The 144,179-nt window shown below is 42.0% G+C and overlaps 2 protein-coding genes across 2 annotated transcripts in view; both read right to left on the reverse strand.

Annotated features, from left to right (window-relative positions):
• Positions 1-33,401: 33,401 nt before the first annotated feature.
• Positions 33,402-98,802, reverse strand: LOC145413686 (uncharacterized). Its single transcript, XM_080283341.1, has 7 exons — positions 98,777-98,802; positions 89,473-89,569; positions 74,146-74,911; positions 56,716-56,884; positions 38,279-38,387; positions 36,105-36,263; positions 33,402-33,566 (listed from the first exon to the last, which is right to left on the reverse strand). Exons 1-7 carry the CDS (start codon positions 98,800-98,802, stop codon positions 33,402-33,404), a joined length of 1,491 nt encoding a protein of 496 aa, XP_080139467.1.
• Positions 98,803-126,258: 27,456 nt separating this feature from the next.
• Positions 126,259-144,179, reverse strand: part of LOC145413687 (uncharacterized) — a 247,632-nt gene continuing 229,711 nt past the window's right edge. Inside the window, exons 15-16 of the mRNA XM_080283342.1 lie at positions 131,617-131,730; positions 126,259-126,509 (exon numbers count right to left, since the gene is read on the reverse strand). Of these exons, the coding sequence (XP_080139468.1) occupies positions 126,321-126,509; positions 131,617-131,730 (303 nt within the window). The 3' untranslated portion in view covers positions 126,259-126,320. The remainder of the gene's footprint in view (positions 126,510-131,616; positions 131,731-144,179) is intronic.

Genomic DNA, 144,179 nt, shown 5'->3' on the forward strand with positions numbered 1-144,179 from the left:
GCAGGGGTTCATTCCATCCCACAGACTTCTGGAGTTTTTTCCCAAAGACCTGTGCCATGGTGGAATGACGACTGCTCTATAGTAAAGGGAGCTTACAAAGTGGCTGCCCGTCGGTATTTTGCCAATCGTGATGTTGTTTTTCTAAAATCCAGTTTTGCAAAGCACGTGCTCACTACAGATGGGTCATGAAGAATGCTTGCCGAAACTCGTGGAGGTCGTATGTTTTTACAGTTAAGTCCTCTACTTCAATGCCTAGTGCGTGGAAAAGGTACGCAAGATTTCTGGTAGGTTCACGCCCCCCTCCCCACTGGTGTTGCGACTTCACAGAGATCTAGTACCTGCACCTGATGCAGTAGCCTCTGCTTTTGCAGATCAGTTTTGCGCTGTCTCAAAAAAAGATCCTTCTAGGCTGTATACTAGGTTTCACAGGAATCAAGAGAGGCTGGGTCTTGACTTTAGCTCTCGTGGCAGACAGCCGTATAATTTAGACTTTAGCCTCCATGAGCTGCGTGCTGCCCTCTCGGAGTGTGGTGACACTGCTCCTGGGCCTGACGACATTCCATACGCTATGCTACGTCATCTGCCGACTGATTCAATTCAGTTCTTATTGGACGTTTTTAACAGAGTTTGGAGTGAGGGCTCTGTTCCAAAGAGTTGGAAGTTGGATGTTGTCCTTCCCATTCCAAAGCCTGGTAAAGACCATTCCCTTTTCTCCAACTATCGCCCTATTAGTTTGACATCATGTGTGTGCAAATTATTTTAAAAGATGGTCAATGTCAGGCTTAAGTGGTTTCTGGAGAAGGGTTGTTTTCTCTCTCCTTTGCAGAGTGGTTTCCAAAAATTATGGTGCACTACCGACAACCTTATCAGGATCGAGGCATCAATTGCCTCAAAGCAACATCTGGTGCCTGTGTTCTTTGACCTTGAGAATGCTTATGACACTGCCTGGCGCCAACAACATGCCTTTGGTTTATGTGGTCGCCTGTCTGTGTTGCTTAGAGACTTCTTGACAGATCGTGTGTTTCAGGTCCATGTGGGTTCTACTTTCTTTGCGCCACTGTGCCAAAAGGAAGGTGTCCCACAGGGGAGTGTCTTAAGTATTTCCCTATTTGCAGTAGCCATCAATGGTATTCTCGACACCGTGCCTACTGGGGTATCCTCATCCCTTTATGTGGATGACTTAGCTATATGGTTTTCTGGCTCCCGCATGTCTGTTACTGAGCAGCATATGCAACTTGCCTTGGACAAGATTTCTGCCTGGGCCACTTCCAAGGGTTTTCGGTTTTCCTCTTCTAAGACTGTGGCTATGCACTTCTGTAGGATGAAAGGGGTACACCCAGACCCTGATCTCCAGCTTTGTGGCAGGAACTCCATTGTATAAAAGAGATGAAATTCTTGGGCCTGACGTTTGACTGCTGTTTGACTTGGGTTTCACACTTGGCAAGTCTTAAAGCATCATGTATGAAGGCTCTCAATCTCTTGAGGGTTCTGTCCCATACCTCTTGGGATGCTGACTGGAGGATGCTCTTGCATAATTTTGTTTCAGGTTTTTTTTAGCCTCCAAGCTGTCATATGGCTGCGAGGTCTACTCCTCTGCCACAGAGTCCAGACTAAAAACTCTGGATGCTGTCTATCATGCTGGTCTTTGCCTTGCAGCTGGGGCTTTTCGGTCATCTCCAATTTCCAGCTTGTTGGTGGAAGCTGGTGTGGCTCCCTTAGATCTACTGTGTCACTCTGTTGCAGCACAGTGCTGGTTCTGGATTCGTTGCCTTCCAGACTCACTTATCTGTGAGTGTGTGATGCAACAGTCTTGTTTTTCGTATTATAGTAGACACCCTCGCATGCCTCGTCCATTTGGCTATAGGATTCGGGATATCATGGAGGAGTTTGGTTTGTCGCCAGTACCTGTCAGTCCTGTTTGGATCCCGAGGGTTGATCCATGGATCTTGCCCAAGGTGACCTTCTGTAGGTTTTTTGCAGATGCAAAGGATTCTGTCGCTCCACAGTGTCTTATACAGTTATTTTTAGAACATTCTTCTAGTCATGGTGGATCTGTGCCTGTGTATACTGATGGCTCTAAATCCGCCTCTGGTGTTGGTTTTGGAGTGGTATTTCCCATTTAGCTGTGGAGCTAGTCTTCCTTTGGCTACCTCAGATTTTACTGCAGAGTTATCAGCTATCGTTTTAGCCCTGAAGTTGGTGTTTGTTCACCATGGCAATCATTTTACTATTTTTAGCGACTCTCAAGGGGCACTTTTGGCCCTGGACTCTTTTAACTCTTCCCATCCTAGAGTTTTAGCTATTTTGGAGTGGCTGTTCCTCATTCATCGTCAGGGGAAGAGAGTGGATTTCTGCTGGGTTCCCGCACATGTTGGTGTCATAGGTAATGAAAGGGTAGATGCACTAGCTAAGGCTGCGGCTTTGCAAACTGTGCGTGCTCCTTGTCCTTTACCTGCAGCTGATTTATGCACTTCAGTATTGTACGCTGTTTATGCTTGTTGGCAGTTGTGGTGGGATAGCATTCCTGTCAGCAAGCTAAAGGAAGTCACCAAGTTCGTCTCAGAGAGACTGTTCTGGCTTGCCTTCGCATTGGACATGCCAGTCTCGCACATGAGTTTCTCATGTGTGGAGGCGTGCAACCATTCTGTGATGACTGTTTGGTTCCCCTTACTGTCAGGTATTTGCTGGTTGAGTGTCCCAGTTTGGGCAACATACATCAGAGGCTGTTATTGAGGCACCGAGGGCAGGGTGGTGTTTACTGTCGCTCTTTGATGCTTGGGGGAGAGCCTGGTACCCTGGGGACGATGTGTTTTTATTTCTGAAGGAGGCTGGTCTCCTTCACCTTTTATGATTGCACTGTATTTATTTTGATGTCTAGTTTTTAATATGGAGTTTTGCTTTTTAATGTTTTTATATCTCTACTGCTTATATTTTTGCTTATACAGCACCATATGACCTTGTTGTTGCGGTGCCATGCGTTCTATCAATCAATCAATCCTCCACTATGGATACTATCATTCAGTGGCATTGTTGGGCCTTGCATGCTAGTTGGGAGGAATTGCATTGGTTTATTGCCCAGTACAATGGGGTGCGCTACTGATTGTGCTCCTTCTTGTGGTGGCACTGCCTTCTCTGTTTTGGTAGGGCAGCTTGCGGTCCCCCTGCCAAGCCATCTCTTGCTCCACCACAGAAGAAAACCATAGTCCAGACCACTTCTTCTTCCTCTAGATTTCCTTCAGGCTTTTGGTAAAATGTGCAGCATATTGGTTCTAGGCAGCCCTGTTCTAAGGGCCTTTCTAAGCATCAAACTAAATCTGATCACATGCCTCAGACAGAGTTGTCGTGCCCCTTATCCTGATTCTTCCTCCTCTATGGATACTATCATTCAGTGGAATTGTTGGGCCTTGCGTGCTAGTTGGGAGGAATTGCATTGGTTTATTGCCCAGTATTCATCAGTATGTATGTGTATCCAGGAGACCATGGTTGGTGAATCTGCTCCTTCTGGTCCTCCTGGTTACCATGTGTGTTATTCTGATCCTGTTCCCAGCCAAGGACATCATGGGAGTACTCCTATACTCCTCCAACGTGATGTCCCTTTCATTGAGCTGAGTCTTACCACCCTTCTGCAGGGTGTCGCTCTCCAGATTTTCCCTCACCATTAATATATGGTGTGTAGTCTTTATCTCCCTCCTAGTGCTTCTGTTGAGAGGGTAGATCTTATTCTCCATGTTTGTGACCTTCAATCCCCCTTTCTTTTACTAGGTGATCTGAATGGTCACCACCCACTGTGGGGTAACAGTCTGGTCAACCCTAGAGGTGTTAAGCTGGCTTGTTTAGTTGAGGATGAGGAGTTGGGCTTGTTGAATTCAGGTGAGATAATGTACTTCCAAGTCAGGCTGGCATTTTCACGGCCATTGATTTGCCTCTATGCTCAGCTACTGCTGTTTTAGATTTTAGTTGGGGTGTGTTGCCAGATTTGCATGGCAGTGACCACTTCCTGATTCTTTTAACTTTCGCTAAGTGTGAGCCTCACTGGCGGCTGGGTAAGGAGAAATGGCCACTCTATAGGGAGTTATGTGCAACTGACCACACAGTGGGCAATTTTGGTAGTACTGAGGAGGCGGTGGCATATATAACTGATGTAATGCACTTAACAGCTCTTTTATCTGTTCCCAAGAATTCTGGTTGATTTCCTAAACGACCAGTTCCCTGGTGGACCCCTGAATGCAACTCTGCAGTTAGAGCTAAGTGTGTTGCATTCTCTCACCTTGGCTGCTATCATAGGGACTCTCATTGTTTTGTGGCCTTTCAAAGGGCCCCAGCTCATGCGTGGAGGGTATTGAAAGAGGCCAGGCATATGTTATGGACGACCTAAGTTTCCCTGCTCAACTCATGGACTACCCTCACCCAGATGTGGAACCGGGTGAGGAAAATTTCTGGGAAATTTACTGTTCTCTCCCCTCCCGTTTTATCGGGTTCAGTTGGGACTGTGACTGATCCCTTTGCTGTTGCCGAACTCTATGTTGGTCATTTTCCTGCTGTGTCTAAAAAAGACACTGCATCGACTTCAGTGTGCCACCTTCAGCACTTGGAATCTTGTGGTCTCAGTTTCACCTTTTCTGGGAGTGAATCTTATAATGTCCCCTTCTCTGTTTCTGAGCTTCAGGCAGCTTTGCACTGTATCATGATTCATCTGCAGGCCATGATGATATTCCATACACCTTTTTTGCATCACATGTCGACGAATCCCTTTCCTTTTTACTGGCATTATATAATAGAATTTGGTATACAGGTGAGTCTCCATGTTCGTGGGGGGGTTGCTGTGGTTATCCCCATTCTAAAGCTTGGAGAGGATCATCTGCAGACAACAAATTATTGTACTGCAGGGTTGAGAGTGACAGGTAGTCTGGGTGCAACAGCAGCTAGCAATCAGAGCCATGCCTGCACCTCCTGGGACCTTCGTCTGGGGCCAGCACTGCCATGCAGCAGCATCCCCTTCTCCAACTCTTGATGCAAGGCTTTTCCGCCACTTCCCAGTGCTCCTGCTCACCAAGCCACACCTGTGGAGACTTGCCACCCTGCTCTGGCCCCGGCCCCACAGTCAGCTGACGAAGATACCTTTACTTTGCCCTCCACCTGCGGCGCCCCTCTGCATATGTTCATTTTGGGCGCACTACAAGAGCTTGGCAAGGAGTTGGCTCTGGGCCTGGCACCGTTATTAGAGACTGCTCTCAGCATGAAAGTCAGCATGGCGCCCTTTGAGAAAACTGTAGATAGAATCATTATGATAATCGTGGAGGCACAACAGCAGCTGCATACCTCACCCCCCAATCCTCAGACCTCGCCTCAAACCACGTTAACCAAAACTAGATTTCTTTTGCCCCGCTACCCCGGCCTTGATGACATGTGCCTCTTCCTAGATGTGCCCACATACTCTGATGGGATTTGTCTGCCCATGTCCTCCCTCGGAAGGGAAATCTATACCAACCAACCAACCAACCTGTTCAGTGCATTCTCACCTCAGTCATGAAGGAAGAAGCCTCTATCTACCAAGGCTACTGAAGAAGGGTTAAGGGACCCGGAATCATCATCTAACAAGAAATAAAATGGATGGAACAAACTACAGTGAAATCATATACAACCTACCAGACGAGATAAAGCACCCCTGAGGTGTAAAGAAAACATATTGAAGAAAATAAACAATGCAGATCTTGCAATCACTTTGAACAAAGTATGTATTAGAGAAAATCTCCCACCCATATATATATATATATATATATATATATATATATATATATATATATATATATGTATATATATATATATATATACAAGTGCTCGTGGGCCCTTTGGGCCCTGTCGCACTTGCCCCTGTGGAGGGCTCTTGCTCTGCGTACTAGCTTGCTCGTGCTTTGCACTCGTTTCCTCGGGATTCTCACTCGTATCCTCGCACTTCGTATGCGAGTTGCAATCATTTCAGGTAATCTAAGTCATATTTATTGTTGTTCTAGTCTAACGTTGTCACTTGGATTTTTTGCAGCTAACCAATTGATCGTGTTATTTGCAGCTTCAGGAATGGAATCCAAGTTGTCCGAACGCAAGTCCAAAATACACACACAGACACACAGCTACTGCTATATAGTATATAAGATGTAGCTATGGGCAAAAAATTCTACAGAGATCCTATGCCAGGCACCGGGAGTGGCGTTCTTTGGTCAAAATGCGATCACTCATTAAATATAGTAAAAGTTTTTCAATCGTGATGGGACCAGGTTTCTTCACATCAGCGAATATTTTGCAATTTTTTTGCCATTTTTGGTGCGATTTGAATATGTAGTTTTGGCTGGCCAAAACACACACACACACACACACACACACACACACACAGCTACTGCTATAGTATATTAGATATATAAAATTATACTGTATATATATATATATATATATATATATATATATATATATATATATATATAGATAATAAGCAGCCATTACAAGTCCACTGCTGAACAAAGGCCTTCCCCATGAATTCCTTGACTGAGCTAATCTCTACCACGTATTCCCTGCAGATTTCTCTATCTCGTCTATCCATCTCCTGTCTGGCAGAGACATTGCAAGAAATGTTAAATGACCTGAACAGAAAAAAGTCTCAAAGTAGGGCTAGAGAGGAATTGGAGTAAAACTAATGTTCAATCCACATACACTGAAGAGCGTCATCATAATAAGCAAAGAAATTCTTGAAGAAGTCGAAGAGTACAATTACCTGGGGCAAATATTAAAATTAATGAAAGGCCATGATAGCGAAATAAAAATATGCATTACAATTGGATGGAAAGCTTTCAGTAAACATAGAGACATTCTGAAAAGTAGCTTGCCAATATGTATCAAACGAAAAGTATACAGTAGTGCACCAACTTTCGCTACAGCAGGATTCGCAGAATCCACTTTCGCGGCATGCACCAAATATTCCCTAACTTCCACTTTCGCTTGAAAATAATCGATTTTCGCACACAAATTTTGGTTTTGGGACAATATTTTGAACTTTGAATTTCCTGCACCGTCCGCCCGCAACCCACCGCCATCTTGAATGACGTCATGTCAACACTCTGTCCACCCATTCCCGCCATTGTGTACGAGCGTGCTAGCTCCATTGTGTTGGATTCTCACGGTTCAATGGCCTCTACTATACCTGGTAGTGTGGGGAAAGGGCCTGGTGGTGTGGGGGGAGAGCCTGGTGGTGTGGGGGGAGGGCCGGGAGGCAGTGGTGGTGATAAAAAGTGGCCAGGACATTCAAAGTCGGGAGGAAAGGCCAAGGCTAAAAGAGAGTAACCTGGTCTCTGTGGTATGTTTCTCCTCATATAATGTGTACTGTACAGTTTTTATTGTTTGTATCTCACAATGCAATGTACAATAGTGATTTGATGTACTGTATTGCAAGTGAAAATGAAAATCTGATGTTACTTTAGGATAACCGGGAACCAATTAGCCTTTTTGCCATAAAGACAATGCCCCAACTTTCGCTAATTCCACTTTCGCGCATTATTTTTGGACCCAATTAGGCGCGAAAATTGGTGCCCCACTGTATAAGGAATATATAATTCCAGTTATATATATATATATATATATATATATATATATATATATATATATATATATATATATGTGAAACTATTAATATAATATATGAATATCTAGTAACTGCAGTGTGCCAAAAACCATGGGGACAAAGTGAAGGCAGTAAAATCTAAAGAAATCTAATCCATACATATATTTTACTCTAGTACGGGCCATTATGATGTTACACAAGTGCGGCAAAAAAGTGTCATGAAACTATCTATCTATTGTCAGACGCCTTAACCCACCGACTCCCACTGACGTATATATACAGCCACACGTTTTGTCACTGTGACTCCCATTGATATATATAAATATGCAGCAATTGCAAGGTCACTAATTTGCACAATTTTCATACTTTGCAGGTGATTTTGGGTACGTATACACGGGACACCTTCCTCTACAAAATGCCATGCAGGGTCAATACCTTACCCCGCATGGCCCCCCTCCTCCCGCATGCCATTGTCTTGGCAATTCACCTGTTACCATTGACCTGGCCAGTAAAGACGTGTTGTGCCACAGTACGAAATTCAAGGCCAGAGTGATTCCTCAATCGATGACAATGCAGAGGACAAAGTTTACGTAGCATTAGGGGACGAAACAGTCAGAAATGATGATCAGGTAATGTCGCCAAAAAAGGTCAGGTATGTTGATCTGTTTGGTGAGTGAAACATTGCTTATATTGCCTATACTACTGTGTGAAAACGAAAATACTCTCATACTACACATAAATTTGTACCAAATACAGTAAATAAATAAATACCATTTATGAGTGGAGTGGAACAGTTACCCTCCCATAGAACTCGTTTTCTTTGGAGCCAGCCTGATAGAAAACACAGTAATGCAAGGGGTACAGCTATCTGTATTCAGTAGTTTAAAACTCAGGTGAGCGATTTCTCTATGAATTTTTGATGTTTCTCACCAGAAGCGGAGGTTTGAGCCAAATTTTTTTTTTCCCAAAATTGATCAGGATGGGGGGTGGGGTCAGTGGTGGAAAATCGATCGGAATGGGGCGAGTTAATTCCGTAATGGGTGGCCACAAACAAAGAGCCTCCATGTCGCCCTGTCCCCCGTCATTTCACTGCCCTGCTCCCAACTCACACCCCCCTCTCTCATATACCTCTCCACCCCATCCCTCCATCTCATCCTCGGCCTCCCCCTCCCTCTTCCCCCCTCTCCACCTCACTCACATACACTCTCTTCGTCAGTCTCTCACCCTCCATCCTATCCACATGGCCAAACCACCTCAGTGTGTTCCTCCTAACGCTTCCTATCACATCTGCATACACAACACAATGCTCCTTTATATCCTCATTTGTCAGTCTCTCTCTCTCTCCATGTGACTCCACAGGCTTTTCTTAAATAACTCATTTCCATTGCTCTCACTCTTGACTTGTGTCCTTCCAACAACGTCCAAGGTTCACTTCCATACATTAGAGATGGTATCACAATACTGTCATGTAGTAACTTTTTCACTTCCATGCTCACCTCCCTGTTTCTTATCACTGCTTTCAAGGAACCAGCAACCTTTCTTCCTTGTTGTACCGTTTCAAGCACTTCACCCTCCAAACTTACATCCGTACTCATCACACTTCCCAAGGACTTAAACGTAGTCACATTTACCAATTCCTCATCATTCAACCTCACTGTACATTCACTGACTTCATCTCTCTCAAAGACCATCACATTACTCTTCCCTACATTCACCTTTAGATTCCTTTTCTTAAACACTCTCCCAAACTCATCCACCAAGCCTTGCAGCTCCCCTTCGTTTTCACTCAACAACCCAGTATCATCTGCAAACAACAGTACAGGGAGTTTCCAAACACTACCCTCTCTCATCAGGGCCACTCCAACATCCACTGCCCTACCTTGTATCTCTTTTATTACCCCATCCATGTACAGATTGAACAACTATGGAGACATGGCACATCCCTGTTTCAACCCAACCTTCAAAGAGAAAAATTCGCTCAGTTCGCCATCCACACGCACTGCAGCCTTAGCACCATCATTCATACTCTTCACAGCAATCAACAACTTCCCATCTACTTCATATATTCTTAATACTTTCCACAATCCATGTCTATTCACCCTGATATAAACTGTCTCCAAATCCATGAAGGCTGCATACAACTTCTTTCCCTTCTCTAGAAACTTTTCCACTAAAGATGTAAGAATGAATAACTGATCTACACAACCTCTTCCCTTCGTAAAGTCTACCTGTTCTTCTTCAACTAATTCCTCTGTTATTTTCCTAACTCTGTCAATAAGTATCCTACCATACACTTTTCCTATTACACTAAGAAGGCAAATGCCCCTGTGATTACCACAGACTTCTTTATCCCCTTTTCCTTTGTACAAGGGAATAATTATACCTGACCTCCAATCCTCCGGGACTCTACCTTCCTCCCAGGCTAATCTGCACATCTTCCACATCCATTCTACTACTATCTCTCCCCCATGCTTCAGCATTTCACCACACACTCCATCAATTCCTGGGGCTTTCCCCAATTTGACTTTCTTTATTGGTTCCACAACTTCTATCCTACAGATTTCTTCCTGTCTTCTCACCTCTCTCCTTCTCCCAGCCATTCCCCAGCCAATTATACTCGCATTACTTCCATTCCCTATGTTCAACAATTCCGTAATTTGTTCTCTCCATCTGCTCACTTTTTCTTCCTTCTCCACTAATAATCTACCATTTTTATCTTTCACTCCCCTACTAACTTCACTGCCATCCTGTGTTCCTCTCTTCACCTCTTTCCAGAACATTTTCTTAGAGTCCCTCCACTTTACACTCAAATTCCTTCCAAATTCCTCATCCACTCTCTTCTTTCTCTTACTAATCTTTTCACCTCTCTCTTCCTACATATAACTCTCTCTTCCGCCTCTCAACTTCTTCCACGTCCCTATTTTTCATCCATTCATTGCATGCTTTCTTCTTTTGTGCCACAGCCTGTCTCACCTCTTCATTCCACCATGCTGTTCCTTGTACCCCTTTCCATCTTCTCTTCACCTCACACACCACATCACATGCTGCACATATTTCTTCTGTGAATATCTTGCACACACCTTCCACGTCCCCCGTCTGCTCCAATTCATATTTACTTAATCATTCCTCCATTTAAGTAATAACCAACCATGCAGTACACAAAATATGCATATTAAAAATATATAATGGTAGTACTACGTATGGTTTCCTGGCTCCGCCTTGTTCCGATGACTTTTGGTGCATGCCATTCCTACATCTTCATACATTTTATAAACTTTTTTTTTGGGGGGGCTTATTTTCAGTTTTTACAGTCTTTAAGAGTCGCCCGAAGAAGTCTGTAAATTATTGAACTTTGAGGATCATAGTAATACAGGGATTAATGTCGGTTCTAACTAACCCGCTCCCTTTCGTAGTCTTTTCAAGTGGTTAAAATTTATGGGAAAAATAACAGAGCAAGTACTGAGACAGTGCAAGACCCACACTTTCCAATCGATCAGTGATGAAAATTTTGACCTAGCTTTATGATCTTGATCTTTGACCAATTGTTGTCAGTTAAAATATTTAATTCTTGCATGACCAAGAACCATCCACTAAGTATGATTCTAATTGGATAAAAAAAACTTTTTTAAGTTGACTTTGTCCTGTGGCCTTGGCTCTTGTCCCATTGTTATCAAAACTAAAGAATATAATCTATGTTTGATCTTGAATAATTCCATTAAGTTTAATCCACAATGAATAAAAACGAGTTAAAAGGCCCTATGTTTGACAGCGTCATGTGACCGTGAACTTTGACCACTTGTTCTCAGATTTGAAGTGCTTCACCGTTTACTCACACTTTACCCTTCTGCCAAGTTTGGTCTGTATTAGGTAAAAATTGCAAACGTTGACTTATTCCTAATTCCCGACTTATTACCATTGTCTCTTTATTTTTTTTTTTCCGGGCAATACCTATTGTGTTTCCTACCCAGTGGAGAATGAAACCCCCCCGTGGAAAAAAAAAAAAAAACACGATCGGTTTGCCATTTTAGAGCTGGAGGGTTCTGAGAAAAAAGGAGAAGATGGAGAAATCAGGGTTTATGTCGAATATATTTCAAGACCTCAGTGTTCCATTTTAGCTACTTTAGGTCATATTTTGCATATGAAAACATAAAAATTAAGACTACATGCTTACAAACAATTTAATACCTTGTATTTGATATTTACAAAGGATTGTACATTTTAAAATATGTGAGCGTCCATGCCAACACTAGATAATATCTACTGACATTCTGATTCGTATTCTACCGCTGAGATAGCAAATACCAAATGACAAAGTAAGAAAAAATCGACATTTCATAGTGTACGAACTATAATCATAATGGGTCTAGAAAGAAATAAAATACCATAATATTTCTCCCTACCCCCTGGGGGTAGGGGGGTTTTCAAGAATACTCCCCCAGTATCCCTGCTTGTCGTACAAGGCGACTAAAAGGGTTGGCGGAGAGTTAGTGCCCCTCCCCGGAAAACAACTAACTAAAAAGACAAACAAGAAGCCTCGGACAAGGACTGACCAAAAGATGACGACCCAGGACCAGACAAAAGACATGGTAATTGGAACATGGAATGTAAGAGGTGCGAATGATGAGGTGAAAGAGAGAGAGATTGTCCAGGTGCTTGAGGGTGCTAAAGTTGATGTATGTGGAGTAACTGAAACTAAATAGACAGGTGAGACTGTGAGAGAATGGGAGTATGGATGGGGTATATGTGCAGGAGTAGGTGAGAATGAGAGGGCAAAAGAAGGAGTTGTGTATAGTTGTGAGTAAAAGATGGAAGAAGAACATAAGAGAGTATGGATCAGTTGGGTCAAGGATTGTGTGGGTAAGACTGAAAGATGAAATACAAATGTGGGCGATTGTGTGCGTGTATGCGGCAACGCAAGATCATGCAAGCAGAGTGAGAGAAGAGTTCTGGACAAATGTGGAAGTGTGCATGGAAAAGTTTGGAAGGAATGAGAGAGTGTTTTTGATCGGTGATATGAATGGTAAAGTAGGGAATGTGAAGGTGGATGGAATAGTTGGTGAGTCGGGTGTGCCTGCTGAGATAGATGAGAATGGCAATGCGTTAGTGGACATTTGTGCTGGGAGGGGGTTGGTGATAGCCAATACCCTCTTCAGGCATAAAATGATCCACAGGTATACATGGCGAGTGATGAGAATGGTGGATGGTGAACTGAATAAAAGGAAGGCAATGACTGATTATGTGTGTGTGGATGAAAGGATGCGAAGATGTGTAATGGATGCAAGAGCCTATAGAGGTTGGGGGAGTGGCTTTTCTGACCACTACTTGGTGATGGCCAGAATCAAGACCCAAATATGATGGAGTAATAGAAGAAGGGAAGGACAGGAAGAAGGAGTAGTTGCAAGGAGAGTGGAAAGGTTACAAGAGGATGAGAAAAAGGCAGAATATAAGAGAGAAGTGGAGGAACGATTGGGCAAAAATGAATTGGAGCAGATGGGGGATGTGTGTACAGGATATTCACAAGAGAAATATGTGCAGCATGTGATGTGGTGTGTGGGATGAAGAGAAGACGGAGGGGGGTGCAAGGAACAGCATGGTGGAATGAAGAGGTGAGACAGGCTGTGGCACAAAAGAAGAAAACATACAATGAATGGATGAGAAACAGGGTTGCGGAAGAAGTTGAGAGGCGGAAGAGAGAGTTATATGTAGAAAGAAAGAGAGAGGTAAAACGATTAGTAAGAGAGAGTAAGAAGAGAATGGATGAGGAACTTGGAAGGAATTTGAGTGTAAAGTGGAGGGACTGTAAGAAAATGTTCTGGAAAGAGGTGAAGAGTGTACGACAGGGTGGAAGTGAAGTTAGCAGGGGAGTGAAAGATAATGGTAGATTACTAGTGGAGAAGGAAGAAAAAGTGAGCAGATGGAGAGAACACTTTAAGGAATTGTTGAACATAGAGTATGGAAGTGATGCATGTATAAGTGGCTGGGGAATGGCTGGGAGAAGAAGGGAGGTGAGAAGACAGGAAGAAATCGTTAGGATAGAAGTTGTGGAAGCAATGAAGAAAGTTAAATTGGGGAAAGCCCCAGGAATTGATGGAGTGTGTGGTGAAATGCTGAAGCATGGGGGAGAGATAGTAGTAGAATGGATGTGGAAGATGTGCAGATTGGCCTGGGAGGAAGGTAGAGTCCCGGAGGATTGGAAGTCAGGTATAATTATTCCCTTGTACAAAGGAAAAGGGGATAAAGAAGTGTGTGGTAATCATAGGGCATTTATCCTCTTAATATAATAGGAAAAGTGTATGGTAGGATACTTATTGACAGAGTTAGGGAAAGAACAGAGGAATTAGTTGGAGAAGAACAGGGAGGCTTTAGGAAGGGAAGAGGGTGTGTAGATCAGATATTCATTCTTAGATCTTTAGTGGAAAAGTTTCTAGAGAAGGGAAAGAAGTTGTATGCGGCTTTCATGGATTTGGAGAAAGCATATGACAGGGTGGATAGACAAGGATTGTGGAAAGTATTAAGAATATATGGAGTAGATGGGAAGTTGTTGAATGCTGTGAAGAGTATGTATGATGATGTTAAGGTTGCAGTGCGTGTGGATGGTGAACTGAGTGAATTTTTCTCTTTGAAAGTTGGGTTGAAACAGGGATGTGTCGTGTCTCCGTGGTTGTTCAATCTGTACATGGATGGGGTAATAAAAGAGGTACAAGGTAGGGTAGTGGATGTTGGAGTGGCCCTGATGAGAGAGGGTAGTGTTTGGAAACTCCCTGCACTGTTGTTTGCAGATGATACTGTGTTGTTGGGTGAAGACGAAGGGGAGCTGCAAGGCTTGGTGGATGAGTTTGGGAGAGTGTATAAGAAACGGAATCTAACAGTGAATGTAGGGAAGAGTAAAGTGATGGTCTTTGAGAGGGGTGAAGTCAGTGAATGTACAGCGAGGCTGGATGGTGAGGAATTGGAAAATGTGAGTACGTTTAAGTACGTGGGTAGTGTGATGAGTAAGGATGGAGGTTTGGAGGGTGAAGTGCTTGAAAGGGTACAGCAGGGAAGAAAGGTTGCTGGTTCCTTGAAAGCAGTGATAAGAAACAGGGAAGTGAGCATGGAAGTGAAAAAGTTACTACATGACAGTATTGTGATACCAACTCTATCGTATGGAAGTGAACCTTGGACGTTATTGGAAGGGCACAAGTCAAGAGTGACAGCAGTGGAAATGAGTTATTTAAGAGGAGCCTGTGGAGTCACATGGAGAGACAGGCTGACAAATGAGGATATAAAGGAGCGTTGTGGTGTGGATGTGGATGTGATAGGAAGCGTTAGGAGGAATATACTGAGGTGGTTTGGCCATGTGGAGAGGATGGAGGATGAATGACTGACGAAGAGAGTGTATGTGAATGAGGTGGAGTGAGGGAGAGGGAGGGGGAGGCCGAGGATGAGATGGAGGGATGGCGTGGAGAGGTATATGAGAGAGTGGGGTGTGAGTTGGGAGCAGGGCAGTGAAATGGCGGGGGACAGGGCGACGTGGAGGCGATTTGTTTGTGGCCACCCCAAACTGGATTGAGGCGTCTGGCAATAGATAGATAGATAGACAGGACTGTAAATGTAACCAAAAACAGTTTTAGTTTAACATAGAAGTAGTTCATGATTTTCGAATAATCGTAAAAATATCGGTGGAATAATTGGCCGACTCCTTCCGATCCATTTCTAAAAGAAGTTAGAAACATTTTCTGACATTTGTCGTAAGAACAGATTGCAATATTAATTTTAGACCTGTCTGAACCATAGCCACTGTCAAAGATTTTGTGTTCTTTTTAATGACTGAACACTTAAGTGTTCCTCCAAGTGTAGTTGAGTAAGGTAAGCAGGTCTTCAGAGCTGGCTCATTACATCTACTATACTGTAGATCTGTAAGTACTCTTACAATGTAGGGGATTCCTAGTTACCATTCGCTTGAAATAACTGATTAAACGCCAGCACGCTAGATGAGTTACGTGAGACAAGTATGTGACAACGTTACTTGGAGAGACAGACAAAGAAACAAATGTGGAAGTGAAGGAGGATTCTGGTGGTGAAGTGGTGTCACTGAAAGCGTTAAGATAAATATTTTGAGGTGTGATAGTCACGTAGTGAGTTTGCAGATTTAAAAACTATCTATATGAGTGTATGTCACTGAGGGGGAGACTAAGGATGAGATAGAGATACCGAGTGGAGAAAGATGAGAGAGGGAGGTGTGAGTTGGAGGGAGGGCAGCCGAATGGCAGAGAAAAAACGACATTGGGGCGATTTGTTTTGGTCACCATTTATGGGACTGAGACGACTGACTATAGAAATATGGACAAGTAGATGGATAGACGGCAGACTATTGCTGCATTCATCTCATACATCAATTGTCAGGGATGTGGTGTGTTTGTGTGTGACAGAGAGAGAGAGAGAGAGAGATCCAAGATAAATTAAGTAGGTTCGAATCGGGATATCGAATCGAGATATCTGAGAGATTCATAGTGAAGCAGATTTAAAAGGGAAGTGATGAAACTCCTCTTAAAGCAGAATATTAGATGTGTAGTCATGGTGACTAAGATTTGAATATAACTCACCAAATATTGTCGAATTACTCTACCCCAGTTTATTTTTTTCTGTTTCAAGATTTCTTCACGTTATTCACTGCGCTGCAGTCGACAAACACACACATTCCCGAAGCAATGATCCTGAGTGCCGGCGATCTACCCACTAACCCCCCCCTCATCCTCTCATTCTTGCGTCTCCTACTTCCCAACTCCACTTCCCTCCTCAAAAAGCGATTAAAGCATAATCATTGCCTGAACATCGTGCCAAAATGAATCTGAGAACTTAAGTCTTAGACTGTACAACAACTTAACGGTGATACCTTCCTCTTCAACAATGCAGACTAAATCACTAATGTTCTTTCATTATTGAACATCATATCAATAAAAATAATTCCTTTTCATTCCTCCACCCTTTTTCCTTTATACTGAAACCCTTCTCAGTCCCTATACAACACCACCCGCCAACTCCACTCATAACCCTGCACCCCAATCCTTTCAGCGTGAATGAATCGACGACCCCATGCTTCGAAACTCCTCGAGTGAATGAAAGGAGTGCGTTGCCAAAGCTAAGTGTTAAGGCTGGAAACTTGGCCAACTGTACGTCTTGTGTCATATGTCACTATATGACATTTTAGTGGAGGAGGTACGTGGCGCTGCTATATCGTTAATTATGACGTAAGGGGTATATCAATGCTTGTAATTATCACTTGTGATGAGAGTGGTTGTTGATTTGGTTGGAACAGTCGTCAGCCTCCTGCCCTTGATCCATGTTGAAGTGTTTTATGGTAATATTTTTACAGTAAGCAGTCCTTGTCTGCACTGTGGTGTGTAGCATTTATGTTAATTTTGCATATGAGACAATCTTTGTGGGCGTTTTCACTGTGGGAAAACGAGTATCATGCGTGTATAGGTTGAAGAGTAGGTGAGAGGACGGACCCCTTGTGAACCCCTTTAGGGTAGTTTTGTGTTCATAATGACTTGCCCTGGAATGTAACTTATGCTTGTCTACCTCTTTAGAGTTTTTCCTCTTAATGTATGGTGTTGAATTTGGTGATCAGTTTGAGTCTGGCGATAGCATTGTGCACGCCTTGTGTAGTTCATGCAATCAGATGCTTGTTGTGTGAGGTTGGTCATTAAGATGTAAATGGGTTGAAGTTCCTTAAATTTAGTTGTGAGGGAAAAAAAATGGAATATGTATTATGACTTTAAGAACAAGGAGTCTTAATTTCCTGGATGGTGTGCTAAGTAGTATACTAGTTCTGTCTGAAGACCAGTGTGCTGAAGTTTTATTTATTTTTGTTGTAGCGATAATTGTTCTATACTTTAAAATATCGAGAATTCTAAATGTGTGTGCATGGGTTTGTTAATGTTTGTAAGGGCCTGGATGCTGTGTGGTCTTAAATGCTTCAGCTGTACACTGCTGAAGCCATTCGGCGCTGTGCTTATAGAGATTTTTTTTTTCTTTATAATAATAATGTGTGCCTAGTCTTCAGTGGAGAGACTTGCATCGTGATCGAGTGGAAAGGACCGGGAATGCAGAGGAGATTTTTTTCTCTCTCTCTGATTCTGTGTGTCTTTGTGTGGGACGAATTATGCTAGCATAATCTTCACTAGTATGTTTGTTTGTTCTTTGAGAGAGCCCATTGAGTGTTGGACATGATTGTGGTGTGGGCCTAGAAGGTACAGTACTTACTGATAGTTTGGTGATACTGTTAAGTGTTTTATAAGCCAAAAGGTATCTGTGGAATGACTGAATGTTCCAAGAAAGGCCCTCCAGTTTCCTGTTTTCTTTCTTCTGATTTTGTTGACATCTTCTTTGCTTAAATGTCGAAGTCTGGTGATGATGAAAGCTTTTATGATACGTTTGTCAGTGGTAGTTATGGGTATGTTGTTCAGTGTAGTGCTTCTCAAACAAATTAATATGAAGGACCGGCATTTTTTTCCTGCAGTGTGCCAGGAACCGGCACCACATTTGCGTCATTTTATACGTTACATCATTAGTTTTTGTTGGAAATAATGTAAGGAATATAATTTTTAGAATGACACTTTTTTATAAGGTAAACATAACAATACTGCAATATAATCAGTAATGTAAAATCAAAACGGTTTTCCACACAGAAGTATTAAATAAACTACTATTGATAAAAAAGACAATGAGTAAAGCAGGGTTAAATGTATTAAATCTCGATGAATGAAGGCCATGTTGAGAATAAGGTTTAAAATATGAAAGTGATAGGGACATTAAGCTTAAAATATTTTCAAAACTTATGGAAATACCAAGATGCCATAGATTTATTTTATTACCACAGTACATGTTAACACCTTTCCTGATGTGAAGAGTGAACATACTTTTAATTTGTAAGCTTATCCAGTTGTGGTTCAGGGGTGGACAGTGCCATGCGCAATGGAGAATGAATATCTATACTACTCCAGTACTTCGTTAATGACAGTTATGGCTGAGAAGCCCTTTTATCACAGTATGTTGAAGGAAATGGGTGAAGATTTTTCATAGCAGATTCGGTAGGTTCAGATTATTCTGCTCTCACTTTTATCCATAAGGAAGCAAATGATAATGCAGTTCCGAAATTCATCTTCAATCCTTCATCAGCAGCCAGCTCCAACAATTTATTCTCCATTGTTACAGCCAAGTCATCTTTCAAAGGAAGAAAAGAGTTTTGGATCCATCCATTCCCTTTTCATGGTTCTCATATTGGAAAGTAAAGCTCAAAACCTTCCACCAGATACGTCAAGTGTTCCCTGCTGATATCCACTTCTTAGAGATGTAATATTTAAGCTCTTCGCTCATAGTGATGATAACTATTGCTAAATGATAAAAAAGATCATAGCAATCTCTTGACTCATCCATACTTCTAGCCTTTGTTTCTGCCTGTCGATCTTGTCTGCCATCATAAACATGAAACCATGCTTCTGGCATAGAGATGCTGAGATCATTAAAGATGGCAAGACAGCAACCAGATAAAGCAACCTGGCTTTCCAATCCACATCTCGGAATGGTTGTGGCAAGTCTCGTTATCTGTCCTTAGGAAATTCGGCAAGCTTGTTTAGCAACTCAAACAATTTTTACACAACTTTTCCTTTTGATAACCAAAGTATATCGGCGTGCAATCGGAGCTGTTTATGAACAGTTCCCATAACATCACAATGCTGCAAAATAATACTCTTGAGTTTGAAGCATTCACATTTTCGTGGCTTACAGTTTTTACGACCTCGCAGAGTACAATATACTGTGTATATATATATATATATATATATATATATATATATATATATATATATATATATATATATATATATCCCAGCACCCCTGGGATCCAATGGCTTAGTGACTGGTAAACCTACCAGTCTCTTTAATGACTGGCAAACCTATCAGCCTCTTTAACCCATTGGAGCCCAGTGTCCGGAATATTGGACAGAACTGGGATTTTTCAAGCCTTTATAAAGTAGGGAACCCCAGGGTAGGGACCTATGAGCTTCGCGACTATGAGCCGATAGGCGGAGGGCGGTGTGCTTAGTACCCAACCAGTGCCATGCCTTGCCCAGCACCCTTAGGATCCAATGGGTTAATGACTGGCAAACCTATCAGTCTCTTTAACCCATTGGAGCCCAGAGTCCGGAATATTGGACAGAACTGGGATTTTCCAAGTCTTTATAAAGTAGGGAACCCCCGGGTAGGGACCTATGAGCTTTGTGACTATGAGCCGATAGATGGAGGGCGGTATGCTTAGTACCCACCCAGTGCCATGTCTCGCCCAGCACCCCTGGGATCCAATGGTATATATATATATATATATATATATATATATATATATATATATATATATATATATATATATATTGTCACGAGCTGGCGCGATTTTCTGTCTAAATAAACTTGTGACATTGAATTTTGCTGGGAAACAGCGAATTCTAGTGAATTCCTATGAGTACCACTCAGTCAACCGCCACGTATTCACCCGATTGGGAGTGTTTTCAGAACATTTTTCACCGTTTCATAAGTGATCGTCCTTGTGCGCGACATTAGAGCTTTCGCTGATTGATTTATTATGAGCGTGTTTCACTCACTCTCTTTCCATTAGCCGTTATCAGATAGCGGCTGGCCTCAGCCTCTCCTCGTTTGTTTGAATTCAGTTAGGATTGAAGCACCGTGAGACCAGGTCGTTCTTCAGTGGGTTCCTGAAGTCTCCACTCAGTGTGATCTGGCGTAGAGGCTCAGCGTGTGTGGCAGCGTCCTTCCTCAGCAACGACGCCCAGTTCATCCCGCCTAGCCCCTTTTCTGACCAGTATTTTTCTTTCGTTTTTCCTAGGCTTAAGAGTTTAGCTTTTGAGTGAGCGAGTGAGTGTGTTCTTATTTTGAATTCATTTTGAAACATGTAACGTAAATTTAACTCATTGTAATCAATAAATTAACAGTTCTTGTTCTTGAGTTTAATGGAATGTAAACTCATGCTTTATTTCTCCACATTAAGCTTATTTCACTTATAGCTCCTAGTTTGCATAAACGCTTTGCATTATTCATAACTGGTTCTTAGGCCAGTCCTTTTGTATTAAGCTTAAAATCCATTGTGCAACCAGGAGTTAATGCACTGGCAAGAACCTGTTTATCATTAATAGCATTAGATATTGATTGTCAGGGGTGGAATCACTTTCTCCAGAGGCTAACAGTACCAATAAACAGCACGTGTGAGTAATTAGTCTCTGCTGTGTACTGTTGAGAAAGTTTATAAATTCTCGTCCTTAGAGAATCGGCGAAGAAAGCCAGAATAAAGTTATCATTGCTTGTTTTTCACAAGTCAATTCCTTGTTAATATTGACAAGTTAACATATAAAGTATTCTTTAATAATACAAAATCTAAAAAACCCCATGACATCTGGTGACCTCATTCCAGGATATTAACTCCTAACTCTAAAGTTATTCACTAGATAATACTCTCTCACTCATACTTAGGTATTTATCATTAACCCTTTAACCGCGGGCATTGTTTTGACCCGACTGGCCTCTCCCGCGGTGGTTCCACCAAAATGTAAACAAACCTTCAAACCTTTATAACTCTGCACAGAATAAAGCTAGAGCAAAAAATAAGGTACCATTAAAAAGTACTAACCTTCAGCTTTGCAGTGATGTAGGTTTCATGACTTTGTGGACTTTCACTGGACGGGCAGTGCCGTTAGAAGTGAGCGATGTAAAATCACTATTTTTCGCCCCACTCACCAGTACCAATTGCCAACCACTCTCTGATAATAGTACTATAAACATATATGAACACTGCACATACGGTAGACACCCACTCTGTGTTCACTGAGGTAGGTAAAAGGCACTGTAATTTCCCGCACATTACTGCCGCATCACACGCTCACTGACTTTTGGTTAGCGGCGATGTTTTCATTATTTCTAACTTCTATTACTATTTTACATATAATCTGGGCAATATACATTATATTTACACTGCACTTATTGCTATATTGCGTCACTGTCGCATCACAGAATCACAGCAGTGCCGCAGATTTTCTTATTACCATATCACTTATATACAGGCCATATTTACATAATTTTCTAGGTAAAATATCTCTTATTACTATATTATACAATTATTGGTAAAGCACGTCACTGTCGCATCACAGAATCACAGCAGTGCCGCAGATTTTCTTATTACCATATCACTTATTATACTGGTCAATATTTACATTGTTTTCTAGGCAAAATATCCCTTATTACTACATTATCCCTTATACAATTATTGGTAAAGCACGTCACTGTTGCATCACTGTATATCACTGTCACTGTCGTATTTACTCAGAGAGTGGTACTCGGTAAAGCAGGGAGTCACACAGAGAGTGACTTGGGATTCCTGGCACTGGTGTGTGCTCATTTTTCTCGCCCGAGGCCTCTGTGTGGTGTTATGACACACTCTGCAGCTGCCCTGTGACAACCTGCCGCCTGCAGTGAGAGGCAGTTTCACAAGCTGGTGCCGGGTCATGTAATTGCGGCACTCAAGACGGTCAGGTTGAGTATCAGAGTGTCACCTCGGGACCAATGCCGTCACCTGACCAAATCTTGCAAGCAGCTGTTGCACGACAGTCTTGGAGAACTCTCTCAGGGATGGTTGCCTTATGCCCCCGACTTGTGTCTTGTAGAGGAGGAAGGCGTTGAGCATGCACATATCGAGCATGTGGAGGCAAGCCTTCATGTACCATCGGATGTTTCTCCTGAGACAGTCTATCTCGCCAATCATCATGTCAGCCTTATCAACAAGTCTCATGTTTATATTATAGTCAATGATGGCATCGGGCTTCATGATTGGCTCTCCTGTCCTGTAGCTGACCTTCCCAGTTCTCTGCAGTTCCCCCTTGTGGATGGTGCTGAGCACATTCACGACCTTCTTGTCGTGCCACCTGATCGCCAGAAGCTTGTTAGACTTCTTCAGATGCACATCTCCCTTGGATGAGGATGATGCTTCAGGGAAACTTGGCCACTCTTTCCTGTGGCTCTGTACAGTGCCAACAGTGCCGATGCCATGTTCAGCCAGGTATTTGGTAAGTTTCGGTGCTGTGTAGTAATTGTCCGTGTACAGCACATGATTCACACCAAAATACCTCTCCATCAGCAATTTTACTATGGAGCCAGCGAAGCCAAGGGGGTCGTTCCTGTCCACGTCCATTGTGCTAGCAGAGTAGATAACGAAATCAAGGATATACCCCGTCTCACAGCCACACAGCACAAAGAACTTTATTCCAAAGCGGTGGTGTTTGCTGGGGATATACTGCATGAATTTGAGACGTCCTCTGAATAATACCAGGGATTCATCTATGACGACTTTTTGCATAGGACTGAAAAATCGCATAAATCGATCCCTAATCTTGTTGAGGAAATCCCTCACTTTCCACAAAAGGTCAGTTTGGGACAGGTTTTCATTGTCAGCGAAGTGCAGGTATCCTAGTAGCTGTCGGAACCGATCTCGTGACATGTACTTGCCAAATGTTGGGGTTGAAGTGATGTCATCAACCAGCCAGTACTCCTCCAACTCATGTCTCTTGATATGGGGCATCAAGAACATGAGAGCAAAGAACACATACAGCTCTCTGATCCCTACAGGCAACCACGACACCTGTTTTGGTGAGCCAATAGGTCCCAGCCCTTCTGTTGCACACTGAGCTGCATACCTATTGGTCTCATCACTGACAAATTGCATGATTTCGTCATCCATGAAGGCCAGGAAGTAGTCCACAAAGTCATCTCCTTCGTTGCATGGGAAGGCAGGATGTATTCCAGCGTTTGTCATGTCAAACAGCGGATTGTGTGGCTGAAAATCAGCACCGTCAGAGCACACAAATGCATCCACTTTCCCGGTGCATGGTTCAGTGGCAGTGTCAGGTCGAGTTGCACTCTTTTCCCGGTGAGAAGTAGTTGAGGTGGAGGCAATGGGTGAGGCAGGAGGTGAGGCAGGAGGTGAGCGGGAGGGGGGTGAGTGGGGGGGTGGCGAGGGGGAGGGAGCTGGGCAGTGGGCAGGCGGGTGGGTTACTGACCTAGTGTGTGGTGAAGCCTGACCTCTCTTTGTTCCCCGTTTATCACCCCGCTTTGCCCTCCGGCTGCCACACATCCCCTTTGTTCTAGCCTGGCCTGCCCTGCTTACCCTGCCTGCCCGGCCTGCCCTGCTTACCCTGCCTGCCTGGCCTGCCCGGGCTGCCTTCCCTCGCTGTGCAGGCTCTGGGAATTCATATTCCTCTGATGATGTTGACTGAGGAGAGAGCACTGCAGAATATGAAGATGATGTGAGGGCAATAGGGCTAGGGGAACAGGAAAGTGGTGGGAAATGCTTGCTAGGGCCGGATGTAGGAGACGTAGCTCTCCGCTTCACTCCCTTCCCACGTGCTACACCCATTTTCCCCATGGGCGCCTTCCCTTTTCCAGAATAAGTTGTGGGCGGTGGGGGGGAGACAACCTGTACAATTTCATCACTGTCACTGCCCAATTGTTCAACCATAACCGGTTCCCCACCAATAAGTGCATAATCATCACTGCTTGCGGTAAGTGTATCACTCTCACTGCCGCAATCCATTGTTGTACTCAAAGTTTTATCAAGCTCTGTCCTAATTTCTGGGGTGCTCAACCCCTTCTGCCTCGCTGTCAGGAGTTCCTTCTTCGGTGTAGAGGTCGAAGGCACACTAGCACCAGGAATTTCCGAGGAGGAAGCGAGCGATGATGACTCGGGACAGAGCGCCATTGTCACGCACAGAGCTGGACAGATGCATGTCTGTGCAGGGGGGTGGGAGGAGGGAGGTGGGGGAGGGCTGGCATGAAAGAACTTGATAGCTACTCTTGCGTGAAACAACTGGCGGACAGAAAAAACGCGCAGTGTTCAAAACATTCACGAGCATTCCAGAATGACACCCGCGGTTTGGTCCAGTTTTTTCAATGTCATTCTGGAATGACACCTGTGGTTAAATGGTTAAAGTCTATAGGCACTATCTTACTGGTGATTACTGATTCAGTTCTGTTGATTTTACATAATAGTTTTCATAGTCACTTGTTTGTTTAATTTTCTTTCTTTACCAGTTTAACTATATAAAACTGGTCACCACTAACCTGTGCCTATATTCTTTATTCTCGATTATTGGCATCTTTCTCTGCAAAATAGTAGTCAGTGCTTAGTCTCTACTAGTTCACTTAGATTGACTTAGCATCATGTCTACCAAAGTCTATATACAGGAAGCTAAAGATATGGGGCTTACAGACCCCAAAGAAGTAAAGGATTACGTCCTCTCTCGGTTTAATTACGAGCAGCAACATGAGGATGATGCTTGCAAAAAGCGTCAAATTCAGCATGAGGAACGCGAGAGAGAACGTGAATACGAGCAAAAACAACGCGAACTCGAGTTAGTACAAGAGCGAGAACAGCGCGAGGAACGCGAGAGAGAACGTCAACACGAGTTACAACAACGTGAGAGAGAACGAGAACACGAACGTACCGAGCGAGAAGCACGTGAAAAACATGAACTTGAAGTGTTGAAGCTCAAGTGAGATTCCTTGGCTTCAGACACATCTGATGCAGCTGGCCCAAGCTCCACGAGCGCTATCCCTGCACATATTATGGCGACCCCACACATCAAGCTTCCCCCATACAAAGAAGGCGAGCGAATCGAGCCATACATAGCTCGTTTTGAAGATATGGCTCAACTGTACCAGTTGGATGATGCAGCTAAGCGGCTTCAGTTTCTTAGCCTGTTTGAGGGCCCTGCCCTCGATATTCTCCACAGAATTAGTGGAGACAAACTCATGTATGAGATGATGAAGGCCACACTCGTCAAAGCGTACAGTCTCACAGTTGACGACGCCAAGAGTCAGTTCATGAGGGTGCGCTTACAGGAAAAAGAGACTGCCGTTCAGTTTCTTGACCGGCTTACTGCTTACTTAGATGAGTGGATGGAGAAAGATGAAACTCCTTCCACGCATGAGGGGATAATCGACCTTATGCTGCGCACGCGGCTATAAAAGTCATGGCCTACTGAACTTATGGCTCAGCTTAAAATCTGCCAGGTAAGAGATGCCAGCCAAATGGTGGAGAAGGCTGATGCATTCTTCACTGCATGCGGGTATCAAACTCGTAAGCAGCATACCTGGAACAGGAAAGCTGATAAATCTGGGAAACCGTCTCAGACTGAACCCCAGCAACAAGGCCATTCTCAGAATAATGGCCAAGGTCCCAAACTGCAGAAGAAGGACCAGGGGCAAAACACTCAGAAACCTTAGTGGAAGCGGTACGACAAGCAGTACCGGTATTTCAAGCAGCAGCAGGGCAAGGACAAACCACATAACCCTCAGTCAGGACAATCGACATTAGTGTATTGGAGGCAGGATGCAAATGCAGCCCTCATGCCACAACAAGCGTACAGTGGTGCCAACCCCACCAGTACAGGTACTTCACAGTTCACTAGTTCCCCAGCGACAGTGAACCCTCCTCCACAGATGGTCAATGCTCCAGCTCCTCAGATGGCGAGCACGACCCCTCAGGCATCTAGTTCTCAGGGCGCCACATTGGCTGCATCGTTCGTTCCGCAGTCTCACCAATGACTGGCTGCTACTTCCTCAGACCCTTCCACCAGTAACACTGCCTTTCTTGTTCAACCAGGGTTTGTGGGAGGTGTTTCTGTAAATGTCCTGAGAGATAATGGTTCCTCAGGTTGCTCTGTCAAGCAAAGTTTAGTTCGGCTCGACGAGTACACGGGTAAGCAGATCCAAGTTAGACTTATTGATGGATCAGTGAGATTGTTCCCTGAGGCACATATCCAGGTGGCATCTTTCTACACTGGCTTGACAGCTGCTGTTGTCATGCCAGAACCCTTGTTTGACCTCATTATCGGCAACATACCAGGCGTCAAAAACAGTTGCGCCGTAGATGTTGCTACTCAGACTTCAGCTGTTGCAGTAACACGAGCCATGGCCAAGGCTCCGAATCGTGTCACCCCGTTGACCGTCGCAACGCCGCAAGATTTGATTCGTAGTCAAGATGTTGTCCAAGAACAACAGTCTGACCCGGCACTTGCCTCAGTGCGTAAGAAGCTGGAGGGTAAAGTGATTAAGTACTCACGGAGAGGTCAAGCCAGGTTCCTTCGCTAGCTAGGATGGCTATACTGTGAGTCACAAACACCCCAGGGTGAGGTTTGACTGCAGTTCGTCGTTCCCGCGAAGTATCGCCGGGCAGTGTTCGAATTAGGTCATTGTTCAATCATGGGAGGTCACATGGACCAAAAGAAAACCTCTGACCGCATCCATGCTGACTTTTTCTGGCCAGGAATGGGACAGCAAATAAAAAGCCTTGTGCGTTCCTGTGATGTGTGTCAGCGTACCACTGACCGGGGACGTGTCCGTCCTGCGCCATTGAAACCAGTGCCAATAATCTCTGAACTGTTAGAGAGAGTAGCATTTGACATTGTTGGGCCAATCTCCCCTAGGGCAAGTGACAGATCAAGGTATATCCTCACTATTGTTGATTTCAGCTCACGGTGGCCTGAAGCCACGGCCCTTAAGAATATAGAGGCCATCACTGTTGCTGAGGCATTGATTGAAGTGTTCTGTCACATAGGTATCCCCAAAGAGGTCTTAAGCGATCGGGGTTCACAGTTCATTTCTGCAATGATGAACGAAGCATTCAGGTTGTTGTCCATCCGAGGCCTGTGAACTACGCCTTATCATCCCGTGTGTAACGGGCTGTGTGAGAGGTTCAATGGGACTCTTAACCCGTCACGTCCCGAGGTATTCCGCACCTCCGACATCCCCCAGTCCCGAGGTATTTTCGATTTTTTTTTTTTTTGGCTAAAACCTTCGCTTTTGGTGAGAAACATCGAAAATTCATAGAGAAATCGCTCACCTGAAGTTTAAAGTGCCCAATCCAGGTAGGAGTTCCTCCTTACCTGAGTGGGTTTTCTAACATGCTGGCACCAAGGAAAACGAGTTCTATGGGAGGGTAACTATTTTATCCACTCATAAACGGTATTTATTTATTTACTTGGTACGAATGTATATGTAGTATGACAGTATATTGGTTTTCAAGCAGTAATAAAGGCATTATAAGCATTGTTTCACTGACTAACTAATCACCATACCTGACCTATTTTTGCCACACTACCTGATTATTATTTCTGGCTGTTTCTTCTTCTAATGCTATGTAAACATTGTCCTCCACATTGTCATCGATTGGGGAATCACTCTGGCCCTGAATAACTTTACTAGCCAGGTCACTGGTAACAGGTCCTTTGCCAAGACAATGGCGTGAGGGGGGGAGGGGGGAGGTTATGCAGTGTAAGGCATTGTCCCTGCTTGGTATCTTGTACAGGAATAGAGGAAGGTGTCCCGTGTATACATACGAAAAATCACGAGCGAAAATTGAAAATTGTGCAAATTAGGTACCTTGCAATTGCACGACGTACTGGTACGTCGCCGGGACTGGCAAATGCAAATCGTGGTGACGTACCCATACGTCGTCGGGACGGGGCGGGTTAAGAAGATGTCAAACCGCATGGCCGCCGAACAGTCAAAGGAATGGCCGCTGTTCATTGCTCCTCTTCTCTTTGCTTATCGAGAAGCCCCACAGCATTCCTTGAAGTTCTCACCCTTTGAACTGGTGTATGGAAGGTTGGTCCGTGGACCACTTCAAGTCCTTCGCGAGTTATGGGACGATGAAGAACCCGACCCTGAAGTCAAGACCACCTACACCTACACAGTGAGCTGACTGCCTCCAGTCGACATGCGAGTTAGCTAAGGAAGAATTTATCAAGGAGTGCGAAGTTCAGAAAGCCTATTATGATAAGAAGGCAAAACTTCGGAAGTTTAGTCCAGGTGATAAGTGCTTGGTGTTGCTCCCCACTGCCCAGAACAAGTTGTTGGCACAGTGGAAGGGTCCATTTGATGTAGTAGAGCACATTTCAGACCTCAACTACATAATTCAGATGGGAAATCTTCGCAAATGGTTCCACGTTAACATGTTGAAGGCTTATCATAAGTCAAACCCCAAGGAGACTGGCCTACGAGAAGCTGATGATAGTGACCAGCCACTGGAAGAAACCGGGGCAGCCGCGATGATCCCAGCTGATGACCATGATGACGAACCCTTAACCGCTCAGTCCTGTCAGGAAGAGACTGTCGGAGACGTTTTATTTAACAATGACTTAGCACTGGGTGATCAGAATGCCATAAGGTCACTGATCTGTCGGTATGCTGATGTCTTCTCTGACCAACGTAGACTTGCAAAGGTTGACTGTCACAAAATTGAGTTGACCAGCGATACTCCCGTGAAGGTTAAGCCATATCCGATTCCCATGCAACTACTGGGCGCTGTAGACAACAAAATTGCTGACATGGAGATTGCAGGTATTATTGAAAAGTCCTGATCTCCTTACTGCAGTCCAATGGTAGTAGTTCTCAAGAAGGATGGTGGAGTCAGGATTTGTGGCGACTATAGGAGGCTCAATGCAATCACCAAAGTGGATGCTGAACCGATGGGTGACCACATTGCCATCTCCTCCAAGCTGGCAGGGTCACGATATTTCACGAAGCTCAATTTGGCGAAGGGATTCTTCCAGATTCCTCTTCACCCCGTGAGCTGTCAGTTCACTGCCTTTGCTACTCCTAGGGGTTTGTATCAGTACGAAGTCCTCCCATTTGGACTTGCCAATTCCCCAGCAGTATTTAATCGTGCCATGAGACAAGTGCTCCACGGTATTGAAAGAGTAGAGATGTTCGTTGATGATGTCCTCGTTCATTCTGCCACGTTGGAGGAGCACCTCAGACTCTTGGAAATTGTCTTCAGTAGACTCCAGAGTTTCAACATGACTGTGAAGCCTAGCAAATGTAAAATCGCTCATAATGAGGTGGAGTTCCTCGGACATATTGTTGGCAACAATCGCTGCAGGTGTCAGGGTGACAAGATTAGGAAAGTTAGAGAAGCCCTGAGACCCATGACCAAGAAACAGGTTAGGGCATTCCTTGGCCTAGTGGGGTATTTTAGGAGTTTTATCCCCAACTTTCCTCTTATATCCCAACCGTTGTACAAGGTGCTTCAAAAACATCCTCCAAACACCAATGAATGGGGAGAAGTACAAGAGAGATCTTTCGCCACCCTTAAGAATATGCTGTGTAAGGAACCTATCTTGCAGCTGCCTGATTCCAACAAACCTTTCATACCGCGCACTGATGCTTCACAAGATGGAGTAGGTGCCGTATTAATGCAGGAATCAGAAGACGGAATTTTCCCAGTGGCATACCACAGCCGTAAGCTAAAACCCGCCGAGAGGAATTATAGTACTGTTGAGAAGGAACTCTTGGCCGTGGTTGATGGTGTTAAGAAATATTACTATTATTTATATGGGGCATCATTCACTCTGGAAACTGATCATATGCCACTCACTAGTCGCAGCACGACTAAGACGGCTAATGCAAGATTGACACGCTGGACACTGTATTCTCAGCAGTTTAACCTTGTTGTGAGATACATCAAGGGAAGTGACAATGTAGGCGCAGACCTGATGTCTCGCCTGCTAGCTGATAATTAACACATGTCCCATTAGCGAATTGCAGCGTTTCATGTCCTGCACAAATGCCCACTCTTTCCGCTAATTAGGTTTAGAGTTTAACCAGTAAACTGGGTTCCATTAACGAATCACAGCGTTTGATGTCCTGCACAGATGCCCAGTCTTTATGCTCATGACCACATTCTCTGGTTAATTTAGTGAATTGCAGCATTTGATGTCCTGCACAAACACCCAGTCTGTCCGCTAATTAGGTATAGGGTTTAACCAGTAAACTGGGTCAGCGTTTGATGTCCTGCAGAGACGCCTTGACTAAGTTTCCTGGTTAACCCGAGATGTCCCGTCGACGTATGGGTACGTTGCAACATTTTGCATTTGCCAGTCCGGTTGACGTACTGGTACGTTTTGCTATTGCAAGGTCCCTAATGTGCACAATTTTCAATTTTCATGTGTGATTTTTCGTACATATACACAGGACACCTTCCTCTATTCCTCTACAAGATGCCAAGCAGGGACAATACCTTATACCGCATAACCTCCCCCCCCCGCACGCCATTGTCTCGGCAATTCACCTGTTACCAGTGACCTGGCCAATAAAGACATTCAGGGCCAGAGTGATTCCCCAATCGATGACAATGTGGAGGACAAAGTTTACATAGCAGTAGAGGAAGAAACAGTCAGAAATGATGATCAGGTAATGTGGCAAAAGAAGGTCAGGAATGGTGATGAATTAGTGAGTGAAACAATGCTTATAATGCCTATATTACTGTTTGAAATCCAATATACTCTCATACTACATATAAATTTGTACCAAATAAATAAATAAATACCGTTTAGGAGTGGTGTGGAATAGTTATCCTCCCATAGAACTCGTTTTCTTTGCATCCAGCCTGATAGAAAACCCTGTAAGGTAAGGAGGTACTCCTACCTGTACCAAGTATTTTAAACCTCAGGTGAGCGATCTCTCTATGAATTTTCGATGTTTCTCACCAAAAGTGGAGGTTTTAGCCAACAAAATTTTTTCCAAAAATGGTCAGGACTGGGGGGTGTTGGAGGTGCGAAAGTGGTCAGGACGTGATGGGTTAAAAATGTAAATAGTGTACTTTTTGTAATATAAATACTGATTGCTAGGCAAAGAGAGAGAAATTACACTTTTCATGCTCCACCTTGATTGCTTTCGCAGGTGCAGCTGGTGGGTGCATAATTGCCGTGCAGAACAGCTGATCGTCCCTGACGCATGCTGCCGCCTCTTCTCTTCTGTCTTATCGTCAACATTTACTATTGACTTGCATTATGTAATTTTACACGTACTGTAGGTACAGTTACACCACAACTGTCACACCTACACTGTGTATTACATACATCACGCTACATAACAATTAGTTGTTAATGTAAATGTAGTGAAATTTTCCCTCAGTTTGACCTGAGTACAGGATTTTTCACCGTCATCACAGAGATTTTCCTCAAGCTTGCTTCTATTAACGTAAATACGATTTTTTTCGCTCGCTGGCGACTGTGACTTTCTCCTGTAGCAGGATAGCACACACACACACACCACAATGTGAATCTTGTGTGACTGAGTTAGGATTTATATGTATGTAAATTGATTTTTTTTTTTTCCTGAGGAAAAAAAAATTGATTTTGATGGGGCGTAATGTCACGAGCTAGTGCAATTCTCTGTCTAAATAAACTCGTGACATTGAACTTTGCTGGGAAACCGCGAATTCTAGTGAATTCCCATGAGTATCACTCAGTCAACTGCCACCCGATCGGGAGTGTTTTCAGAACATTTTTCACTGTTTCATAAGTGATCGTTCTTGTGTGTGACATTAGTGCTTTCACTGAGTGATTTATCATGGGCGTGTTTCGCTCACTCTCTTTCCGTTAGCCATTACCAGATAGCAGCTGGCCTCAGCCTCTCCTCGCTTGTTTGAATTAAGTTAGGATTGAAGTGCTGTGAGACCAGGTCGTTCTTCAGCGGGTTCCTGAAGTCTCCACTCAGTGTGATCCGGCGTAGAGGCTCAGCGTGTGTGGCAGCGTCCTTCCTCAGCAACGATGCCCAGTTCATCCCGCCTAGCCCCTTTTCTGACCAGTATTTTTTTTCGTTTTTCCTAGGCTTAAGAGTTTAGCTTTTGAGTGAGTGAGAGAGTGTGTTCTTATTTTGAATTCATTATGAAATGTGTAACATGAATTTAACTCAATGTAATCGATAAATCAACAGTTCTTTTTCTTGAGTTTAATGTAATGTAAACTCGTGTTTTATTTCCCCACATTAAGCTTATTTCACTTATAGCTCCTAGTTTGCATAAACGCTTTGCATTATTCATAACTGGTACTTAGGCCAGTCCCTTTGTATTAAGCTTAAAATCCGTTGTGCAACCAGGAGTTAATGCACCGGCAAGAACCTGTTTATCATTAATAGCATTAGATATTGATTGTTGGGGGTGGAATCACTTTCTCCAGAGGCTAACAGGAGGCGGTGGCTCAATCGGTAGAGAGTTGGCCTGCAGTCCTGACGGACCCGGGTTCAAATCCCGCTGAGGCAGGGAACAGTTTAAGGATTTGAATTTCATAAAATCAGACTTTACTGATCTAGCAGAAGACCCGCCGACATGTCGTAAAAATACCTCCGCTAATACCAATACACCAGTCCTGTATGAGACGGCCCTAGCACGTATTCAGTATGGACGGTGGGTGTTAGCGCCGAAGTGGTGACATGTAGAGGTGTGCGTACGTAGGAGGGCTACTGGGCCTTGAAAGCAGGCTGTGAAGCCTATGCCCAGAGTCGGTCACATAAAAAAATAAAAATAAATAAAAAATAAAAAGCACGTATGAGTAATTAGTCTCTGCTGTGTACTGTTGAGAAAGTTTATAAATTCTCGTCCTTAGAGAATCGGCGAAGTAAGCCGGCATAAAGTAATCATTGCTTGATTTTCACAAGTCAATTCTTTGTTAATATTGACAAGTGAACATATAAAGTATTCTTTAATAATACAAAATCTCAAAAACCCCATGACATATATATATATATATATATATATATATATATAATCAGTGTTTCAACAAACCACCACTTAATATCCTTGAAAGTCTGTCATATTTAATTTCCTTGGATCACCCCATCACATGTACTGTAGCGCTGCAGTATAGCCTACAGTATGTCAATAATGCATGTGCGATTGAAAAAAAAAATGTCAACTTTATCGACTGATAATTTTATTCTCGATGAAATCCCAGTGATTATAATAACTGTTTCTGGAATCATCCAGCAGCCTGGCAGCTGATGGCTCAGGGACCAGCAATGATCCACAGACCATCACTTTGAGAAGCACTGGTTTAGTGTGCTGAAATGTTGTTTCTTGTCTCTGTTGAAGAACGAATTTTGAGTAACCAGTCAAAGCCCAAGGTCATAAGGCAAACCCGATGCACAGTATTTTGCCCTCAGACAATCTTCTACTCTGATTTTACTTAGAAGATAATAACACAGACATCATCACCCACTATGGTTCTTTTATATTAACCCCTAACCCCTAAAGCCTTAAATTGTGTTTTTTCAAACCATTATAATTCAGTCTTTATACCATCTAGACCATTCACTGAAAAAAACAAAATACTCAGCAATCCTTTGTCTCTCCCGTGCAGGTGTCCCCATGTCTCTAGGTGGAGGCCATATGGACCGAGGAGGTAAAGAAGAGAGGTAACTATTGGGGTTGCATCGAGGCTGCAGCCGGATGAACGCACGAATTCTTGGCTAAGGCAGGCTGGCTGCGCAGGCCTGGGCACAATTTTTTCTTTGGGAACACTTAGTCATTTAGTCATACAGGCAAAGTCAGAGCGAGTTCAGCAAGAAATGATTCGACAACATTCCACCTTTGCTCGGGAATAAATGAAATAGCTCTGCAAATGAAATCAAAAAATAAGAAAAACATTTAACCAACCTATACCTAACCAATTTAGACCTAACCTGACGTTAACCTTTCGTAATACCTTATTTTGTTTGGGGGGATGATGATGGTGCGACGTTTGAGTCTTTTCTGGAAGCACTTGATCCGACGCTGCCAATATGACAAGATAACCAATTATACTGCGGGGGGGGGGGGGAATCACGGTCAGGGCAGCCGAGACAGGACGGGGCTGCCTCGCTCTCAATCCCCCCTTGTCCCACTAGACCTTCCCACTCCACTTCATCTTCCTCTGGTGCTTGAATGAATCATCACCCTGTGCATTAGGCTCCCTTTTTTTTGGGGGGGGGAGGGGGGGAGGGAGGTGTATTCGCCGCATTTTTGTGGATGTTCTAGAGTGGCACTATCCCAAACGGGGAGAGGTGAATACCGAGAGTGACCACATTTAGCCCCATTCGTATTGAGGCGAGGGAGGGTAAATTTTTTGCACGCCATTTTAGTGTCAAGTGTGCAGAAGGCAAAGAAGGAAGAAAATGGAGAACACAGTAATTGTCCAAAGTTGAATTTATGACAACACTGTTAGCATATGATGTAGGTTTATCAGAGGAAGAAACGGCTACAATGCCATCTGGGTGAATGAGAGGACAAACAGAGGAACGGTCATTAGATCCCACATCATAATATGAAAACCTACTGTATTTCTTAATTTTCATTGTTTTTTTACAAACGATTTTTTCAGCCTGTGACATTCTTTCATTTGTTCATCATTTCGCTTCGAACTGGTGCGTACACAATTACTTGGGGCAAATGCTACAAGACACCCAGACACCTCCCTCTTTTTTGTACTTGGGTGAGGGGGAGGTATACATTTTTAAAGGGTTTTATGAGGTCAAAGGACAAACCATTCAATAAACAAATTAATACCAAGTTCTTCTATGTTCATGTATTGTCATGGCGGCCTACATAGAAGTATGTCTGAGTCATGCAGCTGTGTGGAGACCATCCTGTATTCCCTTGGAAAAGTTGGCAGTCTTTAATTGGAGATGTTTTTGACAAGGTGCCAGAAAAAGTGGGAATAGTTTGTAAAATTCATTTCATTTACAGTGGATGAATTTGTTTTTGGAAAGATGATGAGATTTAGCATGATGTCGGGCAGAAAATGAAGGGACTTGATTATCATGTAATTTGGCATGGTTACTTTTTGAACGAATCTTCTTGTTATGGACAACATTAAAACACTGTATATATGATTAAACATTTTTTTTCCATCAGTCACAACAAAAGTATAAAATTCCTAGTTGCGGGAGCTTGGAGCCCTGAAACGGGCCCTAACACGAGGATTGTCTTAAATAACTAAAGTCTACGGGCGTGAAGCAGGGAATTCAGTGTCTGAATAAAGGGCTTCACGTTGTTAAAGTCTATAGGAGTTAATAATTATCTCTCCCAAAAAACGCTGATGAAGGACAAAAGCACAGGGTCACTACTCGAAATACTCCTGCGTCTTGAAAGGAATAATTGCTTCCTTGCCAAGGAGGATACCTCTTACATGAGAACAGTGCACACGGATGGCTCTTGGTCATGCTTGAAACATTCATCCCAAGTGACTCAAAGAAGTACTGCCCAAGGACCGCTTTGTCTATTGCGTCATTGTGACTAAGGTGCCGCTATTTAGAAAGGTTCATAGGCCTTACTGGAGCGACGGAACTGGTTACTAAGCAGAGAAGCCCAGTGGAGACAGAGAACTGACAAAATTAGCAAAAGGATTAGTTGTAGGGAAAAATGGTCAGGGTTATTGGGAGTATCTTCTTAGATTTAGTATGTAAAAACACATCCACATAGATAAAGACTGACAGGCATACACATATGATGACAGACAGATAGACAGACCGACAGACAGACAGACACAAATAGATAGATTGAGAGATAGAGAGATAGACAGGCAGACAGAAATGGATACTGTAGACTGAGCAATGAAGAGATTATTCATAATATGTAACGTACCAGGTAACGAAGTGGTGATTGGTTAGTAGTTTGGGTGGAGGTGGAGGCACAGCCAGCCTCGTCCTCTCCGCCTCTACAGTCCGCCAGTCCATCACACCTGTAGGACGAGGGGATGCACCTGGCCTCACTCGTACACTGGTACTCCTCGTCCTCACACTCCTGTACGGGTGGGAGGGTGGGTCAGATACACACAGGTAGACTGAATGAACCTACGGACATAGGTAGGCTGACTGGACTTACAGGCAGGCATACACCCGACCTACCGACACAGGTATAGATTGAACCTACCGACACAGGTATGATTGGACCTACTGACAGGTATAAGCTGGACCTACCGACACAGGAGTAGACTGGACCTACCAATATAGGTATAGACTGTGCCTACCGACACAGGTATTGACTAAAGCTAATGATACAGGTAGAGTGATTGAACCTCCTAACAGGTAGACTTACCGGACTTCCTGACATGTATAAAGACTGAATCTGCCGACAGAAACTGACTTGCTAGGCCTACTGATACAAGTAGACTGACTAAACCAACTGGCATATACAACACACTGATACAGATGGACTGACTGGATCATCATGGACTGACTGATACAGGTAAGGTGACTGGGATATCATGGAATTACTAACGAAGGTGGATTGACATGGGAGTTATGAACTCTCTAATACAAGTACTCTATTTGTGGTGTCATGAACCTACTGGTAGGCAATGCACTTGCTGGGATCTCGCAAGGAGAAACGAGAACGGAAATATACTTCAAGGACCATGTACTGGAGACTGGTGTATGGAATCAGGTGGATTATCCTCAGATTTTCAAACAGTGCTGAATTACACGACCCCAGGCTGCCGTCCCCCCCCCCCACCATTTTTTTTTTTTTTTAGAATATACATCTGACTCTGCTCATAGGCTTAACAGCCTGTTCTCTAAGACCCAGCAGTCCTCTTACGTACCACATCCCTCCCACATGTCACCACTTCAGTACCAACACCCATCGTCCACACTAAATACATGTTAGGGCTGTCTCATACATGACTGGTGTTTTGGTATTAGCAGGGGTGTGTTACAAAGTGTCAGTGGCTCTCAAGAAAGATCAGTAGGCTAACGCCTGTTTTTCTTAACAAGGTTTAGATTCTTAAACTGTTCCTTGTCCCATCCAGAAATCTAACTAGAGTTCATTAGAACAGCAGATCACCTCGCTGCTGACTCGGCGACCACCTCCCCCAGCCACAAACGTGAAAAGGTTCAAAAATCACAAAACGAAGCCTTGAAAGTATGAACAGGCATGCGAGTACAAAAATTACAGATCTGTCACTTGTACCAAGAAACAAAATTACTCTACCCAAGAAACGCATAATCATGAGATCTACACAGTTTATTTCATCAGCACAGAATCCATCACACCCATGTAATTTCGTTATGCCAGCCTCCACTGCAGTGACTATCACACACACACACACACACACACACACACACACACACACACACACACACACACACACATATTCCCTGCACTACATTAAATGCCAAACAACATCCCTATTCTACACCTAACTTTCCACTTCACAACATTACATATACACAAACAGCACAGCCATCCAAATCTCCAGCCAAAGAATATCCTTCGTTAATCCTCGCCTAACACTTATTCCTCAGAAACTACCTTTCTACAGAATGGAGTGCACCTACCCAGACTACGACAGTAACCTACCGTGTTTTTACTATCAACACAAAATACGAATCACAAGCAATCCACGATACCTTCACTGTAATACAACCTATGAACCACAACACACTCATTTCATGTACACCTCACTTTTGCAATGCAGATGAAACTTCAATAAACCTCACCAAAAGATATCAGGGAACATCCCGCTGAAATGGCCCGTTTCCTGCGGTCCACTGGGTTTATTCCAAAATGAGTCTGGGGTCACAACAAAAAAAACAACAAAATAACTATAACAACAACATATACAGAATAAATATACTAAATGAAAATATTCAAGCAGCGCCCAACAGCAAAACAAAAATAGGAAATGAGAAACCACTGGTCTGTCATAAGTGTCCTCCATACGTACTTTAAAGACAACTCAGTCGTTTACTCTCTCTGTCCTTATTTCTCGCACTGCATTAAAATAGCACAAAGGGAAAAAAATTAGTAATTCTTACCTTTATGCAGGGTTCGGAGCACTCATCGCTAAGGTCCTCGCAGTCATATACACCGTCGCAGAATTTCTCCCGTCTTATACACTCGCCAGATGTGCACCTCTTTTCAGATCTGGAAAGGAGAGTAACTGGAGGAGTGCACAGAGCAGGGGTAGGAGTATGAGAGTCGAAGAGTGTCTAGGAGCAAGGAAGGAGGAGGGAAGCAGGGAAAGAGGAGCAGGAGGGGGTGCGGAAGCAGGGGGGTGGGAGCAAGGGAGGAGGTGGGTGTGTATAGGGATATGTGTAGTCAGCGGAAGGTATTTGGGTCTAGAGAAGGGAATGTCGGAAGAGGAAAAATGGGGTGTGAGAGTAGAAGGAAGCTTGTAACGGGGTGAAGGGGTGGTGTAGGAGCAGAAGTGAGTGGGTATAACGGTTTGGTAACAGGAGAAGAGGTGTGGGAGCTGGGGAGTAGGTGTGCGAACATGGGAGGAGGTATGGGAGCAGGGAAAGAGGTGTGCAAGCAGAGTAGGGGTTGCATGATCAAGGTGGAACTGAAAAAAGGACAAGGGCAGGAGTTTGCGAGGCACGACTGGAGTCAGGGAGTAAGAATGATTTGTGTTAGAGCTCAGAAGAGGCGGGAGGGTAAAGAAGGGAAGCAGAGGAAGAGATCTAATGGAAAGCGAGAAGTGTAGGAGCCTTGGCAGGGGTGGGGGGATGTTAGTAGAGACGAGCAGGAAAAGGGTATGAATGAAAGAGAAGAGGGTGTTTTATCAGGCCATAAGCTGTGTTTGCAGAGTGTGTTTCAGTAGTGAAAAGAGTGTGTCAGCAGTGGAGATAGTATGCTAGCAATGATGAGGTATGCTAGAAATGGAGAGGGTGTGTTAGCAGTGGAGATGTAACAATAGAGGGGTGCGTTTTAGAGGTGAAGAGGGTGTGCGAGCAATAGACAAGGTGTCCTAGCAGCGGATACGGTGTGCTAGCAATAGAGAGGGTATGCTGGCAATGAAAGAGTGTGTCAGCAGCGGGGAAGTCGTGTTAATAGGGAAGAGGATGTGTTAGCAGTGGCTAGGATGTGTTGCAATTGAAAAGGGCGTACTACCATTGGATAGGACGTGTTGGAATTGAAAAGAGTGTGTTAGCAGCGAAGAGTGTGTGTTAACAGGGAAAAGCTTGTGTTAGCAGTGGTGAGGGTGTCTTTGCAGGAAGGGGGACGTGATAGAAGGGACGAGAGTGTGCTACTTCGAAACAGGGTGTGTTTGCAAGGAGAAGTGGGTGAAAGGAAAGAGGGTGTATTTAGTGGGGAAGAGGGTGTATTAGTGGGGTATGCCTGCGTCAGGGGGAAAGGGGTACGTTAGCAGGAAAGGAGAGCGTTAGTAGTGAGTGAGTGTGTTAGCAGCTCTTCAGGTACAGGTAGAAGGTGTGGGTGCAAAGGACGGTGTGTGGGTGAAAGGGAGGGTCTTTGAATGCACAGATGTGGAGAAGAGATGTAATTGGGGTGATAGAGCAAGGATGCGGAAACGAGGGGGGAGGGGAGGAATGTGGGTATCAGAGAGAGTGTCCGGATGTAGGAGAAAGGAGCAAGTAAGAATGTGCTGGAGCAGGGGCAGTGGTGTGGGAGCAACTTAGTTGGTGTTAGAAGGAGAGTTTTGGAGTAGGAGAGGACTATATGACGAAAGAAGCGGAGGGACAGAAAAGAGAATGTGGGATTAATGGAGGTGTGGAAACTGGGATGGTGATGTCGGGGGAAAGCAGGCGAGAGGAGGAAATGAAGAGAAAACATATCAGAATCTCACACATCCATGGACAGAATGGTACCAGTGAAGACTATTATGATTAACCGGCTAAAGCTCAAGGTGCTAAATTCTTAAAGGAAACACTTACATTAAAGACTCTTCGCAGTTTTTACAATTTATGCAGAACAGAAACTTCAGTCTCAATGAATCAATGAATACAGTAATTGTTTCGTGCTTTTCATTCCTGTAGTGTCTTCAAGATTGTCTTCCTGACCCTATTCCAATGATTGCACCTGGACTGAAAGGGATAGAGCAGCAGAAAATAAGAGAGATATTTTCCTACCTATCCCATCATCCTGTTCCTTTCTTGTTAGCACATATTCTACTCTAGCAACATCACACGCATCTTTGGCATTACTAACTAAATGTTCTTTCTATACAGCCACAGCCCACTTGTTTTTCCTTTCTGTGTTTCCAATGTATTGACGCAAATTTCTCTTATTCATCTGTATTTCCTGTTTCTCAGTTCTCAGTTATGTCTTTCGCTGTGATTCGTCTCATTACTGCTTTTCCTCCATGCCCTCTTACTGTCACTTTACATGATAAAATCACATTACTTCAAAGTTCTTTATTAACTCTCATACCACAATAAGGTATATCCAAAATCTTACTATCGAGAAACACAATTTCAGCCATACTTCTTTAAAGTCGATTATCCATCCCAGTCTCTTTGTTTGTCTCATTAATGCACGCACACACACACACACACACACACACACACACACACACACACACACACACACACACACACACACACACACACACACACACACACAGACGCGCGCGCGCATATTATACAAACCATATATATATATATATATATATATATATATATATATATATATATATATATTCGCCGCCCAACGGAAGGTGTTCTCACGCCAAATCATAAAACGCCATAAAACGGGCTCAGAGTTCAGTGATATTCTCGCCACCTTATCTTTTTTAATTTTGTTGGTAGAACGTTATTCTTTTTTTCTGATAAAGGTTTTGAGTGTAGATTATGATTCTTATAATATTTTAGTCATATTCATGAAATTCATCTTAATCATTTTTCTTAATTTTTTTTTAGTTTTTTTGTTTTGCTGATCTTTCAACTCATTTTCTGGCAAAAGTTGATTGCATAAGCAAGAAGCATCATTGATTAGAACGAAGAAAAGTACCATTAAACAATATAAATGTGCTATGGCCCTCCAAAAAAGGTCAGAAGGGTAGGCGTAAAAAAGAAAAAAATAGCTACAGTCAGTCCAACTTCCAACTTTCCACACCCTCTCCTCTCATATCTGTCTGTTTTTCTCCCTGTCGGTCGGACCCCATATGTCTGTTTCTTCCTATGTCTTTATGTATGTACTGCACTTGTTATCAGTGAAGGTGAACAATGCGATTGCCGGAAAGTAGTAAAAATTGTATTATTATTAATCAGAGTGCTGATGGAAGAAAAAAAAAACTCTTAGTACACTCACCAAACACCAGAAATTAGTATCTAAAGGTCTCAGCAGAGGTAATCCAAACTCCGTTGTCCACTGTCAGCCCATAGTCGTCAACGAAAGAGGCATAAGTGGCATGAAGGGAGGCTTGACACTAGTGCCTGATGACACCGGTGCGACAAACAGTTGGCTCATAGTCCAGAGTGTCATTGTCAGGGTCATGCTCTGGCTCTGAGTCCTCACCAGCATGTTGATGCCTCCTTGTGCCTGCCTCAGCTCCTCCTGACGATCAGGGAGAATGTTGAGCCACGTTTGAGTCTCTGACTCAAGAAAGCTGAGGAGTCTTCTGAGGTCGTTGCATTTTTGTGGTGCAGAAGAAGATCAGTGGGGTAATTAGGCATCCGTGCCACGTTGGATAATTCAAACCTCTCCCGTGCATACTTCTCCCTTCCCTTCATCACTGGCACCTTGGAGATACTGGCTGGAGTGCCATCATGGATGTAGTAATTCTTGATGTAATAGCCCTCCTGAAAGATGACGTCAGCCACCAGCTGGCAGGCCTGTGAGAAGTCGACTGCCTAACATTTTGTGATGTGGTTCATTAGGGCTTTGATGTCCAAAAAGTCCTACCGTTTCATGGCCACAACAGGGAACTGCCTTTTCGTTGAAGGAAGCTATAACATCGATGCACACTTTGGTGCTAGAGATGTACGTAGCAGACCGGACCTTCTTCTCAGTCAGGCCAAACATACGGTCACAGACTTCATAAAGACGAACTCAACCCTCAACAGACGCCTGGCGTGCACTTGCTGCAGGGCCAAAAGAACCATTGTGATGTTTTTGTTCTGGCCCCCTACAGTTATCACAGAACACACAATGAGTGGTGAAGTCCTGCTGTTGCTGATTGATTTTTATCTGAAGTTACCTGAGCACACAGATAGCCACCTCGTCTGAGCCACGTCCCCCTGTCACCTTCTTCCACACAAACATAGTGGCCACCTCTTTGCTGATGTTGCAAATGAAGATATTGTAGACTCACAACTTCTGTTTATAGTAAGCCAAACCAGCTCACGTGAGGAAGGAAGCGTTTTTTAAAGGTCTATGGCCACTATCTTGACATTGGTTGAGTCACTGGAGGGGTGCCATCTGTTCAGCCTGATGTAGGAGGTGTCGAGGCACTTGAGCATCAATCACATGTACAACCAGGCGGTCCTGAATCTCAGCAACATCAAGGCCAGCATCTTTCCGGTTCTTGATCTCCTGACTAAGCTTCTCACATGTTGAACAAACATGTCTTTGGTGGCTGGAAGACGATGTTGTAATCTCGTGTGAACACCGTTCTATAAAAGTGCTCGACACCTTGTACTGATCATTCCTGTTCTGGTTAATCCACGTTAGGTAGCTTGTTGTTGCAAGCCTCCAGGTAACGTCGGTAAAGGGTTGTGGCATGGGAATAGTGACTTGCAATAACGGATAGACCTTGGATATGCCCATGCACAAGCTCCAAGGTACACTCAGTGATGGCACGTGGAGAGGGATTGCGTCCACGTGTGTCAGGCACTGGGGTTCCCTCGTGTGACTCACGGCGCATTTGCAGGCGAATGACCATTTTCTTTTTGCCCAGGCAATGGATGGATGCAAAGGCAGAGCAGCACACTTCGATCTCCTGCTGCACGACTTTTACGTAATACACAATGTGGACTGGCCTGAGCCTCGCCTCTGAATGTGTGTGCTTCCTCTTGGCTGCCTCCTCACGTATTAGGCTCAGAAGGTCGGCATTCTGGGCAATTTCCAACTGGCCAGAAACTGGAAACAAAATTGTTTATTGTTTCTCTGCCTATCTTCTCAGTGCAGCCACCACGGCATGGGGGCCAACTTTGCGTGTCTCCACAACATTTTTTGTGTTGTAACTAATACATTCCTTCTCTGTATTACGCTTCTGCAGGGCTACATTCTTCCCCCACTTTTCTGGCAGCCTTACACGAACAAGGCCCTTTTTTTCTATGTGGGTAGCAGGGACACGTTTTTGACGACGGCCTGTTGCGCCATCATCACCACCACCACCACCACAGCCAGCAGCAGCAGCAGCTCCACCTTCACCCACATCACCATGTCCACCATCTACAACACTCACACTACTATCACCATCACCTCGAACGTTGTCACGATTTAATAGAACTACTTCCAGTATCATCATCACTAAGGCTGAATCAGGGTCATCAATACTACCGTCACTTAGTGCAGCAGTTTTCTTCAGAAATATCACCGCGTCATTTACAATTATTGCTGTAGAAAGTCTTCACCACAAAATCACTGTTTTCAATTCCTGAGCTCCCAGGAACATTTCCATCACTATCACCATTACGGGACATTGTTATCTCACTAATCACACACAGAACTCAGTAAAAGTTGCAAAAGATGGCTATAAAACAACAAGAATTACTTACTGCATACCAAGAACAAAGCACAATGGTAGGGATTGACGAATGGAGCCGCAAAAACTCCCGCCAAACAAACCACAAAGTACGGCCAGCCAGTCAGTAAGCGAGGCTTCCTGCTCAGCTACGTTCGCACTGGCCTCAACCAACAGCCCCCCACACAGGCACATACAGCCAAGAGGCGCTCCTCCGCTCCCATATCACCGCCGTAGATGGGTGCATAAGGCAACCTTATGTTTTCAGGGCCAGTCCTGAGCGAATGGTAAATACCTAGCATAAGGACGATGTTCAGTCATTTATTTGAAGAACTTTCAACCAAACTTCCAGTGGCGAAAGGTATTCTCATCCAAGGCCACATGATAGAGTGTGGGTGAAAATAGTGTATCCAACAAAAAAGCATTTTCTGGCCAGTGGTCTGTGGACCCCTTCGTCGCATTCATTTCAGAGTTCTTCGTTAACTCTCTTACCATATTTAGGTCTCCAAAATCTTACTTTCAGGAACACAGTTTCAGCCATACTTCTTTCAAGTCGATCCCCCACCCCAGTCTCTTTGTTTGTCTATCTTTGTCCGTCTCTCTGTCTCTTTAATACACACACACACATACACACACACACACACACACACACACACACACACACACACACACACACACACACACACACACACACACACACACACACACACACACACCAGGAGGCCATCACTGAATTATTTGTTGGGTAATGAATTAATCACAAAAAGGAGAGAAGAGAAAGATTTGGGAGTGCTAGTCCAAGATAGTTTGTCACCAGAAAAGCACATTAACAAGATAGTTGGAGAGACTTATAAACTCTTGACTAACATAAGAGTAGCATTTCATTACATGGATGAGGAGATGATGAAAAAATTGATAGTGGACATGATCCGCCCCAGGTTAGACTATGGAGCGGTAGTGTGGTCCCCACACAAAAAGAAAGATATAAACAAGATTGAGAGAATACAAAGAACAGCAACCAAGATGGTCCCCAGTCTGACAGACCTGTCATACAAAGAGAGGCTGAAAAAACTGGATTTGCCTTCCTTAGAGGAAAGGAGAAAGAGAGGAGACATGATTGCAGTGTTCAGGACCATGGTGGGAGTAGATAAAATTGACAAAGAAGATCTGTTTGTATGGGATAAGAGAACAACAAGAGGACACGGAATGAAATTGAAAAAGTCAAGCTGCTTGAAGGATATCAAGAAATATAGCTTTCCTTACAGAAGTATAGACTTATGGAATAGCCTGGACAAAGAGATCGTCCAGTCTAAAAACTTAAACGAGTTTAAAGCTAAATTTGACTTACTGAGAAACAGCGACGGAAATCCACGAGCATAGTACATTCCGTGTATATCACAATTAGGTATATTAGGTAAATACTTAAATATTTGGAACGACTTAGACAAAGAGGTGGTGCATGAGAAAAACATTCATGTGTGTAAAGGTAGACTTGATAAATGTGGATATGGAGACAGGACAACACGAGCATTGCTCAATTCCTGTATACTGCAAATAGGTAAATACACACACACACACACACACACACACACACATTATATATACAGAGTACGTATATACACATATTCACATATACATATATGTATATATACATACACATATTCACATATAGCCTACATATATGTATAGGTGTCCACATTGAAAGCGTGGAACGTGTTCGAACGAGCAAGCAAGCAAGCCAGGCTGTGCTGAATATTGTCTCAATTGGCGCATTAACTTCCTCTGATTTCGTGACCTGCAAATACTAAAAAGAAATTATTAGATTAAACCAATAGTATTCCCTCGCTCTTCCTAAAACCAATACTCCCCTTGTAATAATTTTATGTCTAGGGCCAAACAGGAGACATTATTTGTTTTGATATGGCAAAACCTGGTTACTCTCAGCAATTCTCGGAAAATACTGCTGCGCTGCTCATGCAAACTTAGACTTTTACTTCTTGCGCAGCCGGCTGTTACGTTAACCTGCCTTATAAAAAACTGTTTCCTCGATTTGCAGAAAAACTATTGAGAATTACGGGTTGTCTATGAAATGAAAATAATTGAGGATGTTTATGCTATTTCCAAATTGGTGTCTATCTTTCTTGTAACTTCAGAATTACCTGAGATATCCAAAAAAGTTCGCTACTGTACTACAGAGTTTTCCTCCTGACCCCTGCCCCAATTTCTTGCTAATGTGATAAATCTTTCGCTCAGGTACATATGTCGGGGGTCCAAACTGTGATTAATTTGGTGTAATTATAGATATGTTTATTATGTACATATTTATATATACCGGTATGTATATTATATACATATTTATATAGATATGTGTATTATATATATGTCTGTAATACATATATATATATATATATATATATATATATATATATATATATATATATATATATATATATATATATATATATATATATATATATATATATATATATATATATATATATATATATATATATGGGTATCCAGTGCAGGTCCGGCTTATCCCGACTGAAGTGGAGACGATACTCGTACAGCCTATATTATCTCTACCAAGTGGCTTAGGCTGTCCCAGTAGACATTGTATGTAGAGTGAGAAGTGCTTGTAAGTGTGTTTGGTGTGCTGGAGTGGCTTTGGATGCGTGTAGTCTGTGAACCAAGTGTAATCGACCTGCGCAAGCCAACAGGGTGCAAGCATACTTTATAGAATGCAACACTGGTTCAAACACAGCACCCCTTATGTCCGCCAAAGCAGTACGTGGCCTGGAGAACGCTCCCAAAGTTTATTACCCTGGTAGGGCGAGAACCCTCTTTCTCTAGTGTACGAAAATGCACACTTTACCACAGAGGGTCGTATATACATATATATATATATATATATATATATATATATATATATATATATATATATATATATATATATATATATATATATATATATGGGGAAGACACATTACACGTATGTATACAAATCTTTTAATGCTCCTGGCCGGGAATCAGACGCGAGACTTCTCGATGAAAGTCAGGTACGGTAAAACACTACATCATAGTGTGATGAAAACTAAGCCACCTAAATTGTATGACGAACCAAGTAAATCCGTTATGGAAGTATATATTTCAGTCTCAGCACGTCAGGATTTTTGTTTTGCCCCACTTAACTCAGCAAGTGACATAGCAATTTTAATATAATTTACCACAACATGGTGTAGTGGTAACAGTGCCTGACTCTTATCCAGAAGTCTTGGGTTCGAGTCCCGGCCAAGAGTGTTAAGAACATTTATACACATGCGTGAAATGTGTCTCTCCAACATCATTATAAAGATGCTTGTGTTCTGGGGGGGATTTGATTAAAACTGCTCTGTCACTTGCCGAGTTGCTTGGAGCTAAGCAAAACTCCTGACATGTAGAGACTGAAAAATATCCTCCTATAACGGATTTACCTGGTTCGTCATAGAACTCAGGTCGCTTAGCTTTACCACGCCATGGTGTAGTGGTTTCGGTGCCTGACTTACACCTAGAAGTCTCGGGTTCGATTCCCAGCCAGGGGTGTAAAAAAAAACATTTGTACACACGCATGTAATGTGTCTCTCCAACATGTAAAGATGCTCATTTTCTGGCTGCGATTGATTATATTCAACTGAAAATATTAGAATGAAGATTAACAATTGAAAAAATGCTGTCGTGTTTAACTCAATACTCATTACTGAAAATCTGCCCCCAGCATTCACAAATATATGCCTTCACGATCGAACAGTACAGCAGAAGCTCACTCATGACATTCGGAGGAAGCTGGTGGAAGATCAGTGCCAGCAGAAGACGTCACAGTCGGTGAGACTCAGGGAGAAATGAGAGTGTGTTACACGGAAATATCATGAATTAGGAGAGGAAGATGACGTGAAACGCACAAGTGAAGCACTGGATAATATTAGTGCTACTCAATACCACGTAGGTGAAACATATATATATATAATGAAGAAATTATTATGCTTGTATGGAGGACCTCTCACCATCCCCAAACCTTCATATTGCTTTTTTGATCTCTCAAGCATGAATCTCACACAGGACCAAGTAGAATTCCTGAACCTTCGTATCAGTTCTCACATGACACCAAAATATGAACAAGAGAAGAAAAGGCAGAGCTTGGGATCCTGTATGAAGATATATGTAAACTTCAGCAATGTGGTATCCTTTGATTAATGCAAGAAAGCCTTGGTTTAATCACGCTTCTTCTAATCCTGTCCGCAAAAAGGAGAGGGCCTATAAAAGGTATCACAGCCAACTCACCCCTGAATCACATCGTTTTTACGTTTCTGCCCAAAATGCTAAGTCTGTTCTTCGCTCTGCTGAAAATAATTCCATCCGTAATAAATGCTCTCAACTCTCCAGCTCGAATTCTTCCCACTTCTTCTGGCACCTTGCCAAAAACCTTTCTGGCAACTTTACCTCATCATCCTTCCCTCCTCTTTTCTACTCTGATGGCTCTGTAGCTATTTCTTCTACTGATAAAACAGATCTCTTCGCTCAGACTTTCTCCTCCAATTCCACCTTAGACGATTCCTGTGCTGTTCCTCCATCACTTCCACCCTCTGACTTCCTCATGGCTGACATTAAAATTTCTTCAGCTGATGTATTTTCTGCCATCACATGCCTCAATACTAACAAGGCATATGGGCCTAATGGAGTCCCTCCTGTTGTCCTCAAGCACTGTGCTTCTGTCCTTACACCCTGCCTAGGTAAACTCTTTCGCCTTTGTCTGTCAACTTGTATCTTTCCTTCTTGCTGGAAGTTTGCTCTCATTCAGCCAGTCCCAAAGAAGGGTGACCATTCCCAACCCTCTAACTATCGTCCAATTGCTTTAACATCCTGTGTCTCAAAAGTTTTTGAGTCTATTCTTAACAGAAAAATTTTAAAGCACCTTTCCTATCATAATCACCTTTCTGATCGTCAGTATGGATTCCGTCAGGGACTCTCCACTGGCGATCTTTTCACCTACCTTTCAGACTCATGGTCATCCTCCTTTCGGGACTTTGGTGAAAGCTTTGCCATTGCACTTGACAACTCAAAGGCTTTCGATCGAGTCTGGCATAAATCTTTAATTTCCAAACTGCCCTCTTACGGTTTCTATCCTTCTATCTGTGCCTTCATCTATACCTTCCTTTCTGGTCGTTTTATAGCCGTTTTTGTAGACGGCCATCGTTCTTCTCCTAGATCTATCAACAGTGGTGTTCGTCAGGGCTCTGTCCTATCACCAACTCTCTTCCTTTTATTCATCAATGATCTTCTAAGCTGTACATCTAACCCTATCCACTCGTATGCTGATAACTCCACCCTTCACCTTTACATTCTGTTCCCGCAACGTCCATCTTAACAGTTAATTCAACAAACAAGGAATGAGGCTATGGCACACCTAATGACTGACTTGGCTCGTTTCTTTGGCTGGGGTAAAAATAATCTTGTTTTTAATGCATCAAAGAATCACTTCTTACACCTGTCAACGCAACAAAATCTTCCACAGGTGTACTCACTAATGCTTAATAATATTCAGCTGAATCCTGCATCATCCTTGAACATGCTTGGGGTTTCATTCACTCGGGACTTATCTTGGAAAGATCATATTACAACTCTTGTAAAATCTGCTTCCAAGAGGTTAGGTGTGCTAAGCCGACTCCATTCCTTCTTTACCCCTGCACAATTGTTGACTTTATACACGGGTTTTTTCCTCCCCTGTGTAGAGTACAATGCCCATGTGTGGGGAGGCTCCCCACATACAGCTCTTCTTAATAGGGTGGGGTCAAATGCTTTTCGTCTCATTAACTCTCCTCCTCTTACTGGCTCCCTTCAACCTCTGTCTCTTCGCTTCACTGCTGCATCTTTATCACTTTTTTGTCACTACTTCAATGGTCACTGGTCCTCTGAATTGTCTGCATTCATTCCTCCACCTCTACGATGGGCGCATAGCACCCATCTATCAGCAAACTCTCATCCCTTTTCTGTCAAGCTCTCTAATGCAAGAATTAACTGTTACTCCCAGTCCTTGATTTATACAACAGGTCTACTCTGGAACTGTCTCCTTTAGTCTGTATTTCCTGCTAGCTATAATCTCCAGTCTTTCAAACGCAGTGTCCAGGCATATCGAAATGATTGGATCTTGAATTTGGTACTCTCTTGTATTTTGTTTTTCTCTTGGAAGGAACAGTTATTGCTGGCTCGTAGCCTTTGGTTCCCTCTTCCTACCAAAAAAAAAAAAAAAAATCAACCCAGACTTGCAGGACAGAGAGTACGAAGAAGAGATACCATCATACACACAGTCTTCTGTCACCGCGACTGAAAGAATGCAGCGAAAAAACTACGTGACAACAATAACATAACTATCAGAAAGGTCGACATTGCAGAATCATACGTGATTCTAGACAGAGACCTACTCCGTAAGTGTAGGGCCAAGTTTACACCTAAAACAGGTAACCCAACTGAAACACTCAAGAAATGTCTGAACACCCTGATCACGGCAGTGAATGCAATAATAGGTGGTACAAAACTGGATAAAGTTATTGGTGATTATGCCTCTGGATATTTTTATGGTAATGTCAAGTCTCACAAACAAGTCAGCCCCCTGAGGCTGATTCTCTCGCAGATACCCACGCCAGCTTACAGCATAGCAAAAAGATTGAATTGCGATTATCATGCCGTACATACCTACAACTTACTACGTTCAACTGAGTTTGTGGACATTTTGAGGGTGAACAGACCAAATGGCACTATCCCTTCACTGGACGTAGAGAGCTTATTCACCAATGTCCCAGTACAGAGAACATTTTATAAAATCCTAGACTATGTCTGTCAACACCGAGAGGTACCACCACCAGAAATGCCAAGAAGCATCATGGGAGAATTTCTAAAACCCTGCAGAACAGAAGCGCCATTCAGGTGTCCAGAAGGAAAAGTATGTTCAAAAGGATGGTGTCACCATGAGGTCTCTGCTAGGAGTGCCCTTTGCAAAAGCTTTTATGTCTCATTTAGAGCACCTGGCATTCGAGCACCAAGATGGTAAACCCTGAAGCTACTGCTGGTATAATGATGATATATTTATGTGTGCATAAAATCAAGATCGACTTGACCAACTAAAAACATGCCTAGAAGAAATATCTGGTGTACGATTCACTGCTGAGCTTCACAACAATGGTAAATTCCCTTTCTTGGATGTGTTGGTAGACAGCACGAATGACAGTTTCACTACTGATGTCTACCGTAAGCCAACCAACACGGAAAAATGTATGAATGGCAGAGATGAATGTGCTTCGAACTACAGTATATGAGAGGCGTCATCAGGGCGTAGGTTAACAGGCCATTACAATACAGTCCTCATGACAGTCTACTATGAGCTGCAACAACTACGCCAGATGTTAGTAGGTGGCTACACTAACAAGGACTTTGACAATATCATTGACATATATCTCGAACGCTATGTATCTGACCAACCTAAACTCCAAACCATTGACATTACCTTGTTTTACTGCAACACTTTTACCAACAGATATGAAAATTATGAAAAGCCTATTAAGGACATTGTGAAAAGAAATAGTCAACATACTAATGAAAATTGTAAGCTATGCATTGTCGTTTGCTACAACAACCCGTGTACTAGTGCCATGGTTCAGCTTAACTGGTCCGACTGGGATGCTGTCTAAAACCAATGTAGTGTATGAATAACAATGTACTAACAAGGACTGCGCCCCTCGTGATAATACCTACATTGCTCACACGACTTGCAGCCTAGGTGTACAGGATGGAGCCATCAAACATCATCATCTAGGACATCACGGAACTGATGTCGACAGACAGTATAGCCGACAACACATTGCAACACATCGCACATTGCAATGATCGGAGAAAAATTAGAAACAGTTTATATAAGAAAAAGTGCACCGATGATTAATATACAAACTGACTAAGAACATAACCCTGTTTGACAGTGATATATATATATATATATATATATATATATATATATATATATATATATATATATATATATATATATATAAGGCTTGGGTTAAAATCTGATAAAAACTCTGATTTATTTTGTGAAAAACAAACAGAAAGACAAAAAGCGGTGAAAGTATAACAGCCTCTCATTGACTGAGCTCTGATGTAAAAAAATAATATACTTTACTTCCATTTTTTATTATACGAAATGCTAGTGCTGATTCATTTTTTTCTTGTTACATGAATTTTATCCAGCGTCCGATATAGTTTTCCTGTGCACTAAGAAGTCCATGATTTCCATCACTGGACCGTTATCAACTCTTTTATTAACTCATTCATCACAAGTCACTGACTCCTTTTACTGTAAGGCATTTCAAGGTATGTCCTTCTCTTGTACACTTCTAACATTTCAAGATGTATATATAATTACCAGAGCCATCTTCAGCAGTTTCACATAGGTTATCAAATACATCTTTCTCATTGTAGGACACAAATTTTATTGTCTACACCCAGTGGTGGAGACCATACTATATTTCGTCAGTTCTGTTTATTTATTTTTTCTTTACTTTTTCTAAACACCTTTCAATTTGGTGCCGATGCTTCACTTCTTTATCAGTTTGCTTCGAGTATAGGGCAATTGTCCCTTGGGCAAGTACCCCCGGACACCTCCTTATTCTTTAATCTAGGCAATTAAAAGGGTGCTTACAGGTAGTCAAAGTGGAAAAAAAAATTGTGAAAAGTGGCAATACATATTTGTATATTGTCTTTTTGTCTTTTTTTTTTTTTTTAAGAAAGTGCTAGATTTTTTTTTTTTTTTCTGTAGAGACTATCTTGCACTCCCTTGACAATGTTAGCAATCTTTAATCATCCAATAGCTCCCTTCTATATCTCTTTCTCTTTACTTCATCTGTGAATACTCACACCAGACTGCAGGCGTCTCATCCAGTCACTATATTTCATCTTTATTTTGCACAGTGCTTCCTCTTCATACTTCCCATTCTTGAATGCTTTCACATCCTGTATCCTCTTCATTCTTACATCTCACATGCTACCGTCATACAAGTATTTATCGCTATACTAGGCACACGATATGAACAACGCTCAGCTCCTGTACATCTGCAATCTAATGACAGCACAGCAGAGTTGCAGAGGACAGTGAGAGTTCGTGCTCAAATAACCCTTCCATTATTAGCTACCTTTCTTCAGAGAAAGCTCTAATGATGACTGTGGAAATTGTAGACATAGCAGTCCAAAATCAACATGTAACACCAGTTTTGAGTTATTCAGTGATATTTTGTGCAGTGCAGATACCCTATTATATCAGGATAACCAACAGTTAGGTAGTGAGTTACAATTTAGGATTACCAGAATAGGTGGTGATTTTGTAAATGCTGACAAAAAAAGTGTTTTTTTTTTCACATATCTAGAAAGTTTTGTGAGTAAATTTTGTGAATTTGAATCTAGAGTTCAGACTATTAACCATGACAAAATATCACTGATAGCTCTGTCTCAGTGGACATAGTACGATAATGAACGACATCACAGAGCTTAAGAGGTTTCATTATTTATAAGAAATACTGTGATGCAAAATTTTTGGATATGGAGCTAGCAGAAGAATATGTCATCTTTCTGTTGCAGAGGATATTAATTACCAGGCAATCAAGCGGATAACCATCAAGCCCAGAAAATACGGCAGACCAGGTACATGAATTCACTAGTTTGAAAAAATGATGTGCCAAGTACCCTTGGCCAGACTCTTAGCCAGAAATACTCACACCATAAAAGAGAGTTGTACACAACCACCATTAGATTGTAGTGATCACACAATAATATACTGTACTAAGAATACAATTTAATCTACGAGCATCAGAACAGTGAATCATTGAAACAACAGTACTATTTGAAAATACCTCGATTTGGATTGAAAAAAGGCACTGCTTGGTTTAAGCGTTAATGAATGTTGAATGCTTTTTATGAGTTACTACAGAAGGGTAGATGAAATGTATGTACCACTCTCTATAGTGAAGCTTGATTGTAAACCTGCTGGGATGACACAAAGTGAAGAGAGGAGCAAGAGAAAATGTGCATGGGAGAAATAAAACAAAGAACGGAAAAGATATGCTGAACAGGTAAAAGCCTGAGACAGAAGCACAAGATGTCGACTTGAGAATAATTTAGTCAATGACTTAAAGACAAATCCAAGAGCTTTTCATATATACACCAATAAGAAGGAACCCAAGATGCCGCATTGGTAATCTAGAAACAATCGAAGGGCAGTGGGCAATATTTGATTTAGAAGTAAAAGTTTTAGTGAATACATCGCCTTTGTGTATGGTTAAGAAGAGGTTTTAATGGATATTTTGCATTTGTGTTTGGTGTGGAAACTGACTCGGATATTATTTTATCAAAGGAACCAACCAACCTACTGTATGTTGGGAAATCACAGGACCCATTTGAATCTAAAGGAACTATAAATCAGGAAAATCTGGAAGACATATGGGTAAGAAGGAGTGAGAAGGAAATAGCAGACCTTAAACATATAGAAAGCTGTAGGCCCAGATGACTTTCATCCCAGGGTACTGAGGGAAACAGTGAGTGAAATAGCAAGACCTTTAACTATAATTTGCAACAAATCTTTAATTACAGGGCAGCTTCCACAGGAATGAAAAATAGCACGCCACAGCAATTAACAAACAGGGTGCAAAGAAAAACCCCTCAAACTAATAGGCCAATTTCACTAACCTGACTGATTGAGAAAGCACTGGAAAGTATTATCAGGGAAAGAATACCTGGGCATCTGTTAAGAACAGAATACCTCACTATATTCCAGCACAGATTTGTGCCAAGTTAATCATGATTAACAAACCCTATTGAAACCACTGAACACTGGACAAGTTTTGTTGACAATAATATTCCATTTGACGCCATCTACCGTGACTTAAGTAAATCTTTTGACACGATACCAACAAGGAGACATATACAAGGTGGGCAAGGCAGGAATCAGTGCAAACACCTTGTGTTTGACTGATTCATTCTTTTCTAGTAGAAAGCAGAAGGTCTACACAGAGAAACGTCACGAGTGGAGTACCTCAGGGCTCGGTACTTGGAAAAGTATTGTTTTTCATCTGCATCAAATACCTACCTAAATCTGTTGACAATAATGTAAAATATTTGCAGACGATGCCAAACTATACAGTGCAGTAATAGATGATCATAGTCGACAGCTGCTGCAGAAGGATTTGAGTAAACTCATGTGTTGGCCATCTAAGTGGATGCTAAATTTTAATGAACACACGATCAAAAAAGTATCAGTGCACATTTGGACCAAAACAGTTTGACGCCATGGATGATGGACTCCCAAAATGTTTGGTGATTGTCCCCCATGTTGTCAAATATGCTTACATAAGTATGTCATGGATATGTTTCATGTGCCAATTTAGTGTTGCTATTGTTACTGAATGGATATTCAGATGATAATAATTTTCCAGGGACCACACAAGCTATATTGATCATTTCAGATATCATCGTACCCCTCCTGCGTGATACTTTCTTGATTGTGTGTACATGAATGCGAAGTTCTTCATTTTGAAAGAGAACGGAAACCATGGTTATTTTATGCTTCACAGCAAAATCAAAGATGCGGACTCTGAAAAAAATATGTCTCGGAGTGTACATCAATATAAATCTAAAAGTTAAGGACCATGTTAATAAAATTGTTAAGAAGGCCAATCAAATGCCTGGAGTCATTAGGGAGATTTGACTTCATTACAGTAGAATACTTTTTAATTACATGCAATACACAAGTCTGGCCCCACTTTGAGTACGTTGTCCAAGCTTAGTCTTCTCATCTGCATACAGATAGTGATACCTTGGAAAGGGTATAAAGAAAAGCAACAAACAATGATACCATGGCTGTCAGAGCTACCTTATGAGGAACACCTTAAAAGATTAGGATTGACAACTTTGGACAGAAGAATACGAGGCGATATAATCGAAACTTTCAGAATCTTCAGTGAGTTTTAAAACATCAACCTTGACAGGCTGTCCAAGAAAACCAAGAAGGTACTTCGAGGAAATACTCAAAACACTCAAGAAAATGTGCAACAAGGACACTAGATTTTTTTTTTTTTTTTACAACGAGTGATGACAGATGGAGCCAGCTTCTAAAAATTGTAACTATTGCCAGCACAGTAAACAAATTATGCACAAATTAGGTTTATATTACAAGAATATGTAACACATTCTAATCAAAGAGAGACAAAAGTACTTAGAAGTGCTCGTAAACCTTCAGCTAGTAAGTTCAAGACTTCAAGTAGTATGTGCTTCCTATGACATGAAGGAAGTATATAAGTAGCACTCTTTCTTACCTATCCCCAGGATTAATGGCTGTTAAGACATTTTTTTTTTTTTTTATGACAACTGAGTCACTTTCAAAACTTGAACAGAAAAGTGGGGTTGCGTGAAGTTCGATGAGCCTTATTTATGAAAGGGCTATGTCTCCTTGTTTACTAGTCAGATCAGTCCTTCGGTCGTACTACTGTATATTATAGCCATCAGTTGAGCTGGAAAGGGTTAAGGATCTTAGTAAAAACTGACTCTAGTCTTCATGTTAACCTCAAGTTGGACTGACCATGCATAGTGTATATTTCCGATGATCTTGCAGCCAGTTACCAACACATTCTTATTATACAGTAGTGCCTCCCCTTTTTCGGTGTTAACCATTGATAGAATGAAGGTTATTTTCTTAACTTCCTGTGCTATATTTACTTATTCACTATCAACCAAATCAGTGTATTAAATATGCGTACTTACAGGTTACAGGTATCATTGTTGTTGTTGGGGGCGCACGTGTGACAATTGTGGCGTTGGGTGTGGTTGACGAGGGAGGGGAGCGAGGTCTCCAGACGCTTGAGGCCGGTGGTAATGTAGTTAATCTCCTGCTCAACCTGCCAGAACACCGACGCTTCTTGCTCGGCAACTTCTGCACCAGAAAACGAAGGCAGATTGAAACTACGAAAAGCTGATTGAGGTGTTGAGAGGTCATTGGTCAACTATGAAAATAAAAAAAATATAATAAGCTGTACTGGCTGTGGTACCTCTCATAGCAAGGTATGTTAATTCAGTGTATCAGTTACTAGTCATCTTACTATCTGTCCATCCCGGCTTTCCAAGTTAAAGTTATATATATATATATATATATATATATATATATATATATATATATATATATAAATGGTACACGTACACTCAAGTACGCACAGACATGTACAGAACATGCATGTTTATTTTTATATGTATCTGCACGCGTACATTCATACAATCTGGTCGGTTTCCAAGAAACATTGTAGTCCACTCTGTCTTCTACATTTAATCATCTCTGCTTATACCTTACAAATATCTGTTGCTTTCCCATTTTTCAACCTCTTCGCCGCATTCCTCCATGACGTTCCCATGGATCACGTTCATGTCATCCTTTGTCCTTCATGAAAAAGTCATGTTCACCACAGCTGTTTTTTCACAAATCCAGTTCATCATGTTTTCAAAATATCCTCTATCTCTACTCCATAATACCCTTCTGTGTGTAAGATTTTTTTCATTGTCATTCCAAATATTTTCGCTTTTTCTTCACCTGAAAATCCTAAATTTTCACACTTCCAAAGAAATTTTCAATATGGAGAGCAGTTTAAATTCATTTTTCATCCTACAGAACATCGTTTACCTCATTTTTTTTCCTCCGCAATCTTCATTTAATCATTATGCATTCTACAGAACGTTGTTTGCCTCTATTTTTGTTTTCGTTTCACTCTTCTCTCTTACTGTTTCATTCTCCAAGTATATTCTCCCTTCCCTTCACTAAAATGACTGCCATGTACAGTCATGGTCATAAATAATCACATTTTTTTTTCTTTTTTAAATAACTGAACGGAGGAAGGAAAAACAAATGGGTAAAAAAAATAATCCATACACCAGATTACTGGTGTCCTCTGTTCATAAAATATCTGTAACAGTTAGACTTGAACAGTTGTGGGTTGAAATTTGGAGGAAAAGAACTCTGGGGAAGCGAGTTCCAGAGAGATGCAGTTCGGGGAATGAAAGAATTCTGATAGGCAGAAGTTCTGCAATATGGTTGAATGACATTCCAGTCATGAGCGCTACCAGATGCCCGTGTAGCACGAGGGAAGCATGGAGAGGTGGCACCATGGACGCAACTTCGTCTGAGCATTTGCCAAAAAAATATCTGTAAAATAATGCAAGGGAGGCAACATTCCTTCTTACTTGCAGGGGAGGTAGTTTATATGTAATGGCAGGGTTGTTAATGATTCTAACAGCTTTATTCTGAATTTTGTCTAGTTGTCTTAATGCAACCTCTCCACAACCATTCCACAAGGGTGAGCAATATTCAAGCTGAGAGCTCACATGACTCTTATAAATTGTAGCCAACTGCTCGTCGGCGAAGAAGTTACGGACTCTGTACAATAATCCAAGTTTCTTTGAGGCGGTTTTAGCAAGTAATCGGACGGTCCAGCTGAGGGCACTGTTAAGTGAGACACCAAAAATTTCAATACTTTTGGAGATGGGAATATTAGTAGCGCTGAAGGTAATGTACGACTCTGGCAATATCTGTCTATTAGTCTATCTATCTATCTATAGCCCGACGCCCTAATCCCGCAAAGGGTGGCCGCAGACAAAACGCCTCCAAGTCACTCTGTCGCCCACCATTTGACTCCCCTCCCCCCAACTCACCCCCCCTCCCTCATATACCTCTCAACTCCATCCCTCCACCTCATCCTCGGTCTACCCCTCCCTCTCCCTCCCTCCACCTCACCCACATACACCCTCTTAGTCAGTCTTTCACTCTCCATCCTCTCCACATGTCCAAACCACCTCAGTGTATTTCTCCTAATCTTTTCAACCACATCCACATCTACCCCACAACGTTCCTTCACTTCTTCATTCGTCAACCTGTCCCTCCATGTCACTCCACATGCTCCTCTCAAGTAACTCATTTCCACTGCTCTCACTCTTGACTTGTTCCCCTCTTGCAAGGTCCACGCCTCGCTTCCATACGTCAGGGTAGGGATCACAATACCATCATGCAGAGACTTCTTAACTTCCATACTCACCTCCCTATTTCTCATCATTGCTTTCAGTGTGCCAACAACCTTCCTTCCCTGCTGTACCCTTTCACGTACTTCATCCCCCAAAGTTCCATCCTTACTCATCACACTACCCAAGTGCTTGAATGCACTCACATTCTCCATATCTATTAGTAAACTGTATATATTTAGTTTTACTAGCATTAAAAGAGACAAGGTTGTTTTGTGCCCATTCAATGATTGTAGATAGATCTTGATTTATGGAGATGGCTGTACTGAGTTGAGAGGTAGAGATATTAGACTTTGTAAATGGATGTCTGAGTGTGAATGAACTATGTAGTGTTGAGTCATCTGCATATGAGTGAATGGGATTGTGAGTGACAGATAAGAGATCATTAATATGAACCAGAAATAGGGTTGGCGCCAGAACTGATCCCTGCGGCACGCCGGCGTTAATTGAGTGGAAATTCGAATATACATCATCTACTTTTACTCTTATTTTCCTGTCACTAAGATAAGAAGAAATCAAAGGAACAAAAGACGTTAGTCCATAGCAAGGGAGTTTGGACAGCAGGGAACGGTGCCATACTCTGTCGAAAGCTTTAGAGATATCAAGAGCTACTGCATGAGTTTCTCCAAAAAGATCAATTGATTGATGGATGGTATGAGTTAAGAGATTGAGTATGTCAATGGTGGATCTTTCGTGGCGAAAACCGTATTGTCTATCACTAATTAAGTTGTTGGATTCAAGATGTTTAACAATATGCTTATTAATTAAAGTTTCAAATACCTTACCAAGAGAAGATGTGACAGCTATTGGTCTGTAGTTGGAGGGGTCAGACGAACTCCCTTTCTTCGGAACTGGGTGGATATTGGCTTCTTTCCATGAATTTGGGAATAAAGAAGTACGTATGCATAGTCTGAATAATTTAGCTAGGACAGAGGCAAGTTCAGGGGAACACTTTTTCAAAACAATTGGCGGAATTCCATCTGGGCCTGGAGCTTTGTTGGTAGGTAAATTGTCTAGGATGGATTTTACGTATCTTGTCTGTATTTTAAGTGGGGCAATTTCGGGAGAGTCAAGTTCCAGTACTGAGACATTCTGGCTGGTATTGTCTATGGCAGAATTTCTGGCAAAGGTACTAGCAAAGACATCTGCTTTCCCACGTGGGTCATTTGTAATATTGCCATCTGAAGATTTTAGTGGGGGAATGGAAGATGACTTGTTAAAGTTATTATTGAAAGAATTAAGAGTTGACCAGAATATTCTATTGTCATTAGGGTTGTTAAGTAGTTTTGATGCTTGCTTTTGAAGAAAGTTTGATTTAGATAGATTTAGTACAGCTTTTGCATGATTTCTAGCAATTTTAAATTGGGAGAGTGATTCAGGTGTTTTTTATTTTAAGTAAGAGTTATATGCTAATGACTTTTGGGCTGTTGCTCTGGCACAATTGCCATCAAACCATTTTGGAGAGTTTTATCTTTTAGTGAATTGTTGACTTGGTATGAATAAATCCATACCAGCTAGTATTAAGTCGCAAATGTGGGACTGGGTAGAATTGGGATCACTAGAGAAGAAAGACTGCCATGGAACATCAGCAAGATAATTTCTAAATCCATCCCAGTCTGCCCTGTCAAAGTGCCATCGGGTCACCCTGACAGGTTCAGAATGGGGAGGTGTAGGAGGGTTAACTAATGAGGCTTTGATGAGATTGTGGTCAGAGGATCCAAGTGGTGACAGTACCTCTATCCTGTATTGATCTGGATTATTTGTCAAGAATAAATCCAAGAGATGGGCATTATGGTCAGGATTATCAGGTATTCTGGTTGGTTGCTTTACCAACTGGGTGAGATTAAACGATTCCGCAAACAGCTCGCATTCTAGACCAGCGTCGTCAGTCCGGGCAGAATGCAATAACCATTCAACATTGTGTATGTTAAAATCACCCAAAATGGTAATTTCATTGCCAAGGGCAAGGTCAAGGTTACTCAACTGAGTGGATATGGAATCAAATACACTGGGTTCCAAAGAAGCATTGGGGGAACGATAAACTACACAGATATATTTGGTAATGTTTTGACAATTTAATTTGTATAATGAGTAATCAAAACTGGATGAAGTGAAGTTTAAAATAGTGTCAACTGCATATTGGGATTTGATATAACAACAGGTGCCGCCCTTGTTACGAAAGTTTGTAAGGAGATGGTAACCGGGAAAACAAAATGGAGATATATCGGTAGAGGGTGAGATTTGTGGTTCTGTGAGGAAAAGGGCCAAAGGGGATATGGACTGAAGGAAAAAATGAACTGAGTTTAAATTTGTGGTAAGGCCTCGGATGTTGATAAAGAGTAAGGCCGCACCGTCACCTCTTCGCCGACGAGCATTCCCGGAAAGAGCAACAGTCGCTGCCGGCACAGTCGCTTGATGGCGACCGGGAGGACCCTGTGCCTCCAGCCCTACCCTGCCCTACCCTTCTGTACACCGTGCCTCGGTCTGGCTTCTTTATGCCCGGCAAGTCACAGTGCGGTAAGAGAGGCTGAGATGGAGGGGCCAGAGTGAGAAGGGAAGGTGGGAGGGGGAACGAACGATGGTGCGAGAGTGCAGTTGGAGAGGGGAGAGAGGGTAGATATGGGAGGGAGAATGAAATGCGAAGTGGAGGTCACATTATTTGCCTTTTTTCTATCATTCAGGGCATGAGGTAAAGGAGTTAATATTTGTTAGATAATGTTGCGTTAACCTTGTATGGCGGCGTCAGATAACAAGCTTTAGATAGGTGGTGATATCAAGGGCTGGCACTGGAGAGAAATATACTGATGTGACAGATCAGACATCAGTGCAGAGCCAGAAGTTTCCAGCACAGCACACTAATACCTTGTCCAGCAATTATTAACTGGCTGTTTTTTACCGGAGGAAAATATCATTCCCAGATGATGAGAGGGTGTTCGGGTTGTAGGACGGCCATTCACACCTATTCCGCCAAACAACAGGTTATGGGGGATATCGTTATTATATCCACCCATGTGCACAGGCATCAATTTTATTTACCTTTTATGCACAATTTTTAAAAATAGCCTTTTCATATAGAGATGCGATTAAATAGTTGACATGATGGTGACCGTATAGAGGGAATGTATACCGAGAAGATTATCATATTTACTGTGGACATAGCCATGTCAAAGGTTGCATATAATATATAGTTTCAAAAATTAATTACATGTAAAGGTAGAGCACGTTTCTTATACAAGCTTTACGGAAGTCAAAGCCATCCAGATTCCATTCTGAGTCCGAAGTTAAAATACACAGATAAACACAAATATCTGGCTCTGCACTAATGTTTGATCTGTCACGTCAGTATATTCCTCTCACGAGTCAGCCCTTGATATCACCACCTATCTACAGCCTGTTATCTGACGCCGCTTTGCAAGGTGTAATGCAATATTATCTACCAAATATTAACTCTTTTATATCATGCCCTGAACGAAAGATAAGAGACATATAATGTGACCACCATTTCGCATTTCATTCTCCCTCCCCTACTTACCTTCCCTGCCCTTCCTCACTCCACCCCCGCACCATCGCTGGTCCCCCCCACCCACCGTCCCTTCTCTCTCTGTCCCCTCCCTTTCAGCCCCTCTTACTCCACTGTGACCTGCCAAGCATAAAGAAGCCAGCCTGAGGCCCGGGGTACCGGAGGATTGGTGATTATTAATAACCACAAGTCTACCAACCATATCGTTTTTTTTTTTTTTCTTTTTTTTTTTTAAGCTTCTTTGACTTCCATATCCTACCAAGTTTTAACTTTTTTCATGAAAATTAACACACAAAATATCAGATACCTTGTCTGAAGTGATTGCTGTAGTAATATGTATTGTTACAGTACATAAGGTTCTGTGTGTGTGTGTGTGTGTGTGTGTGTGTGTGTGTGTGTGTGTTTACCTAGTTGTATTTACCTAGCTCTAGCACACAGGATTATTGCAAGGCTTCGATTGTCCTGTCTCAGTATCTACATTCGTCGTTTTTTAATCACATTGATATTCCTCTCTTACTCCCACTCGTCCTTCAGACTGTTCCAACCTTTTCTCTCAAACTGTCCCAGACGGTGTGTGTGTGTGTGTGTGTGTGTGTGTGTGTGTGTGTGTGTGTGTGTGTGTGTGTGTGTGTGTGTGTGTGTGTGTGTGTAAACAATTAATGGTGAATATCTGACTGCACGATTGTTTAATATTTATAACTGTCTCCCATGGATCTGGAATCCATATCCTGCATTGCAACCATGTGTACCTGGCAAAGGGACGCCTGTTGGTTTAGCGAGTTAGGCGCTCCACCTGGATGTGACCTTTATTAGGAATGATTAAAATTTATTGCTTACGTAAGGCGGACAAGGGTTTACGACTGAACACCTCGCCTAGGAAGTGATGACTGAGTAGCCTAGTCCTGGATCCCTATATCTCTGAGGGAGAAGTAAATGGTAATATGATGGATAAATGTTCCTCATTACTAACTCCATTTTATATATGACTGCTGCTGTATATATCCCTCGCTTGAATTTTGTCATAACATGTGCGAGTAACTTTAGCGATATGTATTTGAATTTTTCTGTGAAATGGTCACTGAACATAAATACAATACTACATTTTTTGAAGGCTCGAGAACTTTGGCATATAAATGACTGCACCTTCGAGCTTCCTTTCTCCTCTCTATCCCCATTCCTTACAGCTGCATTTTCTCTTAACTCTTTTATTTTACAGTAAATTATAGTAAATACTCAGTGTACGGTAATACAAATTTAATTTATAAAAAAATTTCGCTCTCAGGATGAGCAGATGATCATGATGGCGTTACTTATCATTACGGTCTCACACGCCCTGGGGATACTCCGGTATTAGGCGTTTGAGACAGTATGACCCCATCGATGGATACTAAAATCGGAGCCAGGGGACGAAAAGGTTGCCCGTGAAAGAAAAGACAGAGGTTTAGAAGTAATTAGACCATCATTATTGCCACCAAAATCAGAATCATTGTCACAACTAAAATAAGATCCATAATGACAATTACCATTATCTTTACCATTATCACCATCATTACTTAAACCACTATCACTTCCATAATCATAACAATGATCATTCTGTGCTTTGAGCACAACTAATCACTTCAGATTTCCACGCACCAACTAGCACTACTGTCGCGTTACCATTACCACTATCATCACCACTTCCGTCCACATTGCTTTTGTTGGTGGTAGGTGGGGCGTCCGTTGTTCACGCACTTGATGTAATGCTGCCTACTTCTTCCTTCAGGCCTGCCATTCCTTTTCTCTATCTCTCTTTCTTTTTTCCTACTTCTTCCATCCTGTCACTATTTATTACTCTTCTTTCGACATCAGTTGGCTCTACACTAAGTGACAAGCTAAATGGGTTTCCTGTAACTCAGGAAACCATTTACCACGTTGGATAGTAACCATATAGCCATAGGACAGTGTCCCTGTCATCTGAGTGGAGAGAGACAATTACGGCGTCCACCCAGGAAGCAAACCTCTACATTAATCCTCGCGCCTCGCTGTGGTGAGGCGTTGTCAGTCGCATGGGAACGTCGGTTCACTGAACGGGACGGCCTTGCAGGGGCGGTTACTTGCTTGCAGTTGACGAACTGAGGTAGCACAACAACTATAGCAAGAGCAACAACAACGACAACAACAACAACACTTTTGTTATCAGTACCATATTACAAATTATCACCAGTGCTCCCGACATGACAGTCAGTATCACAGATACCTCCGACCTAATATTGGTAATCATTCATCACGTTCCCTCCCTATCTAAAAAAAAAAAAAAAAAAGAAAAATTATATAAATCTATCTATCTATATACCTGGGGTGCTTCCCCCAAGGAAAGAGAGGTAGCCGAGACAGGACGACACACTCCCCATTTACTCATCCATTCAAACACATTCATAAGCATCGTAGCCCCAAAGGGGAGAACGGACAGATCCTCACCACACCACACCGCACAAGGGTCAACTGCGTCATGCAATCAGTGACATCTGCAGCAGGGCCCGACAGCAGAGCTGGTTTACCCCTGCCACATCATAACAGACTCATCCCCTTACCCACACCTGACCTGACTAGCTGATCAGACCAAATGCGGGAGAATATCCCCTCAGGGCTGCGTCATCACTTATTCATTCACAATTTCTCTCTATTTATTTCTGTCATGCACAGCCACTCTTCCATGCTCAACAGACATCCCTCTTGCATCCAGCACTCTCTTCACACTGTCCATCCATCCTATTCGTGGTCTTCCTTTCAGCCTTATACCTCTCACATTAGATCTAGTTATCTTTTTCACCAATCGCTCATTATCCATTCTCTCCATATGCCCAAACCATCGCAGCACCCTCTGCTCAGCTCTACCAGCCATCTCCCGAACAACTCCAGTTCTTCTTCGCATTTCATCATTTCGCACTCGATCCATACGCGTCACTCCACACATACTCCTCAGACACCTCATTTCCATTACATTCAAACTTTTCCTCTCTGCTACACCCATATTCCATGTTTCAGCCCCATATAATGCAGTCGGTACCACAGCACCCTCATACAGCCTTCTCTTTACATCCATTCTAAGCGAACGACATCTAAACACTTTTTTCATTCCTCCCAGCACCTTTCCTACTTCATTCATTCCAAACTTAACTTCTGCATCTATTCTTCCATCCACAGCAACATGTGACCCTAGATATTTAAAACACTCTACCTCCTCAAGCAACTCGCCATTCAAAACTATATTCATCCCCCTACCATCTACCAACCTCGTACACTTCATCACTTTACTCTTATTCTCATTTACTTTCAATTTCCTCCTTTCACACACCCTTCCAAACCCTTCTACCAACTGTCTCAATCTCTCCTGTGAATCAGCCACCAGTGCAGTATCATCTACAAACAGCAGCTGCTTCAGATTCCACTCTCCACCATCATCATTCACCAGACTCAGACCTCCACCTAAAACTCTTGCATTCACCTCTCTTACAACCCATACATGTAAATATTAAACAACCAAGGCGACATCACACATCCCTGTCGCAGCCCCACTCTCACAGGAAACCAATCACTCACAGCATTTCCCACTCTTACACACGCTCTACTATTTACATAAAAACTTTTCACCCCTTTTAGTAACCTACCATCAAGTCCATACAATCTTAAAACAGTCCACAAAGCCTTCCTATCAATTCTATCATACGCTTTCTCTAAATCCATAAATGCCCAAAACACATCCTTGCTTTTTGCTAAATACTTTTCACACACTTGTCTCACCGCAAACACCTGATCCACGCATCCCCTCCCTCTCGTAAAGCCACACTGCTCATCACCAATCACTAACTCTGTACCCTCTCTAGCTCTCATAATTAACACTCTACCATGCACCTTACCTACAACACTCAACAGACTTATACCCCTAAAGGTAGTACATTCATGCTTATCACTCTTGCCTTTATACAGTGGGACCACACAAGCATTTGTCCAGTCAATTGGCACCATACCTTTCACAAAGAACACATTCAACAATCTTATTAACCAGTCAACAATAGTCACTCCACCACCCTTCAGGCATTCCACAGCACGCCCATCCATACCTGCAGCTTTCCCTGTTTTCATCTCCTTTACTGCCTTCTCCACTTCCTCCTTCGTGATCAAAGAATCATTCAACTCTCCCAGCACATTTATTCCTTGCACCCTTCCATCCGCCACAATCTCAGCCACCCTTTCCTCCTCTACATTTAACAGTCTTTCAAAATACTCTGCCCACATCTTCCTTACTGCATCCATCTCAATTAACATCCTACTATCCTCTGCTTTTACTCGTTCTTCCTTCCCAGACTCTTCCTTTCGCACCGTTTTCACCTCCTTCCAAAACATTTTCTTATTCTGTTGACAGTGCTGTGTCAGGCGTCTATGCCACCTCTCATCTGCTGCCACTTTAGCATCACTCACAGCCCTTCTCACCCTATTCCTCTTTTCCTTATACCTTTCATATGACATCTCATCCTTCCTCTGCAGCCACACTTCATATGCACATCTCTTCTCAGCCACAGCCATACTTACTTCCTCGCACCACCATTCACTTCCTTTTCTTACACCACCACCAACACGTCTCACACCACACACCTCTTCTGCATGCCCCACCACAGCACTCTTAAATAACTGCCATTCCTTCTCCACACTGCCATTTTACCGATCTTTCACTGCGTTCCACTCATTGTTCAATTTCTCCTGATACTCCATCTTTTTCTCTCATTTATCCAACTCACTCATTTTCAAAACCTCCGTGCCACACCTAACCCTCCTAGCTCTCACCCATCTCTTACCCACGCTTAACTTTCCCTCCACCAGGTAGTTGTCAGACATACCTCCACCCTCCCCTCTCAGAACTCTCACATCCAACAGTCTTCCTATTACATTCCTAGACACAACCACATAGTCCATCAAAGCTCTATCAACAACCCTTCCACCCTCCTGTCTCACCCATGTATACTTATAAATATCTTTCTTCTCAAACAGCGTATTTCCAATCACCATCTCTCGCTCAACACACATCGCTATCATTCGTTCCCCATTTTCATTTCTTCCAGGCACACCATGCATACCATCTACACCTTCAACTGCTACATTTCCCACTCTAGCATTCAGATCTCCCATCATTACCACTTTCACATTCGCTCCAAAACTCTGCAGACACTCATCAACATCATTCCAGAAAGACTTCCTCTCTTCTTCATCCATTTCACTACCAGGACCATATGCACTCACAAACACCCACAACTCACGTTCAAATTTTGCTTTCACCCACATCAGTCTCGATGACACCTTCCATTCAATCACACACTGCTGTACTTCCAGACTCACTAACAAGGCCACACCTTCTCTTGCCCTTTCTCTATCAACACCTGACAATCTTCCATTCACACTTCCAAACATAGACTCACCCTTCCCTTTCATCTTCGTTTCACTCAAAGCTAACACATCCAATAAATAAATAAAAAAAAACTATCATCGTTGCCACCTTGACATTTATCAATATCACCACCAAATATCGTTGGCTGGAAAAGCATCTGGACCAGTACACTTCACGGCAAGTGTGCAGTGTTCACTAATGAGTAAAGACAAGTGTACACACATACACACACACACACACACAGGGAGTCAAAGGAGGCAGACGTGCGACATCGGCGCTCCTTACCGAACCAACACGGCCAGTGGCATTACCTAAATTAGTATCTTTATATGAGTCAAGCTCTGTACCAGGTTAGACTAAATGATTTTTCATTATTAAAAGAAAAGAAAAATAATAAGTTTAAACAAGACTTGTTCAAACAGAAAAGAGAACCAAGACGAAAGAATGCACTCAGTCAGCTGAGATTTGTTTAGACTACAGCAGCACGGGGAATGTAAGTACATACTCTATACTTTTAGTATTGCAAAATGGATACATACTTTAGTCAAGCAAATTTGGAAAAGAAAAGGGATAAAGGTAGAAAGCAAAATGATGATTTCTACCAAGAACTGGTTGAAGTGGAGACTCACAATAAACTGGTTGAACGTGTACACAAACTAGAAATGGCTTTCAACAATGAAATTGATGAAATAAAGAAGCAGATGCACTTGCAAAAGGAAGAAATAGAAAAACTAGGAAGGGAGGCCAACAAGAAAGACACAACCATCAGTGAACTAAGAGTGGAATTGAGTACACTTAGGAAGAAAATGAGCGAAATGGCAAGTACAGTAGTCAATCACGAGAGTGTTATGGAAGAGTTCAAAAATGAGACAGAGACAATTAGGCAAGTAAGCAGTCTGATAGACCAAAGCAGTGATATTGAGGAGAAGATAACACAGGTGAATGACGCTGTGCAAAGCTACAAAAATGATGTGGAAACCACGTATGCTGAAATGATGAAAGTAAAGAAAGACTTAGAAACAAGGGTGGAGGAAAAAAGCATTAAACAGGAAGTGAAAAGAATAATCCAAAACAATCCAAAGTTAGTCAGAGATTCAGTATATATAAACAAATCTATAGTAATCACTGGTATAGAAGAGGAAGAAGTAAAAAACAAGATCACAAGAGACAAAAAGGAAATGGCAAATGTAATGAGCTTACCGAAAGAAGTATCAGAGGAAATCTGTAGTAAAGACATAGAGGAACACAAAAGGTTAGGGAAATATGAAAAAAACAGGACAAGACCTCTAAAGGTGACTTTCCAGAGTGTAAACACTGTGAAGGAGATACTAAAAAAATGCAAAGAATCTTATGGAAAATGAGGAGTTCAAAAATGTATGGATAAAAAGATGCCTAACACAAGAGGAACTGGAATTACTGAAAGAGAAAGTGGAGGAAGCAAAAACAAAAAATGAGGGAAGATCAGAAGAGGAGAAGAAGAAATTTTTTTTACAAAATAATAGGATTGCAGGTACGAAAGTGGTACACAAACAGGATGGAATAAAAAGGAGGAAGGTAGTAAAACCATGTCATGACAGGTATATAAACAAGATGATAAAGTTGATGTACTCAAATGTGGATGGAATGGTATCTAAATTACTAGAGATGAATGATTATGTCAGAGAAAATGAACCACAAATAATATGCCTAACTGAGACAAAATTAACACCAAGGATATCCAATGACATACTAAACTTAGAGGAATACAATATATGGAGAAGAGACAGAAATTTAAAAGAAGGAGGAGGAATTATAATATTGACTAAGAAGAATCTAAAAGTCAATGAAATAAAACAAGATATACCTTCACAAGTAGAACTGATTGCAGTAGAGATCAACACATCTGAAGGTAAAGTAATTGTAGCCAATTTGTACATCCCACCCAGATCAAACACATGGGAAAGAGACGAATATGAGGACCTGGCAGAAAGTACAATTCAGAGTTTAAGATCATTACTACATAAAATGGAAGAGAAATCGGAAAGAATTATACTAACTGGAGATTTTTAATACAATTATAAACTGAAATACTCTAGATATAATTAGCCAAGAAAACTGTTGAGACCAAAAGCTCCTGGATCTCGTGCAAGAGTTTTTCCTAACGCAACATGTGAGGGAAACCACCAGAAAAAGAGGACTTGATGTACCTTCAGTGCTAGATCTAATATTTACTAGGCAAGAAAATGATATTGACAATTTAATATATCACCCTCCACTCGGCAAAAGTGATCATGCAGTACTAAATTACAACTTCAGGATAGCATATGACATAGTTAACAGCAATGAAAGTTACAAAAAGAGCCTAAACTATAAAAAGGGAAATTATCAAGACCTAAAGAAGTATTTCTTAGAAGTTGATTGGGAAAATGAGCTTAGAGGACAAGATTCAAATGCTGTATATAAAAAATTCTGTGAATTTTATGAAATAGGAGTCCAGAAGTACATCCCACAGCACAAAGAAGCAGATAAGAAAATACAGAAATGGTTCAATACAGAATGTAAAAAATCAAAAGAAAGAAGAGATTTGTTGTGGAATAGATACAGAAGACACAATAGTGAAAGGGCGTATAATAATTACAAACAGGCAAGAAACGATTATACGAGAATAAGGAGGGAAGCCCAAAAACAGTTTGAGGAGGATATAATAAATAAAAGTAGTGATCAACCAAAGCTGTTTTACAGCTACATCAGAAGCAAAACCAAAGTAAAAGATATAATACAATCCATTACGGACGAGGGAATCACTTATACACAAGAGAAAGATATTTGTGAAGCACTAAATAAGAATTTCCAATTAGTTTTTACAGAAGAAAAAATTTTTGAGAGGGACTATGTGGAACATGCATGTCCACACATACTACCAGATATACAAATAGCAGAAAAAGTAACACAGGAGGAGTTAAGTAAATTAGACAGAGGAAAAGCAAGTGGTCCTGATGAAATTTCATGTTGGGTACTATGAGAATGTGCAAAGGAGTTAAGTAAACCATTATTTTTAATTTTCAAGAAATCCTTGAGTCAAGGTAAACTACCTGATATTTTGAAAAAAGCAAATATTGTCCCCTTATTCAAGAAAGGAAATAGACAAAATCCACTCAACTACCGACCAGTATCACTGACCAGTGTTGTAAGCAAGGTATTAGAAAAGTTTATAAGAAAAGCTTGGGTAAATCATTTAGAAGAACACAGTATGATAACAGAAAGACAGTTTGGTTTCAGAAAAGGAAAATCATGTGTTACTAATCTCTTGAGCTACTATGACAGAGTAACAAACACAATACAGGAAATAGAAGGATGGGTGGACAGTATCTATTTAGATTTTAAGAAAGCTTTTGACACAGTACCACACCAAAGACTTTTATGGAAACTGTACCATCAAGGAGGAATTCGAGGCAAACTGTTTTGTTGGATGCAAGATTTTCTCATAAAAAGAGAAATGAGAACAGTACTAAGAGGAAACTACTCATCATGGAAAGAAGTGACTAGTGGATACCACAGGGTTCAGTGCTGGCACCAATCATGTTTTTAGTGTATATAAATGATATAAACAGTAACACTGGAAATGAGAGCTATCTGAATATGTTTGCAGATGATGCAAAAATACAAAGGAGAATTATTAACACAGACTCATGTAAAGAGCTACAAGAAGAATTAAATAAACTTCATGAATGGAGTAATACATGGCAAATGGAATTCAATGTGGACAAGTGTCATGTAATCAAGTTTGGTAAAAGTGGAAAAAGACCTGATTGGGATTATAAGTTAGGAAATAATACCCTATACACATCAGAAAGAGAGAAGGACCTAGGTGTGATTATCAATAACAGACTATCTCTGGCTGACCACATCAGTGAGAAGGTACAGAACATGTATACACTGCTTGCAAATATGAGAATAGCATTCACATATATAAATGAAGACATGCTAAGAAGGATAATAACATCATTCATTAGACCAACCCTGGAATATGCATCAGTAGTCTGGAGTCCTCATCTCAAAAAAACACATAGACAAGATTGAAAAAGTTCAAAGGGCCGCTACAAGATGGATACCAAGCTTAAGGGACCTAAGCTACGAAGAAAGACTAAATAAACTGAATCTATCAACACTACAGGAGAGAAGGAAAAGAGGTGACATGATAATGCTATATAAGTGCATATCAGGGAAGGAGAAAATAGACATAAATGATTACTTAACATATGGAGAAGCATCAGCAAGAGGACACTGCAAAAAACTGCATAAGAAGAGAGGTGATAAAGACGTAAGGAAATTCAATTTCCCAAAAAGAGCAATTGATCAATGGAATGCACTACCGAATGAAATAGTGTGTGCCAAAACAATTCACAAATTTAAGGATATGTACAATAAATATGGTTTAAGACACGGGACAGTACGAGCTTGACTCATTCCTGTAAAGATACAATTAGGTAAGAACAATTAGTTAAGAACCACAAAGCCAGCCAGGAGACAGGACGTGTGTGCTGGGCAATCCCCAAGTCTTCCTCCCCCCTTACTGTTTTTTAACCAGCCCATACCCCACTGACCGGGCTAATGTATGGCCCGGCCCTATAGGTGCAGGGAATCTTTAAACGAACGAACACACACACATGCACAAACTCACACGAAAAAGTATCGTCACACCTCTAGCGCGAAACAAAGTGACACCACTAACGAAAGGTTTGATAACATGCCCACGAGGAAAATAAGACTACTGTAGAATTATGCATGGGAGAATATTAATAAATGTAGCAGAGGTATGTGTTTTCAATCAGGTATCGCATTAGGTATTTGTACTGGTGCTGCATCGTGGGATAGAGAATCACGGGGAAGACGGTAATTATTACTATTATGCGCGGTATATCTCATTTGTTTCGAGACATAAAGGTTGATTTTTTTATGTCTGAGCTGAAGTGTTACATCTGTCGTGATTTTCTCATAATACCTGCAAAAACACAAACATGTGAGATGACATAGCATGATTTCACCTCTCATAAGATGACAATACTACAGTGTTATAAATCGATGCACAGGGTTCTAAGTTCCATGTTGAATTCCTGTATCGGTATCTTACTACCTCATACCAGTGCCTATTATTTGGCTCGAACAGGTGAAGATGCACCACAGCCGAATACCAATATGGGGATTTCCTCATAGGCCTGTTATCAATTTTTTCGTTCGTGGTGTCACTTTGTTTCGAGCAAGAGGTGTAACGATGCTGTTTAGGGTGTGTACACTCGGATCAAAAATTATCTTTACACTAACACCATTGAATATTTGCGGCCTTATACATAGATATTGTCAAATATATATGTCAATGGCACCTGCATGTCCATATCTCACTCAGGCATACCAACCATACCGACGAGGATTATATCAAGTACATTACGCGTGTGTAAAGATCATTTCTGATTCGAGTGTACACACACTCCAAAAAGTATCTTTACAACTGCTGCGCAAAACAAAGTAACACTACGAACGAAAGATGTGATAACAGGCCCATATGACAATTCTCATATTGGTTTCCCTACTTATCTATGGTGCATCTTCACCTGCTAGAATCAAATGATGGGCACAGAAACGATGCAGTAAGATACTGCCACAGTAACGCAATATGAAACTTGGTCAGAACCTTGTACAGCGGTGTCATAGCACTCTGCTGTAGTATTGTCATGTTATGTGTGATGCAATCATTCCATGTCATCTTACATGTTCAGATTTTTTTTGTTATGATGAGACGATCACGCCAGGTGTAACACTTCAACTCCGATAGGAACATTAACCCCTATGTATCGAAACGGTCCATATATGCATCCAATAATAATCATAATCACCTCAATCCCTGTGATTCATTATCCCACCGTACACCACTAATATAATTGTCGAATACGATACCCGATTGAGAACACATACCTTTGTTATAATAATCAGTTTATTCTCCCATGCTTAATTCTACAGTAGTCCTATGTGGCAACTCTCCCACAGTCATGCTTATCAACCCTAATGAAAAGGCTGGAATATTAGTGCGTAATTCATTGCCCCCCCCCCTTGTAAAGATGTTTTTTGGACTACACACACACACACACACACACACACACACACACACACACACACACACACACACTGTGCCTTGCTAACTAGCAGCACCTGAGGTTACCTAGACAGCAGGTGTGGCCTCCTCTTGACTCCTTGAACTCCGTCACGTATGCGCCCATCTGGGGAAGAGACTGACTGCTGATGCGGACGAACTCCTGCAGTTGGTAGATGGCTTCAAGTTTCTGTTCCTCTAGTTCTTTTTCTTGTTTCTGATCCACCTCCTCCTTCAGCTCTGTCCTCAGGCCTTGAACCACCGTGTGCTCCTGTGCCGTGTCAATATCCTGAACTCCCTCAGGCTGCAGCTCTGTCTCTGTGTCTTGAACTCTCTCTTGTTGCAACTCTTTCTCCTGGTCTTGGACTCCCTCATTCTGCAGCTGTACCCCGATGTCTTGAATTTTCTCATGCTGCAACTCTGTCTCCAGGTCTTCAACTACATCTTGCTGCAACTCTGACTCAATGTCTTGAACTCCTTCTTGCTGCAGCTCTGTCTCGACGTCCTGAACAATTTCCTGCCCTAGCTCAGCCTCGAGGTTCTGAACCATATCCTTCTCCAATTTGGCCTTTAGGTCATGAACTACTTCCTGCTCCAATCCCGTCTCCAGGTCCTGAACCACCTTCTGCTCCAATTCAGTCGCTAGGTCCTGAACGATCTCCTGTTCAATTTCTGTCTCGAAGTCCTGCGCAATTTCATGTTCCAGTGCCGTCTCAAAGTCTTGAACACTCTCGTGCTCCTCCAGTGCTGTCTCAAGGAACTCTTCCTCCAATGCCGTCAACCCTTTCATCCACACCAAGAGGACGGCCAGAGCCACAATCCTCAGATGTTTCATCTGAACAGGAACATGGGAAATTAAGTAAGATTATTCAGATTCTATAACCACTTCATATAACATATTTAATCATTAATTACGAATCAGACTAAATACATTGTCAAGAAAACCGTCCCCGAGTTTCAATAATTCACCTGTGTGGCAGAAGAGTGTCTCAGGCACTTTGGAATTAGTACCAGTCTTGCATACCATGGAATACTATGGCTATTTCCCTAATAGGTTACGTTAAAGTCCACTAAAAAGCTTGGATACTGAACCAATGGCTCGCGAGCCAAATAGGCCGGTCAGTAAGTTATACCCGACACCAGACAATGATACCCAAATGTCATTGCTCTCTGTAAAGGAATGTAGGCTACTCATTGACGCCTGGATATTGCTATGAGCATAGTATTTCACTCTTTTGCACACACAGTCACTCACTCTCCTACAGTCTCACTTGCTTGTACAATCACGTCAGTCACAAACTTATTATCAAATCACTTAACCTCTCTCTCTCTCTCTCTCTCTCTCTCTCTCTCTCTCTCTCTCTCTCTCACACACACACACACACACACACACAGTCACACCTGCTTGTACTTTCACGTCAATCACAAACTTGGAATCAAATCACTTAACCTCTCTCTCTCTCTCTCTCTCTCTCTCTCTCTCTCTCTCTCTCTCTCTCTCTCTCTCTCTCTCTCTCTCTCTCTCTCTCTCATAGTCTCACACACTCATTTAGTCTCTCTTAAGAAGTCGCGTTTGCATGCTTTCTTTTTTTCCATCTCATTCAGTCACCTTCAGTCTCTTTCACCCTTTTCACAAACTCTTCTCCCTGTATCTGGCAGTCACCCAAGTCTATTCTAGTCCCTTTCACAATCACTTGCTTTTTCCCACTTTCACACTAAAGCACCCCCCCCCACCCACCCACACACACACATTCTTTCTCTCTCACTGTCCTTCACTCACTACCACTTACAAGTAGTTGGCAATATTACACCCTTAATCATTCATCCTGTCACTTTAACGCTTTCCCTCTCTCTCTCTCTCTCTCTCTCTCTCTCTCTCTCTCTCTAAAGATGAAGGGCAAGTTTGATAGCCACAACCAACCTTCCGATATTCTAAGGGGAAAGAAAAGAAAGTATTTCCTAATTAAGCATTCGAGTGACACTCAACTGGCTCACAAGTTGTCCCAGGATACCAAACTCCCCAGTGTTCTGCTCTTTGCCTTCTATCCGTCTATCTATCTATCTGTCTATCTATGTATCTATTTCTCTCTCTCTCTCTCTCTCTCTCTCTCTCTCTCTCTCTCTCTCTCTCTCCCTCCGTATATATATATATATATATATATATATATATATGGTTATTCCGGCACGATAAAGGTAAGCAGTAGACTAGATGAACATTCCACGCGCCTCAGACACCCTAGACACGCACTAGGAGCATACCCCAGTGCTCTTCCCTCCCCGTCTGTGTCAGGTACGTGGGTATTGAGCACGAAGCATGTTCGTGGTCGATAGAAGTAAACCTCACTCACCTCAGAGACACCCCAGACACGCCCCAGATGCACGCCAGACACAGCACCGATACCTCCCAGCCTCATATTGCCTGGATACAGGGACATGGCAATGGCTGAGTAACTGACAGTTAGGTACTCACTGTGGATTATCCGCCGCCTTGGAAATTTGTCTGTCACACACACACACACACACACACACACACACACACACACACACACACACACACACACACACACACACACATATGGGGTAAGCTCCCACTGCTACCTGGCGCATCCTAGGGTGGCGGATGGAGATTATTTGCCACAATCCCCCGAACCATAAATGAATTTTTCTGTTAATGATTTTACGAACGTTCATGTTGGACGATTGTCTTCTCAAGGTCCATCCACATTGCCTTCTGTGCGTAAGGACAGTGTGCCACAAAAGGTGGGTGGATAATGTCTTGGCAAATCAGAGACCATGAATATCTAAACATTCAATGTAAGAAGCCTTGCAGAAAATTACGAACTTCATATTTTAATGACTGACCTAGAAAAAAATAGTTGAGAGATTGCAGGTATGAGTACGATCCACAGAAAAGAAGAAAAATTAAATTCAGCTCCCCGACAGCAACCACGTATTTATTACAGAGGAAGGCAAAATTTAAAAAGTTAGTGGTGCTGGATGTCTAATTAACAGAAATATTGATGAGAACATTGTTAAATTCAGCAGTGTATCTGACAGAGAAGCATGGATTGCAATTAGAGCAGGCAAAAGATTCACCCTGAAAGTTATACAAGTATATGTACCGACTTCTCAGAAATCAGATGAAGGAACAGAAACATTCTGTGACTACACCTCTCAGACTGGGGAGGCAGAAAAGACCAGATTTACTCATGGGAGACATCAATGCAAAGCTTGGTAAATCGAAAAAACGGAGAAACATGTTTGGGAAATTTTGCAGCACGAAAAAGGAATGACAGAGGTGAAATGGTGGTAAATTTTGCTGTAATGTATAACATAAGAATAATGGACACACTCTTTCTCAAAAGTACAAGGAGCAAATGGACCTGAAGAAGTCGAAATGAAGAAACAAAGAACGAAATCGACTTCTCAGCAAATAAGTACAATACGATCACAAATGTCACAGATATCAACATAGTCACTATAGGACGTGACCTGAGAATGGTGGGTTGCATAGCCAGATTCAATTTAAGAAATGAAAGAAAGAAGATGATTAAAAATAAATTGATATGTCCAATAAAAGTTAACAAAAACAAAGCAGCCTTTCAGTTAGAAATAACGAACAGATTTCAGGCTCAAAGTTATGTTGAGTGTGACACTGATAATTTGAATTATAGACTAACAAAAGTGCCAAGAAAATCAGCGGAGGTAGTAGGGAAAGATAATACAACCAAAGCCAACAAGTATTAAAATATGACCCTGGAGTTCATGAAAAGAAGAAAGGAGATGGAAGTAAAAACAAAGATGAAATAGTAAGAGCTTATCAACAAGAGACAGCGTGATGGGAAAAAAAAAGAAAAAGAAAAAAAAAGAAACATGGATCAGTTCGAAGAAGCTATCAAAAAACGAAAATTTCTGAAACAGGTCCGAGGTAAAATGGCACTAAGAAAGCAACAAAACTATATCACTCAAAAGACAAAAACAATGAAGTCATTAAATGCAGAGATATGATGGTGAAGAAGGATGAATTTTACAAAGTACTGTACGTATCAAAGTATAGTATCAATAGCTAAAGTCTCCGTTGAAACAAATGAAATAAAAGAGGTAACACAGATCAAGTAAACATTTCTCTTAAAAGTATGACATGAGGGAAGACCCCAGGAAATGATGGAACAGAAGCAGATAGAAGCAGATTTACTGTTGGATGTTGTAGAAGTATATGACAGACTCACCCACTTGCTTACCCAGTGTATGAAGAAAAAGAAAATTCCTAAAAATGGTGTAATGCAATAAGGCATTTTGCTTTGCAAGAACGGCGACTCAAAGGATCTCATTAGCTTATTACCAGTTATTTACAGACTATTCACTCAAGCCCTTACGAACAGATTAACAGCAAATTTGAAAGAAAACCCTCATCGTGAGTGGGCAAGATTCCGAAGCGGGTATTCGACTACTGAATATCTACACACAGTGAATCAGCTAACTGAGAAACTACACATCATGATAAACCACTGTGTTTAGGTTTTTCTTTTTATTACAAGAAGGCTTTTGACTCGCGGAGCACATAGCAATTATAAATTCATTGCAAAACAAGGAGTAAATGAGAACATTGTAAAACTCCTCCAAAATATATGTATAAAGAGGAAACTGTTAGAGTTACATATCATAAAGACTCGGAAAAAATAAGATTAAAATGGGCGTGTATCAGGGAGATAAAGTTTCATCACAATTATATACTGCATACCTAGAAAGTATTTTCAGAAACTCAGACGGGGAGAAAGTGAACACAGATGGACAAATCCTGAACCATTTAAGTTTTGCAGATGACACTGTCCTAATCTTAGAAACAGCAGAGGCATTGCATGAAATGTTTAATAGCCTAAATAAAGAAAGTCACAGAGTCGGGCTGAAAAAGAACAGGTGTACAACTAAAATAATCTTTAATCCAAGTACACCAAAGAGCGTCATTAGAATAAGTGAAGAAATTCTTGAAGAAGTCGAGAAGCAAATTACTTGGGACAAATGCCAAAACTAACGAATGACCACAATAGCAAAATAAAAAGACGCATTACAGTTAGATGGAAAGCTTTTGGTAAACATAGAGACAACATGAAAAGTAGCTTGCCAGTGTGTATAAAACGAAAAATATACAACGAATGTACATTCCTAGCTATGACATACGGTTGTGAGACCTGGAAACTGACAAAATCGATGGAACATCAACTAATTCGTTCTCAAAGAGCATTGGAATGGTCATTGTTGGGAATATCTTTAAGAGACAAGAAACATCAACGTGGGTGAAAGAGCAGACAAAAATCAAATATATTATAGAAGTCACTAATTAACAGAGATGGAAGTGGACAGGTCGTGTAGCGAGAAGAAGGAATAACTGATGGCACTAGTCTCTGACTGACTGGATTGTAAGCATAGCAATAAAGGTCAGACAGGAGATGGAGAGATGAGTTAAAGAAGTTTGCAGGCAAAACGTGGCAGAGATTGGCTCAATCAAGGAATTCGTGGAGATGGCTGGGGGAGTCCTTTGTTCAGCAGTGGACTTGCAACAGCTGATTATAGTACACACACACACACATATATATATATATATATATATATATATATATATATATATATATATATATATATATATATATATATATATATATATATATATATATATATATATATATATTTTAGGGTGGCCCAAAAAATGTAAGGAAAAAAAAATTCATTTATTATTCTCCACGAGGTTACTTCTGTTTCATATCACTTAAGGAGCTTTCATGCAAAAAATCAAGAAAATTGGCTAATATTTAGAAGTCACTCGCTGGAGCAAAAATATGTGATCCTGATAATATTATGTTAGATCACAAATGTCTAATCGTCTAATGAATACATCACATGTAACTGCCTGTAACTATCCTAAAACTGCAACAACTATCGAACTACACACTGAATAAGGCTTGAGCAGTAGTCGGTGGACATAGTTATTGTAACATGTGTCTACCATTGCTGCGTGCTGCAGCCATCTGTGGGAAACTCCGGCACAGCCAGAAAAGCACCACATCCACACCACAACACACACTGGGTGGTTCTTCGATGACTCATTGGTCACTCAGTCACTCAGTGGGTGACTATTTCGCTGCACAATAGGTCATACATTGACCCTCTCGCGCACTGTAAGTTTTCAATAAGTTTTGATTCCATGCACAGAACCAAAACCTTGCTCTGGCTGGCTCCACTTGTACGGCAAGAGAATAATTTCTGTGGCCCAATTTACCCACGGAAAGTGCATATATTGTTATAAATCGCATCCCATCATCTTCGTTGATGTTTATACCGTCATATAAGAAAAAAATAAAACATAAAACAGATGAATAAACATACAAAAAAGAAGCCTGAATAAACCTAAATTACGTCAAAACTAGCTTCTCATAACTTCCCAACATTATCGTGAAAAAGTTTTCCCGTGACGCACAGTTGCAAAGGACATGTCTATATGCAGAATTTCACGATCTTTCATCTGTGAAAGTTTCAAGTTGATACGTCCAATAGTTTTCAAGTAAATCGAAGAAACTACGATAATTGGCTAAAAACATCTAATTTGTTTATTATTTCGTATGTTGTTAGTGACACTGTTACAAACATATATATAAACTCTATCCAGTTTTGTAGCCCAAAGATTAAGGAAGCCCATGATAAAATTCAGTGTTATAACCCTTATTGTTACGGAGAAAATGAATTTTGAAAAGTTACGACGGGTTGCACACAGTGACAGCACTTACGCTCCGACCCATAAGCTGAGTATGTTCGTCTTTCGTAACTTTTCCCCAATCGTTTTCTCACTTAGGATACTTTGCTTAACAAAAGGATTCATAAGTAATCATCAGCTTGATCAAGCTTTCTTCAGATTTTGATGCAACCTATACATTACGAGTATAAGAATTAAGAGAATAGCAATGAAATCCACCACATTTTCCGTATGGGAAATATAAAGACGCATTTTATACCTTACAATACAATAGTATAAAAACTAGACAAATAAGCTGGTTATTCAGGTCCTCTAGCAGTGCTGTAGTGTTTCTTGGGAGAAGATGGAACTGCAGAGAGGAGAACAGGTACGATCACAGCCTGTGTGTGTGTGTGTGTGTGTGTGTGTGTGTGTGTGTGTGATGTGTGAGTGTGTGTGTGTGTGTGTGTGTGTGTGTGTGTGTGTGTGTGTGTGTGTGTGTGTGTGTGTGTGTGGAGTGATGACAGTGGTTTCATTTGTCATAGGAGTGATGGCAGTGGTGTCAGTTGCTATAGGAGTGATGGCTGTGATGTCACTTGTCATAGGAGTGATGGCAGTGGTGTCAGTTGTCACAGAGTGATGGCAGTGGTGTCAGTCATCATAGGAGTGATGGCAGTGGTGTCAGTTGTCATAGGAGTGATAGCAATGGTGTCAGCTGTCATGTATCCTTTCTCTGATATTCCCTTGCGAGACACTGTAGGTTTAATGTGAAAATAGGAGGGGAATGATAAAAATCGGTTAGGAATTTTCAAATCTGGCTTTCTCTGAAAATGTATAAGAAACACTTATACACTTTCTTCACAAGCACACCTTACTATATGTAACACAATATCACTGTACACATGTAAGGTATGGACGGTGCGATAGTAGCCAAACACAGGTTTAAATGACCGGCTGCGCACTCACACACCCTCCCATCCTGACTGATGGGATAATACTGAGCTAAATATGGGCTGCTTACCCTTCCAATAAGCTCCTGGTTGTTGCCATACATTTCCTCTGGACCTGGCAACCCTAAGCTTTGACTCAACCAAATTTGACGCAAATCCATCCACAGGAAAAGTTTCTACGACCATTTATAGAGAAGTTGCGTCATGTTGCCTCATCAGGTACTCTTCAGATTACAAGGATTATGACTCGCATTGCGTCATCTTGCGCCAGGGGGTTAATGTACTCTTGCTAACTAGCTTGTCATGACATCGAGCAGTGAATTACTCTGATCTGGCAAGTAAAATTTATATCATTATTATAACTACCAATTATGACATTTATAAAAAAGTTACTTTGATATACTAGGTTTTTTGCTGCACATACCAGGCACTTGTTGAAGGATATTTGATTCATTAATAATGGAATATTTCTAATACCAAACATAGTGTTAATCTTCGTATACAGCATATGATCATAAGTATCCAGATATGTGGAGCGAATTGAAGCTAACATATCAAAATAATGTTCTGATGAGTATTATTATCAGTAGTTATAATAAAGCCTTGTTTATCACTGTGTTCCATTCGCAGGTCATGCCTATGACAAAAAGTAGTCCAAAAGTATGGCTTCTGGGCAAGCTGAAGAAAGATATGTTGGGTGCTTGCCTGCCAACTAATGCTGATGTCCTCAGGAAATTCATGTTTCACCATCAGAACAGTCTTATAATCAGTTTCTGCACTAAGAGTACCATTGAGAAGGTATTGGTGATCTGTGATAAAGGGCGCATCCTGACTCAAAGGGTAGACTCGGGTATTTGCAAGCTCCAGAAGCTTCAGAAAGAGTACATTGTGTTGAAGAACAACAGATCTTTACTGAAACCAGGGTACTGGGTCAAAGAGCAAAACTTCAAGAAAAAACTCACAAAACTGTTTGATATTTCTCGAAAGGACGTTCTGCCCACTATGACAGACGAAGAGGATAAGCAGTTCCTGTAATTACAACAACAGAATCGCTTCAGCGGGAGTATGTCTAGGGTGGACAGAATCTTGGCAAACAAGGAGGCTCGTAAGGCGCATAGAAGTGATCAAGCCAACGCTCAAAAAGAAAAATGGAAATGACTGTACCATCCATTTCTATTGATGTTGGAGGCTGTAGAGCTTCCTCATCAGCATAGTCTGAGGATGAATTTCAAGGGCCATCAACTTCCAAACAAATTAGACAGCAAAGTAAAGCTAAGAAAACCATTGTAACTAAGGAAGTAGCTGCTGGGTTTGATAGTGTCAAACTGCCTAATCATTCAGGCATGTTTGTTGTGGGCACTGTCGCACAAGAGCCTGGTCATAGAGTCTCTAGTACTGTCTTGAAATACTATACAGCGAGCACGAGGTACCACTTGTGAAGAAGAAGCAACTGATCAATGGATTGGTTTCACACCAGACATACCACTTCTCCTACACTGGGATGGTAAACTGCTCCAAGATGTCTCTGGAAACAGTAAATCCGCAGTGGACCGAGTTGCCATTTTGGTGACTGGCAGTGAGACAGAGCAACTTCTCGGGGTTCCCAAGACAAACCGCAGCACTGGAAAAGCGCAGTGCACCACATGCATCAAAACATTGGATGAATGGAATCTGAAACCAATGATTTAGGGGCTTGTTTTTGATGCAACAGCAGCTAACACAGGCCTGAAGAAGGGAGCATGTGGTCTAAACGAAAAAGCATTGGACAAAGAATTCATCTGGATCATCTGCCATGTGTCTGAGTTGATGATGTCTGCTATCTTCAATGTTTCTCTAGGGCCAAGCAGTGGACCTGAAGTGGGAATCTTAAATGCTTCCAAAAACTTAGGCCAGGTACACCTATAAGGCAGAAATTGTACATGAAAAATGATCATATGAATATTTGATTATGTACGAAGTACTATGACTGCATCTATTGTGTAATCATAAAAAACGGCTGCCAAAATGAAAACAGCACGAGTCATCATTTCATCACATCTGCTCATAACTTCATTATTACCATGGATAAACTACTGAAATATTTAAGTTTTAATGTCTCTGTGTTATAAGGGGGTGGGGGATGAGGGCAGTTGTGCTCTTGGTTAGGTTTGCAGTGATGTGGGGATATGCGCTTGGTCAGATGGAGTGTTGCAACAGTGTAGTGTTGCCTGTGTTTTAATGGACAAATTACGTGTGACCCATACACTGGTACTATGAATTGAAAAAAAGCATAGGCAATTTTTTTAAGTTGTAAAAATTACCGTTTTACACACATACATGTAAAGCTCTATCTATCTGTCCATCTGCCTATATACATACATACATATATATATATACTGTATATATATATATATATATATATATATATATATATATATATATATATATATATATATATATATATATATATATATATATATATATATATATATATATATATACACTATATATATCATCAGCCATTTGAGTGTCCACTGCAGGACCAGCCTATCCCTACCAAAATGGGGACGATACAGCCTATGTATCTCTACCAAGTGGCTTAGGCTGTCTAGTAGAGATTGTATGGAGAGTGAGAAGTGCTTGTATGTGTAATTGTAGTGTTGGAGTGGCTTTGGATCTGTATGTACTCGTAGTCTGTGAACCATGTGTAATCAGCCCGCGCAAGCTGACTGGGTGCAAGCATACTTTTAGAGTAAGCGACACTGGTTCAACCACAGCACCCCTTATGTCCGCCAAGCAGTATGTGGCCAGGAGAACGCTCCCAAAGTTTTTACCCTGGCGGGGCGTGAACCCCCGTTCTCCAGTGTGCGGAAATGCACACTTTACTACTGTACCATAGAGACCCCATATATATATATATATATATATATATATATATATATATATATATATATATATATATATATATATATATATATATATATATATATATATATATATATATATATATATATATATATATATATATAATGTACTGGGCTAACTTGATAATTTTGTATGGCCCGCTAATGATGTTAAAAAGATCGTAATGGCCCATAATAGGAGAAAGGTTCCCCACCCCTGCTTTATAGTATGCGACACTGGTTCAACCACGGCACCTCTTCTGTCTGCCAAAGTAGTATTGTACGTGGCTGGGAGGATGCTCCCAAAGTTTATTACCCTGGCGGGACGCGAACCCTCTTTCTTCAGTGTGCGAAAACGCACACTTTACCACTATACCAAAGAAGCTCCATATATATATATATATATATATATATATATATATATATATATATATATATATATATATATATATATACTTCTGTTATACATCCATATAGTACGTACAAATGTAGATCTCTCTATCATCCATCTATCTATCAATATCTGTATGGACAGTACGTATGTATGTATGCATGTATGTTTAGCACTATTTGTGAAATTGGGAGGTTCAGCAACTGCAACATCATGCAAGAGATTAGAAATTTTTAACTCATGTGTGACCCTATATCATCGTGCAGTCATTTACACAAACAACAGTCACCTGACTCCAACTCATCCTGTCTACTTTGGTATTACAAAGCACACGTTGCCTGATAATCAGCTGAATTCATCTGGAAAACTAATCACTTTAGATTACCGCAATTAACGTGACCGGTAGTCCCACAACCCTTTCATCAATTGTTAATATATCATGCAAATGCAAAGTAGTGTTAAGTGTTTGTGGTGGAGCAGTGTAGAATTGGATAACTGAAATCCACTGATAAGCCCTGGTTATGAGGAGAATATCATTGCGGTTGAAGTCGAGGAATGAAAATAAGACAAAAGCTTCTTGTGGTGAACTATTGTATACACAGTTGCGGAAGGTAATGGCAACTACGGACAACTAATGAAATGCAATGGACAAATTTTAGCATGAGAGTCACAATGATACTGGGCACACAGGAGACATTATGAAAGTACTTTTCAATCAGTAAGTCAGCATTCCATGTAAACTTATGCAGCAAATCAAAGGACGGCGTAAGAGGTTTACAAAGATTAGGTGCGAGCAGGAAACAGCCCCAGCAGTTATAATTTGATCTATGCAGCTTCCCTGGTTTGTACAATAACATTAAGGTATTTTGTTTCTATATTTAACAAAGTTTTGCCATAAATATCATATAATTTTTTTTTATTTTTACTTTTGCAATATTTCTCCTTGATATAATTTGACAAGTCCATGAAACGTACAAGATCTAGTACGCCCAATTAATGAACTGTGGATCAAATATCTCTCAGTTTATATCTATCTGTCAATAGTCAAACGTCCTAATCTCATCAGGGGTCGCGACAACTGAATGGGCTCCATGTCGCCTTGTCCCCACCCAGTTCCATGCCCTCTCCCAACTTACACCCCGCTCTCTCATATATCTCTCCACCCCATCCCTCCATCTCATTCTCCGTCTCTCTCTCCTTCTCCACTTTCACCTCACACTTTGACTCTCCTCGTTAATTTCTCACTCTGCATCCTCTCCACATAGCCAAACCTACTTGGTGTATTTCTGCTAACGCTTTTTATCACATCCACAACCACGCCACAACGCTCCTTCACATCGTCATTTGTAAGTCTATCTCTCCATGCAACTCCACATCCTCCTCTCAGATAACTAATTTCCAGTGCCCTCATTCTTGGCCTGTTTTCTTCCAGCGAGGTCCAAGCATCGCTTTCATAATGTTAGAATGGATTTCACAATACTACCATGCAGCAACTTTTTTACTTCCATACTCACTTCCTTCCTTATTTCTTATCATCGCTCTCAGTGAACCAACAACCTTCCTTCCCTGTCCTACTCTCTCAAGTACTTCATTCTCTAAAGTTCCATCTTTACTTATCACACTACCCAAGTACAGTACTTAAATGCTCTCACAGTTTCCATTTTCTCACCATCCAGCCTCACTCTGCATTCAGTGATTTCTCACTAAGACCACAACTTTACTCATTGGTCTTTAGATTCCGTTTCGTACATACTCTCCCAGACTCATTCACCAAGCCTTGCAGTTACCCTTCGTCTTCTTTTAAAATACAGTATTATCTACAAACAACAGAACACTAAGTTTCCAAACGCTACCCTCTCTCATTAGAGCCGCTCCAACATCCACTGCCCTACCTTGTACAGTATAGGCTACCTTTTTTAACTCCATCCATATACAAATTGAACAATCTCGAAGGTATGACACATCCTCTTTCAGTTCAACATTCATATAGAAAAATTCACTCAGTTAATCATCCACCTGTACTGCAGCCCTTGCACCCTCATGCATACTCTTCGCGGCATTCAGCAGCTTCTCGTTTAGTCCAAATATTTTTAAACTCTTCCATATTCTTTTTCTATCCACTCTGTCATATGCTTTTATCATATGCATGAAGGCCGTATACAACTTCTTTCCCTTCTCTAGAAACTTTTATTCTAACCACCTTAAGGTGAATATGTGATCTACAAAACCTCTTCCCTTCCTGAAATTTCCCCGTGCTTCTCCAAATGATTCTTCTGTTGTTTTCCAAACTTTGTCAGTAGGTATCCTACCATATACTTTTCCCGTCACACAATGAAGGCAAATGCCTCTATGATTATCACACACTTCATTTTTCCCTTTTCCATTGTACAGAGGAATAACTATACTTGACTTCCAGTCCTCCTGGCCTTTACTTTTCTCCCAGGCCAGTATACACATTTTCCATATCCATTCTACTGTACTGCACTCTCTTGCTTCAGCATTCACCAAACACCCCTTCAATTCCTGGGTCTTTCCCCATTTTGACTTTATTCAATGCTTCCATTTTATCCATCCTACTGATCTCCTCCTTTCTGACCTCCCTCTTTGTCACAGCCATTCTCTAGCCTATTATTCTCTCGTTACTTCCATTCTGTATGTTTAACAATTCCTTAAGAGTGTTCTCTCCACCTGCTCACTTTTTCTCCCTTCCCCACCAACAATCTGACATATTTATCTTTCACTCCCTTACCTCTTTCTTTATCACCCTGTCATATTCTCTTAACCTCCTTCCAGAACGTTTTCTTATATTCCCTTCATTTAGCACTCAAACTCCTTCCAAACTTCTCATTTACTCTCTTCTTACACTCTCATACTAATCTTTTCACCTCTCTCTTCTTCTAAACATATAACTCTCTTTTCCGTATCTCAAATCCCATGCCCCTGCTTCCCTTCCACTCACTACATGCTTTCTTCTTTTGTGCCACAGCTTGTCTCACCTCTTTATTTCACCATGCGGTTCCTTGCGCCCTATTTCGTCTTCTCTTCACCCTACACACCATCTCACATACTGCACTGATTTCTTCTCTGAATACCTTGCACACACGTTCCGAGTCTCTCATCAACTCCGAATCATATTTACGCGCTCGCTCCTCCACTTCCCTCTTATATTTTGCCTGTTTTCATCCTCCTGCAGCCTTTCTCTCCTCTTTGTACGTACTGCTTCCTCCTGTCCTTCTTATCACCCATCGCATTCGCACCTAGGCTCACACCACAACCAAGTGGTGGTCAGAGAGTCCACATCCCCAACCCCTGGATGTTGTCGCATCTGGCACATATCTTCTCAATCATCTCGTCACATAATCAAACATTCCCCTTCATTCAGCTCACCATCCAACTTTCCCATCACTTGCCATGTATACCTGTGGATCATTTTGTGTCTGAAGTTGGTATTGACTATCGCCAATCCCCTGCCCGCACAAATGTCCACTACCATTCATATCCACGTGTGTAGGCACAATCCCACTCACCAACTACTCTATCCACCTTCACATTTCCTACTTTTCCATTCATATCTCCAATCAAAAACACTCTCTCATTCCTTCAAACATTTCAGTGCATGCTTTCACATTTGACCAGAACTTTTCATCTCTGCTTGCGCGGTCCTCTGTCAGCTCATACTGCATACACACACAATCGCCCATGCATGTACTCCTACTTTCAGTCTTACCAACACAATCTTTGAATCAACTGATCCATTTTCTCTAATATTCTTCCATCTCTTTCACATAACAATGAATACACCCTCCTTCGCCCTTTAACCTACTCCCACACACATGCCCAATCCATACTTCCACTCTCTCACACTCTCAATTTGGTCCCAGCCAATCCACTTATGTCCATTTTTGCATTCTCAACCACCTAGACCGTCTCTCTCTCTCTCTCTCTCTCTCTCTCTCTCTCTCTCTCTCTCTCTCTCACCTCAACATTCGTGCCCGTGCCCCTAGCATTCCATGTAGCAATTCTTAATATGTCCTTTGTTCGGTCCTTGATCGTCACTTGTGGCTCAGTCTGGGTTCGAGGCATTTCACTTATCTGTTTAGTTCCTTGTTTTCCGGGGAAGGACATTAGTTATCCGTCAACCCACTTGTTGACACCTAGGGAACGCCTGTGGGTTGGTTATATGGTTACCAGCCTGCGTATTACATGATTTCCTGGCTTACAGAAATTAATTTGGCTTTTAATTCAATGCAGAGTTACCTTGGAGTTGCACTGAATTGAATGAGTGAATGATGGGCACCCCACCAACCACACACACACACACACACACACACACACACACACACACACACACATATATATATATATATATATATATATATATATATATATATATATATATATATATATATATATATATATATATATATATATATATGAGAGTTATCATACCATGAAAAATCGATCAGCGATGGGTTGTGCTGTTGAGCTGCGTGCGACAGGTCTGATTTGTCGAGGGGAGCTAAACAGATTGAGAGCTGGGACGTTTCTGTGCCAAAGTGTACATGGGGTTATATAACCATACTTATAGATTTATCGTCTACAACCGGAAATGTATATATACATGAAACTTGGAGAGATTATTATTTTCGCGTTTTTCTTTTTATGTCAATATCAGAGACAAGCTGCTAAGTGTAAAACGCGATGAAACGTGCAGGAAACAATGTATGAAATATGGTTCATTATACACTGTGTATACAGTCGCATCTAATAATAAGCATTGGTGAAAACGCCTAGGAGCTATGGTCGGTAGTAATTTGTGAATCGACATATAGTGTTAGAAAAGGGGAGAGGGAGAGAGAGGAAACAAAACTGATACCAGGGACCGAACACCTGTGTAAAACCTACCGACATGAGGTGATAAATACCTCTATAGAATAAGGACCCACGTCACTCGATCTACGAATCATACAAAGAAATTATGTAATAAAATTATAACACAAACTGAAATGGTGAAAGAAATAAGAGAGGATAGCGTCAAGAAAAAGCGAAAAAATATAGAGACGAAAAAAATAATAATAATTTACTATTAAAAGAAACAGCAATATACTTACTTTTCCATGTTTTGATGATCAAAATTTAGTGTCCTATGCTTTCGCACTGACAAGGAAATGATACTGCAGTGAGTGTTTTATGCTTGTGTTTGTTTGATTGCTTGGAAATTTGATACATCCCTCTTAAAAGTACCTTTAAACAATCTATTGCAATCCTGATTATCAGGCAGAATATATATATATATATATATATATATATATATATATATATATATATATATATATATATATATATATATATATGAGATATTACACGCATGTGTACAAATGTTTCTTACGCTTTTTTTAAGCGTAAAAAACATTTGTACACACGCGTATAATGTGTGCCTCTCCATCATGTGAAGACGGTCGTGTTGTGTCTGGGATAGATTATAACTGCTCTGTTACTTGCCGAGTTGCTAGGGGCTGAGCAATAGTCCTAATGTTTTGTGATTGAAATATATCCTCCCATAATGGATTTACTTGGTTCGTCAAGAAATTCAGGTGGCTCAGCTTTTATCACGCCGTGGTGGAGTGGCATCAGTGCCTGACGTCAATCTACAGATCTGGGGTTCGATTCCCGGTCAGGAGTGTAAGAAATATATATATAATATATATATATATATATATATATATATATATACACTCGTATAGCCTATGACGGCCAATAATAACTCACTGAATCATATGAAATATTTTCTATGATGTTATTATTGACTCAGGGAGATTTTATTTACATTTAGAACCATCTCTTGTTGAATAAATCGTCTGAAGGCAGCAAATATCAAAATGACGTTCTCTGGGTAACGAGATTAAGCTTTGTGATTTCTTACATCATATTCTTCGTTCGATAATTAAAATCATTTAAAACAACCGGTTTCGATGACCGCGTGACCTGCATCACGCCATGAAACAGAGAAGAGGGGGTTTAAAAAAGGAATGAGCATGACTAGCAAAGGATTGGATGCGATGTGGCGGAACGTTGGTGTGCGATGGGGTCTGGACAGGAAAATGTGTTTCGCGTGTGTGTGTGTGTGTGTGTGTGTGTGTGTGTGGAAATGGCTATTGTACGATTAATAGTTTGATTACAGCGATTTTACGAGTATTTTTCAAATTATCATCCATGAATGGAAGTATTGGAGATGGCAAAGAAGTAGACATGGAAGACAAAGAAATGCGTGGATGACCTGGAATGTTGGTGCCGGGCGAGGAGTGGCCAAATGAATATATCCTGTGAAAAAGGGTGCTGTAGGGTTTAATGTTTTGACTGTTGCGAAAGATAATTTTAAAGTTCTTTCCAACAACAAATGTAAACACAAGGTGGTATTGCTCTCATATACCTGATGTCTTGTGTAACTGACTTGGCAATGTAGTCAAAGTTTGGTAAGAATTCGTATAGATCCTGTATTATGAAAAAGGAAGAGTTGCGTTTCATACCTGAATTACCATTCTGAGTTCATCCTGACTTTCAGATTCATCAAAATCTATTACCACACCACTCTTTGCGCTGGACTGATACTACGATAACAAGTACGTAAGATATCTATTACATACATTTCGGTAAACAGCCTTGTTCTTTTATAATATGCAATCATTGGTCAGTAGAAAATTAATGGAGGCGTACCCCCCACGTCCCCCCACCCCCAAATCCTTGTCTGTTCCATACAGGAGTGAGTGGGTTAGAAGAATGCATGTAGTCAATCACTACTCTTTATTCATATCCTTCATCAAAGTTCAGTTCATCATATCATCTTTATTTCTCTTGAGTTGAGAAAAGAAGAGAAAAGTGGAGATTTGGATAGAAAAAAAAAGAAGGATAAGATATGAACAACAGATGAAGACGAGAATAAAAAAAAGAAAAGGACTAAATGTGGAAGAGGAATGATGATAGAAGTTGGGGGGTGACTGTGGTGGTGGAGGAGTGATGGTGGTGAAGTAGGAGCGGAAAAATAATGATGGAGGGGGAGCGATGATGGTGGTGAAAGAAGAGTGACCGTGATGGTGGAAGGGAAGTGATGATTGGGGTCAAGGGCAGGTGAATAAGATGGTGGAGGGGGAAGGATGATTGTGAGGGGCGAGTGATGATGATGGTGGAAGGGGTGACGGTGATGGAAGAGGGGAAATGATGGTTACGATGTAGAGGAAGGGCCCTTGATGAAGGTGAGATGATGGTGATGATGGATAAGGTGAAAGGTGAGAGATAGTTGGTGTAGTGGTGGTGCAGAGGAAGGGATGGTGTTGGCAGAGGCGAAGTGATGATGGGCGAGAAAGGTGATGGTGGTGCAAGGGGAGGGATGGTGGTGGAGAAGGGTGATGGTTGTGTTTTAGGACAGTGGTGGTGGTGGTGGTGGTGCAAGGGGAGGGATGGTGGTGAAGGGTGATGGTTGTGTTTTAGGACAGTGGTGGTGGTGGTGGTGGTGCAAGGGGAGGGATGGTGGTGGAGAAGGGTGATGGTTGTGTTTTAGGACAGTGGTGGTGGTGGTGGTGGTGCAAGGGGAGGGATGGTGGTGAAGGGTGATGGTTGTGTTTTAGGACAGTGGTGGTGGTGGTGGTGGTGCAAGGGGAGGGATGGTGGTGGAGAAGGGTGATGGTTGTGTTTTAGGACAGTGGTGGTGGTGGTGGTTGTTGTGGAGATAATGGGGAGTGACCTGTGGTGGAGTTCGTGGAGGAGGAGAACGATGGTTATGTTAAAAGGGGTGATGGTGGTGCTGAAGGTAAGTGATGGTGGTAGTGGAAGGGAAGTGTGATGGTAGTGGAGAGGGAGTGATGATGGTGGAAGGTAAGTGATGGTTATGGAGAGGGAGGGGAGATTAGGCTGGGCGAGGAGAGATTAGGCTGGGGGAGGGGGATTGATAATTTTGAAAGTGTTAGTTACAATGTCATGAACAAGTTGGCTGCTAATACTGCAAATATAACTGCTCAATTTTACTTATAAAAAATAATAGTATTACGTTATTTCTCTCATCCATTTTTATGAACGAAATTTCTTGAAGGTATAAATATACTATACTTGTACTTTGTGTGTTGAACTTTAATTAAAGAACAAAGTTTTCCATGTCACACAATAATCAACTGGCGCGATAGCAGACTAAATGGATGAACATAATGTAACTGTGAAAGTAACTGGCTCATCCGATGGGTTTGGTTTAGATACTGAACAACAGTGCTTTTATGTTAGGTAATAGATGATTGTGTGAACCAAGGTATATTCCTACGCATTGACACATCTGCAATGTTTAGTTCCTTTGCGTTCCTTGCTCCTCCGCCCCATCTCCGCCTCATAACTAATATATCCAAGATAAATTGTTTTCCTCATTATCATGATCGTGCCTAACAGCCTGACTTTGAAATCACATGGAATGCGAACATAATGGTGTGGTTATGATGCTGTGTCACATAAACACGTTCAGACTCTTATCCAACTCGCTTTTAAGCCTAAACAGTGCCCCCGTTATCATCCCAGCTGTTTCATGTCTCTTCAATAAGGTTTAGTTTGCTGCTATCTCCTTCGTCGTCCACGTTATGTTTTAAACATTTCAGTTTGTAATGCGAGTACCTCCACGTTTTTTTATTTTACATTTCTGGATGTCCAAGCTCAAATGACTCAGATCTCTCTCTCTCTCTCTCTCTCTCTCTCTCTCTCTCTCAGGAGCCTGAGTGTAAGGTGGTCCGGATCTTTTGTTTGGTGCAGGTTCTTCCATTTTTATGTAAATTTCATCACTGATACAGTTTTTAAGCTGATTCCATATTTGAACTTATTTTTTGGGAGATTTTTTTTTTTTTTTTTTGGGTTAGGGTAGGTTAGGTTAGTAAATTATAATAATTAGGTCAGTTGAAAATAACAAATAATTTTTAAGTATAAACATAATAGATCCAAATTCTAAGTTATGCCGCCGTATGCATTCGATAAACTTAAACTCGGTTGTAACGAGTGGATTTCTGTCACGGAAGGAGCGTAGTTTGTGGGCAGCATGTTTCCATTATCCACCATAGCTGTATTTATCTATGTATGGAGCAAGGAGATGATTATTATACTTAAATATTACTTGGTACTATTATTAATTAAATTATTATTATTAACAAACCATACCTAACCTAACTTTTTAAAAAGTAATTTCTCCCGAAAAAAAATCTAATATAGAATCAGCATAAAAATATGTATTAGTGACGAAATTTTCTTTAAAAGGGGAGAACTTGCACCAAACACAGAAGATCCGGTGGGCCAATTTGAGTGCGAGGATGAAGGACGATGGTTAGTCGGAAACATCAGGTCAGGTGAGAAGCCTTTCCCACAAGAGGGTTAATCTGACCCATGAGGTCATGTCGGGTATCCTTTTTTGTTTTTTTATGCGAGGAAGAAGGAACCAAAGGCCATGAGCCCGCAGTAACAGTTCCCTCCAAGAGAAAAACAAAATACAATAAAGAGCCAAATTCAAGATCCGATCATTTTGAGATGCCTGGACACACTGCGTTTGAAAGACTGGAGATCATAGGCAGCAGGAAATACAGACAGAGGGAGACAGTTCCAGAGCTGACCTGTTGCATAAATGAAAGACTGGGAGTAACGGTTAACTCTTGCATTAGAGAGTTGGACAGAAAAGGGATGAGAGTTTGCTGCCAGACGGGTGCTACGCGCCCGTCGTAGAGGTGGAGGAATGCAAGCAGACAGTTCAGAGGAGCAGTGACCATTAAAGTAGCGATAGAAAAGAGATAAAGATGCAACAGTGCGGCGAAGAGACAGAGGTTGAAGGGAGTCAGTAAGAGGAGGAGAGTTAATGAGACGAAAAGCCTTTGACTCCACCCTATTGAGAAGAGCTGTATGTGGGGAGCCTCCCCACACATGAGAGTTGTACTCCACACAGGGGCGGATAAAACCCCTGTATAGAGTCAACAATTGTGCACGGATTAGCTGTTCGGCAACCCTCTTGTGGATGTTGGTCTTTCTGCGTGTGGGTGTGTGTATATATATATATATATATATATATATATATATATATATATATATATATATATATATATATATATATATATATATATATATATATATATATATATATATATATATATATATATATATATATATATATATATATATATATATATATATATATTGCCAGACGCCTTAATTCCATGCAGAATGGCCACAAGCAAATCGCCTCCACGTCGCCCTGTCCCCCGCCATTTCACTGCCCTGCTCCCAACTCACACCTCCCTCTCTCATATACCGGTGCCTCTCTCCTCCATCGCTCCATCTCATCATTGGCCTCCCCCTCGCTCTCCCCCCTCCCCCTCGCTCACATACACTCTCTTCGTCAGTCTCACTCTCCATCCTCTCCACATTGCCAAACCACCTCAGTGTGTTTCTCCTAACACTTTTTATCACATTTTTTTTTTTTTAAATAACAGAACGGAGGAAGGAAAAACAAATGGGGGAAAAAAAAAAAATCCATACACCAGACTACTGGTGTCCTCCATTCATAAAATATCTGTAACAGTTAGGCTTGAACAGTTGTGGGTTGAAATTTGGAGGAAAACAACTCTGGGGAAGCGAGTTCCAGAGAGATGCAGTTCGGGGAATGAAAGAATTCTGATAGGCAGAAGTTCTGCAATATGGTTGAGTGACATTCCAGTCATGAGCACTACCAGATGCCCGTGTAGCACGAGGGAAGGCATGGAGAGGCGGCACCATGGACGCAACCTCGTCTGAGCACTTGCCAAAAAAATATCTGTAAAATAATGCAAGGGAGGCAACATTCCTTCTTACTTGCAGGGGAGGTAGTTTATATGTAATGGCAGGGTTGTTAATGATTCTAACAGCTTTATTCTGAATTTTGTCCAGTTGTCTCAATGCAACCTCTCCACAACCATTCCACAAGGGTGAGCAATATTCAAGCTGAGAGCGCACATGACTTTTATAAATTATAGCTAACTGCTCATCGGTGAAGAAGTTACGGACTCTGTACAATAATCCAAGTTTCTTTGAGGCGGCCTTAGCAAGTGATCTGACATGAGAGGTCCAGCTGAGGGCACTGTTAAGTGAGACACCAAGAATTTCAATACTTTTGGAGATGGGAATATTATTAGCACTGAAGGTAATGTACGAATCTGGCAATATCTGTCTATTAGTAAACTGTATATATTTAGTTTTACTAGCATTAAAAGAGACAAGGTTGTTTTGTCCCCATTCACTGATTGTAGCTAGATCTTGATTTATGGAGATGGCTGTACTGAGTTGAGAGGTAGAGATATTAGACTTTGTAAATGGATGTCTGAGTGTGAATGAACTATGTAGTGTTGAGTCATCTGCATATGAGTGAACGGGATTGTGAGTGACAGATAAGAGATCATTAATATGAACCAGAAATAGGGTCAGCGCCAGAACTGATCCCTGTGGCACGCTGGCGTTAATTGAGTGGAAATTGGAATATACATCATCTACTTTTACTCTTATTTTCCTGTCACTAAGATAAGAAGAAATCATAGGAACAAAAGATGTTAGTCCATAGCAAGGGAGTTTGGACAACAGGGAACGGTGCCATACCCTATCGAAAGCTTTAGAGATATCAAGAGCTACTGCATGAGTTTCTCCAAAGAGATCAATTGATTGATGGATGGTATGAGTTAAGAGATTGAGTATGTCAATGGTGGATCTTTCGTGGCGAGAACCGTATTGTCTATCACTAATTAAGTTGTTGGATTCAAGATGTTTAACAATATGCTTATTAATTTAAGTTTCAAATACCTTACCAAGAGAAGATGTGATAGCTATTGGTCTGTAATTGGAGGGGTCAGACGAACTTCCTTTCTTCGGAACTGGGTGGATATTGGCTTCTTTCCATGAATTTGGGAATAAAGAAGTACGTATGCATAGTCTGAATAATTTGGCTAGGACAGAGGCAAGTTCAGGGGAACACTTTTTCAAAACAATTGGAGGAATTCCATCTGGGCCTGGAGCTTTGTTGGTAGGTAAATTGTCTAGAATGGATTTTACGAATCTTGTCTGTATTTTAAGTGGGGCAATTTCGGGAGAATCAAGTTCCAGTACTGAGACATTCTGGCTGGTATCATCAAAGGTAGAGTTTCTTGCAAAGGTACTAGCAAAGATATCTGCTTTCCCACGTGGGTCATTTGTAATAATGCCATCTGAAGATTTTATTGGGGGAATGGAAGATGACTTGTTAATGTTATTATTGAAAGAATTAAGAGTTGACCAGAATATTCTAGTGTCATTAGGGTTGTTAAGTAGTTTTGATGCTTGCTTTTGAAGAAAGTTTGATTTAGATAGATTTAATACAGCTTTTGCATGATTTCTAGCAATTTTAAATTGGGAGAGTGATTCAGATGTTTTTGATTTTAAGTAAGAGTTATATGCTAATGACTTTTGGGCTGTTGCTCTGGCACAATTGCCATCAAACCATTTTGGAGAGTTTGATCTTTTAGTGAAGTGTTGACTTGGTATGAATAAATCCATACCAGCTAGTATTAAGTCGCAAATGTGGGACTGGGTAGTATTGGGATCACTAGAGAAGAAAGACTGCCATGGAACATCAGCAAGATAATTTCTAAATCCATCCCAGTCTGCCCTGTCAAAGTGCCATGGGGTCACCCTGACAGGTTCGGAATGGGGAGGTGTAGGAGGGTTAACTAATGAGGCTTTGATGAGATTGTGGTCAGAGGATCCAAGTGGTGACAGTACCTCTATCCTGTATTGATCTGGATTATTTGTCAAGAATAAATCCAAGAGATGGGCATTATGGTCAGGATTATCAGGTATTCTGGTTGGTTGCTTTACCAGCTGGGTAAGATTAAACGATTCCGCAAACAGCTCGCATTCTAGACCAGCATCGTCAGTCCGGGCAGAATGCAATAACCATTCAACATTGTGTATGTTAAAATCACCCAAAATGGTAATTTCATTGCCAAGGGCAAGGTCAAGGTTACTCAACTGAGTGGATATGGAATCAAATACACTGGGTCCCGAAGAAGCATTGGGGGAAAGATAAACTACACAGATATATTTGGAAATGTTTTGGCAATTTAATTTATATAATGAGTAATCAAAACTGGATGAAGTGAAGTTTAAAATAGTATCAACTGCATATTGGGATTTGATATAACAACAGGTGCCGCCCTTGTTTCGAAAGTTTGTAAGGAGATGGTAACCGGGAAAACAAAATGGAGATATATCGGTAGAGGATATATATATCCACATCCACACCGCAACGCTCCTTCACATCCTCATTTGTCAATCTGTCTCTCCATGTGACTCTACATGCACCTCTCAAATAGCTCAAATTGTTGTACCCTTTCAAGCACTTCACCCTCCAAACTTCCATCCTTACTCATCACACTACCCAAGTACTTAAACATACTCACATTTTCCATTTCCTCCTCATCCAGCCTCACTGTACATTCACTGACTTCACTTCACTCGAATACCATAATTTTACTTTTCCCTACATTCACCTTTAGATTCCGTTTCCTACATACTCTCACAAAGTCATCTACAGTATAATATATATATATATATATATATATATATATATATATATATATATATATATATCTATATATATATATATCTATCTATCTATCTATCTATCTATATATATATACAGTAATCTCTATACTCCAGACCCCCACTATCCAGACTCCCCACTTACCTGACATTTTGGGCCCTGGACTTCATAACCCTCAATTGCCCCCCAAATGCAAAAAATCCTAAAAAATCCGAATTTCTTCCCCCCCGTAATTTGAACTCGGCACAAGGCGTGGACCAGCTGTGTTTTGGTGAGTAGTTCTGCTGACGTCGGCTAGAGCGCCCCTGCATCCTCCCCACTTCCCACCTGTTATTCGTCGTGAATGCATGCTCCTCACTATGGCCGCCCACGTGCTTGCTTTTGTGGTGGTGCCCTACCTCCTGTAGGCTCTGCTGTTTCTCTCCTGCCTCTTCTTCGTGTGTGTGATGATGGTCCCGTTGCCCGAGAAGAGGAAGTGAGTGGGTTTGACTCTGGAGAAGAAGAGGGAGATATTGGACAAGGTGGACGCGAGATGATTGACCTCACGCATCCTCCGTGAATTCAACCTGGCCCGCTCTACATTGTTTGATATCAAGAGATCCCGTGACAAACTCATGCAGTACATGGTTGACTTCTCATCGAAGAACAAACGCAATGTCAAGAGGAAGATGATGTTTACTCCCCGATATACAGAAATTGACCGCTCCATGTTGATTTGGTATTGTCAAGAACGTGCTGCTGGTGAGTTGGTGCGTGGCACAGAGTTGAAAGCTGCTGCTGAGAAGTTCACGAGGTTATATGACATCCCAGACTTCAAGGCATCTGAGGTTGGCTCTTTACTTTCAAGTTATGGCATGGCCTTACCAACCATAAGGCAGCAAAGCTTTGGGCACCTATGAGGAGGGAGTTGAGGAGTTTTGGCAGAAGGTGAAGGGCTTGATCAACAGGGAGGGCCTCACTCTTTGTCAAGTCTACAGCGCTGACAAAACTGGTCTATTCCATCGCTCTATGCCAACGAACACTCTAGCTGAGGAGACGGAGAAGTGTGTACCTGGCCGCAAGCTTTGCAAGCAATGGTTATCTGCTTTGTGTTGTGCCAATACTAACGGCATGCACCAGCTCAAGCACGTTATTGTTGGCCGTGCAAAGCAGCGTAGGTGTCTTTGAGGGGTAATGGATGTACGTCCTTCCTGTCTTTTGATACCATTCTGTGAAGGCATGGTTCACAGCCAAGATCTTTAAAGACTGGTCCCATCGCCATTTGAGGAGTAGACTGTAGCACCAGTCGAGCAGGGCAGTACTCCCAAGGTGGATGGAAAGCTGATGACAGGGAGTGCTGGAGCTCCCGTTTCATCAGCCCTCAGGACTAGTTCCTGACCATCCCCCTTTACTGAACTTTTTCAGTGTCTCAGTTACACAGAGAGTAGGCCAGCATGCTCTCTTGTACAAATTTCTCTAACTATCTACACCAAACTACATGCACAGTACACACTACACTTCCCTTTCCAAAATGTAAAAAATTATGGCATCTCTTCACCAAGCCTCGGAGTCCCCAGAGGGGGGAACCATAAATGCTCCCACCATCCGCCCCTCTCCCGGTGACGACTCAAGGTGCCTGGAACCACTGTCTGATTCACTTTTTCATTTCTGCAACATTCGCGGCCTTTCCTCTAACTTTCGCTCTGTTGAGCACCACCTCTCCTCCTCTAAACCTCACCTTCTTTATCTAACTGAGACTCAGCTGTCTGAGGCAACTGACAGCAAACCCTTTTCTGTATCCTCCTACTTTCTCTATACTCATTTCAAAGCCAAAGTTGGCTGTTGTGTATATATACACAACGACTTATCTTGCTCTTGTGTTCCTGAACTCGATTCTTCTGAATTCTCTACACTCTGGCTTCGGCTTTCCTGTCATTCTCTGACTAAATATATCTGTGCTGTTTACTTATCCCCTAATTCTACTGACTATCAAAAATTCTTCGATTATCTTACTTCTGCGATGGAACACATTCTATCCATTTCTCCTTTCTCAGAAATCTCCATTCTAGGAGATTTCAATGTTCACCACCACCTTTGGCTCTCCTCTCCTTTCACTGATTCACCTGGTGAACAAGCCTACATCTTTTCTATCCTTAATGACCTAGAGCAGCTTGTACAGCACCCTACCCGTATCCCTGACCGCCTTGGAGAGAGCTCCAACATACTTGACCTCTTCCTCACAACTAATCATTCTGCTTACTCTGTTAATCTTTTCTCTCCGTTGGGCTCCTCCGATCACAACCTTATCACCTTAACCTGTTCTATCACTCCGGTACGGCCTGTGGACCCTCCAGGGAAACGTCGTCTGTGGCATTTTGGAGCCACGGACTGGGAGGCCCTCAGGCAGTACTTCTTTGATTTTCCCTGGAATGATTATTGCTTCCATGGACGTGAGCCATCTGAGTGTGCCTTCCGCATTATGGAGGTTATTCTCTCAGGCATGGAAGCATACATTCGTTTCTCATATCCTTTGACTAACGCAAGAAAGCCTTGGTTTAATCATGCTTGTTCTAATGCTGTTCGCAACAAGGAGAGGGCCTAGAAAAGGTACCAGAGCCAACCCACCCCTGAATCACATCATCTTTACATTTCTGCCCGGAATCGTGCTAAGTCTGTTCTTCGCTCTGCTAAAAATAATTTCATTCGTACTAAATGCTCTCAACTCTCCAAATCGAATTCTTCCTGCTCCTTCTGGCACCTTGCCAAAAACCTTTCTAACAACTTTACCTCATCATCCTTCCCTCCTCTTTTCTACTCTGATGTTTCTGTAGCTATTTCTTCTACTGATAAAGCAGTTCTCTTCGCACAGACTTTCTCCTCCTATTCCACTTTAGACGATTCCTGTGCTGTTCCTCCATCACTTGCCCCCTCTGACTTCCTCATGACTGACAATAAAATTTCTTCAGCTGATGTATTTTCTGCCATCACTGGCCTCAGTACTAACAAGGCATATGGGCCTGATGGGGTCCCTCCTGTTGTTCTCAAGAACTGTGCTTCTATGCTTACACCCTGCCTAGGTAAACTCTTTCGCCTTTGTCTGTCAACTTGTACCTTTCCTTCTTGCTGGAAGTTTGCTCTCATTCAGCCAGTCCCAAAGAAGGGTGACCACTCCCAACCCTCCAACTATCGTCCAATTGCTTTAACGTCCTGTATTTCAAAAGTTTTCGAGTCAATTCTGAATAGAAAAATTTTAAGGCATCTTTCCTATGACAACCTTCTTTCCAATCGTCAGTGCGGGTTCCGTCAGGGACGCTTCACTGGCGATCATCTCACCTACCTTTCAGACACCTGGTCATCCTCCTTTCGGGACTTTGGCGAAAGCTTTGCCATTGCACTTGACATCTCAAAGGCTTTCGATCGAGTCTGGCATAAATCTTTAGTTTCCAAACTGCCCTCCTACGGTTTCTATCCTTCTATCTGTGCCTTCATCGCTAGCTTCCTTTCTGGTCATTCTATAGCCACTGTTGTAGACGGCCATCGTTCTTCTCCTAGATCTATCAACAGTGGTGTTCCTCAGGGCTCTGTCCTATCACCAACTCTCTTCCTTTTATTCATCAATGATCTTCTAAGCTGTACATCTAACCATATCCACTCATACGCTGATGACTCCACCCTTCACCTTTCCATTCGGTTCCTGCAACGCCCATCTCAACAGTTACTTCAACAAACAAGGGATGAGGCTATGGCACACCTAATGTCTGACTTGGCTCGTATCTCTGACTGGGGTAAAAATAATATGATTGTTTTTAATGCATCTAAGACTCAGTTCTTACATCTATCAACCCGACAAAATCTTCCACAGGTATACCCACTAATGTTTAATAATATTCAGCTTAATCCTGCATCATCCTTGAAAAATGCTTGGGGTTTCATTTAATCGGAACTTATCTTGGAAAGATCATATTACATCTCTTGTAAAATCTGCTTCGAAGAGATTGGGTGTGCTTAGCCGACTCCACTCTTTCTTTACCCCTGCACAATTGTTGACACTATACAGGGGTTTTATCCGCCCCTGTGTGGAGTACAACTCTCATGTGTGGGGAGGCTCCCCAAATACAGCTCTTCTCAATAGGGTGGAGTCAAAGGCTTTTCGTCTCATTAACTCTCCTCCTCTTACTGACTCCCTTCATCCTCTGTCTCTTCGCCACACTGTTGATCTTTATCTCTTTTCTATCGCTACTTTAATGGTCACTGCTCCTCTGAACTGTCTGCTTGCATTCCTCCACCTCTACGATGGGCGCGTAACACCCGTCTGGCAGCAAACTCTCATCCCTTTTCTGTCCAACTCTCTAATGCAAGAGTTAACCGTTACTCCCAGTCATTCATTTATGCTACAGGTCAACTCTGGAACTGTCTCCCTCTGTCTGTATTTCCTGCTGCCTATGATCTCCAGTCTTTCAAATGCAGTGTGTCCAGGCATCTCAAAATGATCGGATCTTGAATTTGGCTCTCTATTGTATTTTGTTTTTCTCTTGGAGGGAACTGTTACTGAGGGCTCATGGCCTTTGGTTACTTCTTCCTCGCATAAAAAAAAAAAAAAAATTCATCAAGGAGGTCATCCATTACTAGATGGTGAAACTGGGAATCCTGTGCAACCAGGTAAAGGCCCTCCTTTTCTTGGACAATTCACCTGCGCACCCGTCCGAAAAGGAGTTTGTGGCTGAGAATGGCCGCATTAGGTGCATGTTTTTGCCACCTAATATGACTGCTCTCATCCAACCAATGGACCAAGGAGTGATCGTGGCAACGAAGAAGCTGTATTGTCGGAAGTTCCTGGACGAGGTGATATATGTTCTCAAGGACGAGGACAAGCGCAGGGAGGGACGGGACACGCGAGGCCAGCAGACGTTGGAAAACATTTGCTGCTACAACATCAAGTCTGCAATCTACAACTGGGCCAGTACATGGAAGGAAGTCCCTGTCAAGGCTCTGGAAAGTGGTTGGTCTGGTCTGCTTCTCAGAGCCGATGTGGTGCACGATTTTCTACAGTAGGTTTTGACATGGATGACTTCCACGCACGTCTTCGTGTGCATGACGACGATGATGATGTGGATGAAGTGCGTGAGTGACTGGATGACGACGAGGGCGATCCTGGGTATCAGATCATGTCTGATATCAAGATCGCATCTTCGGTTGCTGGTACAAGTACCCACCTTGGAGATTTCAACGAGGACAGTGACGATGATGCGGACTCCTCTCAGTTTGCCACTACTTCAGCCGTCCCCAAGCTGAGCACACTCCAGGAGCACGTCGAGTTCGTTCTCAACTACCTGGAACACCCAGACTGTGACAGGGAGATGGGGCCCTTAGGACTTGTGGAGGAAGTGCACGCTTTCAGGCAGCATCATTAATCGCCAAAATCGTCGTTCCTTGTGTCAATCAACCATTGACCGTTTTTTCAGACCTGTGACCCCCACTGTCCCCAGCCCTGGCTCCACACCACTGCCTTCTCAAGACAGACCTTCATCCTCTGAGCCACAGCTCAGCACAGCCATGGTGGAGTCGCCACTGGACGTGAGTTTGCGCCTCTCTTCAGAGTCATCAACAGTGGGTAGTCCATCACCGTGGCCCAGCGATGCACCCCTAGGGCACCTGCATCAGCTACTCTGAGACTCTAACAGTGAATAAACAGCAAGAACTCGCCACTAGACCACACGGGAATTTACAGTGTTGTGCAGTGAAAAGGACAGTGTGCAGTGTTAAGAAATTAGGATTCTGAGTGCAAAGACCTAAGTGCAGAGTGCAACACTGATTTCATTAAGGTACAATGGAGCGCAAGTAGGAACAGAGTGTGCAGTGTTAAGAAAATAGAATTCAGAGTGCAAATGACTAAGTTCAGTGCAAGACTTGATTACTGCAGGTGCTTCAGGTGCACTTTTTTACTGTCAGTCTGAGAGGCGATGGGTTATTCATCGAGATGGCCGGGGACTTGTTGTAAGCACCCAGAATGTTTATTATTGTACTGTATTTTCCATACTTACCTCTAAAACCTAGTTCTCTAGTTCCTTTGCATTTACTTTAGTCTTTTATGTCCCTTATTAGTGTGAATAGGGTCTTAGGTGCTATGCATGTCCAGTAGGGAGTTATGTAGGTGGTTTACTGAGTTAAGCTGGGTTAGGGTCCATAAGTACCAGTCCAGGGGCCCACTTTCCGGATGGACCCACTTTCCAGACATGCCTTTGGCTCAGTTACATCGGATAGTGGGGAGGTTACTGTATATATATATATAATATCTACTTGCTCCTTGTACACTTGTTCACCCGAAAGATGTCTTGAAATACAGACGAATTTGGGAGTCTTTTTCAGTTCTTTTTCCTGTTTTCTCTATCTATAATATATATATATATATATATATATCATCAGCCGTTGAGGTCCACTGCAGGACCGGCCTATCCCTACCGAAGCAGGGACAATACAGGCAATGTATCTCTACCCTGTCGCTTAGGCTGTCTGGTAGAGACTGTATGTAGGGTGAGAAGTGCTTGTGAGTGTGATTGTTGTGTTGTAGTGGCTTTGGATGCGTGTGTGTGTAGTCTGTGAACCAAGTGTAATCGGCCAGTCTTAAGCCGATTGGGTGCAAGCATACTAGTATGTGACACTGGTTAAAGCACAGCACCCCTTGTGTTTGCCAAAGTAGCAAGTGGCTTGGTGAACACTTCCCAAAGTTTTTACAACTCTGGTGGGAGGCGAACCCGCGCTCACCTGCATGCGAAACGCACACTTTACCACTGTACCACAGAGGCTCCATATATATATATATATATATATATATATATATATATATATATATATATATATATATATATATATATATATATATCAGGAAATATAGTGGGATGAGGTAAGATTACGATGCTTGCTGAGTGGATTTAATTGTGATACAGTACAAACAATTAAAAATTGCCTGGATATGTATTTATCTTTTAATCCCCTCCAAAGCATGTTTACTTCTGAATAATACATTTATGAATTAAGATGTCTTGCAGTTCAAAACATGGAGGGTGTATCTGTAACTGTAGAACAAAAGAATGTTCCTTAAGCTGACTAGATGATTTTCCCATGCAGATTAAATGGTTTCGAGTATGATTTCTTTTCATCCTTTCCTATGAAATTTCCATCACAGCTTTTGTATGCTGAATGGTGTTCCTTCTCACCATTTCCTGCTGGCTGCGGCTTAAGAGGCCCTGGGTGGAGAAGCCTTCCTGCTTTCCTATCCGTGTCTTTGATTGTCAGAATGGTTATGTTAGTTAATGATCTATCACCCACGATTATGTGTGATTGATGAAAAATCTTATGCAGATGACTCGTATGCAAATGACTCAATTCTTCACATTTCCTGCACACTTAAACATCCATTCACATTGTTTAATATCTCTAACTCGCAACTCAGTGCAGTAATCTCCATAAATTAGACTTGTTTAAAAATTGCAGAATGGTGACAAAATAACATTTTCTCAATGAATGATATGAAAACCAGATATATACTGTACAATTTAACAGCAGACAGATATTATCTGATTCCTATATTACCTTCATTGCTAATAATATTCTTATGAAAGGGGATTCTCCAGTTAGGTGGTCTCGTATCTTCGAGACGTTTCTCGATGTTTACCGTATGGTAGCTAGTTTCGGTACGAGTCAGTGTTGCCAATTTGCCTGCTGTTTGTGAACGTAGTTATTTCGTAAGTTATGCATTAATTTTTGTGCTCTTTTTCTTTATAATGCTTTATTTAAGTGATTGCTTGTTAAATTATGTAATTTAAGGCCACCCCGTTTGGGATACATGGCGTCTGGCAATGAATGAATGAATGAAAAGTTCGTATGGTAAATGATTTAGCGTGTTGTGTCATGTAAGGCAACACTGGCATGTTTTGGGCTGTTTCTGAGCTGGTAACTGTGCTCTTTCTCTAGAATACGCCAGAAATGTGGAAAAATGTAGGCGTTTCTCGAATAATGCTAGCTTACTGTATATAAAGATGGGGTAGAGACTGTTTTGAGTCTAGTCAGGAGTCAGGTCAGTTTGAGTGAAGTGCAGTCGGTTTTGGTTCACTTTGAGTGGAGTGCAGTGTCAGTGAAGATTGTATTGTATATTTTTGGAACTTGTGAAAACAGTGGCAAACAGTGACGGATTATTGAAATTTGTATATCATTGGAACTTGAGAAATCAGTGAAGTGTCTAGTATTAAGTGTAATAACTGTGGAGTGTTGTTAAATATTAGTGTAACTGTAATTAGTAAAGTGTATAGCGCCAGTGCTTGTGAGAATAGTGAAGAGAAGTTGGAAAGCATTAAGTGAAATTATTTGGAAAATAAAGACAGTGAACTTTAAGGAGCCAGTGTTTATTATCGCCTCAGCTGATCTTGTGTGCTGTACACCTTAAGACTGACCATAGGAAGAACAACTCACTGGGCAACGTCCTTCCTGTATTGAACTACTGCCGTTGAAGCCTGTGTTAGTGTGGGTGAGGATGTAACACTGGTGTCAGGAGTGTGGGATTATTATTTCAGGACTGCAGTAAGTCTAACCTTCAACATGGAAGCAGAAGGTGTGAAGACAAGGTCTCGAGTTTGGCAGTAGGAGGAAATTTCCCTGGCGACAATCGTGAAGCTAATACAGGCACGGAGTGAATAACTAGAGGCACAAAATAAAGAGCTCAGAAATGAACTCAAAGGACAATTACAGGCCCAAAGTGAAGAACAGAAAAAGCTCAGAAACGATATCAAAGAACAATTACAAACACAGAACAAAGAAGAAAGAACGATATGAACAGCTTCAGGAGGCACTACAGGAGCAACAGAGGGAATTACAGCTGGGAATGCAAGGACAGCTAGAAGCTTTCATTGGGGAAATGAAGGAAGAACAGGAACAATTGAAGGAGGAGGTATACGCTGAACTACGGCAGCAGAAGTATGAGGTAAGAAATAATGTGATAGAGTGTAAACAGCATGTAGACGAACAGTTGAAGACAGTTAGTGAGAAAATAGTGACGGAGTGCAAACAGCATGTGGAAAACCAGCTGAAGATTAGTGAGGGAATAGTGGCGAAGTGCAGACAGCATGTATTGTAGACGGCCAGTTGAAGTCAGTTAGTGAGGAAATAGTGGCGGAGTGCAGACGGCATGTAGATAACCAACTGATGCATGTAGTTAACCATGTGAAGATAATTAGTGAGAAAATTGAGGCTGTAGAGAAATACTGCACTGCTGAGCCTCAGGTTAGTGTACAGGGAGCATATGAAAGGAATGGACAGCGTATGGTGAATCTTGATGGATCCCAAGCATCTAAAGGTAGCATTACAGGGTTGAATAATCAAAATGTAGGAGATTCAAGTCCTGGCCTTAATTATGATGCCCCAGTTTTTAGGCCCCAAACCAGTGAAGTGCATGGCTATAATGGGGGTCCAATTAAAAAGAAACCTCAGGAATTTGATGGTAGAGTATCTTGGGAAGCTTACTGTGCACAGTTTGAGTTACTTGCGGATCAGAATGGTTGGGATGATAGGCAGAGGGCAGTGCAGCTTGCTACTAGCCTTAAGGGTGCCGCAGTGGAAATTCTGAGCCATATGTCAGTGACGGAGAGGAACAGTTATCAGTCCCTTGTAGAAGTGCTGGAGTGCAGATATGGAACCATGTACCAGACTGAGGTTTATACAGCAAGATTTCGGAGCCGTGTACGGTCTCGAGGAGAATCCCTACAGCAGCTTGCTCATGACCTGGAGAGTATGGCATATAAGGCGTACCCTGGAGCAGCACCTAACCTGTTGGCTATTCTACTGAGGGACCAGTTCATCGATGCTCTTGATAGTGCAGAGTTGAAAGTGCAAGTGAAGCAGGCACAACCAAAAAGCATGCAAGAAGCACTAGCCAGGGCTCTAGAATTTGAGTCCTACGTCAGGTCCAGTTCATCCACCTTTCAGGCAGGTCATAGTGCAGGATTCAAGGCAAGAAAGGGGCAACTATATGATAAGGAAAAAATTGAGGGAAGTTGCTGGTACTGTGAAAAGCCAGGACACAGAAAAGAGGACTGCTACAAGTGGAAGAGGGAACAGGAGAAGACCGGAGGAGGCTGCTGGTTCTGCGGGAAGTCGGGGCACAAGAAGGAGGATTGTCACAAATGGAAGAAGGAACAAGAACAGAGCAGTGCAAGGAGTTCTTCAGTTGCAACAAAAGCGTGTTGGACATGTGGTGAGGTGGGACACTTCAGCTGTGAGTGTTCACATGAGAAGGATGAGGGTACATTAGTGAAGGCTGGTGACGAGAGGCAACAACCAACCAGTTTTTCCCAGGAAGTCCAACCACTGAGGAAATGCAGGAGAATCTTGATGAATAGCGTGCAAGAAGACGGAAGAACAGACGACATGCAGTGTAGTAGGAATGGGAATCATAGGAAGAAATGCTGCTGTACTGCAGTGACAGGGCCAGCATCAGATGAAGAAGACCTGATAAGTGTAAGGATTATTTTGTGCATAGTTAGATGTTTCATTAGGATTAAGGTTTATGTTTGTATATACTGTGTAGTTTTGTCGGGACGACAATGAACTAGGGAGGGGGTAGTGTTATGACAGGGGATTTGCCAGTTAGGTGGTCTCGCATCTTCGAGACGTTCTTCAATGTTTGCCGTACGGTAGCTAGTTTCGGTACGAGTCAGAGTTGCCAATTTGCCTGCTGTTTGTGAACGTAGTTATTTCGTAAGTTATGCATTAATTTTTGTGCTCTTTTTCTTTATAATGTTTTATTTAAGTGATTGCTTGTTAAATTATGTAATATAAGTTCGTATGGTAAATGATTTAGAGTGTTATGTCATGTAAGACAACACTGGCATTTTTTGGGGCTGTTTCTGAGTTGGTAACTGTGCTCTTTCTCTAGAATACACCAGAAATGTGGAAAAATGTAGACTTTTCTCGAATAATGCTAGCTTACTGTATATAAGGATGGGGTAGAGACTGTTTTGAGTCTAGTCGGGTGTCAGGTCAGTTTGAGTGAAGTGCATTCGGTTTTGGTTCATTTTGAGTGGAGTGCAGTGTCAGTGCAATGTCAGTGAAGATTGTACTGTATATTTTTGGCACTTGTGAAAACAGTGGCAAACAATGACGGATTATTGAAGTTTGTATATCACTGGAACTTGAGAAATATGTGAAGTGTCAAGCATTAAGTGTAATAACTGTGAAGTGTTGTTAAATTTAAGTGTAATTGCAATCTGTAAAGTGTGTATAGTTCCAGTGCTTGTGAGAATAGTGAAGAAAAGTTGGAAAACCTTAAGTGGAATTATTTGGAAAATAAAGACAGTGAACACTAAGGAGCCAGTGTTTATTTTCGCATCAGCTGATCTTGTGTGCTGTACACCTTAAGGCTGACCATAGGAAGCACTGGGCAACGTCCTTCTTACACTGAACTACTGCTGTTGGAGCCTGTGGCAGTGTGGGTGAGGTCGTAACAATATTCTATCTATCTATCTGTGTATTGCCAGACTCCTCAATCCCGTTTGGTTTGGCCACAAACAAATCGCCTCCACGTCGCCCTGTCCCCCGCCATTTCACTGCCCTGCTCCCAACTCACACCCCCCTCTCTCATATACCTCTCCACCCCATTTCTCCATCTCATCCTCTGCCTCCCCCTCCCTCTTCCCCTCTCCACCTCACTCACATACTCTCTCTTCGTCAGTCTCTCACCCTCCATCCTCTCCATATGGTCAAACCACCTCAGTGTGTTCCTGCTAACGCTTCCTATCACATCCACATCCACACCACAACGCTCCTTTATATCCTCATTCGTCAGCCTGTCTCTCCATGTGACTCCACAGGCTCCTCTTAAATAACTCATTTCCTCTGCTCTCACTCTTGACTTGTGTCTTTCCAGCAACGTCCAAGCTTCACTTCCATACGTTAGAGTTGGTATCACAATACTGTCTTGTAGTAACTTTTTCACTTCCATGCTTACTTCCCTGTTTCTTATCACTGCTTTCAAAGAACCAGCAACCTTTCTTCCCTGCTGTACCCTTTCAAGCACTTCACCCTCCAAACCTCCATCATTATTCAGCACACTACCCAAGTACTTAAACGTACTCACATTTTCCAATTCCTCACCATCCAACCTCGTTCTACATTCATTGACTTCACCTCTCTCAAAGACCATCACTTTACTCTTCCCTACATTCACCTTTAGATTCCGTTTCTTACACACTCTCCCAGACTCATCCACCAAGCCTTGCAGCTCCCCTTCGTCTTCACTCAACAACACAGTATCATCTGCAAACAACAGTACAGGGAGTTTCCTAACACTAACCTCTCTAACCAGGGCCTCTCCAACATCCACTACCCTACCTTGTACCTCTTTTATTACCCCATCTATGTACAGATTGAACAACCATGGAGACATGACACATCCCTGTTTCAACCCAACCTTCAAGGAGAAAAATGCACTTAGTTCACCATCCACACGCACTGCAGCCTTCGCACCATCGTAAATACTCTTCACAGCATTCAACAACTTCCCATCTACTCCATATATTCTTAATACTTTCCACAATCCTTGTCTATCCACCCTGTCTTATGCTTTCTCCAAATCCATGAAAGCCGCATACAACTTCTTTCCCTTCTCTAGAAACTTTTCCACTAAAGAACTAAGAATGAATATGTGATCTACACAACCTCTTCCCTTCCTAAAGCCTCCCTGTTCTTCTCCAAGTAATTCCTCTAAAGTCGTATCTCTAAAAGTATTGAAATTTTCGGTGTTTCACTTAACAATACGCTCAACTGGACTTCTCATGTTAGATCACTTGCTAAAACTGTTTCAAAGAAACTTGAATTATTGTACAGAATCAGCAACTTCTTTACTGCATGACGAGCAGTTCACTATAATTTATGAGGCATGTGCACTCTTAGCTGAAATATTGCTCATCCTTGTGGAGTGGATGTGGAGAGGTTGCATTAAAATAAATGAACAAAATTCAGAACAAACCTGTAAGAATTATTAATAACCCTGTAATTACAAATGAACTACCTCCCATACAAATAAGAAGGAATGTTGCCTCCCTTGCAGTATTTTACAGACACTTTTATGGTAAATGCTCAGGCGAAGTTGCTACCATTATGGCACCTCTCCAAGCCTTCCACCGTGCTACGGGGGCATCTAGTAGTGCTCTTGACTGGACTGTCACACTGCCATATCGCAGAACTTCTGTCTACCAGAATTTTTTTGCTCTCCGAACCGCATCTCTTTGGAACTCACATCCGCAAAATAGTTTCCCCCAGTTTCAACCTACAGCAGTTCCAGTCCAACTGTTTTACAATTTTTATGCGTGCAGGAGACCTGCAATCTGGCGTATGGAGTATTTTTTCCTTCATCTGTTCATCTGCTGTAAGAAAAAAAAAAGCCTCGAAAGGACCAATATGTCTGTTACTGTTTGCTTTCCTTTGCACTTATTTGAGCAACACCAAAGAGGTTTACTGGTGGTGGTGGAGTAGTATTTTTCTTATCAGTTTTTCATGGTTGAGAAACCAGACTCCCACCAATAAGCTGAACTTAACAACAGCAAAATATGCATTGAAGTTTCAAAAGATTTGAGTAAATAGCTGAAGGTACCATCTGTGTTTAGATGTTAAAGAGTTATAGTGTCACGATCTACTTGGATATCGTTCTTGAAAGGATGCAGCTATTAGTGGAAAGCTCAGACACCAAAATCCAAGGTATTCTCAATGAATAATCCACTGCTCTTTCTTACTTTGTCATGAAAATTTGAAAGCACTCATGTACATCTCATATACAGTGACAATAATATTTGTTTAGGTAGTTTTCAACTCTGTGCTACTGGGATATGAAATTTAATGAATTTTCTGTTGTTGTTGTTTAACCCCTGTCTGCTTGATCAAGAAGACTCGCCAACCATAGGCAAGCAGCTTCTGTGGAGTCATGCTACAGGTTGAGTACAATACCGCGTAGGGATCTTGTGACCCCTTGGGGAGGAGAGTGCCTCACCAGGGTAAGACCAAGGTGTAAGGAAACTAAGGTATGGCTGCCATGTGGATGCCACAGGTGCTCTGTCACCATGCAAAGCACCATCGAGTGTATGCTCCTCATCGCTGCGTCATTTAATGAAGTAAAGAACATTTTTAAAGGAATGTAGCGGGGTAAGACATGAGGTGATGATTGAATCACCGCTGATCTTTTTAAGGATGCAGGTAGCTTTGCATTAAAAGCACCGGCAAAGCTATTTACGAAATGTTCAGAAGTTAGAGGTGTCTGTAGATACTGAAAAATGCATCTATTATTCTGATTCATCAAGACATAAAGAGCTACTGTCAAACTAATTTTTTTTTCCTGTTGAATTAGTCCTGCCTTTGGTGCAAATAGCCAAGACAACAGGCTGGATTTCAAAGAGGATACTCGACAACAGGCCATATTCATTATTAATGAGTAAACTGAGAATATTCCTGAATATAAGAAATCTCTATGCATGGAATTAGTTCAACAATAAGAAAACATTTGATTTACTTGAAATAGATGGAGTGATGAGAGCACTATTCAAGGAAAAGTTTTAGAAGAAACCAATGTTAAAGAACTACAAGATAGTTATACTGCAGAGGCAGCACAAACATCATAAAACTCTATAAGGATTACCAGAAGATAAAAGTAATGAAATGTGCTTTACAGAGAACCACAGTTTCGCTAAAGTTATCCACTGCGTGCCTAGAGGACGTTTTCAGAAATGAGATGGCTTTATTATCAATGTGTGCTCCACTTTCTGATTCGGGGATCTTAAAAACAAAGTCTAACATACTCCTTGAACTTAAACGTAGAAATGCTTAGACTAGAATAGAACGGAGTACCTTATGGGTCACATACATAGATAAAAAGAAAGCTCCCTGGATAAGGAAACGGACAAAGGTGGTGGATATAGTTACTACAATAGAAAGAATGTATGTGGGCAGGCTACATCCTTCGTAGAACAAATGGACAACAAGGTAACTGTGCAGCAGACTCTGAGTTCGAGTGAATTTGACAGAGGACGGCATGGCGAAATGAGCTTCGGAGATTAAGAGAGATTGGCTGGAACAAGGAATAGCCCAGCATGTGAGAATGGAAAGAGATGAGCGAATCCTCTGTCCCGCAGTGGACTGACTCTGGATGATGATGATGATGATAATGATTAACCCCATTCGCGATTGAGACCAAACAAGATATCTTGGCACTTTTTGTCTGTCTAACACTCTTTGTATCTCTGCTAAACACCACTTCTCCAGCTCAGCATATCATTTTCTTTTTCTGGCTGAGATTTAGTTGTCTAAAGCTACAGATTGCAAAATTTATTCTGTATCCTCCTAACTCCTCTATATACGTTTCGAAGCCAAAGATGGTTGTTGTATGTATGTGCATAACATATAGTGCCCGGAAGTGATAATGAGTTGTATCGCGTCCATTTTAAGACCAAAAGTCCGGTTTAGTGAAAGAGTGTGGCCAGGGTATGGCTGTTTCCATGTGAACGTGATCAGAATGTAGATTAAGTTACCTAGTTGCTAAGTCATTTTTTTTCCTACTGTAATTGATTAGTATTAAGTCTCTATAATATTAAAATTGAGCAGAAAGGAATATGTGCCTATGGTCACGTAATCCAGTATAATGTACCCATGCGCAGAGTGATGTAAGGCACGATTATTTGTAGTGATTTGCGACGCAAGTGAATTGCGAGAGGTTGTGGAGAGTGATTATTGTAATTAGGGAATGTCATTTTTTTGGGGTAATCAGATGTAAGGGGAAAGGTATCATACTGAGTCTATCACGAGTCTCTAGTAATGAAAATTTTAGATTGTGTAAGCCGTAATCCCCCGCCCCCCCTTTCCACCACGCAAGACTGGCGTTTCACTCGCTCACCGGCCGTGAAATGTGATGGATGGTCGGTACTGTCGTCATCCTCCTCCTCCCCCCCAAAGAATTCTGTAAGTAATTTGATAATATTGTTGCTTGATATTTTGAAGTGCGAATAAGTGATACCCCACGAGTGATAATAGTGACGAAAATAGAGAAATAGACTCGGGTTAGTATCAAGTGTTGTCGTTCCTCAGGAAGTGTTTGATCACACGAGGTGACGCCATTGGAAGAGCGAGTCCTGATTCCTGCTCACCTCCCTTGTATTTCCTGAGCTGGGTAGTGAGTGGGTCCCAGTGAGGGAGTCAAGGTCCCAGTGAGGGAGTCAAGGTCCCAGTGAGGGAGTCAGAGTCCAAGTGTGGAAGTCAAAGTCCCAGTGTGGAAGTCAAGGTCAAGAATATTAGGAGACCGGACCAGTGAACTATGAGCTCAGAGGGATGATGATGGAGAGCCACATTGGACTGAACCTGGGACAAAGGAGCTAAGTTTTGTGGAATTTGATATTAGGGCCATATATTTGTTGAATAACATGCCAACTGATTCAGGATTATTCTGTAAAGCTAGTAGATGAGAAGATTTCTACCTTTCTTGGGGGTCTTGTTAATACACATTTCCACCCGCTCGAACTTTATTGTTTGTATAACCTTTGCGAACTGGTGGTATAGAGTTGATCTAGTAGCTTGTTAATGTGCAACCCATGAGCATTTTGGGAAATTGCGAAGGTCGGGCTTTGGTTGGCCGAGTTGGAGACTGACCCCGTCATTTTGGCATGCTACCACTCTTAACTTGGCTACTTGAAAAGTAACAAATGCAACCGAAGAGGCCGCTGTTGGGAGAGAGTCTCCATCAGTCTGAGTTTCCGACCGTTCCAGCATGCAGTGGTCATCACTAGTGACTTGATTTTTACCCCTTTTGACCATGCAAAAGTCTGGATCGCAGAGTGTACTAGTACAAACAAACTCACTTGCGCTTGTGTTTCATAGCTTAAATCTTCGAATTTCCCATACTTTTTTAATTACTACCATTTAACTCTCAGTTTAATTATGTCTGTGTTGTTTATTCATCGCCTAACTCTTCTTAGTATTCCAAATTCTTTGATTATCTATCTTCTGGAGTGGAACACATGTTCCCCCTCTCCCGTTTCTCAGAAATTTTCGTTCTAGGTCATTTCACAGTTCACCACTACCTTTGGCTCTCTCCTCCCCACTGATCCACATGGTGAACTCTTACTGCCTTGGAAGAGTTCTAACATTAATGATCTGTTATAACCGATTCTCGTTTTGTCAATCTTTTACCTTCACTGAGCTTCTCTGGTAACAATCATATTTCTGTAAACTGTCCTTTCGCATTAGTAAAGCTTGTGGACCCGTCTCAGAGGCAACAATTGTGGCATTGTGGTACTGTTGACTGCAAGGCCCTCAGGCAGTATATCTTCGATTTTCCATGGAATGATTATTGTTTCCTGCAGCGAAAACCTTCGGAATGTGCTGTGCACATTATGGAGGATACTTTTTCAGCAAAGGAAGTATATACCTTATTGTGGCTCTCACATCATTACAAAAAAAAAGTTTTAATTACACCTTTCATGATGCTGTCTGCAACAAGTGGTGGATTTCATTTGGTGCCGAAGCCAACTGACCAATGATTCACATGATGTGTATGTTAGCCTGGGGTCATGTTAAATGTGGTCTTCGACATGTCAAAAACACCTTCATCCTCTCCAAGTACATTAAGCTTTGTCTACCTCCTCTCACTCTTTCTGGCATCCATTAGAGAATCTTTTCAATAACTTGATGTCTTTCCCATTTTCTCCTATTTTCTGCTCTGACGGCTCTGTTGTTGTTTCTTGCCCTAACAAAGCTGAACCCTTTGCTGGACTCTTTGCCTCTCACTGTACTCTGAACGATTTCAGTGCTGTTCATCCATCTATCCCTACTCCTGAGCTCTTCACGTCTTCAGTAGTCAGATTAATTTCTGCCTTTTCTGGCCTCGGTACCAAGATGGGAGAGTCGTGATGGGAACCGTCCTGCTGTCCAAAAGAGTGGAGCTATTGAAACTTTTTCTCCTTTATATATATATATATATATATATATATATATATATATATATATATATATATATATATATATATATATATATATATATATATATTAGCTTTCAAGCTCTTTACTAACCAGAAATTTTTTCTCATTCAGCCTGTCCCAAAAATCAGTGATAAGCGCCAGTCCTCTATCCTGCCACTGCTTTCATCTCCTGCATTTCTAAAATCTAAGTTTACTCATAACTAAACAACACTGTACTCTAAAATATCACTTTTATAGTAACTGTTTGGTGAGATGACCTGAAGCAGTGACGCAGATTCACTGGAGGGTTTGAATGGAGATGAGTGGTTGTTGTCAGGGTGGCGGTGTGTGGTGCGGTTGAGTTGTTGTTCATTATTCAGCGGGTCCCACCTACTACTTGCTCCATGGTCAGTAACCTATAAATGTTACGAACATGCTCTTTCATAATCCATACGAATATGTCCGCTTCAGTGGCACCGAATACAGTAGCCTACTTCCTGGCTTGGTGCACCTACTGTGGAGATGTTTGCTATCTGCATGACATCACACTCCCTGGATTTCACACTTAGCTGTGTGCCACTGTGAAACTGAAAGACGAGCTGTGACTGAGAAGGGGCGTGATGTCTTAGTGCCAACAGTTTTTCAACTTCGTATTTAATGCTTGTTTTATTTAATAGAGAAAAAATTGACTTGGATTTTGTTCATGGGGTAGTGAGTAATTCGCCCAGTTGAAGATGGGTCACCATAATATGTGAAAGATATTCCTTGGCATATTGCACCGTACCAGAATACCCTGCTGAACGACTGACCAACGTCGTGTTTCAATGAAGATTCCAGTCACCAGTGGAGTTACCAGACAACAGCTGGTGACAGTCACTCCAGAATGTTGCAAAACATTTTCACAAATGCCACCAACAAACAAATTGAAGACTCCTATGCAGAAGGCAACACATCCCGAAATAAACAGAGGTGTGACTGGGGGCAGCTAGAAATTCTTCCCAAATGAAAGGGGCATGTATAAATGAATAACTGGGATCACAGGCAGTGCGGTAATCGACCAGTTGCTGTAAGCCTGTACAGACAACTTTCATCGAGAGATATTTAACATGCACGGGAAATGGATGCATAATCTGGATGAAAAGACTCTACTTAAGCACATAACGAAATTAACTGTACGATACACGAAAAGATTAGTGAATCTCAGCATTCTATGGAATATGGAACAAGAAGGCAATGAATACATCATGGCTTATATATCAAAGTTTAGATGAAAAGCAGCAGTTTGACTACTTTTTGAAGTGTAACAGTTCTGAAGCTGCGAATGATTAATCTTTGGGCATTGTAACGGATCAGATTAATAGAGTATTGGTAAATACTGACATCTAGTATGACCTATTAGCAGTTCATCGTTGGTAATGAGGTAGGGATTTGCAGCCAAGCCAGCTTTGCAGAGTCAACCAACTGGATGCTTTGCCAATATATATGGTGCATAGTAAGTCTGAGAAAGTTAAAGCATATGTAGATGAAAAACATCAATCACGGCAGGGTTCCGGATGTGGAGGTTGTAGTTTGAAGTTCCATGGTTTTGCGACAAGTAAACCACGGAAGCTAACACTGCTCGGCAATGGGCAAGGATCGCAGTGTCAGAAGCTGAATCATTTCGCTTTGGTGTGTCACCCATTGGCGACTTGAGTCTCAAGCGGCTTGAGACTGGCTAGATCCTTACAGCACATCAGTATCGCAGCCTAACACTAGAGCATTGGCTTGACTCAAGCCAATGCTCCAGTGTTAGGCTTCGTTACTGGTGTGTGGTCAGTCTTTATGGCCACAATTAACAAACCATCCCAGACCCGTCAGACAACTACAGGTAAGCTAATGGAACACAATGCATACACAAGTAGAGCACCAGATGACCTACCATGTATAAAAACAAAAATATGTGTTTACTATAGTGGCTACAGACTGTATCAGCACTCGCCTGTCAATTTGCAACGTAAGGAAGATGTGCCAATGATTGCATTCACAGATAAATGTGCACTTGCTCCTGTAAGTAGGCCAGAGGTGCTACATGCCCTAGGCCTTCCACAAGAGGATCTACTGCCAACAAGTCCCAGAGTATATACTGCCAAAAATTAAGAAATGAGTTTCCTGGGTGAGGTGTTTATCAACATTGAGTTTAAGGCAGTGATGGCTAGGCAAATGCAGTACATCTCTAATCAGTTAAGAGGACTGTTTTTAAGCACCAGCACAATTATTCATGTTGGACTAATCACAGCATCATTTCCAGATAACATAATATGTGGAGAGAAACTGCAGTGAACCTGAATGTAGTATGTGAGAACGCAATTGACCCCCAGAACAAGGTGGCCACTTGCGGTTGCCCAGTAAGGTCACAACTACCACCGTTACCCATCTCAATGCCAATGCCCACTACTTCGGAAAAACAGGTTTAAACTGCAGAAGTGGATACTAGATACTTGTAAATTTAGTGCATTTAATACTTGTTTTCAAAAACCTTTACCAATGATGTATGGACCTCCTAGTCATTCACCTCAGGAAAGATGTTATGCCAGTAGCAGTCCACGCGCCAGTCCCAGTACCACTCCATTGGCGTGAGGCTATCAGGACAGACTTAAAAGCAGATGTTGCTCTGGGAGGGTTCGAACCTACCCTGACTGGGATTCCCACCATTTGGTGTAGTACAGACGTGTAAGCAGCAAAAAAGGATGGTGCCTCGAGAAGGACAGTTGATTTCCATGCACTAAATTCTGCATCCGTGAGACAAGTTCATCACACGCCATCCCCCTTTCAGCATGCTGCGTCCATACCACCTGATATAAAGACAGTTTTGGATGCCTGGAATGGATATCACTCGGTAAAGCTTCATGAGGAGTCGAAAGATGCAGCCACGTTCATCATTCCTTGGGGCAAATGTAGGAAGTGCATTACACTGCAGGACTACACTGCAGCTGGTGATGCCTATACGCAAACTCTGATGGAATATTCAAGGATACCCCAAAATGTACTTAGTGTGAGCTATAGATGACGGCCTTCTGTTGGGTGACTCCATAGTATCTATCTTTTTGCACACGGTTGTATTTATAACTTTGTACAGTAGTCAGGGGATATTTAAAAAAAATTGAGTGTGCCAAGAATGAAGTGGAATTTTTAGTGGATTTGCATTTTAAAAAACTTGGTGGAAAGCCATCTGATCAGCTTTTGAAGAGCATAAAGAAAGAATTTTCCAGCCCCCAACATCACGGATGTGAGATCATTCTTTGGATTAATAAATCAAATGCCATTTGATTTTTCAATGCCAGATGACATGAAACCATTCCGCGAGTTGCTGATAACCAAAACAGATTTCAATTGGGACACTACAGGAGTTGTTTGAAAAAAACAAAAAAAAAGTTTGTCAGAGACATAAGACGGTGTGAGAACATGTCAGGTTGGTAGAGCAACATGTATTGCAACCGATTGGTCAAAGGAGGGGATAGGATTTTTACTGTTACAGAAACGTAATTGTTCTGTGCGTAACCAACATGTTGCTCGTCAGGCTGGATTTTGGTATTGGCAGGACCAAGATTCACGACTGCAGTGGTGAGTACAGTAGGTATGAACTAGTGGAGAGAGGCTCTGACTGTTGTATATGCTTTGGAAAAATCAATGTACTTCATCCTCGGTAGTATATTGGATATCTATGTTGAAAGGTACTCTGGATGGCTCTGTGATGCAGGGCCAGAAAGGAACTTCAGACTTAATCCTTGATAGATTACCTGCAGTCACTGTTTACAACTTGTGGGGTGCCAGTCACGATAGATACGGATGGAGGTCTGCAGTATGTGAGTGCCTAATGCAGAAGTTTCTGAAGGTATGGGATGTAAAGCACTGTATCAGTAGTGTTAGCTTCCCTCATTCCAATATTCAGCATAACTAGGTGTCAAGACAATTAAGCATCTCATAACTGATATCACTGGTCCAAGGGATTAGACAGCTTTGCTCGGGCTCTCTCACAGTACCGCAACATCCCTGATCAAGATTATTTGACAGACAGCTACGTGGTCACATGCTAGTCTTGCCTGGTCAGTATCAGCCGTGCCAGGAATGACTACTGGCTTTCGAGGACCATGAACCTTCCTTTGCATTACGAAATGCTCATGAAGCAGATATGCTGAACACACATACTGAGAAACTGGTTCCATTATCTGTTGGTGATAATGTCGTTGTTCAGAAACAAGTTGGGAACCACCCAGATAAGTGGGATAAGATAAGAATAGCGGAAGGAAAATGACTTTGACCAGTACCTGATTAAGCATTGTGGCCGTGACTGATGCACTCTCCATTATAATAGCCTCCTGTGGGTGAATAATACTAATGTGCAGACTGTTACAAGGTCTAAAAATTGTTCCCTCATCTTCGAAGCATATGTTGGATAAATCTGTAGACAATATAGATCCCTCTTTAGGTCAAGAGACACATTATCATCCTTCGATGGTGACTGGAGCTGGTATCAAGAACATTGATGAAACATTGGTAGACTTACCATCCCAAGTGACATTTCTCCTCTTCAGCTCCCATGCCCTCGCTCATCTACCTGTATCTCAGAAGAGTGCACCCTTATCCACGACATAGTATTCCCCGTCCCCTAACTACTCATGTGTGAGGACAGTATATCCTCACCTGTGGCTCGGCATGCATCCATCAACACCCACTGCGATGTCTGACAGTCCCTTTCTGCATAGATCTACCCGTAGCCGAACCCCAGATCGGTGTTAGGCAAATCTCAGGGTAGTATGACTTTACTTGTAATTGCTGAAAAATCCGACCCATCCTTATACTCGGGGTTGGGAAGGGGAGGGGAAGATAAATAATACTGGAATCGAAAATGCCAAGTTTACAGTAGCTGTTTAGTGAGACAACCTGAAGCAGTGAAGCAGATTCACGGAAAGAGTGGAGGGTTGAATGGACATAAGTGGTTGTTGTCCGGGTGGTGGTGTGTGGTGGAGTAGAGTTGTCGTTCGGTATTCCAGCAGGTCGCGCCTACTACTTGTTCTGAAGACAATACCCATTAGTGTTGTGGACATTCTTTTTCATAGTCCATACGAGTATATCGGCCTAGGTGGCATTTCATGCTTCCTGGCTTGGAGTGCCTACTGTGGAGATGTTTGCTGTCTGCCTGATATCGCATTCCCTGGATTTCACACTTGGCTGTGTGCCACTGTGAAATTAAGAGACGAACAGTGACTGAGGAGGAGCGTGATGTTTTAGTGCCAACAGTTTTACCATTTTATTTACTTTAGTGATTGTTTTATTCAGTACAAAGAAAATGATACTAGCTCTCTTTCTAACCGTCTGTATGGATTCCGTTTAGGCATCTGTGTGGGAGACCCTCTTACATTTCGTTTAAACTTCTGATTAGCCTGCTTTCCGGTCTTTGAAACTTTCGTCATTGGATATGACATCTCGTGGGTTTGGCTGTAGTCTGACTAAAATAACTAATTTTCAAACCTTACCCTGATGGTTTATCTCCTGCCGAAAATTTTATCTCTGGCTTCATTTCTGGCTACTTTATTGCTGTTGTTCTCGACCGCCCCTGCTCTTCTATAGCTGTCATCAGTGGTGCTTCTCAGGATGTCCTTTCACCGACTCTTCCCTTGTTCATCAAAACTGAGCCCAATCCACCCATACGCTGATGACCGCAGGCTTCGCTTATACTCCTGCTTCTTATAACATCCACCACAATTACGTCAACAATCATGGGAAGACGCTATGGCATACCCGCTTTCTTACTAGTTTATTATTGTTAACAGAAGTAGATTTTTTCAGTGCATCGAAAACTCAATTCCTCCATCACTGCATGTACAGAAGCTTTCCACATGTGTGTTCTCTATTATTCGATAGAAAGTATTTCAGTCCATCTCTCAATATCTTTGAGACCTGCCGTGGAAGCATGACATTATTCTCGCTGTACATTCTTCTCAAGGAGTGTGATAAAAAGAATCCGTACTTGTTCTACCAGTGCAATGTTCATGTCTTTGTACAGGGGCCTCATTCGTCCTTGTATAGAATATTGGTTTTACGTGTGAAATGCTCACCACACCTCAAGTTCTAATTGTGGCTTCAGTGGCATTTCATCTCATCGGCCCTTCCACATTTTATTTACTTCCTTCAGTTTCTCTTCGCCACAGTGTAGCATGTACTCTACCAGCTCGGTGTCAATGTTCACTCCTCTTCAGATCTGTCTTTTCTTATCCCTTCCCGATTACGACAGACACACAGCATCCATATAGTAACGCACTCTCATCCTATTCCTGTCCAGCTGTCTAATGCAAAAGTTTTCCGATAATCTCAGTTTTGGAATGCAACTGGTGAGCTCTGAAACTGTCTCCCTCATTCGGTATTTCCGTCTGCATGTGAGATCTCCTCTTCAAAACACAGTATGTCCAGTATCTGGAAAAAAAAAATATTCCAAGTTTTGGTTCTGTTTTGTTCATTTTTTGCTGCGAAGAGCCAATTTTGTGTACCTTTCTGAACAAAGAACAAAATGGTATTTGAAAAAGAGACACAACTGTTTTTTACAGGTAACAAAGCATTGTTTGCACACTCAGAACACAGAACTCAATAGCTGATGCCTGAGTTTGGAAGAGAGTGTGTAAGGAGAAAAATATGACTGTAGGAGAACAAGAACAAAGGCACAAGATTTAATAACATTACCACTTGACAGGAAGCCAAAACCAGGAAGATCGGGAGAAAGTGGAATACTCTAGCTATTTTGAGCTGGGTACAACATTCAGTGGATCCCAGAAACCTAAAGTGACCCAAAATTAGAGGTGGAATAGAGGGGCTTGTGGAAGGAGAGATCAATGCTTGTTTAGCAGAGATGTGTATTACTGAAGGCATGTTTTAGTGGGGTAATTTGTGTTTTATTATGAGACATGGATCTTAAATTTAGGTAACAAGATTGAGAAACGACAGTGCAGAGTTAGGGATGTGAAAGTAGATGTGGCATGATGGAAAAGGCTGGTAAGGGTGAGTTAATTTGATAATCTGGTTAGGACATATGAAGAGAGTGAATGATGAGCGATTGATAAAATGACCATATTTTACAGACGTAAAAGAAGTTAAGGAAGGTTGGAGCAATGAAGTGTTGGTGAAATTGTGTAAACGAATTTCTGAAAGCCAGAAGCATGTACTTCCAGAAGGGTGAGAGGTTTCTATAAGAAAAAAAAAATCATTCTACGAAATGGCATGCGAAAAGATGAATTCCTGCTGAATCAGCTATAACAAGTGAAACGTTAGGCTATCTGGACAAACTGCAGAGTAATCTGATCTGATCTGTGGAAGTCCTGAACTGCTGTATTGCTCCTATTATAACGCGACAGATGTGAGAGTAAAGGTGCATGATTGATTCTGATAGTTTCCTTTATCTTTTGGGCACTACCAAGATTCGGTTAATTAATATTAAAGGTAATGGTATGACATTCGTTCCCTCGGATTTTTAGTTTTGTTTATGCAAGCTATGTCCTTTCTTTACCGAGAGAAGCAGACATACTGGTGTGAATTCTGAAAAAAGTACCGTATGACTTTGCGTCCTGCTAATCTAACTCACAGCTACATTTTTGCTAAATGAGAAAACAGCGCAACCGTTGCGAGTGTCTTGTCATTTTTCACAATCAGTATTTTCGGTGCTTTCACGCAGGAACACTAGTGTTCCTTTCACTAACACGAAATCAGTGGCCTTTTAGTACTTACGCTATGTTATTGTCTTTCAGAACGTTGAAGTTATTTATACTAAATTCTGGCTTATTCCTGACCAGTGTATTAAATTACAAAAATCTTTTGGTGAAGATATAGCATAAATCTTTTCTAAACCAAGTTTTACATATTAAATATTTACTTGCAATAATGTAATTTGTTTTTCATTGTGTTATACATATTACTGTCATGATAGGACAGTGTCTTATGGGAGACCCACTTTTCACTGAAATGTACTGACATTCCTTTGTTAGGCCTTTGTTGTAGCTACAACCTGCTTTTCTAAAGATTAATTGTTAAACCATTTGAAAAGAACGGATCATACCCTTGGTGCCTTTTTTTTTTTTTTTCATACAGGGGTTCTTTACGGTTCTGGTTTGTCTAATTATTTTGCAGGTAGGCACACCGGGTAACATGTTAAGTCTAATAATACGCTGGTTTGTAAACGACCGGAGATTTTAATTAATAAATTATCCAGTGAAACCATGAAAGTACCTGAACATACCTCATTTAGGGTAATCATCAACTTTAGATTCATCATATTTTATTTGCATGTACATGCAAAACTGAAGCAAGAAGCTTGACTGTAAGCAAAAAAAAGCGTACATAAAGGTGCATTTAATTGCTGTTCTAAACACAGCATCTTTTACTTTATAGATATCTCTTTATCTTATACTTTAGGCTTCCATTTACCTTCCACTCATTTAATCTCAGTGTTAATCAATTTGTCCTCGTCTTAGAACGGTATTATACTCCTTCATTCCTTTCCATTTTCTCACCGGTCTTTATACTTGATCACCTCTTTTATCTGCTTCTCACTACAACCAGATAGTATCACTTACTCTTTAACCTTAAGTTGGACATTTTCCCTTATCATCTCACTCTTCAACACTTACTTTCTCTTGCACATTCACCCTATTCCTGATAACTGTCTCTCCAGTAATCTCTGTAATCATGAACACCTTTAATATGACTCTCATGTCAAGAGAACCCCCAATCATTGGACGTGGTGAAATCAATTACTCATTTCTTTCTCCTTTTCCTCAGTCCTTGAACACTTTAACTATCAATTTCATTCCAGTCGAGCATTTCTCTCATCAACAAATTCTTCCAGTTTTCATCATGAACATTCTGCTATGGCACTTTCACTTAAATTCAGCTAGCTCTAGAATACCCTCTACCAAGTTTCTCTCACGAAGACTGAACATTTTATTTTTATTCTCCATACAGCCTCGTCCCAACAAGACGGAGTGCATCTTTCATGCAAAGCAAATCGCCTGACGGTAACAAGAATACTGAACTATTGTCCAAACTGTCCTTTAGGTGAAACCATAGACGTATTTTTCATAGTTTACTCTGACTTCTATTAAATGGTTTTATTCAACTATTTGCTTTAGTTATAATAGTTGACGCGTTGCCTGAGACTACATTTAACCTCCATTGCTAAAAAAATATTGCCTAAACCGGAAAACAACAGCCTTGAGACAGCACGAAAATAATATGAAAATACAAAATCTGACAAAAGTGGTTAAGCACTGTCCATCTCCCGATCAATGTATGAGTTAAGCTTGTCACTCTCAGTTCATTGCTAGACTTTTAGGTTATTCACTCTCTTGAACTTTTGCTTACCTTCTTCTTTTCTTTTAGCAAACTGCTTGTCACGTTCAGTCACATTCTCTCTCTCTCCTCCCCACTCCCCATCCTCTCTTTCTCTCTCTCATTCACCCATCCTCGAGCACACTCTCTCTATACACCCATCGATAATATCTCAGTCCGATCCATTTTAATAAACACATATCGACTCAGTTTCACCATACCATGTCATTTCTAACAGATTTCCTCTCCCTTTTCTTTATTTCCTCAAGCACAACATTCCAGTCACTGTATCTCACTTCAGACATTTCTTCTTCAATATAAGCACCTTCTACTGCATTACACTCTTTCCCTTCCAACTCATTATCGCCCTCAAGACTTAGCCCTTGACATGGCCTTGGGTTTCGTGTTGTTCTGGGAAGACAATGTCGTTGGAGTGGACACATGTACGTCTATCTTTGGCCAGCCTGAAGTGCTCTGGACACACACACAGGAAGCCGCTCTGGGTGCTTGGTGATGGCAGGCAGGAGTGGCTGCAGGGATGATCCTTGCAGGCCCCAACATCACCCTGACAGAGACGGTGAAGTGTAAGATAAAGGGAAGAATAAAGGAGGAAGGGATGATCTTTTAGTCAGATAACGGAACCATAAACAGGAATCAGTGAAATGGAGAAAGAAGGAAACCTGAAAGGTAGGGCTGGGCATGAAGCGATAAAAACAAAATAAACGGTTCTGATTAACAATGCAAGTGGAATTGCTGGAATCGATTACTGAGTAAAAAAAAAAAAAAAAAAAAGGAACAGTGTAACTGTGAACTCACCCCCTGACAGCAATGGTATTACTGTATTTTACTGTGAGAAACACAGCATAAGAAACTAAGAAGTGCTGTTATTTCATACATTATGAATCGGCAATATACAAATTTGTCAATAACTACATCAATCTTTCAATATAATGATAATACTTTGTCAATGAAGTTCTTGTGTTTCTTTACAAGTTTAGATGTACAATTATAAATATACAAAGTCAGTTTTGCTTGTTATAAACATCTCCACAGCTGACAGTGACTTGGCTGGTCATAATAATTATGACTCTGGATTAAGTTCTTGACCATTCTTCGCATGGGGCAGAAGGCATCAAACTTGCAGTACCAGTGACATCATTGTTTCGGGCCAGGATTAACTGTCAGGACTCTAAAATATCGTAATACAATACATAATAGCTAGGAACGTACATATGTAATCTAGAGGTTAGATGAGTCATAACTAGGGCTGGAGGAAATGGTGTTCACACATTCTCTCTCAGGAATGCCAAGACAGCAAGGTGTGACGCTTGACCGGAAAGCTGCTAATACACACACACACACACACACACACACACAGGCTTCTAGAAGGTTCGATTCAACCGTATAGTCCACGTGACACAACCTCTCATATACGGAAGGAAACAGGAGAAGACAGAAGGAGTTAGGAGGCTCGAGAAGAGAGAGTGAGAAGGGGGGTCTAGCCGCGAGAGAGAGAAGCACGGTGGAGTTAAAAAGGGTTCAGGCTCAAGAAGTAAACTAAGTGTAAATTTTGAGACATCCCTTTGAAGAAATAAACTATAGACTACAAACCCAAGGACTAATTTTTATCTTTCTCTGGTCATCGACTACAAGTAAACTGAGTTTATCTCCTACAAATTAAATCACTATCTACTACAGCTCGGCTAGTACTACGATAGAATAATCACAAGATTGATATAACTTGCCACATCTCATCACTGAATTCGATTCTCTCACTGAATCCAGGAAGCACGTGACTGACGCCAAAGGAAGTGTTCGACAACTCGCACTCAGTCAACCCTCTTAAGAGATAGCAGAATCGCTATGGTGGAAGCGATTCCCACTGTCGAGAACCGACTCTCTGGCAGAATCATTATTCAGGAAGGAATCGATTTTGGAACTGATTCCCCTCCAACCCCACTGGAAAGAAATTGGATTAATTCTGGAAGACAGCAGGCACTCCTGTATTTTTAATATCAGCTTCTGGTTGTGGACATCTTTAGAACTGCACTGTAAGCTCGTCGACATTAGCAGGTCGGTTACAAGCCCTGTGATAGGGCAATATGGCCAATTTAGCGACCACTGGAAAATCACTTCATATGTAGACTACACATTCGTCTTGGAAATGATGTTACACACCTGCCCATGAAATATTTTTGCCCAACTCACCATAGTTATGGAGTTATTTGAAGCTGGAAATTTTGCATTTGTCGCGAAACCGGCAATTATACGAACGGGATTCACTCATATCAAAGCCTCAGTGAGTTGCCAGTTGGTTCAAGAAGCCATAACTTCAGCGTGACGTGCTACTTTCAATAATGTATTTCATCTTTCCCTACCCCCCTGGGAGGGAGGGGGTGGATAATTTTTCCCAAGCATCCCAGCTTGTCATAAGAGGCGACTCCAGTTTTTGTCTCCATAATGTCCTCTTTTTCTCTGTTGCCCTGCCTCTCTTCTTGATATTTCCATGTTTCTTTCGACATTTATTTTCCGTCTACTCCTGTTATGTTAGACATTCTGTGTCATGGCATGAATGGTTTCAGTACCTCCCATTGATCTCGACCTTTCCGCCCTTTCTAGGTCAAAAGCTTTTCAACCAGCTAAGCAGTCATGTCACTTCATCGCCCAGCCACTACATCACTAAGCCGCTTCATCACCAAGCCACTTCATTGCCAAACCATTTCATTACCACGCCACTTTAATACCAAGCCGTTCCACTGCAAAGCCACTCTAATATCAAAACCACTTTAATGCCAAGACCAGTTGAATACCAAGACTACTTTTACACCAAATGCACTTCTACACCAGAAATATTTTCAGTGCCAGCACCACTTCAGCACCATGACCACTTCAGCACCATGACCACTTCACCACCAAGACCACTTCAACATAAGACCACTAGTATGCTAAGACCACTTCAACGTGAAAGCAACTCCTATCCCAGGACCACTTCTATGACAAAACCACTTCTGTGCTGAAACTATTTTTATGCCAAGACCACTTCTACGCCAAGACCACTTCAACGCCAAGACCACTTCTATTCCAAAATCACTTCCACGTCTCCTCTCCTGTTTCTCTTCTGTTGCTTTGAATCGGTGCCATTCGGTCTTTGATACCTGGTGCTAGGAATCCATTACTCAATGTAATTCATCTTCCCCTCTTTTCCATTAGCCACTGTCGGCCTTGCATTCGATTTCATAATAAAAAATCAGTTTCACGAGACAGGTTTGAGCCTTCCACGGGCTCTAACTCCAAGGTAAATTGATAAAAGTTCAAGAATTTCGTTGGTAGAAGCTGCTCTTACTTTATTCCTTGGCTCAACCTAGGGGATGACAACGAGAGATCATAGGAAGTCTGATATCCCCTAACAACTGCTTGACGCAGTTCTTACGAGAAACTTCGCCTCATACGAGGCGGGTTCCATGCCCCCAAAGATGACTCGTATGGGGTATGTTGTACGCCACGGGTTAAACCAAGGATATTGACATTTGCCAGATAAGAAGAATAAGAAATGTATGCATCCCTTCATGTAAGGATGATCTCTTCAATGTGCATAGCAGAGTGAAACAACTGTCAAACATTGGTGCAATGAATCTTCCACTGAAAGTTAAAGAAGTACTACTTGAGGACCTCCCCACCCACAATGCCGTAATGCCACAGAGTTTTATTTCTTAAGAGAGTTCACAAGCCTTACTGGGGCATTGAAAGCGATTGCTAAGATGAGACTAACCGGATAAGGCATGTTAAGAAAAAAGGTTGATAGAGTTATTGTTGTTGGCTCTTAACACCAATCATTCTGGCCGAGCAGACCCATCACTCTCAGGCAAGCAACATCGTCTGCAGGGCCACCCCGTGCAGTGAACTGATGTTCCCTTGTGGGTGAAAGCGCCTCGCAAGAACGGGGTAGAGGAAATGGTGTGGAGATTTGGTTTCCGGATGGATGCCGCTCTTGCGTCTCCATCCAGTTAACAGGGACACCATGGAAGCTCCAAATCACCCAGTTAATTGGTTATACAGTTACCACCCAGCACTGTAAATGGTTTCCTGGGTTACAGGAAGCCATTAGGCTTTTCACTCTCTGTAGAGCCACCTGAAATGGAAAGCAGTGTAATAAATGTGGGAGGGAGGATACAAGAAATGGGAAGAGAGATGTGCTGACACAGAAAAAGAATAACAGTGTGAAGGAAAAAGTAGACGACCTACATCAAGTGAGTGGATGATGGTCACCACTCTCTACCACTAGACTAATAAAGCCAGAGGACGAGGACATTAAAATCTAATATGGTGAAGATTAATCATTACGAGGAATGGAAGAAGGAGGGAAAGAAAAAAAATACTACAGTAAGGTGAAAATCACAGAGACAATGAGAGTTAGATCTGCAGTGAAAAATGTTTTTAATAGCTCATTCTTCCTCTTTATCACACTCATTTTTACAGTTTTAAATTCTGTTTTGATCTGAGGCTAAAAACTATTCTAACGTTTCTCCACTCACGTACTCTTCCCAGTAACACTATCAACAATCCGACTATCTGCGTACTACAAATATCGTTGTCCTCGTCAAGAATGACAGCTAAAAACTTTCAGTAATTTTGATTTCATCAACACTTGAGAGAGAGAGAAAAAAATTATTCCATGCCATAGTCTCTAAACACAAAAATGTAAAAGGTCGCAGACCTTTAAAATAAATGCAACACACACACACACACACACACACACACACGTTGTATCTCTTATTATTATTTTTTTTCATTCGTTGTCATTTAATACTTACCCCGTCCAACTCAACAGTTTCACATATCAGTGTTGAGTACACACCGTTCCTTGTGATAACACCCTACTCAAAGCCGAATCAGCAAACACCTTTCATTCCTGTTCCCACATATCTTTAACCTGATTCTTCTTCGTTTATCCCATTCTTATTCACAAGAAACATAGCTAATCAAACGCTAATTCCGCTTTAGTTCATATTCAGGTCTTACACATACTTCAGCCGTAGAATATCATCCGCTTGGTATTACATACGCCAAATAGCTTGCAGAAAATACGACTGAAATCGATACTAATATGTCAATAACAACTGATTTGATAATAGGAAAGGTAATCAATATACCATGCCACCATTTCCCTTGTGACAGTACATGCACCAGCGTCGTTGAAAGAATGCTGTTCATTAGCTAACATTAGCTCGTCGTTCATCAAAATGGCACGTATTTACACCCAAAACACAACTTACTTGCCAATAACCAACCGGATAATCACTCATGATAACTACGTACGTTCGTACGGTATCATGCTGGACATCAGTAACGACACCATTTGAGCATTCTGATAATTAATTTCCTAACCTCACACCTAGCCACCGATGTACATCAAAGAGTAGTCTATTTACTGATTACCAGATACATACTGATTGACCTAAACCACGGGGCTATAGGCAAAACGGCATGCAAGCCTGTTTGAACTAACTTACAGCCACTCCTCCACTCGAGATAGACGTTCTCTGCGAACTGTTTTTTTTACACTTCTGTATAATGCTGAGCATTTCCTTTCTGTGTTTAAGCAGCAGAGTGTGTTTTGCTAGCTTTGCTTTTAACTTATCCTCCATGCTAAATCAGTGTTATTATTTACCCACCCCACAGTCCTTCTCGTCGCTGTGATCTGGACACTCCGGGACTCCATCACAAACCCATTCTCTTGGCAGACACTCTCCTGTAGGACACAGGTACTGTCCATCCTCACATTGGCCCTGGGGAATAAGTAGTGAAGTGAGTGGCTACACATGTGAATGACAGAATGGTAATTGATAAGCAGAGTAAGAGGAATGTTTAATCTCATCCCTATGATGACATGTTTGTTTTATTCTTGCAGTTTCCATATTAAAGATGACTGATGAAAAACGTTCCTGGGAGAAAGATTAAAGGTATGAAGAATGATAAGAATATTATTTCGAGAACCGATGAGTACGAGGGACAACAGGATTGGAATGTGAGTGTAATGTATTGGAATGTGAGAATGACAAAGACTAGCAAGCGAGAGAAAGCAATTAAGCACGAACGCACGCACACGCACGCACACGCGCACGCACACACACACACACACACACACACACACACACACACACACACACACACACACACACACACACACACACACACACACACACACACACACACACACGCACACACACACTTAAAGCCGTCCATTTTCTACAGAAAATGACGCCAGCTATACCTACAGGGATTGTGTATTTCTCATTGTCTATGGTGCCAATGTGTGGCTGTGCAGACCAATCCTGGATCTGCAAACTTTGCCACATAGTCGGCATGTTAAGTCCGGGTTTGCTGCAAGAATACAGTTTTGGTTGTGCCTCCATTTTTTTTGCTGTTCTCTGACCAGGGTCCAAACTTCCTCGAGATGAATGGTTCCTTCTATGCAGTGCTAGCCAATATTCTCTGTCCGAGGCATTGGTTTCAAGATCGTTTGGTATGATGTTGCATTTCTTCAGAGTTGTTTTTATGTGATCTTCATATCTCTTCTTCTGTACCCCTGGGTTGCAGCGTGTTGCAGGGAGTTGGCCATAAAGGAAGTGACAGGGAAGGCAGTGCTCAAGCATTTGAGCTGCTTTTTAGCCAGCATGGTTTCTGTACCTGTGCTTGACGACGTCTTAAATTTTTATTCCATCATCAGGGTTCATTTGTAGCTGACTCAAAAGAGTGACTGAAGTGAGATAGATGTTGAAAATGACAGGAGCCAGGACACATTGTTGCTATGCTCCCACATCCACGTTGAAGGTTCGGATTTGCTCCCACCTATGGACACACGAACATTCATTATGTCATGCAGGCACTTCAGGATGTTAAGAAATTTGTCTGAAATCAAAATTTTGAAAGAGCATTCCATAAAAGTTCTGTGTAGAGAGTGCCAAATGCTTTTGCACGCTCGATGAATGCATTATGTAAATAACGGTTCTACTCTCGGTATGTCTCTTGTATCTGTAGGGCAACAACAGGTGCTTTGTTCTTGCAAAATTCACGTTGTGTTTAGAAAGTGTTGACTCAGTTGTTTTGTAGTCCGGATAACATTATAATGGCTAGAACCGTGCTAGCATTCACAAGGAGGGAGTTACCTCTGTTGTTGGCGCAATTTAAGTAGCCCTCATTTGTCTTGAGATGGTTACAATATCAGAGATACACAATGCTGCTGGAATTCGTTCTTGGTTCTAGATAGTCAGTACGAGATTATGGAGGCACTGATGGAATAACTGGCCACCCTCTTTCATTAGTTCAGATGGAATGCCATCAAGGCCAGGACTTTTGTTATTTTTTAGAGATCTGATGGCCTGAACATTTTCTGCAAGTGTAGGTGGGATATCGAGATTGGCCACTTGAGCAGCATTTGGGATTTTCTGCAAGTGTACGTGGGATATCGAGATCGGCCACTTGAGCAGCATTTGGGATGTTATCAAGGATATTATGCTTCACTGGGTTTATTCGATTTAGTAAGATATTGAAGTGTTGTGGTCCTCTTTCTAGGATTGTTTACTTGTCTTTAAGATTTCCTTCGGCTGATAGAGTAGGGGCTTTGTTGTGTTTGACCCATAAATGATTTTATGGACTTGTAGAACCCATGTTGCTCACTGATATCAGCCAGTTTCTGCAGCTCTTTTGCTTGCTCAGTCCACCATTTGTTCTCTATGTTAAAATTTTTTTTATGAGTTTCACTTCTGAGATTCTGCAATTCAGTTTTTTGCGTTAAGGAGATAGAAATACACACTCAGTTGTTTTGTGTTCCATTCTTCATTGCAAGAAAGGCATCATTTTCATCAAACCAGTCTTTATGGTGGCAAGTGGAGAAACCTAGTGTTTTTCTGCAGTGCTTTGAAGCAGCCACTCTGCATCTAGATTAGTTGCATTGTTGTTTGAGTCAGTTGATGGGCACTGAGAAAACTTGTCTGTAATGGTGCCGTGGAAGGTGTTATAAGTTGCTGCATTCTTTAAAATACTACAGTAGAGTTTCTTGAAGGATGGTTTACAGTGCATTTGTTGATATATGAGTGTGACTTGCTGCAGCTTTGTGAGTATAAGGTTATGATTTGTTGTGCACTCAGCACCTCTCATAGCCTGGATTACAAGAACTTCTCTTTCGTCTCGATTCCTTACAATGACATAGCAAATTAGGTGTTAATCTCTAGATTGTAGGGGCATCCATGTAGTCTTGTGCATTCTTAACCTCATGGCTGCAACGTTCCCTTTAGAACGTTTGATCAACAGGCTGCGCCATTCCGTTTAAAATCCACGAATCGACTTCAAAAGTTGCACCCTGTATTTTTGCGCAAGTACTTTGTGTATTCATTCGCCCACTCTTGGGGTTGACAGGCCATCTTTAGCATCCTCCACACCGCATCACGCATTATGACAGTCATAATGTGTGATGCGGTAAGGGTCAAAACTCAATTACAGCTTGCTCCTGCAATACAAGATCCAACTAAGGTTGCAGAACTTAAATTGACTGTGTATGTAACAGATCACTCAGCAACACTCGCAGTTGTCATCTGGGGGAAATTGTGCCTCAGCTAGACAGAAACTCGAAACCTCTACAAAACTTCAACATGCATAGAACAAAGTGTGCAAGATTACAGAGAAATGTAATTGCCCCCGGTTTTGAAAAAAAAAAAATGAGAAAGGATATAGGAGGCCAATATTACAGTTTCCTGGTTGATGAGAGCACAAATGCAGCAAATGTTTCATGCTTGGCTCTAACAATACAGTATTACAGTGCTTCCAAAAGAGAAATAGCACATTTTATTGTTTGGTTCCACTTGAAGACTGCACAGCCGACTCACTATACAAAACTGTAAAATCTGTAATGAAGATAAATTGACAGTTGACAGATTTGTTAGAACTGGATGTAATGGGGCTAATGCAATGACTGGTCGGAACAATTCTCTAGTGATCTTGTTACAGGAGGATAACCCTAACTTGACAGTATTTAGGTGTCTGTGGCATTCGCTGCAATTAGCAGCCAGCAAAGCTTCAGAAGGACTACCTACAGTATTGACATTTATGGTGAGGGAAACACACAGTTGGTTCTTAAACAGCCCTGAAAGAGTAAACTCCTACAGAGGAATAATTATGCAAAGATCTAAACGAAGGCAATACACCAATTAAAGTGCCAGGTTTAGCCGCAACACGATGGTCAGTTGAAGCAATTCTTCAAATCCCGTATGGAGGACCTGGAGCGGTGGCGTCTTCGTCGTGGGTCTACCTCCCAGAGGCTCTCGAAGAGAAGAGGAGGACAGCATGGGGGCCAAATCACCGCAAACCCCCCCCGGCTCCTCACGGGGCTCAAGTACCTGGGAGTGGCTTCGGTAACCCGGGCAAATACCACATCTCCCAACACAACACACACAACAACACCGTTTTTTCTACACCGAGAAATGACTCCCCGGCTGTCATTTCTCGACGACTTCTTCTAGCCGGGGACATTGAGAGCAATCCAGGACCCACCAACAAATACATATGTCCAACAAGCTCAAAACCTATCACATCAAGCCGACAGACAAAGGGTTCAGTTCAGTGCAATTCCTGCAAGAACTGGACCCATTACACCTGCACAACAGTTGCATCCAGAAAACATTACACAAACACCTGGACCTGCTCCTTATGCTCCTTCCCCCACCCATCAACCTCCCTTCCAATCCTATTCCTACTTCCTTCACACCTCCACAGCCAAACCCACCGACCCTTCCCTCACCATCCAGTCCCCAACTCCTTCCATTCCAACCCATCCTAATCCACCTCAACCCTTACCTCCATCACAACCTCCCCCTACCCCATCCCCTCCACCCACACCATCTCCCCCCCGTGCTGCAGCAGCCAACACACATCGGACACACAACATAAACATCCTTCAGTTAAACATAGCTGGCATAAACACCAAAAAACATGAACTCACACAATTCATCAAACAACAAAACATACACACTGCCATCTTACAAGAAACAAAACTACACAGAGCACAGAAAACACCGACATTTCATAACTTCACCACCATTCGACAAGACCGGGCCGACGGCGGTGGCAGTGGACTCATCATCCTGATATGCAAATCCATCAACTTTGCAGATACCAGTGCACACACAAAGTCACTTCTCCCCCCACAACAGAAATACAATCAATTAAAATACGCACTGGTAACAAATCACACATAAAACAATCGCTAACACATACATTCCCCCCCAGTCATCCCCCATAGTACCACACAGTTACTCTCCACAGATACACCACATCACTAACATACCCAACATCATCCTGGGTGGTGATTTCAACGCCAAGTCGTCGGCCTGGCATGTCAACAACCCTGACACAGACAGAGGGCTGGTACTACAATCCCAGACAGATCATGTTTTCATACTAAACAGTCTAGACCAACATACCCATATCCCACACCAAGCCCTCTTCCTCCCATCATCTCCAGACATCACCTTCTGCTCCACAAACCTCGCCCCCACTTCATCATGGAGAGTGGTCAGAACCCTAGGTTCTGATCACCTCCCAGTCATCATCACTACCAAAACCAGAATCACCCCAGCTGGCCACAGACACACAAACACGAATTATAAGAGAGCCAAGTGGGAGGCCTTTGTAACTGAAACAGAACAACATCTCGAAACACTAAACAGTACATCCATCACAAACATCAACACCGCTGTGCACACTTTCAATACAATTATACAAAATGCAGACAAAAGACACATCCCTAGAGGCAACAGAAAGAGACACAACCCCAACTTCACACCAGAAATTCAAGGCCTCATCAGACAACGGGACACATTGCGACACTCCCCAACATCCCATACACAAGACATCATACAACAAATACAAACACTCAACACTCAGATAAACAATAAAATATCAGAACAGCAAACACTAAACTGGAAAAATTACCTCCAAACACTTGACAACAAAACAAACATCAGCAAACTCTACAAAACACTAAACAGCATCACACTTTCCAACAGCAACACCACACAATCACACGGTGCCATCACAACAGACACCATACCCTCAAACAAACAACAAACAAACACTCTCATCAATCACTTTGCACAAGTCAGCCATCTAAACCCCCATCCCGAAAACCGACGTATCATCCGACGTAAAAGACAGTTCCCCACAGACCCAGACTACGCACCTTTCACTTACAACCAGAAGAAGCACATCATTAACAACCTCAAGCACTCATCTGTCTGTGGACCAGACAACATAAGCAACATTCATCTTAAACACCTAGAACCACAAGGCATACAAGCACTCACCAACATATCAAACTACAGCTATTCACACAACATAATACCCAACATCTGGAAGCATGGCAATATCATCACTATCCCTAAACCCAACAAAGACCCCACGTTACCCTCCTCACATCGCCCCATCACACTCCTCTGCACCCCCTCTAAAGTCACTGAACGACTGGTACTACAACTAGTCACACCTAACATTCCCCTAGCCCAGTCACAACATGGCTTTAGGCCACTACACTCCACAAACACCCTTCTTACAGACCTTACACAAAGAGTTTTGGATGGCATGAATTCAGCTAGGTCACCACACAGAACACTCCTAATCACACTAGACATTAGCAAAGCTTTTGATGCCATCCCCCGCCACAACCTCACAAACAAAATATACAACACAAACATGCACAATAACACAAAAAGATGGCTGGCAAACTACTTAGCAGACCGATGTCAGTCTTCTAACATCAGAAACTTCACAAACGGTGTCCCTCAAGAATCTGTTTTGTCCCCTACACTCTTTAACCTATATATGCACGATGTACCCACACCCCACACACCACAGATACACATAGCTTCCTATGCAGATAATATAACACTTAAATGTACGCACCAAAACGCAAACACAGCTGCACACATCATTCAACCTTACCTCAACACACTACACGAATGGTTCACCACAAACAGGCTCAAAATAGCCCCAACCAAATCTACAGGGACTCTTCTCACAAATTGGACAGCAGAACACAGTCACATCCCACACCTCACCATAAACAACACTCCCCTACCACACACACACACACACACACACACACACACACACACACACACACACACACACACACACACACAAAATCTTTGGTGTAACATACAATACAGCAATGTCATTTAAACACATCACAAACAATAAAAATAAAACAACACCAAGACTCAATGCTTTGAGGTCACTTACCCATACAACATTCGGACACAACAAAGAAACCACCACCACTGTATACAAACAATACATACGTCCAGTGATGAATTATGCAAGCCCTGCCTGGGCTTCTAACCGCACCAAAACACACTACAACACTCTACAGACCATACAGAACAAGGCCCTAAAAATAATCACAGGCTGCACAGCTACTACACCCACAGACCACCTACGTCAAGAAACCAAAGTACTCAAAGGCAAGTATCACCTAGGCATGAGAGGCACCCAGTTTCTTGCTGCAGCCTCCACAAACCCACAGCATCCACTGCAGTACATGGCAGCACATCCACCCACACCAAGGAACATCAAAACAACACCCAGCACACGATACCATACACAAATACTGTCATCTCTCTCCCCTCGCCCACCTCAGACCAGTTCCAGAAGCATATCCACACTTAGATCACTCGCCGCTCCATTCAGTCACTTAAAGACAACACACAGCTGCATGCACAGCCTCCTGACATCCACCCTTCTGAATCCTATCTTCCTCGTGAGAACAGGGTCCACCTGGCCAGGCTGAGATGTGGGCACCATCCAGCCCTCTTAAGCTACCAGAAGAGGCTGGATGACTCCGTCGCTGATGCCTGTCCAGGATGCAACACAGCACCCCATACTATTAAGCACATTATGGAAGACTGCATTGCACACAATCACCTACGCCAACAACACAACATACACTCTTTGGGAGCTCTGTGGGAAAGCCCGGTCTCGGCCATGGCCTTCCTAAGGGACTCGGGGCTTTTCGGCCAGACTGCCTAGGGAACAACTACTACTACTATCCCGTATGGATTAATGTTAGAAACTATGACATGTGTTACCTTCAAGCCAACTGAGGAAACATTGAGGAATTTCAACGCCAAAGATGATTCATGGAAGGAGCTACAAGAAAAGGAATGGGTGGTGCACGATCTGTGACTTCAGCTTCATGGTGTCTCAGCTTTTGTCTCTGTCTAGTTTCTTTACGGTGAGTATTTTCTCTATGAAATAGTCCCTGATTGTTTGTCTAAACATAAGTAAGTTTGTAGATTTTTTGTGGGAACTTTATTTGAGTTTGTGGGAATTTGTGGGAAAAGCAGAGCGATTATGTGAGAATTTAACTTTTTTGAAGTGGCAGCATTGCGTTTTGGAATCACGTGAACCCAGTTTGCTTCAGGAAGTTATGGCGTCTGTGGGTGGTTCATAGCGTTCGCCCCAGCTCTCAACTTCGCTTGGTTTTACCAAGAAAAGAGGTGCTAGAGGTCGTACTCTACAGAGAAGGAAGTATGCACATACTACTGACAGCGATTCTAGTGTGAAATATACTGTAAAATCTCTGAAAAAACGAACTAGTACACCACGTTCCACGCTGCGCCAACCCACCAGTGTTAAACCACCGTGACTTTCACACACTTGTCAACTTCTAACTCCTCTGGAAAAGTGATTGAGCAAATGGAAATATGTGATGGAGAGTAAGTGTGACTAATATACGAGGAAAATGAAAGTGTCTGGTGTAGGCTGTGTAAATATCCTTCGTTGGGTTTAGCGTCATTTACTATTACTGAGCAGTTTTTCACAGTTTAATATCACACCAATGTAAATAAGTGATAGAGAGTAAGTGTAAGTGACTAACATATAAGGAAAGTGAAAGTGTCTGGTGTACGCTATGTAACATCTTTCGTTGAGTTTAGCATTATTTACTATTATTGAGTAGTTTTTCACGGTTCAATATCACTTTATTTAATATTATCTCTATCTATCTATCTATAGCCCGACGCCCTAATCCCGCAAAGGGTGGCCGCAGACAAAACGCCTCCAAGTCGCTCTGTCACCCACCATTTGACTACCCTCCCCCCAACTCACCCCCCCTCCCTCATATACCTCTCAACTCCATCCCTCCACTTCATCCTCCGTCTACCTCTCCCTCTCCCTCCCTCCACCTCACCTACATACACCCTCTTAGTCAGTCTTTCATTCTCCATTCTCTTCACATGTCCAAACCACCTCAGTGTATTTCTCCTAGTCTTCTCAACCACATCCACATCCACCCCACAGCGTTCCTTCACTTCTTCATTCGTCAACCTGTCCCTCCACGTCACTCCACATGCTCCTCTCAAGTAACTCATTTCCACTGCTCTCACTCTTGACTTGTTCCCCTCTCGCAAGGTCCATGCCTCGCTTCCATACGTCAGGGTAGGGATCACAATACTATCATGCAGTGACTTCTTAACTTCCATACTCACCTCTCTATTTCTCATCACTGTTTCAGTGTACCAACGACCTTCCTTCCCTGCTGCACCCTTTCACGCACTTCATCCCCCAAAGTTCCATCCTTACTCATCACACTACCCAAGTACTTGAATGCACTCATATTCTCCATATCCTCACCATCCAACCTCACTGCACACTCTGTGACTTCATTCCTCTCAAACACCATAACTTTACTTTTGTTTACATTAACTTTCAGATTCTTCCTCCTACACACTGTCCTAAATTCATTCACCAAACCTTGCAACTCCCATTCATCTTCACTCAACAGTACTGTATCATCAGCAAACAACAACACCGGAAGCTTCCAAATCTCACCCTCATTCATTAGAGCCACCCCCACATCCACTGTCCTACCCTACACCTCCTTTACAACCCCATCCATGTATATATTAAACAGCCATGGAGACATCACACAACCCTGTTTCAGTCCCACATTGAGATCAAAGAACTCACTCAGCTCACCATCCACTAGCACCGTAACCCTAGCTCCCTCGTACATACTCTTCACAGCACTCAACAATTTCCCCTCCACTCCATATATTCTTAATACCTTCCACATACCTTGCCTATCTATTCTGTCATAAGCTTTCTCCAAGTCCATGAAGGCAGCATACACTTTCCTTCCCTTCTCTAGATACTTCTCCACTAAACATCTTAGAACAAATATCTGATCTACACATCCTTTTCCCTTCCTAAATCCCCCTTGTTCTTCTCCAACTAGCTCCTCTGTCATATGCCTAACCCTATCAATGAGTATTCTACCATAAATTTTACCAGTCACACTAAGTAGGCAAATACCCCTATGGTTACCACATACTTCTCTCTCTCCTTTTCCATTGTATAAAGGAACAATTATACCTGATTTCCAGTCCTCTGGAACCCTTCCCTCTTCCCAAGCCAATCTACACAACTTCCATATCCACTCCACAACAATCTCACCCCCATACCTAAGCATTTCACCACACACTCCATCAATTCCTGGGGCCTTTCCCAACTTAATATTCTTCATCGCTTCCACTATTTCCGCCCTACTGATCTCTTCCTCCCTCCTCTCATCTCTTCTTCTCCCAGCCATTCCCCAACCATTTATACTAGCACTGCTCTCACTCTCCACATTCAACAAATCCTCAAAGTGCTCCTTCCATCTCCTCAGTTTCTCTCTCTTCTCCACCAACAATCTATTATTCCTATCTTTCACTCCCCTACTATTTCCCCTTTCACACTGCCTTACTTTCTTTAACTCCTTCCAAAACAATTTCTTACTCTCCCTCCATTTCACACTCAGATTCCTCCCAAACTCCTCATCCACTTTCTTTTTACTCTCCTTCACCAGTCTCTTAACCTCACTTCTCCTGCTCACATATACCTCTCTCTTCTCTCTCTCATCTTCTCCCCTATCTCTACTCGCTAACCATTCACTATATGCCTTATTCTTTTGTTTTAACATTATAATGTAAAATAATGATTTTGAAGTGCTAAGTGAACCATGATGCATATAGTGGTGCGTCGTCAAGAAATGAAGTGTGGTGAGTGGAGGCGTGGGTGGTGGTGCGTGACGGACAGCTACAGCAACGCAAAATAAAAAAATAAATAAATAAAAACGAAAATGGCATTGTTTCCATATCTCTCTGCGGCATCATAGGAGCATCTAAAAATTCGTTGATGTACTCATAGGTAAGAAGAAAGGTGTCACTTGTGCATGAATTATTTTTTCATTTTGCATATTGTGAAAATTATTGCACTGAAAATGGGAAACTTTTGTGAAGTGTGGTGAGCGGCGGTGTGGGTGGTGGTGCTTGACGGACAACTACAGCGACGCAAGGGAGAGAGAAAAAACAACGGCATTGCTTCCATCTCTCTTGGCATCGCAGGAGCATCTAAACATTCACTGATGTGCTCATAGATAAGAAGAAAGGTTTCGCTTTCTTGTGCATGTTTTATTATTATTTTTTTATATTGTGTATCAATATGAAAATTATTGTATTGTAAATGGGAAACTCTTGTGTGGATTACCGCAACAGGGGTATCGCTCTCGCCACCTTAACCGCAGTCAGGGGTTAAGTTGAAAAATGGTTTTGGTGATGACCAGGCTGTGTTCCGAGATTATAGGATAGCAGTTGAAGACCATTGCTATTCATATTCCTCAGACCATGGCAACCTTTAATTCCTTGCCAGAAATGATAATCTTTTCCTACTCTGGCATTAAAATCTCCTTGCAGGATGAGTTTATCATTATTTGGTATTGAGCAAATGGCAGCACCCAGAGAGTTATAAAAAGAATACTTCACACTCTCCTCAGAGTAAAGGACTGGAGCATAGGCGGTGATGAGTCTTGTATGTTGGCCTTTAGAAAGTGATATATGCCAGGTCATCAGCCTTTCTGATACATCCACAGGTGATTCATGGACCTTCTGTTGTTGGTTGCTTCGAAGTGCAATGACAATTACATGGCTTCTTCTTACTGTACGTTGTCTGGGTATCCTTTCCAGAAATTGGTATACCCTTCTGCTTCTCTTAGGTTGCCCTCTCCTGAGAGACGAGCCTCAGACAAGACAGCAATTTCCTTTAAATTTCTTTATAGTTCATATGCAATAACAGCAGTCCTACAGCATGGTCTTGTGTCTTGGTCAGTATCAAATGATGGTCCTGTATTCCAGGCAGCAAGAGTCAGAGAAATTATTTTGATTTTTCTACTACAATGTAGGATGCCTTGACAGACAGGGTTATCTGCCCTGGTGGTGTGGAGCAGCCTATGTTTAGATTACCTTAAACCCCTGCCAGTCAGGAGTACGCACCTGGGAGTCTGTTTCCGGCCGCTTAGTCACATTGAACGCTGCTGAATGCATGGCCTGCTCCTGTGCCATTATGCCAGTGACCACTGGGCCAGTGCCACCTGTGTGCAGGACTCAAGCTAGCGATTTCCAGACACATCCACGATCTGTCACCGCCAATCTATCCTGTCCCCAAAGGTCTTATGATTTTCGAAAAGGATGAGATGGGAGGTGAGTACAGCAGTGAGCTTGCGAAATGAATGGATTATGTGTGATGGTGAAGGTGTGCAGTCCTTACCACCACAGTACTTGGCCCTACTCAGCCTGTGAAGGTGGCATTAAGATTCACGATGACCATCTACTGCTCAGGGTTGCAGGAGTCTGCCGGGAGCTCTGTCTCTCGAGCTGCTTCTTCCATGGGACTCCACTCACGGATTTTTCGTTCGCGGCTTACTCCCATACTTAACCCATCCAGGGGTAATCCACAATGCAGTGGGTCTGGGAATACTGATTGTGTCTGACCCCTCACTGATGGCCCTACCAGCATGAGTAATCTTGTCTTACTGCTGAGGCCCGGAGGGGGGGACTTCCTCCATTCCCCCTCCCCGCCGTTGTTATGGCCCACCAGATTTACGGGGTACGCAATCCCTCCACCATAAGGTGGTTCCTGTGGTCACACACACACACACACACACACACACACACACACACACACACACACACACACACACACACACACACACACACACACACACACACACACACGCACGCACGCGCAGAGAGAGAGAGAGAGAGAGAGAGAGAGAGAGAGAGTATAAAGAATACATAGGCAATAGAAATAAAGGGACTCTGCCCATAAGGAAGCTGCTTGCTGGGGAAAGAAAAGCCAACTCTTTTAA

The sequence above is a fragment of the Coenobita brevimanus genome, chromosome 97, assembly GCF_032717465.1.
Source record: "Coenobita brevimanus isolate Jiangsu-jjx chromosome 97, ASM3271746v2, whole genome shotgun sequence".
Classification (NCBI taxonomy): Eukaryota; Metazoa; Arthropoda; class Malacostraca; order Decapoda; family Coenobitidae; genus Coenobita; species Coenobita brevimanus.

Excerpts from the sequence above, each read along its gene's own strand:
- LOC145413686 (XM_080283341.1), bottom strand. The coding sequence starts at position 98,802 with ATGAAGTCCAGGGCCCAAAATGTCAG. Across the intron at positions 74,912-89,472 it reads TCGCTGATCGATTTTTCATG|ATGAAACATCTGAGGATTGT; the intron begins GTATGATAACTC and ends GTTCCTGTTCAG. Across the intron at positions 36,264-38,278 it reads GCTCCGAACCCTGCATAAAG|GAGTGTGAGGACGAGGAGTA; the intron begins GTAAGAATTACT and ends CCACCCGTACAG.